This window comes from Magnolia sinica, chromosome 10, assembly GCF_029962835.1.
Source record: "Magnolia sinica isolate HGM2019 chromosome 10, MsV1, whole genome shotgun sequence".
Lineage (NCBI taxonomy): Eukaryota > Viridiplantae > Streptophyta > Magnoliopsida > Magnoliales > Magnoliaceae > Magnolia > Magnolia sinica.
In genome coordinates, this window is record NC_080582.1 from 29863830 (window position 1) to 30008008 (window position 144179).

A 144179-nucleotide genomic window follows, 5' to 3' on the forward strand; every position below is an offset into this window, starting at 1 on the left:
TAAGGAAAGTGAACCCCTCAAAGCAGATTGCTCAATCCCTTATAAGGAGATCATCACAACTGGGCCTACCTGCTAACTCACGATAAACCGACCTGACAAGCCTACTTAGAAAATTCAAGCACAATGATCATTGCAATAAAAGGTTCTTTTCATTAATAAAAAGGGTTGGGGTACATATAAAAATGAATAATACATAGAGAGGGAAGACGAAGGCCGATCTTCAGGGAAGGTCTCCGGCCCTAGGCTCGACACGAACCGGGACCTTAACAGCAGGAGCAAGAGTCTTAGCGACCTCCTCGGCTAAATCGTCTAGGTCGATACTCGGGTACTTTAGCTTGACCACCTCCTTGCATAGAGCGTATCCCATGTCAAAGTACTCTTCAAGCTCCTCAACCTGCTCCTCGAAGGCCCTGAAGGCTTTTACCACCGCCGACTATATCCCAAGGATAGAGGCTTCGACCTCAGTTAGCCGAGTTGAGGCCTCCACTAACCTAGAAGCTGCCTCCGCGAGAGCGATTTCTAACCTCAACTTCTTAGTCTCCAGGGAGGAGAAGCACAGTCCCATGTCCTCTAGCGCAAACTACCTCAGAGCGCTCTAATGGAGGCCTCGTCCAACTAGGCCCTCAGGACCCTCCAGTCTTCCCCCAATACTCATATAGACCCTTGCAGAACTTCTGACTAGGCCACGACCACATCCCTATGTAACATCCCTAATTTTCACTGGCCGAGAATTCCGAGTGTTAATAATGTAAAAATTGGATGCTTCAAAAGTGCACTTTGTTTTTTTTTTTTTTTTTTGATAAATCAAATCCAGTTACATTCAGGAATGTAACTATTCACAAGAATAAAATCGACTATATTTATTATTCAAGTAGAGTAAAAAGCGCACAAATAACTCTTTAATGCCCTCTCAATGGGAGCTTATTACATTATCAAAGTTTGCAGTGAAAAATAAATAAAACAATTCGTAGTGTTATCCTTCTTCTTTATTCGAAAGAATCTTCCATAGAATGATTATCGTCTATATTATCAACCTGTAATTCACATGCAATATCTGTATACTTTCAGAGGGTCAATGCCCTACTCATAGTAGTGGTTATCCTCTAAAGTTTATAATGATGCAAGTGATTTATAAGAATAACAGGAGGGTCCCGATACATCTCATACTCCACAAATATAAGTAGTATCGGTAAGCGCAAACATTGTACATGAAATACGTGCCTAGCAAAGTATGTGTGGTCCATCACACTCAGTGATTCATCACAATGTGCAAAATAATTTAAAAATACCTAACTCATCCCACATCCTATACTGCGGAGATTCGTCAGCGTGTCCACATTAACGTGGATTTATGTGAACATTTTAAGGTGAAACAACAACGTGATTGGAAGATTTACATGACACGATTTGTTTATTGAATGATTATTTGTGACATCCAATCTTGAAAAGTGACGTAACATGCATAATGGTTTACTTACATCGATTGTGCACCACTACCCAACCCACGAGATTACGTTCCGACCAAGAGGGCCACTACCAGAAATGCATTACGTCCACGATATTATACCAATTGCTAGAAGTGGGATTTTCAACATTATACTTGCACGAAAAGGTAATAATGTGATAATTTAACTTATGCAACAATCATTCATAAGGTGATGATTCACAATAATAATAAAACTCAAAGCATATAAGAATAAGATAATCAAATCAAATTATCACAAAATTTAAAGAAAAAACCCTCACCTTTAGTTGTCTGATGACCAATTATCAAGGTTAAATGTCCAGAGACACACGTAATGGTCAAGCTTTACCCTGGGTAACTCGACAAGTTGTTGGACAAGTTCCAGCTTCGCTCTTTCTTCTCTCTCTCTCTCTCTCTCTCTCTCTCTCTCTCTCTCTAGGTGTTAAAAGGCGATGACTCTATAGTTTTTCTTCCTCTGCATCCTGGCCTTTATAGGCCTTTAAACATCGTCTAATGAGAGGTAGAGTCCCTACCTAATGCAAACAGTGCCTTGCGCTGATTTGATTTCGCATGAGAGCTCCACCGCTTGGTATTAGACGTCGATCTAGATCAGGTCCTAATTATTATCCTACTTAATGTGTCGGAGGAGATATGGGATTGGTGGTTGAGCCGTCTTTATGTTTTATGGTTTAAATGGAGAAGATGGTCGGTGTTTCGATGACAGGATTCGTTCCTTCCCTTCATTCTTCGATCCTCTTCTTCTGAATGCTCTGGATTGGCCTATTAGTGCTTGCTGGGCAATAGGATCGAAGGTCCAGGTTGTTTCTCTATGGTGGGTTCGCTGAATCTTCGAGAAGCACTTTTTCTGCATTTCAATGTAGTTCAAGTTCCACAAAACTCGGCTAATCCATATCAACAAATTTTCCTGACTTCCCTAAGGATTCCAAGCTGAAGTCGGAACTCTCTTTGATGGAGAATGAACGGCCCATATCTGGTGGATCCATTGTGGCTGAAATTCCTGGATGGAGGGAACTTTCATGCATGACTTTCCTTCAGATGTTGTAACAATGTCTGTCTCTGTGTGTTTTAAGAATGGGTGGGCCCCACTTGTTTCGCTGTTGTGGTGTGATCCATCCCGGCCACTAGTTTTGTCTCGTCTAGTTAGGGCAAGGGCTCAAGCTTAGGGTGGATTCGTTGATCTGGTGGCCCACACATGGGGCAGGGAGATGGGGTAAAACCCATAGTTGCACCCAGTTTTTGCCACCCTCTGTTACAGCATGCATAAGGATGCTGCTTCAGATGGTGTGTTCAAAATAGGTGGGGTCCACTTATGATGAACTTCCAGGAAATCCGCCCCCTTCACCAACTTCAGCTCGTTGTGTGGGCATATGGCCCCAAGTTTGAAGTAGATCCGATCTCTGGGCGGGCCACACAACCCACTGAAGCAAAACAATTCTACGTATGTTGCCATGCACTTAGCACTTGTTATTTATGGATTTGCCATCTGTTTTTCAACGGACTTTCAATGTTTGTTACATTGGAGTGTACCGGCCAAAATGTCTTGAAATTTAGCAGTTATCCCTTATTTTTCATCCTCTTTCTATTGGTCCAGTTTGGGCCCCGATCTCCCAAGGATGACCAGGATGTGTTCCCAATGGTCCACATTGTTTAGAGGCCTAAGATGTCATTTTTATGCTTTTAAAGGAGAAGGTAACTGGTAGTGCTGGTGTGTTCCTTACGATATTCGTACTAGGCAAATCGTTCTATTGTTTGGATGGTCCGTTTGGAAAATACAACTCTGATGGATAGTCAAATGACATGTTAAAAATAGAAAAACTTAATGATTAGTACTATAACCATGCATGTAGGTGGGTGTACAGCCAATTTCGTAAACGGAAGAACACAAAGTAGGTTTCTGAAGTAATTAGGAGGTAGAACATATGTACCGTTAGATTTGAGTGACTTGTTCGCATATGTAAGTTCCTCGTATTATCGTTTTCATAGTAGGTTAAGCATACTCATAGGTGGTGAGCCAAATGAACGGATCAGAATCTCAATTTGATATATGGATGAGTCGATATAGAGATCAAGTAGTTAGTTTGCTATGATTGGGTAATCCAAACTCAAAGTGGATGATAAGATATCTTTATCTAATGGTGAATAGTTCACTAAACGATTGGCTATAATGGTAGGTGAGAATACTTGGCTATTTGATGGTCTACTCTTGAAAATCAATGGTCGGATGACATGATCTACGAATGAAGATTACTCCCAATGGTCAGATTCATATTGGAGAATAGATGTGAGGTTAGGATAACTAAATTGGTATCGTACACATATACATGCTAAGTTAAATTTCATGGTAACACTCAGGAAATTTCAATACTAGAGTATTGAAAAGTTTAGGGTATTACACCCTATCACTCGCAACGACCTCGAGCTCAGAGGCCTTCGCCCGGAGGTTGGCCTCCAGCTTCTCATAATCTTAGCCAAGATCCCTAAAGGTTAGACGAGTAGTCAAAAGAGCAGGGGCCAGCTAAAAACAAATACGAAATCAAGAAACTATTGAAAAAAGAGAGAAAAAGTCGAGGAGCAATTCAAAAACCCACCTTTAGAAGGGAGATGGACACCTCCCGTAACACATCCATCGGATGAAGGGTCGACAATGCGGTAATGTTGCCCTCATCCATATGGTGAGATGCCCATTTAGCAAGCTTCGCCAAAGGGCCTAGTTCGGAGGTCGACCCACTGCCCTCAGCCTCATGAGCAACAGAAGTTACCCTCTCAGCTTCATGCGTGAGAGTGTAACACCCCGTACCTTTCAGTACTCAGGTGTTACTAGCTAGACGTCACTTAGTAACTCAAATCGAGTTTTCTTAGACATTCACCTTCATCCTAGCCTAAATCGGGCTATTGTAATTAGTCTTCACCCATGGATCAAGCCATCTACACGTTAACACTCTAGATAGACCATCACATTATTAAAGAAATCTATTTTAGAATTTCAACTTCTTTAATAGGAGAATTTAACCTTCTAGTATCAATATTGAACCATGAACTGTCAAATTCATTGCTCATTGGACCCACAACCCTCAACCTAACAATTCATATACCCGATCTCCACCATTATGTCATGTGGCCCCTAAATTTACTATGGACTTCTACTTGAAAACAGATCTTAGAATACTTAACTGTTGAAGTTTAAAAATCAATCATTGAATTCAAGGTCAGATAGTAGACTGAGACTTTACATCACTTGATTAGGCATCTAATCATCAAGATCAACCATCAGACTCATCTAAAAACACTAAAAGGTGTATGCACAATTGGAAATCTATTATGAAACAATCCAACCATTCAATTCAAGATCATTCATTCACTTGAGATGTACGATCATCTAATTATAGAAATAGCGGCTAAATTTCCCCTAAATTGGATTACAAACCTTATAATTGTTGGTGATCAATACAACTAGGCCATGGGTCGACAAGTTAAAACAATTTGGCCATTACACCTTATAATTTTTCATTAAATATTAAGAGTAGTTATTAATGTAGATTACGAACCGTTGATATGTGAGATTAGGCATCTGATCGTCCAATATGGACCAGGAAGCATCACGATCATCCGAACAACCTCCAAAAAAATGTTGAAGTTCAGCCTGGAGTCAATCTGACCGCTTGATCATTATGAACTAACAAAGTAAGTCAAAAACCCACTGTCATGGCCTACCTGAGTTATGGATTTTTCCCATTTTTAGCCAGGAGTCCTAATTGGACACATGAAGTCAAATGGACGGAATGGATTTGCACTAACCATCACTGTGGGCCCCACATCTATCACATGTGTGCACTAAGAGTGGTGCACCCGCATTGCACAAGACCACATATTCAGTCAAAAAGGGTTTGAGCCGATGAAAATCAGAGAAATCAGGGATTTCTCCATTTCTCCCGCCGCTTGGAATTTTAAATGAACTGCACCGTCTGTTGAGGTGAAGCGACCACCATCAAGGGCCATCTCGAAGATCCGAGCCGTCCATCATATTCAGCAACGATCACCGACCACGACCACGTTCTCTTCACAAGTGGCGGTACACACGTACGTACACGATTGTGCGACGCTGACTCCCTCGCCAGATGCGGCGATTCTCGTTAACTGTTCCACATCAGCGACTCCTCGCTGGCAGTTTCGTTCGTCCCAAACACTCGAAGCTCGTCCATGCTGTCGGCCAGAGTCCACATCATGCGTGCCATTTCCGAAAATAACTACCTATCCGGCGAAAGGCGGAGGGAACCTTTCCTTTTAAGGAACGATAAATCCCAGCCGTTCCTCCGCTTTTTAGAAGCCTCCCATGAGAGATCTGGGACGTAGGATTTAGGGCGACTCGATAATCTCGTAGCAAGCCGAGATTTTGGCGAGAACTTCGCTACAAGCGCGAGTCAGCTCCGTTTCAAAAGATGTGTGATTAGCAGTCCCTGTTTCTCCGTAGAATGGGACCCACGAGCCTCATGGGCAGTATCTGAACTGTCTAAATGCGTCAGGTCCTCGAATCAGCCGAACCATTCGAAAACGCCATGATTAGTTGATCATCTTCTCCCAAGCAGTTGTGGAACCCACCTACTGTAATAACGATCCTAACACTAATCCAAACCACCCAATGCATGGCCCACCCTACTAGAAATATCTCTAGAATGACAGTTTCGGCCCATGTAGTCGTGTAACTAAATAAGAGGACCTTAACGGTGGGTTATCTCGGCATTTCTTTTGCTAACGGTGTGCTAATCCCTGGGATTAGCTGTGGAAATCTCTAGAAGAGGAAAGGCTATAAATAGCCTCTTTCCTTTTAAGGCACGGATTCAAAAAGGGAGAACAGAGAAATAAAGAGAGAGGAATAGAGAAAGGGCGTCGTTTGGGTGCCGCACTGGGTGAAGCTAACTCGGTCCGAGTCGCTGCTTATTGGGGTGAGTCCGGATCCACTCCCTTTCAAAAGAAGAAGAGAATCAGAAAGAAAAGAAAAGAAGAGGAGAAAGAGAATGGGAGAAGCAAAGAAGAAGAAGGAAGACGTAAAAGAAGAGGAGAGATCATGTGTTGTAGAGTCGCTGCCGAGCCAGCGACTCGATCTGTGATCGTTGCTGACCCAGACTCATTCCAGAGTTCTGGAGAAGGGAAGAAGAAAGGAAAATGAAGATGAAGAAGAAAGCAATAGAGATGGGTGTCGGATTGCCATTGGGCTTGATTCAGCGGAATCGAGTCAAACGAGCTCGACTCACCGAGTCTGAGCTAGCTGAGTTTCAACTGAAACCAGTTGATTCGGGTAGGAGCAGACTCTCTGTAGTCCAGAGAGAGTGAGAGAAAGAAGATGAAAAAAAGAGAAAGAAGGATGGTGTGGAGGGACGAGTCACGGTCCAAGTGACTCGGTTCAAACCGGGAATGCCGCTGAGTCGACTCGGTTGTTCTACTCGAGTCTGGGCCATTTGCTTCATGTCCAGATCTGGACAATTCAGAGGAAGGAAGAAAGACAGAGAGATAGAGAGAGAAAGAGGAAAGAAGAAGAAGATGATGGAGAGAATAAAAAGAGAGTTATTCTGGCATTTCATTCCAAGTCGACTCCACCGAGTCGGGTTGACTCTGTAGCCCAAATGCCCGCCTCTGAACGTGACTGATTGAGAAGAGAAAGGAAAGAGAGAGACGCCATCACTGAGTTGAGCTATTGAGTTAACTAATGTGAGTCAGCTTGCCTTCCCCAAATTGAATTTTTAATTTACCACTAATTGTCATTATTATAATTATGATGATTAAACGATTAGCCATTAGTAGACTATTCATGCTGATATTAGTTATTATGAATAAAATTCCAATGATTAAATATTAGTATCTTATTTATTATTCCATAATATTATTATTTGCTACCATTGTATTGATTATTATTACAATGTTAGTTAATATTAATTATATTATTATGATAATAATTATTTTGTAGTAACCCATATTATTTACATTATGCTTAATTCTATATCGATTATAGTTCATATCCTTAAAAAAAATCTAAGCCTAGACCAATGCATAGAACGAAACCCTAAACCTAAGAAATTCAAAACTAGGTTATGATCTTAACCACATATAGAGTCTAAACTTGGATCTAACTATACCATTCTACAATTCATGATAGGATCTAATCCTAAACTGTGCGCACGATTTCCAACAAGTGTTGAAAAGTGAAGCTAACTCTAAGGTGAGGATCAACCTTCAAGCTTGTCTATATCTTGATAGTTAGCGTAGTTGTTTATTTTATCTATTGCCTGACATGATACACAGTGAAATTGATGATAAATGCTAGTTTTATTTGAGTAATTCTTCATAATGATTGATCGTTGGATTTACATTCAAACATGAATTTGCAATGGTATCAAATATCTCACTTTATATGTGTATATGCTTTTAATATTGCCGTGGCTTGCTTTACCACTTACGGTTATTCATTGGTGTTTTTGGAAGCCCTTAAACTAGTGGTCATTCTGTCTAATAGATTAAATGAAATTTATTTGTGGTGGACTTATCATCTAACGTATCGTTGCGCCTTTGTGTCTTTTGGGGTCAATCCCTTTCACTGTATCCTAAAATGGATCATTTATGCCTATGTGGCTTGTGGGGAATAATCCCTTCTTATCGCACCATTAAATGTAATATTTGGCCCTTGCGGCTTTTATGGAACAATTGCCTCATGTGGCTTTAAATTGATTGTATCCATATAACTTTGCGATGGTAAGTTCCACTTGTTGGACTACGATTGACTATTAGTTGACTAGGTTACCTTTAAACATCTTATTTGTTAGTCTAATGAGCCAGGGATGGTGGAATGAGACACTATGCCTGAGCTGTCGGCCTATACTGGGTAACAAACCCCCCATAGTGACCTCTGAGCTTTCCTAAATTGATTGTTTGAAATTGGAATAATAATGGTTGGGTTAATCATGCATTTTCATGGCATGCGGTCTTTTCCAGGTGACTAGTTCTCCTTAGGCGTACATTGCGTACTTTTTCAGGTGGCTAGATCTCCTTGGGTGATCTATATATTATGGTCTTTTCCTTGTGGTTAGTTCTCTTTGGGCGTACCTTTGTGTACTTTTTGGGTGACTAGTTCTCCTTGGACGATTTATATATTATGGTCTTTTTCGGGTGGTTAGTTCTCCTTGGGCCTACCTTTGTGTACTTTTCCGGGTGACTAGTCCTCCTTGGGCGATCTATATATTATTATGGTCTTTTCCGAGTGGTTAATTCTCCTTGGGCGTACCTTTGTGTACTTTTTTAGGTGACTAGTCCTCCTTGGGCGATCTATATATCATAGTCTTTTCCGGGTGACTAGTTCTCCTTGGGCGTACCTCTGAGTACTTTTTCGGGTGACTAGTTCTCCTTGGGTGACTTTTTACCAACTGGATGTGCATCTCCAGATCTGTGAGCATGTGCATGCATCTATGCATTTAAACAAGATTATCTTGTGTGATTTATTTAATAAATGCGTATCTAATGAACCTTATCTGATTTTCATGATAATCATTGTGTAATATTTGTTATACACTGCCTTTGATAACTATTCATAATTACCTTGATGATATGATAAATATTGAGGGTTATACCTCACTGGATAGCCATTGACGCTATCAAACCGTACTCAATATGTAGGAGACGCAAATGATGCGCTTAGTGACGTTCATATGGAATAGGAGGAGCTAAATGATCGTGCGACTCCCTATCATTGATTTCATTTTCATTTAACGTTTACTGTCATGTTTTGTAAAACGTTAAGACATTGGTTTGTATAAGTTTTTGGATAACCACTTGAAATCTTGGTTATATATATTTGAACTCTCTCTTAAACTTGATTTGATTTTGTTCCACTAGTTTATTAACTCTGATAAAAAGAAAAAAAATATACATAGAATTTGGGATATTTAAAGGTTAGCGCTTGGGTTTTTTGGAAAACGAGTAGTATACTTGGGTTCTGAGAACTGGGGTGTTACAAAGAGCCACCCTCTTAACCCCATAGGTAGAAGGCCCCCCTTTCACGAACCCGCTTTGGCTCGGGGGGCAACAACAATGGTAGTAGAGGTCACCTCGCCTGTGATAACCCTGAGATGCTTAACAAGGGTAGGGATCCCAAGCGGAGGATTAACCGCGACCCCACCAGGCGCCCTACCCCAACGAGGAGCCCCCTCTTTCACTACTCTCCTGAGCCGCTCCACCTCGATTGAGGAAAGCAACTTCATCTGCTTCAAAGGGCAAGGGTTACCAGACTTGTCTACAAGAATCGAGCAAAAGTATAAAAATAAAAAATAAAAAATAAAAAAAAATAAAAAAGGAGGAAGAAGAACTTGAGAAATGAAAGGGAAATCCGACCAAGTATATCATACTTGACAGCCTGGGAGCGACTTTGGAGTTACCATCCTGGAAGAGAGACTGAGGAGTGATCAGCTTCTTCCAACTCCTCTAGCCGGGCTTTAATAACCTCGCGCAAGCAACACACTGAAGCTGTGATGGGGCGAGCTTAGGTTGTACACGAGGAAAGCTTGCTATAACCAAAAATGGAAGATTAGCACGGACACAAATTATGGCCGACCTAGTTCCATTCAATAATTCTTGACCTGGAGTCATAAATTCAGCGGGGACATCGATTGTCAGGTCTGCTGACTTCCCCGACATGAAGAACCACTTATCTTTCCACCCTTTATTGGAAGAAAGGTTGCCGGTCATGAGAGCCTAGCCTTGATTAGCCCAAGTAGAGAAGTAATACCATCCCATGTTCGCAGAATTAACTTTCACCCTATACAAGTACAAGAACTCATCTACAAATAACTCAAGGTGACCGAGCTGTTGCCAGAGAACACAAATCCCAATCAGTGCCCTTCAGGCATTCGGGATTAGTTGACCTAATGCTAGCCTTAGAGCAGCGATGACCCTCTGAACTATAGGATGTAAGAGTAAATGGAGACCGCATTGTAAAGATACAACATAAATAGCCAGCTCGCCCTTGAAAGGCTGGCCTGACACCTCCCCTACTTCAGGTACCCGAAGTACCATCGACTCGGGGATTTGATAATCCCTCCTTACTTAGGCCAGCTCGACACTCGCCATGATAAACCCGAAGGCATCGACCTCCTGGGACTTAGTCGTTGAGCCTTCTGGTCCTGACCATACTATCGCATCACCGATCCCTTAAAACTCCATCTCTTCGCCTTCCGGCTCCGGGGAGGAAGGAATGGGCCTATTTACCCGGATATCCTCTAGGGAATGGTAGGAGTCATTATGGAAAGCTCCCGACACTGACCACTAGCCATACATGCCCGACATTCCAAATAAACTAAAACAGAAAAGAAATGTAATACAAGCTGAAAAAAGGGAAAATACAAGCCGGAGAAGGGAATATAGCTGAAAAAAGGGAAAATAAAGGGATTTCCGACTTACTGGAAATCGCCTAGTCCAGTGGAGAGCGAAATAACAAAGTAAAATAAGGGGTCGGGCATTAATTCCTTTCCTTGTTTATACTCATGCCTAATCTGACGCATTCATGACCATTAATCAATAGTCCAACACGAGAAGCTACAGCGTCACACGCAAGCCGCCTCCCCCCCGGGAACCACGTGGCAAGCCCCTAATTCATGAACAAGCTCGAGCATCGATCCACGAACAGTTGTCACCCAACCACACGTCTGAGAACCAAACAATGCTGTCACTTGCGCCGCCTCTAAGATACACGATCATCATTGAGGAATTTGATTTGGTCCCCATGCTCACAACCCTCCCATCATTTATCATAACGAAAAAAATGGTCTAACCTCTTGATTTCCCGACCTACTCGATGCTAGGCATAAGTCAGTCCACGATAACTTGCTTCCTGAGCACCTGAAGAACGCTTGTAAGTAAGGGGGGCTGCTGTTATGGGTGAAATTGAACTGACCAGGCTAACTCAGGATGGGAGCACGACGTCTATTAAAAGGCTTGTTAAACCGTGACTCACTCAACCTCAAAGTTGACCTGAATTCAACCAGCCTCAACTATAGCCTCAGCTTAAATAGGTCCCGACCTCGACCTCGGTCTGTCCGATCTCGAGCTCAATCTCAACTTTGCCCCATCTAAGTTCGAGGTCAAGCTTAGCCTTATGCCCCGGCTTAGTTGATCGTCCACTGCCTGAGAGTCTATTAGAAGATCCTCTGGATTTTCTCTAAGAATTTTGAAGGAACAACTGCACATCCTTAAAATTAGAATCCTAGTATGAGACGGTATCGGATGGCGGATTCATTGTCATACCCAATACTACCTCCAAGGGACCTATTATATCTATATATATATATTTATATATATATATATATATATATATATATATATATATATATATATATATATATATATGCCCCATGTCACGCCCCAAACTCGGTAACCGGACTTTAAAAACCTTATGTTCTACTAGACCTAACTTGCCTGCCTGACTTTGGCATCGAATGGTCCCCTGCAGTAGCTAGGGTCCCCATCTTTGTCTCATCTTACAAGTCTCAAGCAATCTAAGGAGGACGACCAAAAATCTGTATCAACAATTCATATGAAGCAGGGAGAGAATTCAACAGTATACATGCCTGATCCTCATCTTTCATCGTCTCTTCTACATCTAACAATTTGCAAATCAACTTATTGAAGTTACTAATATGGGCCTCAATGTCAGCCCCCTCTGCCATTTTCATATTGAACAAGTATATCTTCAAGTATAAGCGATTCTCAAGAGATATTTTTATATAGATATTCTCTAATTTCGCCTATATACTTGCTATAGCTTTCTCTCTCATAACATTATAGAGGACGTTATCTGTTAAGTACAATTGGATATAGGTTCTAGCTTTCTTATCCATCTTATTCCACTCTTCTTCTATCATCGATTCCAGTCGCTTTTCAAGGAGAGCTTCGTCTGATCCTTGCTGAACTGGGATACCGTTCATTTTAACTTTCCATACTTCAAAATGGTTTTTATCGGAATATTTTTCTACATCGAACTTGGGGTTAAATGCCATTTGATACCTTGCTTTCAGATTCGATCTACTTCCTAACATTAGTTCTGATACCACTTGTTGGAAATTGCAGAAACTCTCAGAGACGAATCAAGCAAAGATGCGTAATTACACAACAAAGTCCAAACAAGAACAATATGAATTTTACATGAAAAATTACAGTAATAAACCATGGCACAAAGTGACAAGTAATGCACTATGAAAGCGGAAATTATAAGAGATAGTAGCTTACCGATTTGAGCAAGCCTCGAATCTCTTTCCACAAGCCCTAGCTATGCCCTTGAACCCTTAAGAACTATTTAGAAAGCACTAATATGCCTTTCTCACTCCTAAATCCCGATAACACTTGTTATATATAGTGTTACAACCAGAATATGAAACAACTTACCCACTTATGCAAGTCTGTGCACATCTTCGATGAGACCTTCGATGGCATCGACACCTCATCAAGTAGCAACACTAAAACATTCTAGTAACCAACATAGATTTTTTGAAATTTCTCGATAGGATCAAGCATTTGTCGATGGCATTGACATCTGCTCGATGGCATAGATAGACCTTGTTACTAACATATTTAAGACATCAACAACAATACTCCCTTAGTCCCTCCTTTGTTCTTCTTCTTTCTCACCCCTTCCCTATCTTTCTCTCTTTCTTTTCTCTCCTCTCTACCTTGTAACTGCATAAAGGCGGTTATTTGATTCTACATGTATGGATGCTTGATATGCCAACATTAAAAAATAGTACACGTCGCATGCATTAAGTTAAATTAAGCCAACTAAATTGTGTAACTCACTGTCATTAATTTATTATCTTAAAATAGATTGGTTCATCAATCTTGATGTTTGGTTCGTGGACACTTGTTTGTTGAAATAAGACCATTAATATTTTATTTCTTTACAAATGTCTAATAAATGTCAACAGTCAAATAAGTATGATTTTGGTTCATGAAATATCTAAATTGGACCCTTAATTTGGACAATTTGATTTAAATTTCTTATATTATACTACTACACTTTCTAAGTAATCTCAAAGTGCATATGTATCATCCACCACAATTGCTAGATTATTAAAGTTTTTTCTCATTGTAGTTTATGCTATAACCGCATTAATTGCCCATTGATTTCGTTTGTCCTCACATTCTGAGATGATATGTTGATTTGAGTTGTTCGTATTCTTTTAACTACCATGAGTAAGATATTTTTCATTATAATGCTTTAATGATGATATTCACTTTTGACTTTTAGACTTTATCATTCTTATACTTTTCAATTTATCTAATAATAACATTCATCCCTTACATAAAGTTTTGTGTGACGGCCCAAATAGTAAAATTCCAATCATTAAAAAGAACATAAGGTTGATTTTGTGTTGCCACAAACATAGAAGAAGCTTTCTCAGATGTAAGCCCTATATCCTAGACCGTACCGTTTCATAGACTTCCGCGGTCTTCCCGGTCGAATTCCGGTAGCTTTTGACCCTTAATCGGTATTTGTGCGCGACCCTGATTCTCATGCCGTCAACCCAAGTCGACTCAACCCAAGACCTTTACCTTAGCGACCGCGCCGTCGCCGCGGTTCCGATGCCGCGACTCGCGCGCCGAGGCGATACCCTGGTCGGGAGATGTCGGCCAGCATTCAGTGCAAGGAAAACGCCGCGCGTTGCAAAATTCGAGAGAATCTCTACGACTTGTCACATCAATCAATCTCATCATGTCAAGTACATGTCAAGTGCACATCACCTTTCACCCATTCCCAAGCAAGCCCCAAAGTCAAAAAGTTCTTACAAAGCCTATACTTTTCTTACAACAATATTTGCTACAAAGTCAAAAAAGGGCGCTTACACCCATCACTCACCACATCAACACATCCATCACCCATCACTCTCTCTCTCCCTTTATAAGTCTCTCTCTCTCTCTCTCATTTCTCAAAGTCATTCCTAAGCAACCAAGAGCCTCACGTTCATGCCCTCCCATAGAGAGAAAAATGCATGTGTGAGGCCCACCTTTCCATCCCTAAATCTCTCATCCTAGCTATCCATTTCTCATCTTCTTCCATCAAAGAGAAGCACAAAGAGCTAAGGAAGCCAAGAGAGCAAGAAGATCAAGCGGTGGGTGCTTTGATAGGATAGTTTTAATTTTTTTTAAGATGGGCCAAGTGAGGCCAACCGATCAATGATTTGGATCTCACTTTGGACCCTAAGATGTGGCCGATGGCCCACTTGGATCATCATGATCATTCCATGATGGGGCCATTCTCCATGGACCCCATCATGATGTTTATTTTCCTTGCATACCTAGGGTCATCTAGACCGTCAATTTTAGTGGAGAAGGGATCTCCACCGTTGGATTTTGATTTAATGGACCCATGTGTAATGGGACCCACTTGATGTATGTTTGGTTGCAAGGGAGAGCCCATAGTGCCGGGGTCCCTCCATCATGCGTGTCCCACTCTCTATCTCTCTCTCTCTCCCTCTCTATTTCATTTTTTTTTCTTATGTGATCATAATAGGGTTGTATGGCCCACTTGGATGGACCCCACCCTGAAACATATACTTTATCCAAACCATCTTCAAGTGGAGCCCACCTTATATGTATTGTACCCACACCACCTACCCTTTGGTGGCCCACCTAAACAGGGCCCACCTTGTGCGTGTGAGGCCCAGACCGTCCAGCGTCCCGGGACACTGGACGTGCATGGAAAACACAAATATTAGCTTGGTTCCAAGCCAAGGGGGTGGCCCACTTATTTTGGCCCCACCTTGATGTATGTCTTCAATCCACGCCATCCATTCCTTTCCCAACCTCATTTTAGGCGTTGAACCGAAAAATGGTGTCAATCGGAGGTTCTGGCGGGCCATACCATATTAAATGGTGGTTTTTACCATTGAAACCTTCCCTGATATTTTTATACACCGAAATATGCCCAATATTGGGCTTGTTTTGCTTGTCTTGAGCCATGGAGGGCCATTGGACGGAGTGGATTCTCAAGATGTGGACCCCACCTGTGAAAACCGCAAGAAAACTCGAAAATAAATAAATAAATATATATATATATATATATATATATATATATATATATATATATATATATATATATCTATATATATATAACAAGACAAAGAATAAATAGCGTCGCCGGCGGTGGACAGCAACCCACGGCTCTAGCCGTGGGCCCCACCTTGATGTTTATTTGTCATCCAACCCGTTCACGAGGTGGGCCACTCCTAGTAGTGGGCCCCCTCCAAATTTCAACTCCATCCACGGATCAGGTGGCCCACATTGCAAGAAATAGTGGGATTGAACCTCTGCCATTGAAACCCTCTCTCATGGTCCACAGAAGTTTTGGATCAAGCTGAAATTTGTTTTTACTCTTCATCTAGGTGTGCGTGACCTTATGGACGGGATGGATGACATATAAGCATTATGGTGGGCCCCACATGGGACCCACAGTGATGTATTTGTTTTATTCACACCGTCCACCATAGACGGTGGAACCTACCATGGGGCATGTGTTTTGGACAGGCCGTCCACCCATTCCACAGGGATAGGGGGGTCCCACTGCTGTTGACATCAGCAGGGTCTGTGGGACCCACCATGATGCATGGGTTACACCCAATCCGTCCAACCATCTTAGAAGCCCATTTTATGGCATGGGCTTAGAGAATGAGCCAGATCCATAGTCCAAGTGGACCCCACCTTGGCATGTTATGAGGCCATTAGTTGTATTTTGTGGCCCATGGTTGAGGCCCACCTTGATATATATGTAAGGCCCATGGGTCGAGGCCCATTTGATGTATTAGGGGCCCATGGGTTAAGGCCCATTAAGATGTATTGGGGCCTATGGGTTGAGGCCCATTTGATGTATATATGGTGCCCAATTGGTGTGGCCCATTTGATACACATAAGACCCATGAGATTAGGCCCATTTGATGCATTCTAAGGCCCACAGGTTATGGCCCATTGCAATGTACATAAGGCCCATTGTTGTGGCCCATTGATGTGGCTCACTTGATGAATATAAGGCCCATATGATATGACTCATTTGATGTATTTAAGGCCCAATGGGATGTACCTAAGGTTCATTGTAATGTGTGATCCCAACATGGTTTATGTAATGATGTTTATGACGGTCGTGCCTTGGGAGCAATGTTGGTTTGACGTCCACATTGCAAGTATAATGTTGGTTAAATGTCCACATTACAACTCTCCCTAGGGCCCATTGTTTGACCCATACTTGTTGAGTGTAGGCCGTGTAGGCCATCTACGTTGTAAGGATAGTGCATTACTTTATAACATGTGTAGTATAGCTCTATAACTCATAATCATATGCATCATATGTATGCTTGATATGAGAAGTGACTGATCATAGCATATGCCTTTGGGCAGATTGTTTAGGGGCTCTCGGATAGGGGGTGTTGCCCTACATGAGCGCATGATACGCGCAGGATTACTGTATGACTGGATAGTATGATTCATGCATTGGCATCGTGTGATATGGTTACTGTACGCCTTAGTGGCATCAGGGCCGTAGTCTCCACTGACATATCGTGGTTGACTGGATTGGATACTGAAAATATTGTTCTACATGGGGTGCTATAAATATCCCTGGGTGAAAGTCCCTAAACCCTTATGGTACCAAGAGGTTGCTCCAACGTCTAGACCGAGTGGGTGCATGAGCGCCGAGTGTCGATTACCAGACGGTTGCGCTTTCCACTTTGTCGTGGTCGGTTGGAAGGGGGTGCGGCCTTACCCGCCCGAGAGTAGGGGGCAATGCTAGGCTGAGTTTGACCAGCTCGAGGAATGGGTCCGCTATTGACGAGCCAAGCCCGATATTGGTAGGCGGATAGTGAGGTCTCTTTCACTCACCTTATTGCGCGCGATGGGGCGGCAATCTGGTTGGAGTGTACTAGACCCCGGTGATATTCCAGATTTTGAGCTGTATTGATATGTGGACTTAGATGAGGATTTGTATGCTTGAGTTGCATTTCGTATTGCATGACCTTGGTATGACCGACATCATTCTTTGCACCGCATGGCCTTGGTACGGCTAATGGTATTCTTGGCTTTCATCAGTATGTTCCGCATTACTCTGATACTACATACCTGCATTACCACCTTGAGCACATACTTTCACCACCCTCTAAGCTTTCTATAAGCTTATGCACGACCGTTGTGTGCAGGTGACGTTAGATCGCAGTAGCGCTGAGGCTTGGGCACATGGCTGATTATTTTGGAGTTTTGTTCATCATTATTGTATTTCCCTTTATGCTTATTGTACTTGTAAAGTTTTTTATCATAGTAGAAATGTGATGGAGTTTTTGGTTGTTGTTTGTGGGTTATGCTTTTGGTTATGCTTATTACGAATCAAACTGATGTGGAAAATCCTCCTCGTAGCATCCCAGGATCGGAACCTGACAAATGGGCGCTGGGAGCCGAGAATGGGGTTCTACGGAGGCTGTCGGCGCCGAATTCGGCGATCGAGAATTTTGTGAGCCCGATTTCCGAGTTTGGGGCGTGACATCAGACCATAGTTATTAGAGGCTAGGGGGTTATTTGATATTTGCAATGCTTGATATGTAAGACTATATTAGGTGGGCTGCACATGATCACTAGTTTAGATATGACTGTTGGATTATTCAAATTGAGTAATTCAATGGCCTCCACTACAGTTGTGATCATTGCAAATAGGTTTGGGGTGAGATGCTTCAACAATGGTCCCTCTACATGGTTATTAAGTCAGATATAGAAACCTTTTGTGTGGAGACTCTAGAGGGAAAAAGTGTGATGGGTAAGCTTCTCTGACCATCTTTTCTATATATATATATATATATATATTTTGGTCTCTTCACCCATAAATAAGAGAGAAAACCCTAATTCTCATTGAAGATTCTCCCAAATATGTAAGGTGCGGAAGACCAAGATCCTTTCTTGACAAATCGCAGCATGGGTAATGTCTTTCTAATCTGGCATACCTTTAAGATTTGAATATGAAATCTCCGTTATTGATGCATATTCAATCCATCAATTTTGTAATCTATAGATTAACTAATTCCGCAATATATAGATTAACATGATATACATGCACTTAGAAATTATTCATGAGCATACATAGTTCACATAGTATTGACTAAATTATCTAGTCCAATGAATTAGATTGTTCAAAAAAAATCCTAACCTCTAATTTAGGTACACTTATATGCTTACACAGAACTGTAGGTTATTTCATTTTCATATATAGTTCTATTAGCATAGTATAGATGAGCACCAGTAAATAAAAGGAAAAAAAAAGATGGAGACGTTGAGACATTGACCCTCCCGGTAGGGCTGTCAAAAGGCCGTACTCAAACCATGGAATGTCAAAATTTTGAATGAGCCTTGTCTAATTGGACTCGGATTCAGTAGTGACCCTTCTAATACTCTGTGAACCCCACCATGATGTATATGTTTTATCCACACATTCCATTCCATCTCATTGAGTGGCTTTAGTCCAAAAATGAGGCAGATCCTAAGCCCGTGTGGACCACACCACGTAAAGCAGTGGGTATAATCATGACCACTGTTGAAACTTTTCTAAAGTTCATTGCCAGGTTTGCTTTCCATCTCATTTATTTATAAAGCCACGTAAGCCTGGCTGAAGGGAAAACACAAAACTTCTGTGACAAGTAATAAGCTTTCAACGGTGGGAATTTAATCCCCCACTATTTCTTTTGGTGTGCCCTACTCGTCCTTTTATTCAACTCATTTTTAGGTTCATGGCCTAAAATGATCTGAAAAAACTGGATGGATAATGAGGATAAAACTCATACATCATGGTGGGCCCACATGAGGCTCACAGTGCTTTGACTAGTAGATAGCTGGGTACTGGAGGGGTCAATACCCAATCCGATTCCCCGGCCTTCGGGCCTGTCACTGGGAAGCAGACTGGCTGGTGTACCTCACACCAGCTATATAGCTGCTGTGTTGGCGTTAGTAAGATTTGTGGGTTTTATTATGAGTTATGTATTATATCCAAACCGTCCATCCATTTGAGGAGCTTGTATTAAGGCTTGAGTCAAAAAATAAGTTACATAAAACTATCAAATGGACCACACTGCAAAAAGCAATAGGAGATTAAATGTCTACCATGGAAACCCTTTTTGAAGTTACAGAAGCTTCGGATCAATATGAATTTTTTTTTTTCCTCTTCATACATGTCTTTGTTACCTTATAAACAGATTGGATGGAAAATAAACATTATGGTGGGCCCTGTAAATTGCTTAATGGTAAAAATTATTGGATACGATTCATTTTTTTATTTTTTGCATAATGCTCTAAAATGATATCTAAAAATAAATTAATGGTGTAGATATAATAAATACACCACTGTAGGGCATGTAACTTTGATCTCCTTTCAACCGTTTGTACAACTCCACGATCGAGGAAAGTCGGTGCTCGTCTTCTCACGACACATGCCTACAGCATATGGCTGGTGTGTGGTACAACAGCTAATCCCCTTCCTGTTATTGGCAGGAACAGTCAAAATCGACAGGAGGCCAACGCCAGGCTCAGGTCATTGACAGCCCCTGCCGCCACCATCAACGGTCAACCTAAGCTTGGGTCAGCCTCACATTTTTCAGCCGAGCTCGACCCGACCTTACCCCAAAGTAACCCAGACAAAATACCAAGATGGGTTGTTTTTTATTTTTTATTTACACACGCACACACACCCCCACACACACACTGTGACACACGAACACACACCCACACACGCACGCCGTGGGATTTCACCACTGGTGGATACTCGAACCCCTGACCAGGTGTTCAAACTCCAGGAGTCTACCACCCGGGCAAGAGTAAGGACCCAACAGGATCAGTATTACTCTTGACAGGTCAGCGGATTTACTCAACTTAGCATTCTTGGTTCGGTTGTGGAACCGTGACCTTATGCACGCAGACAGATTTGCTGAAATGGCACAAACGTACAAAATCTTAGCTTTACATCCGGTGGGACAGAGTAACTAGATATTCTTCTGCCTCACAACTCTGGCTGTTTCTGTGGTGCTACAGTATATAACATGAACTGACAGTTAAAAAACATTTTTCCTAGCCGTCCATCTATTTTGCATCTCGTGGCCCACACCACTAGTGAAATGGCTGTATTTTAGGACCGAAGATTGAAATAGCTTAGCCTACCTAATGCATAGTTCTGATTATCCATACATTTGCCAAATTAGCATGTATGCGTGCGTGTCTGTTAGCAGGGCTCGCACACGCGTATGGTGTGGCAAGCCTCCGTGTATTATGGACCCCAATTGCCTGTGCCGCAGCCATCAGAAACTATGTAGGGCCCCTGTTATAAATCACTCCGTCCGTCATTTTCTCAAGATCAAAATATAACAGATATCCAAAGATCAGGTAGATAAAATTCTCGGGTGGGCCACACCGTACGTAACAAAGAGGATTGAATACCCACCATCAGAATTTTTATATCAGGATAATATTTGTGCCTACAGTTTATCTGAACGGTAATAACCCTACGAACGGTTTGGATGGAATATAAAAGTCATGGTAGGCTCCAGGAAGGTTCCAACGGTAGAAGATTCCATTATCACTGTTTCATGTGGTGTGGTCCACCAGAATTTCGTATCTATCTGTCTTCTGGACTCCTGTCCTATTGGGGAATTTAGAAACTGATGGACTGAATGGATTTATAACAGACATCTCCGTGGGCCCCACATACCTTCCGATCACCGGAACTTCCGGTGGCCAGGGGGCACAGGCAATTCTCCTTCGCATTTCTCGTCTGTTTTTCTCCGACTCTCAGCTACTCATTCTCGTCTGGAATCAGGCCGCCTCAAGCCTCTCTCCCTCTCACACACAACTGTACAGGAGAAGGGTGAAAAAACAGGTACTCGTCGGGACCACCGAAGTCTCGGTACTCTCATCTTCTTCCTTTCTCTACAATGTCGCAAGGCTACGCGGTCGAGCTCTACTTCGATCCCGCCCTTGAAAACCAGGTCTTGAAAGCATGGAACGTCCTGGCCCGTCGCCAGATCAGCACGCAGCTCATCGAGATGGAATCCAGACCGCACATCACTCTTCTATCGAGCCCCCTCCTAGATCCTCCCAAACTCCAATCCCTCATCAAGAACTTCGCTTCCAAGCAGGAGCCACTGCCCCTAACGCTCTCCTCAGTCGGCGCCTTCCCGTCCGACGACAACGTCCTCTTCCTCTCTCCGACTCCGTCCGTCGCCCTCCTCCAGCTCCACTCCCAGCTCTGCGACGTGCTTCGGAGGGAGGGCGTGGAGATCGGGGAGGAGTACCGGCCTGACACGTGGGTCCCGCACTGCTCGGTCGCGCAGGAGGTCCCGCGGAACCGGATGGCGGAGGCGTTCTGCATTCTCCGCGACCTGAAGCTGCCCGTCAGCGGGTATGCGATGGATGTGGGTTTGGTGGAGTTCTCGCCTGTTCGTGAGCTTTTCTCGTTTCCGCTAGGGAATGCATCCGAAGCATGAGGTAGATGCCCTGCCCGCCCTTCTTCTTTTTCGCTTTTTTTTTTTTTTCCATATGAATGTGCTGTATCCGTCCATGTGGTAGCTTGAAGGCTTATTAAGTATGCTTGGTTCTATTTATATAATTGTAATTGAATGGTGTTTAGTCTTCTGTTTGGTTGTTTTTCATGTTCGGAATTCGATATACAAGATGCAATTCCGGAAGTAGTTGCCAAACTGGAACTTTCAAATGCGTGTGATAGACATATCCATGTTGGTAAATTAATACTGAAAGGACTATGTGTTGTTTGGATGCCTGTAAAATGGGCTAGTGGGAAATGAAATACAAGTAAATGGATTGCAGGGAGTGTTTGGATGCTGAAAAATGCCTGTAAATGATTTCCAGGCTGTAAAGCATTTGCAGCTAATGAAAACCTGGTGGAAGGGAGTGATTTCATTTAACCTGTAAATGAAATTCAGCCTAACAGCTAGATTTTTTGAAATTGGCTATAAAGGGAGCATTGTAGCTCTCTTCTTCAGCATTTACAGGTTATCCAAAGACAGACAACTATTTACCTGCAAACATATTACAGCTTAAGGCCAAAGAAGACAGGCTGTAGACAGTTTACATCTGTAATTCAATTATCTGCATTTCATTTTCCACTTGCAAATTTTACAGGCATCCAAATGACCTCACTTCTATCATTTTAGATACGGCTTCCACTGGATGTTTTGGAAAAATTGGGTGGGTGGGATGGTTTTCTGGTGGTCTAATTCAGTATCCAGAATCTTCCACTTGTGATTTGAAATGTTTCACATATCTGTATAGGGTGGAAAATGTGGAGAAAATGGGATCCTGCGTAGTGTTGTTCCTGAAACCCTTGCAACCCCAAGTTCACAGCAGAACGGATAACCATCCTATCTGTTTGCTTATGTACACATCCAAATGCAACCTAATATTCGAATGAACATGGCTTTATGCTTTTCGGTCTGAAGATGAACATTTGATGAGGAATATTGATGCCAAACATCATTGTCATCATCATCATCCGAACATTTCTCCCAGCAATTTGGGGTTCAAATCATATATAGGCAGAAGTTTTATGGTTGGCTGCCCACCTGACATCAACCTTCCTCTTTTACCTGGTCCATGGAACTGGCGGCAGAGGGTGACATTGACAACAGGGTGCCACCCAGTGTTAACCCACAGCCCAACTATTAACTTACCACCCCAAGGGCAAGCAAGTAGAGTTCATGGACATAACATTGAGGAAGGGCACACACAAATTGTTTATTCTATAATTAAGAAGAATAAAATAGAATAAGAAACGGAAGTTACAAGAATGCCAATCTATTGCGAAGACAGCAAACATATTCAAGCAAGCTGAGTTCATGGACATAACATCCCAAGGGCAAACACAAATTGTTTATTCTATAATTAAGAAGAATAAATAGAATAAGAAACGGAAAGTTACAAGAATGCCAATCTATTGCGAAGACGAGAAGAATATTCAAGCAAGCTGTTGGCTTCTCTCTGTGTGACAGTTCACTTATTCGATTATGGGAGGACACTTGTGTGGGAAGAGACCATCATGCGCTGTATTTTCTAGGTTGGCTAGGCTTGTTCCAGGGCCGAACATTTCTGTATCCTGATGCTACTCTATTTTGGGTAGCCAACCACTGTGGTCTCCCTAGCCACAAGAATCTCATGGAGCAGGAATTGGAATATGTGATTAGGCTACTCTTGCTTCTTCACAGTCATCGGCCTTAATGTTTAGATAGAGACTCCTAGGTTTGGAAATGGGAAAAATCCGGTAGATTCTGGGTTCGCTCTTTCCATGGAGTGATTTGTTTTATGGAGCCTTGATTGCGAAAAACTCCTACCAAATCCATTTCGTCATATAGGGGTTTTCAAAGGTTATCGCATTTGCTTGGTTGGTGAGCAAGAGAGGGGTCCTAATGTTGGATAATCTCCAAAAAAGACTCATGGTTATCCCAAATGTTTGTGTATTGTGCATGTGGAAGGGGAGATGGTTTACCATGTTTTTAGCATTGTGCTTTAGCTAGAGCGGCCTGGGAGTGCTTTTTTGGTCTACTCTGTTGTTGTTGGGTGATGCTTGACTCGATTGAGGCATTCTTTTATGCTTGGCATGGATGAGGTGATGGTCACATAGGGAGAATACTGTGGAAGCTCTCTCTGTTAGCAGGTTATGGGCTATTTGGAGGGAATGGAATATAGTATTTCGGAACCGAAACAATGAGCCGGAGGAGGTCTTTAGAAGGGTGATGTTGAATGTTTGGAGTGGACCTCCTCTATCCAGGGCCTCTCCTCTTGAGCTTTCGCTACTTTCTTGTTTTGGTTTTTGTCTTCTTGTTTTGGTTTTTGTCTTGTATGCTTGGTGTATTTATCTCATCTATGCTTTTCTAATAAAATTCAGTTATCTTAAAAATAAAAAAGAAAGCAAAAAGAAGGCCATCAGGAAATTAACTAGGATTCTGCAGTCGTAAAACATATAAAAGAGAGGGTTTTCTTTAGCGGTGTATGTCAGTAGCTGTATACCCAAGACTTTCAAATGATAATGGGTTTGTAAACAAGTTTCAGATTCACAATTAGGGATAATTTGTTAAAGTCTATAGGAGTATTTGTGTGAAAAGGACGGATTATGGCTTTCTTCCTACTTCACAGGCCAATAATGAAGTTTTCTTTAGCCATTTCCAGGATTTACATCTGACAGCCAATTGACTGCTAAAGAAATGGCCTCATCGACCCAATAAATGGCAAGATTGCGTGAAGGGCCCTTTTCTCTAAAAATGGAGATACCCTTACAGATGTGCCCATAAATAAGCAGATTGGAACTTTGTTTGGGGCCATTTTCATTCTCGGTGCATAACATTGTTAACATACATGGTTAAAGTTAAGAAGCCCATCTGTTTATTAAATACAATGAGAGAAAGCTAGCATGTGACTACAAGGAATGTTTCTCCAAACTATAAAGAATGTTAGTGTATAGTGTATGTGGTTAGTGATGCATTTGCACATTTTCCTCTTCTCCTGCGGTGTACTATAGAGAATGCACACTTTCCCAAACTCTCCTCCTCTCTCAATCTTCTCTTCTTTTCTTCACATTATAATCATCGAACCATTCTCTACTTGGTATCAGAGCATAGATCCAGGCATTCCGCATCCAACAGATTGAGAGGCGAAACGTCACCTTGCTGACGTCAGCGTTGGGTTTGATAGATCTTGATTTTAAAAGATTTGTCATGATTTTTTGGACCTCCTTTCGTGGTATTTTGGGTGAAATAGAGAAATTCGAAAATCGGGCCCATCTTCCGTTTTTCTTCGATCTACCTCAAATCGGTAAGCTTTTCTTTGATTTCTTTGTTCAAGATGGACCGAAATCTTCCTCCCAAGCTACTCATGGAGGATTTTTTAAAACTAAGATCCATGTTTGAGAGGGTTTTAAGCTCAAATGGACGTGCGGTTGGGCCGTTTTTGACTGAGTTTCCTGTTATTTTGGATGATTGCTATTTGTTTGAGGTTTATCTCTTATTACCTTTAAGGATCGAGTGAGATAGAGTTCTTTGAATCAATCCTTCTTGGCATAGAGTCTCTTTTGGCATAGGTTTATCTCTCTTGGACTCTCCTATGGCTAACAAATGACCCTCGTTTCTTGGCATAGGGTCTCTTGAATCCAACCCCTTGCAGATTACTTCCACTAAGTTGAATGGTGATAACTATCTTCAATGGGCACAATCTGTAAAAGTGTTCTTAGGAGCTCGTGAAAAGTTGTTGTATATTTTGGATGATCCCCCAATCTCTACAGATGTTACCTACAAGTCTTGGACAAAGGAGAATTATCAAGTTATTGTATGGTTGTTGAATAGTATGGATTCCTCAATTAGCCACTCTATAATCTTTTTATCATTGGCTAAAGGCATTTGGGATACGCTTCATGATATGTTCTCAGAATCTCAGAATTTTTCACAGGTATTTCAGCTTATTCAAGAAATTGGTCGGTTCTAACAAAACTCAAGATCATTAAAAGATTACTATTCGAAGCTTCGGGGTATGTGGGATGAGTTGGACCTGTATTAGCCTCTTCCTTCCAAATGTAAAGAGGATCATGAACATGCCCATAAGTAGTGAGATGATATTCGTATCATGCAATTCCTAGCTGGGTTGAATTCCGATTATCTTCATGTTCGAGATCAGGTTGTTATGCAGGATGAAGACAATATATGTTATGTGTCAGCGTGCTACTGTCTTTACTCTTCCTTCTCATTCATTTGTGCCACTAGAGCGTTCGGCACATCTTGCTGGCGATCAATTCTCTCTTGGCCTTCGGGTACCATCCTTAAGTTTAGGGCACATTTCTGGTTTTGGTGGTTGTGGTAGGCGAGGGCGATCATAGTCATGGCGGTCGTACTCTTCGTGGTCGTGGTGGACGTGGATGAGGACGTGATAATTCCCGTCTTTGTTCACATTTCGGTGGAACTAATCACACCATTGATTATTGCTGGCAGCTCCATGGTCGTCCTATGTATGCCGCTGCTTTTGTTGCATCCATAGTTGCTCCTGAGACAATCTTCTACCCCGACAACTGATCGGTCTACTTCAGGGGAGTCTCTTATCATTTCTCGGGCTGCATATGATGCCCTTATGCGGGTTCACGTTCGTGATATTCCTGAGCCATCTCACATAGCTTCGGCCTAGTCAGGTATTGCTCTTCTTGCGTCATCCTCTCCTACCTCCTGGGTCATAGACTCTGGAGCTTCCTCCCATATGACTAGTAAGTCTCAATTCTTTTCCTCTTATTCTTATTCTCTTCACACTCGGTGTGACACAATCGCAGATGAAACTCAAACTCCCATCACTGGGATTGGTTCCATCCCCCTTTCTTCTTCCTTGTTTTTGTCCTTAGTCTTGCATGTGCCTCGTTTTCCATTAAACTTATTGTCTGTTAGCTCTCTTATTAAATCATTAAATTGTTCCATTACCTTCTTCCCTTCTTATTGTTTGTTTCAGGACCTATAGACGAAGAGGTGATTGGTGGGGGCATGAGCGAGGAGGCGTTTATCTTCTCGATGATACACCAGTTGCCGCTTCTAATGCCTTTTCTCTGGATCGAGAGTCCATGACTTGGTGGTACTGCCGCTTACGCCACCCATCAATAGCTAGATTAAGAATTTTGTTTCCCTCCTTATTTGTCACTAAACTGTTATACCATGATATTTGTGAATTGTCTACATCGTGCTACGTTTCTTCCTAGCTCTTCTGGGAGGAAATCTCAACCTTTTGTTCTGGTTCACTTAGACGTCTGGGGACCAGCTCTGGTTACCTCCACTTTTGAATCTAGATATTTTGTTACCTTTATTAATGATTATTCACGAATGACTTGGATTTATCATTTGAAATCTAAAAGTGAAGTATTTGATGCGTTTAAAGTATTTTATCATGAAGTGTGCACTTAATTTCAATGTTCCATTAAAATCCTCCATTCTGATAATTTGTTTTGGGGGGGATACATGTCTACTGCCTTTCTGTCATTCTTGCAGGAACATGGTATTTTGTCTAGGACTCGCACACCTCAGGAAAATGGTATTGCAGAACGGAAAAATCGTTATCTTCTTGAAGTTGCTCGCACCCTTTTGCTTGTATGTACCTACCTAAGCATTTTTGAGGTGATGCTCTTCTAACTGCTACTTTTCTTATTATCGTATACCCTCCCGTATCCTGTCTCACAAATCTTCATTTACTATATTATATCCTCATGATAATCCATTTTCTTTACCACCTAAAGTTTTTGATTGCACATGCTTTATTCAAATTTTGGATGGAAATAATGATAAATTTAGCTTCAGGGTAATTAAATGTGTTTTTTTAGGGTATACTCGGAGTCAGAAAGGGTATAAATGTTTTGACCCATTGACTCGTAAGAAATATGTTTCTGCCGATGTAACCTTCTTTGAGGATTTTTTTTTCTCAACTTTAGGACGATCCCTCTGTGATCCTCTTACAAGTCAGGGGTAGTATGACTCTTATCCTCTTCCTCTTTCCACTAGTGATCATGGAGAAACTCCTCTCCGCTCCGTTCAGCATCCTGTTAGTGATTTGGGTGACCTTAAGCCTCTGTGGGTGTATCATCGTCGAGATAAATCTTCACCTGCTCAGCCATCCACCCTTCCGCTTACTTTGGATGGTAGTTCAGGTGACTCTCCTACTTAAAGTTTAGATCTCCCTATTGCCTTGTGCAAAGGATCACGATCTTGTACTCAACACCCCATTAGTAATTTCGTTTCATATGATCATCTTTCACCGTCTTTTCAGTCGTTTGTAGCTTCCATTTCATCATAGACTATTCCTCGCTCTCTCTCACATGCTCTTCGGTTTCCTGACTGGACGATACCGATGATAGAAGAAATGTTTTTTCTTGAGAAAAATCATACTTGGGACCTTGTGCCACTTCCTTTAGGGCATAAACCTGTTGGATGTCGATGGGTTTATACGATCAAGTTTCTTCCAAATGGCTCCATTGATCGCTATAAAGCCCGTCTTGTTGTTAAGGGTTACACACAGACTCATGGTGTGGATTACTTCGAGGCATTTTCTCCGGTGGCTAAGCTTAATTCGATTCGTGTTATGATCTCCTTGGCCGTTAATTTATCATGGCCTTTGTTTTAACTTGATGTTAAGGATCCATTTCTCCATGGGGATCTTACAGAGGAAGTCTACATGCATCAACCTCCTAGCTTTGTTGCTTCTCATAACCCTGCACTTGTTTGTCGGTTGAAGAAGGCTCTTTACAGACTCAAACAATCCCCATGTGCATGGTTCGAAAAATTCAGTCAGGCTCTCTTGGAGTTTGGCTTTGTTCGTAGTTATGCCGATCATTCTCTCTTTATATGTCGTCGATCGACGGGCATCATTGTTCTCATTGTCTATGTGGATGATATTGTTCTGTTTGGTAGTGATTCTGTTGGAATGAGGGAGGTCAAAGTATTTTTAAAGACCAAGTTTGAGATCAAGCATCTTGGTCGTCTTCGCTACTCCTTGGAATTGAAGCTGGTCGCTCATCATTCGGATTGGTCTTGTCACAACGAAAATATGCTCTCGATCTTCTCATGGAGACTGGCATGTTAGGGTGCAAGCCTGCTACCACTCTCATGGATACTTCGCAGAAGCTTCGACCAGATGATGGTGCTCTCCTTACTGATCTCGGGATGTATCGACGATTTATAGGCCGACTTATTTACCTGACTATCACTCGCCCAAATCTCTCATTTGTGGTGGGCGTTGTTAGCCAATTCATGCAAGCTCCCCGTACTTCCCATCTCACGGCTGTTTATTGCATAATTCGATATCTAAAATCAGCTTTGGGTCTTGTCCTCTGCTTTCAGTTACATGGTCATCTTCGTCTTTCTGGCTATTCCGATGCTGATTGTGCAGGTAGTACTTATGATCGCCGCTCTACATCCGACTTCTGTACCTTCCTAGGTGGCAATCTTATAACATGGAAGAGCAAAAAACAACCGGTTGTTGCTTGGTCCTTGGCTGAAGCAGAATATCGTGCTATAACTCATGCGACGTGTGAGATCGTGTGGCTTCGCAACCTTCTTGAAGAACTTGACTATCCTCCTTTGGATCTTTTTCCTCTTCATTGTGACAACCAAGTGGCCATCCATATTGCTCGTAACTTGGTTTTCCACGAGCGAACCAAGCATATTGAGGTCGATTGTCGCTTTATTTGGGAGAAAGTAGCTTCTAAGGAAATCGTCACCCCTTTTGTTCGATCTGGGGATCAACTTGCTGATATTCTTACAAAGTCCTTGAGTCGAGATGCTTTTCATCGTGTTCGTGACAAGTTGGGCATGATTAACATCTATGCTCCAACTTGAGGGGGAGTATAGAGAATGTTAGTATATAGTGTATGTGGTTAGTGGTCCATTTGCACACTTTCCTCTTCTCCTGCGGTGTACTATATGCTCTATTATAATAAAATATTGTGTGTTTGGGCAAGCAAGCCTAACACAACATCTTTCCCAAACTCTCGTTCTTTTCTCTCAATCTTCTCCTCTTTTCTTCACATTATAATCATCAAACCATTTTTTACTCTAGCCACATGCTAGCCTCCTCTTTAATGAGAGGAAGCCCATTGCATTAAGCTAGTAAAAGATTTCCTTATATCAAGCTACGAGGAAAGCTTCTCCAATAAGATATTCCACAAAACAAGCCAAATGAGTTCTACGAATATTTAATGTTTCTAAGCAACCTACCTATTTTATTTTACCTTTAGAAGTTAAAGTTTCACATACTAATATTGATGGCATCCCTGTTTTCAAGAATATATTTAGGAATTCTAGAAGAACGATAATTACATAAATTATGCATGCTAATTGCAACGTTGAGATGGATGAGTGGCAAGATGAGGAAGGATATAATTAATTCATTTGAGGGAACTTAGGAGTAGCACCAATAGGCAATAAGATGAGGGAAAGTAGACTTAGATGGGGACGAAGAACTGCGCTGGTTAGACGGAGTGAGTTGGTATAGGTTGAAGGCTCTTAAAGGACAAGGGGAAGGCCCAAAAGAACATGGGTGGAGTTAGTAACAAAAGACTTGATGACCTATGGTCTAATTGAAGTTATGGCCCTTCATACAATGGAATGGTAGAACAAGATTCATATAGCTGACCCAAATTAATTGGGATAAGACTTAGATGATGATGATGATGATGATGAACTCTGAATATGTTAAATATGGTAACCATCCTCCAAGTTTTAGTTTTTGAAGGGTAATGTATAAATTTTATTCAAAAGAAGCTAGAAAACATACAAGCCATGCTAAAGAACCAGAATGGATTAGTTAAACCGAGAATAGAGCCTGCAACTGAAACATCTACATTGCAGCAATTAGATGCCCATTCCATAATATCTCTTCTCACTTTCCAAAAGGATTACTCCTTGTTGCGGAAACATCTTGAATTCCTCTCCCCCCATATGATCCAAAGAAATGCTAGCAAAGATAAATGCCACAAAATCCTAGAGGTCTTAGGAAAGTGAACCTTGTGCCACATCCTGAATGGTATTTCAACTGAGGAAGGCATTACCCAGTCTAAGCCCAAAGACTTGAGCAGTTGAGACTATAAATGCCAAACAAAACTACAATGAATGAATAAATGATCAACTGACTCGGCATCTAACACAGACAAAAGACACGTTCGGGAGAATCATAGCCCTCTTCTGAAGGTTGTTGACTGTGAGGATATGCTTTTGGCTACCTAACCATGCAAAGGATGCAACCTTGGGAGGAGTACCGCAATACCAAAAAACATGGAAATACTCATCTCTGCTTGATGATGATGGAGGCTGAATCTTCTGATAGAAGGACTTAACAGAGAACGAGCCCGAGGAAGAGGCACTCCAATATAGACGATCTAGGAAATTCGAAGGAGACACATTATGAAGATGCTCCAATAACCTTGTGAACTCCTCCACCTCTTCATCTTCCAAGTTTTTGCATTTACTTGGTGTGGAATTATTGGAATATGCAACAATGTGAAGGATATGATAGAGGCCAGATCACTTATGCAATATACTTGGGGAAAAGTTACTCTCCACTCAAACTATAGCCTTAGTAATTCAGAGGATTATGACATGGCCAGTGTTTGCCAGCCCCCTCCACGCATCGCATACTTTATTTGACTTGCTTCCAAACATTTTCATTCTCCTCGTGGAATTGGATTCTCGTGGTAGGAGCTCTGGCATAAGCATTATTGTTATAGGCTACTGTCTTCCTGCAAGTGGAGGGAATCTTCCTAGGGATCCAATATGGAAGCCAAACTCATTGATTGTAATAAACCCATGTAATAGACTATTAGATATCACTTGATTGTAATTGACATAATAGTCTGTTACATTGCATCTGCGGGAGTTTTGTTCTCTCATTGTTGGTCCCCAGCCCGGATAAAGGAGGGGGGTTGCGTCAGGTTGGTGGCTGGTGTCAAATTTATGCCATGGCAATCATCATGAATCTGAACAATATGATGATGATCTAGTTTGGATGCGGCAACACCTCATACCTCACAAAATCAGATTTGATCTCAAATGAAGCGGTTAAAGGCTGTTTGCTCTTCTTTTGTTTTATTTTCTGATTAGTAGGGATGGAACTTGTTTACTTTATTATTATTATTTTTTAAATCAAAATTATAAATTTAGATACGAAAACTGCTAGTTGAATCCACTGTTAAAGACACCCATAAAGGCTAATTCCCAGATTAGCTAAAGCCTGGTCAACTGCTGGATTTGTGATAAGTATGGAACACTTTGACTTGGGAATTCCCTCCAAGAATATCAGAAATGAAGTTAAACACCTCCCCTCCTCGCCTAGGCAGTCTATGCATAGGATTAACCACTGAATTTACATTAAGGGAGTTACCTTCAGTCAAAGATACAATTTAGCGGATGAGCTCTGGAAATATCTAAGGCTTTGCCCAATCACTTATGCTGCAGTAACAAATCAGATGTTGCAGCAACAAATAAGATGTTTGTAGCACACTAGTAAGGCTGGTATCATCTTCCGTGGAATTATCTGCATGTTAGCAATTATCAGGGAAAAGAATGTCAAACTGCCTTGTATTTTTCTTTTAGCACAAACAAATAGTCATGGTCAAGAAAATCCCTAGTTGTAATTTTGATGATATAACTAAATCGTATGTATCTCTAAGCTGCAATTCAATGTTGAGAATGGGTTACTGGTGGTTGCCTTTTGAGATGTGGTGTGTGTTTACATTTGAGTTTATAACGGGTCAAAGGGGTCTTTGAATTGCTGGTGACAGAGAGGAATGCCATTCGGCATGTAGGCCATTTATCACCAGATTTGTGCGAACTGTATAAGGATTATTTTTTCCTTCTTTTTTCTTTATTATTTTTCCCTTGTTGAACACCCTCATAAGCTACCAGAGGCTAAGGCACCAACATCCAGATTTTCCAACGACCACTCTAGGTAAAGAGGCTTGCCACCATGGAAATAGGTGATTAAGTTTCAAATGACAATATATTCAATATAAAACCTAGCCATAAGAGGATTTATGGAATGGAAAAAACCCCAAAAGAGGCCATATTGGATATGTGTCCAGTCACACACACAACACACCAACAGTTTGTGCAAACCCATTATTGATTCGAGCAATTCCATCTTTGTTTAAGAAAATACTTTTAAGTTTTGAATCTCTGCACTGTGATGTAGAGTCAGCTTAATCAGGAAATATGCCTCATTAGCAACCTTGTATTTAAATATTCGTTTGAATTTGTGGATAGGGGTTGGGAAGGGGATGTCTCTGTCCATGGATCTTTAAATCCCAGGCATGGACTTCAATGGATGTTATGTGTTTGGATGCATGAATAGGGGGTCCGCGGATGTTGAGATTTTGTGTTTGAATGACACCTCCTAGAAGTCCTTTTCTTGAAGAGTGTACCACAGGAATGTATATTGAAGAGGTGAGCTGTGGCACATGTGTCAACATGACACACATGCACGAGATCTCCACGAAATAATTGGGTCCTAAAATGTGAACATGCTTTCTCACAAACTCCAAGCCATGTACCATTATTTTGCATTTGCTGGAGTGTTGTTGTGACATAAATGTGGAGTAGACTGCAATTTTTGTGAAATCTTTTGTCCATGAACGACTGCATTTTGGCCTACCACATGCTCACAACAATATTCAATTTTTTGTTGGGCTGGGGCCCTGCAAAATCAATATTTTGAATAGGCCCAGCCCAACCAGTTTAAAATCTGGGTCAGAGGCCTGTCCATTGCCAGGCATTTTTTCATGTGGAAACACTTGTCGAACTCTGTATTCAGTGGCAGTAGCATGCAACCCTAGACATGGGCATCTTTGTATCAAGGGCAGCATTCCATGCATCTGAACTATGGCTCTGAATATTGGTATTGCGGCTTGTATTGGTCCGAGCTGAAAACAATTCGATAAGGGTGTGTGCGTGCGTGTATGTGACCGTACTTTAATTGTCTGTTACGGGGCCTAGTTGAACATAAATCAACCATGATTTGGTGAATTAGGGCACATTATATTGAAATACAAAAGAAAGAAAGAAACAAAAAAAAAACGAGATGAGAACCTGAAAAAATAGAGTGAAGGTTTAATGTTTCTCATAATGGGCCCATTACTCGTCAATTTGTCGAATCCCACTAAAATCTTTTGTTTTGATCCCCAAAATAGGCCTAGATCTAGTTTAAAATGACTTTCTAAGCTTCCTATATGGTTTAAATGAAAAAAATAAGAGAAAAAATGACTGAAAAATTGAAAAACAATTCAAAAGGTCCTTTATGGGCGTATAGGCCCATATATGTCTGTTACAGCCGTATCGGACCTGTATGGTGCTGCTACGCCCCATGTTGGCTGATTTGGGTTGATATTGCGCATCTTTATTAGGGATGGCCCACTCTGACTTGGCCCTATATCGCCTATCCTATTAGGCCGATATGGATACAATATGGCCAATCAGCCGATACGATACCCATATTCAAAACTGTGATCCTAACAACCCTTACAAGTATTTTCTTCCCTATAGATGTTAATGCACCTATTGTCTTCAATAGAAGCCTGGTTTAGGAGCCATTTCCTTGCTCCCTGATAGTGCTAAAAATCAGATATGGCTGATCCGCACAATAGCAAGAAATCCTAGGTTCGAGGACCAAAGTGCTGAACTTGTGAAACAGGGCTCTCGGAGATTGTTTGAACGCACAGCTTTTTGAAGGCGACAAACGAGGCATTTCTCCCCCTTATAAGTCAGGAAGAGGAATCATATAGATCTCTTCAAGGTTTATCACTATGAAGAAATGCGTTCTTGATGTTATGCAGGCAAATTCAAATTTCTAGCAAGAGGAATGGGACTCTGATAGAACTGAGCTTAGTGACTGGACTAAATGTTTCCAGATGGCTGATTCCATAAGTCTGAGGGTATCCTTTTGCAATCAGTCTTGCTTTATAATGAGCTCTACTTACATTAGGATGCTTTTTGAAAGCAAACAACCATTTGCACCCCACTGGATTCTTCCCTTCATGTAACTTGGTCATCTCCCAAGTTTTATTTATTTATTTATTTTTGTCTTAATGCTGCTTTCATCTTCTACAATTAGTCTCCACAATGGACTTTTAAGAGCAATGTCTACCCTTGTGGGAATATGATCGGAGGAAAGAGATGCAAGAAAGTATTTGTGAGATGAAGACAACATTTGAAAGGAAACAAATTGAGCAATAGGATGAGCCATGCAACTTGTGGTCACTTTTCTTCGAATAATAGGGAATCTCTTCAAAGATGAAAACATCCATAGTCACATTTCTCTTCCCAGTCATGGGATTCAAGCACTTGTAGCCTTTTGGAGAGTAGGCATATCCAACAAATATGCATTTCTTGGAGGTAGGAGGGAATTTGTTCCTTTCGTTGTCAAAGTTATGACAAAATAGACGCATCAAAATATTTTCAGAGGAATGTTATTATTAGGAGCATGATGTTTGGAATGGTATGTATCAACAAGACTCTTTCCATCCAAAACTCTAGTAGGCAATCAATCGATTAAGTAACATGGGGTAAGAGCTCATTTTGAGCTTTTTTTTTTTTTTTGGAATATTCATCTCTACAAGAAGTGCTCGTGAAACCTCAAGAAGATGATGATTTCTTTCATTCTGCTACCATATTTTGTTGGGGAGTATGAGAACATGTTTTCTACGACTTAATTGCATGTTTTTGTAGATAAGAGTGGAATTTGGTAGACATATATGTTCAATTTTATGGAATAAAGTTGGATCGTGAAACCCATACGTACGCAATAACATCAATTTTAAAACCACATATCGGCATTGAGAATCGAAACTTTTCTTAGGCCATGACTAATCAAAGATGCAATGTGCTTTCTTTCTCCCACCAACTTGAAGATGGATGGCTCTGATTGCCACTCCAATGTCCCACGACATGGACACTCTTGGCTTACCTTCCCACCCATCCTCTCCCAAATGTGCATGCTTAGAGATGAGTAGCTCACACATTGTATGAGCTTGGATGAGGAGGGCCAAGAGTCCCCAATTTACAAGGTTATGTTTCCCTATCCTGTCATAGGAACTAAGTGCCACTGGACTCTCATTCTTTATCACATGCTAGCCCTTATCTTTATCTTACGTAATTAGATTTAGCCTTTTAAAGTTAAAAGAGCCCCAGTTTTGTAGTACTTTTGTACGGAGAGATGCACATGTGTGCCGTCCACCTCAAATAGGAGATACACTAACATTTTCTTTGAGAATTCGATTGATAAACTAGAGTGCGCTATTAATGCCTCTAGAGAGCTACAATGTGTCATCACAATTCCTCCTTTGGGTCAAAATTGTGACACTAATTGTCCACTTATTGGCAAGTATCACCACATAGGTCTATCTTGATAGTACACCTCCAGAGCTAGTGGATTGTGAACCTTTAGCCCACAAGCTGGTCTAAATTGAGGTGCATACCAAAACATCCTCTACCAATCACCTTATTTGAAACACAATGATTGCACATTGGGGCTGATCCGTGCTTTCTATGGTAGGTGGCTGGAAGTGTTTTGACAACATCACTGCTCAACATATAAGGTGTTAGGAACAAATAGATCCACAAAACCGTTGATTTGTCATTGGTCGACTCCCTTTGGTGACTACTGCACCAATGCCAAAACTTAGATCCTGGCATTAAAACCAATTATGTTCTCACTTTTTAGGGTTTATGATCACGTCCACTTCGACTCCTAAGAATTTCTCTTTTCAAAAAAAAACTGTATGGCTAGGAGATTATTCTATTAATCATGTGATTGAATTGGTGGCCCAAGAGTCCCATAGGAGAACATATAGACCCTTGAGGACTCGTCCATTCAATGTTTTAAATGAGATTCACGTCCTATCATCCATACGTTTTGATATATCTGAACCCTACACTTAATAGATTTTGCATATCTCAATTATGGGTCATATATGATGTGTTCGGTGTACAAAAAAAAAAGAAAAAAGAAAAAAAAGGAGTAGATACTTCCATGCGATTTGGAAGGAAGATTGGTGCGAGGTTAATCTTCATCAACGGGGGTGCGAGGTCTCCATCTATCCCTACACCGTCTTCTCTTTTCTTCCTTATCCAGGTATTTCCTTCAGATTCTTAATTCTCCCATCCCAAATCTTCGTCTTCTCCCCAAACCCAACTTTCCCATACCCATCCGCAATCCAAACCCTAACCCTAAATCTAAAATTCCCAATTTTCCTATTTTCCCAAATTACCCAAACCCTAATTTTCACCCTAGGTTGTATTAGGTTCCTATTTTGAAATAGACTATATCCTATGCTAATTGGATGTCCCTACATCCATTAGATCCTAGTTTCTTCTTATTTAATGATCTTGAGTTATGATGTTGGTAGCTTAGGCTAGGATTATGCATGGTTTTCTTTTGATTTTCATGATATTTGTGATGATTATAGCGATGTTTGTGTTTTTTTTGTTAAATATCTTAATTCGGCTATTTGATCTTACATGTTACTTAGTTCATGCATCGGTCCTACATAAAAATTCCAATAGAACTTGGTTCCTATGATGGGAGGGGAACTTAGCTTTATAAATTATGGACTCTTAGCCCTCTCCATCCAAGCTCAAATAACATATGAGGGTACCCATATCTAAGCACACACACATTTGAGAGAGAATTGGTGAGATGGTGAGCCAAGAGTGTCCATGTTGTGGTACGTGTGGGGCGACGATTAGAGTCATCCATCTTGGGACAAGGAAAGCAGTATGCATTGTTGATTAGTCATGGCCCATTGTATGTTTCCGATCTCCTTATCTATTTATAGTTTTCTAATTGATGTTATTGCCTATATATGTGTTTCACGATCTTGATTAAGGAATTCTAACTATTGATTTGATTCCATGAAAGTTAATATGATATGATGCACTAGGCTTTGGAGATTATCCAACTAGGCTTTGGAGATTATCCAACCATCCACCACCTTCAGTTTGATTCATGTAGTGCTACAGTGTTGACCTTATCCTTATAAGGTCCTTGACCAACCAACCTCTTATCTGGGTCCCCTAGCCCTCTCACATTCCAAGAAACAATCTTCACCTTTTAATTTAAAACCCCTGGCCCCATTTGCATTCTTGCCTTGTCTGATGACCCAACGAAATTAGATTTTTTGTCGTACTTCATTGATAGATTTTTTGTCGTACTTTAGTACCCCTGGCCCTATTTCCTTTCCTGTCTTGTCTGATGACCCAACCAAATTAGATTTTTTGTTGTACTTCATTGATAGGGCCGTATTTCTGAGTTCCCTCTTTCCTTTCACCTTGATGCTGTCCTCAAACCTGATTTCTTGTCTTCACTTTGTTCCAAGTATTCAAACCTATCTCTCAACTTCTCATAAGTCCCTTTGCAAGCTTTCTGCTAATTTGCTCCATTTCCCGTTCTAGTCTGGTCATTATCATCTCTCTCTCTCTCTCTCTCTCTCTCTCTCTCTCTCTCTCTCTCTCTCATTTTAAACAGTTATCAAATAGGATATTAGATCAGGGAGTTTCCATTAAATAGGATCAATGATAGATACTATTAAATAGGTTGGATTTCCTATTAAATATGATCTGCAATAGATCCTATTAAAGGTTTTGTGGTTTCCAAAGGAATTTGCATGATTATAAAATCAGGGTACTTTTTTCTTGACAATACACAATGTGGGAAGACTATGAGAAATAAAGAAATTTATATACAATGTGGGAAGACTTAGAAATAAAGGAATTTTAAATATATGTGGAAGGTATTAACATGGATATGGTGCTTTGACTGGACTGTCAGAGAACAAGATGTATGGACCCGTGTGTTGGCAGTCAGGGAAAGCACAGGATTGACCGTCATAGAAACCAGAATGAAACATGGGAAGAAGATTTTTCTGGACTGTCAGAGAAAGGATGGACTGCTGGAGATTACACAACACAAACTATAGGAAGAAGTTTTACAACAAGAAAAGGATGACTGTTAGAGAAAAGTCACGATGAACTGTTGGAGAAAACACAGGTGAATATAGGTAGATCAATATATGTCCTGCCAGATTGGGAATGCAAGTGCAAGATGTCGATAGGTAGTGGTTGAAGGTTTATTTGATTGGATGGTCTTTTGTTTGGTAGGAGCTTTGGATATGTTTGTTGAAGACTTTTTATTATGTAAGATGCTTGTTGGTTTTTTATGGAGTTAGGTTAGTGGGAATCCATTTACTGGACCCATTAGTTGAGGATGGGTTTGTGGAATCATTAACATTATTGTATTTTTCTCTTCATGTTGGATTCTAGATATTATTATAACCTTTCTGTTTCTTGTGTTTTCTTATTTATGGTAAATGATTGGTTGGCCATGAGGTGCTGACATGTTGCGTATTATTCATATTTGTTCGTTTTTGCTGTTCTTGTGTTGAACATTTGGAGAGTGTCAACTGAACATGATCAACAAGGATCGAAGGAAGCTGGTTGGATTTTGATACCTGCGCCCCATTGGATTGTCTACTGGAGAATGTTCTGATTCCTAGTTTTTCAAGGTGATTCTCCTAGTGGTGCAGGCGCTATTAATGCTGAATCTTGCTACTTTCTGACAATCTTGTGAAAATCCCGTTTTTCAAAAAATAATAAATAAATAAAAATAAAATAACTTGTTTAGAAGTACCTTTCAGGGAAGTTACCAGCTACTACAAACAATAGGGTGAAAGACGGATGGACTAGAGAGATTGACGACGAAGAAAGGTTAAAGAATCTAGCAGTGTAAAGAAAGTAAAGAAATATTAGAAATAATAGGCTAATCATTTTAAGAAAATTAGAAGACAAAGTGATAAGAGAAATAATGGTTCAATGTTGAGTCAAATAGCTCAAAATACGAGGTCTGGGGTTCAAGTACTCATAGGTGGTGAAATCCCACCATGGTGTGAGTACGGGGGTGTGTGTGCATGGGTGGGTGTGGGGTGCACGTGTAAAAAAAAAAAAAAAAAAAGCTCGAGGGAGGGTGGGAGGGAGGGAGGGAGGGAGGAAAAAACTGTGGGATCACTTGAGTCCCTCACAACAGCTTGATGGAAATTGGTTGCACAGAGTCCAAATTGGGAAATAAACCCTTTTCAAATGGGACTATATACAGTGTGACATTGAGTCCCTCACAACAGCTTGATGGAAATTGGTTGCATAGAGTCCAAATTGGGAAATAAACCCTTTTCAAATGGGACTATATACAGTGACAACATTTGCTGGAATGAAATGTGCACTTATTGTGCTTAACATTAAGTTTGAACGTCCATCGGATCTGTACATGTTCGATGATCCAAATCGATGAACTGACAAGATACACTGGTGATGGTGGTTGCTGTGGGATTGGAATATCCTAAGCCTTTCACAAATGACCCACAAAACAACACTCATATAAATGGTTTGGATCATCCAAACAAGACCACAGATCTGACTGCTACAATCCCATGTTTTGTATCTCCCATATATTAATGTGGGTTTTGCTAAGCCCGCACACTTGCACAAGGTGTGCAATCTACATGCTACCACATGTGCTAATATGGCTGATGGTTGCAATATCCAACTTGTCCATCAAGTGGGTCCGATTGTGGAGATATTCTAGCCCAAAAATAATACTTGTCAACTCAACAGCAAGCCATGCTGTTATAAACAGATGGATGGATTGGAAAAGTTAGCCAAGTTTTTGTCAGCTGTAAGTTTGTTTTGTAGACTGTGGTCCACCTGACTATCAGACCATATTCATTCTTGGGCCAGAGCATCAACACTGGTACCACTCTAATTGATGGATTGCATCTTGTTTCTACGTAGCTTTCTTTTTCTCTCCTTATTAATTTTCTTCTTCTTCCTTCTCCACAGCTATGGTGGAAAGCATGCTGTTTGGAGCTATTGATTGCAGTTGATAATTTTTGTGACATACATGTACTGCCCGGGCACATGTGTTACTAGTGCTTGGCATTGAAGATATCTTGTTCGAAAAGGATTTATTTCCCTTTCTGGACTCTACTCACAACTGATTCCCATTGGTCTGTTTCCAAGTTTTTGGAGTCAAGGTCAATGAGAATAAGTTCCATGAGGTGGACAAATAGGATAGCATGGACCCTATGATTGGTGTAGGCATGTGCAGGCTTAGCAAACCACTAGTGTATTTTATCTATTCTTCTCTTTTCCTCCAAAAACTTTGAAGCATTTGGTGCTCCTTAACTGTGCTTGCTGTCTGGTTTTATATTTTTTTGCATATTAAAGTCGGCCTGTTTCAAAATTCTTCTAGTTTCAGGGATCAGAATAGCAGTATTTGCTCCAGCACTACATGATCTGATACACTTGTTTTAAGTTTCTCTGCCTTATCCAATGCATTTATGATGATGCTGCATTGAGTTGCAGTCTACCCTTGTGTACTTGGCTTGTCGCACATGAACATATACATTAATGTAGATATGATATTATCTGATATAGTGTGGCGATGAAAATTTGTTGCACTAAAAGTTGATACTAGTTTGGCTGAGGGCTTCCAAACACATCATAAGCAAAAACTGTGCTAGCTAATTACCATGATTCTTAAGGGTCAGTTTGGCATGAAAACTGGTTTCCTTTGGTCACTAAAACATGTGAGCCGGCCAATTGACTATCTAGCAATTGACTTGTCATCTAATGGTGCCCCTCTTGGAAATTTAAGAAATTTCTGCATGTTTGGTTCATTCCTATTTTAAGAAGGGTGGTTCTCTATAGAGGGAACAAATGCTGAGTTGGAAGCTTGCAGAAAGGGTGTAGCTTAAAATTAGGAGAACCAAGATGGAGTATTTGGAAGTCAAATTTAAGAGTGGCTATATAGGCAATGCTTTAGTTAAAACCGATGGTATAAAGATTCCTTGTAGCGATTTGTTTTATTGCCTTGGTTTTATTGTTGAAAAAGATGGGGAGATTGAGGAGGATGTTTTTTTTTTTTTTTTTTTTTTTTTTTTTTTAAATTTTTAATTTTTAAATTTTTAAATATAATTATCTATATAAATGTTTCAATACAATTAGAGTTATGTGGATGAAGTGGTGATGCGCCTATACTGCATCGTGGGATTGCTGCCTATGAAATTTAAGGGAAAATTTTATGAGATAGTTTTTGAAACCATGTTATACACACTAGAGTCTTGGACATTTAGAAAGCTGCATGAGCCATAGATTCAGTTGTGCAGGGATGAGGATGCTGAGATGATGTGTGGGAAGACTTGGAAGGGTAGAGATAATAATAAAGTCATCCATAGTAGCACAAGGGAGTAAGTCCCGGAAAGAGAAAATGATGGATATCAAAATGAGATGGTTTGGTCACGTGTAATGAAGACTGAAGATTGCTTTTGGTAAAGAGAATGAGAAGACCTAAAAGGATTTGAATTGAGGTGAGATGAACAAATATGAAGGCTTATTCACTTATTCTGGATAGGGCCTTAGAATTGATTTGTGAAAACAAGATTTGCAAAGGCGATGCCAAATAATCAGGATAAGGTGATAAGCAATGTTCAAAGTATTGGTATAGCATGCTTGCGATACTAAAATACAATAGAAAACATGTATTATTTAATGTGTTGCAGTTTGAGGGAAACATTGGGGAAAGTTCTTATGAAAATGGTGGAATTTGCTTTGAATACTTTATGAGATGCTAAAGACATTATTGCACAGAACTCTAAACATCTCACACACACACACACACACACACACACACACTGTTGGTCTTAAGTGATGAAATTTCTCCAATTTGAGTTCATATCATTCAAATGTCACACGATACAAGCGACAAAACACAAACACTGACATCAATTTAGCACAAAGAGTGTTTTGTGCCAAGTATTAAGTGCTACAACGGTAGGCTACAAGGTATTGGCAGTCGGATCGTATGTAGCAGACAAATCAAAAATAAAGGGGTAAGAATGTGGTACATCAGATGGTCAATCGTGAGAAACAATAGAAAGCAATGAAGGAAAGGTGAAGACTAAAATAAGACTTGAGTATTAAGAGAGTTATTAGTAGGTAATTAAAAGGCAGTAGGATCTTATGTAGCAGACAACTCCAAAATAAAGGGGTAAGAATGTGGTACATCAGATGGTCAACCGTGAGAAACAATAGAAAGCAATGAAGGAAAGGTGAAGACTAAAATGAGACTTGAGTATTAAGAGAGTTATTAGTAGGTAATTAAAAGAACAAAATCTCGAAGGAAGATGGGATGGCAAGGGAGTTACTGTATTAAGTGATTAAACTCACATCCATCATTGGAAGAGGAAGATGCAGAGAAGATGAGATGTGAAGTAGAGAAGATTAATCAAGAGAAACCAATTCATTAAGTTCTCCGAGTGGAAGATTCAAGAGGAAAATATAGATATCACAGGAAATGTTGTAGGCACTGGGAAATATTAGGAAATATCGCAGTTATCATAATAATATTGGAAAATGTTGATGATAATATTATTGATATCTTGTAAAACATGTTTTCCAAGAAAAATCAGATGATAATATCATTGATATCTTGTAAAAACATGCTTTCCAAGAAAAATCATCACACCCATTGATATGGAAACATCGGCTGATATTGTCGATTCTTAGAGCACCGGCGATAATGATGATGATGAATATGCTGATATGATGATGATTGCAACAATGATGACGATGCCAATAATGATCAAGGGATTAACTGTTCAACACGCATCTGGTGTAGCGAAGATGACATTCCCTAATTAAGGGCTGGTTAGAATGATTCCCCATATGATCATGCATTTTAGAAGAAAACAGTTGACTGCCTGGTGACTAAAGTTTCTTATTGATTCAGTTTTTGTGAGTGGGTTTGGTCCTTCGTTTGGTTGGTGAATAGGGTTTTAACTGTTGATAATCTCTGCAAGAGGGGCTTGATGCTACTGAATGTATGTATTATGTGCCTGAGAGACCGAGTTGATGGACCATCTGTTCTTGCATTGCCCTTTTGTGAAGAAGATTTGGGATAGCTTTCTTGCCACCCTCAATGTCATTTGGGTGATGCCGTATTCGTTCCCTCTTTGGCATTGTAGCACGGTGGCAGATTTGGTAAAGATGGTAAGGTGATTTGGAGATTGGTGGGGTGGCTGCTTTGTGGGCCATTTGGGAAGAGAGAAACATGTGCTGTTTCGAGAAGAGATTGGAATTAGAAGACCAGATTTTTTGCAAGGCGGTGCGATGGGTGGAGTGGGCTTCCGGGTTTAAGGACTCGTACGCTTGCATCATCATAACCCTATTGGGTTGTGATTCTCTCTCTCTCTCTCTCTCTCTCTCTCTCTCTCTCTCTCTCTCTCTTTCTTTTCTTCTTTTGTATTCTTTTCCACCATTTATGCGGCTTTTTAATAAAATCAATTACCTTTCAAAAAAGAAGAAGGAGAAGAAGAGTGGTTTTGATCCAAATTGGTCCAACTTCCAATCCAATAGGGATTTAAATTGGTAGTTGTTTTGTGTTTACATGCTTCAAGAATCAAAATAACGAGGACTTGTGAGTTTGTCACCCCAATGGCCCCTAAAGTTTTTAGTCAAATGGATGCTCTGTAGATGCCACTTTTTTGACGTCAAAGAGAGAGTACCAGGGAAAGGAAAAGTCAGTGTTAGAGTTTATGGAGGAAACTGAATTTGAGTGTTAGAAATCGAGAATTGTCCTTGGGTCAGTACTAAAATTATGGTTGTGTGGGAGTGTGTATTACTGAACTGAATTGCAATGGATGGTTCAATAAAATGAACAAATCGGGTTACTTTTTGCTGTTTTCATGTTGAGGGAGTAGACTCAAAATTGCTAATCATGATTACGAGTATTTGAATGCGAACTATTCCTTTATTAAAATTGAAGCAAAATGTACAAAGTTCATGGGAGAAGCAAAGAAAAGCCAATCTAGCGTTTGCTACCTTGTTCGTGTCTCTAAGAACATGAGAAAAACATATTTTAAGAACTGCAGCAAGACCGCAACAACAAAAAGGGGAAATCTGAAACTTCAAAATATGTCTGCTGGATCTACAGTCTCGATCACCATACATGTGCGCCGCATGAGCAATGAGGATGGAACTGCATAGAACTTTCTTCTTGTGAGATGTCTTCAATTTGTATATGGAACAGGGGTTCGATTGATCAACCACCTTGGTCGATCAATCTAGTGTACATTGAATTATACGAATTGGTCTCTGAACAGTTTTGGATAGTTTCAATCGATCGAATTGTTAGATCGATCGACAAAATACGAAAATACTTGAAAACTCTTTGGACACTTTTGAACATGTTTGAGCGATTGAACATGTGGGGCTTGATCGATCGAAGGTTGCTCGATTGATGTCGATTGATCGATGCTTAGATCAACGACGTGCGCAATTTTGCATAATTGCATGATTTATTTCCTATTTTGATTGTAACACTATATATCAGGATTATGATATTCTAGTTTTTGAGAGAAAAAACTAGGGTTTTGGAGAGATTTGAAGGGATTCTCATCAATGTAAGTGCATTAATTTCTTGTAATTCGTTTTTCATAGCGATTGTTGTCGCTCTGTGTTGTGTTTTTTTCCCACCAAGCATTTCCACGTAAAATTTGTGTTCTTTGTGTGCTTTGTTTCCGTTTGATTTCCTCTTGTTTGATTCGAATTCGGGTTTGCTTTCATGCTATTCCCAATAAATGGTATTGGAGCTAACGTTGGGTTTTGAGTTTGAATATGAAACATGTCGTCGAATAGATCAAATATGAAGTATGAAATGAAGAAGTTCATCGGTAGAAATAACTTTGAATTATAGAAGGTGAAGATGAGAGGCCTTTTAGTTCAACAATGATTACAACACACTTTCCTTGGTACAACGGAGCATCTTGCGTCTATAAGCAATAAGGAGTGGGATGAACTTGATGAGAGAGCTACTATCTCGATCCAATTATGTCTAGCAGATAATGTTTCTTTATAATGTCCTGTATCAAAAGATCGCCGCATGGGTATGGACAAAACTCGATAGTTTGTATATGAAGAAATTCCTAGGCAATCATTTGTATCTTAAGAAACAATTCTATAATCTTGAGATGACAGAATGATTTGATATCAATGAACACATTAGCACATTCAGTGATTTATTTTACAAATTGACGAATGCATAGGTGAAGATTGAAGAGCAAGACCAAGCCCTAATTTTGTTGAATTTTCTTCCATCTCACAGGAATCTCGTAGACACTATGTGCCATGACGGAGAGACCGTAAACGTCGAAACCGTCATCTCAGTCCTTCATGCGAAGCAGTTGAGAAAGAATGACAATGTCATGACAATGGGTCTTTTACCGATGCATTGGTTGCCAAGGGAAGAAATTTTGAATGAGAGAAAGGGAATTCTCGATCAAGATCCAAGTCGAAAGGGAAAAGCAAGATAAAGTGTTGGAATTGTGGGATGATAGGATACATGAAGAAGGATTGTCAGAATCCTAAAGTTCAAAAGGGAGAAAAATTTGATGATACGTCGAAGGAAGCCAACACAGTGGAATTTGTTGAGGAGATTGACGGTGATGACGTTTTGACCTCATCCAAATCTGGTTACATTAGTAACGACTGGATTTTGGATTCGAGAGCATCATACCACATGACTTATCACATGTAATTTTTCACTAGTTACAATGAGTATGATGGTGGACAGGTGTTTATGGGTAATGACATTGGTATAACATGATTAAAATCGGTTCGGTGTGCATCAAGATGTTTGATGGGGTGGAGCGTATACTAATAAAGGTGATATACGTTCCTAACATCAAGAAGAATCTGATTTCGCTTAGGGCACTAGAGACGCTTGAGTGCAAGTTCACCTGTTTGATTGTGTCCTTAAAGTTTCAAAGGGGGCACTCATAGTAATGAAAGCGTATTGGAGCAGGTAACCTTTACAAGTTGATCGGGAATACCGTATCGGGTGGAGTTACAACATATGTAGCGGAGTCCACGTCAGCACGTTTGTGACATGTGTGTCTAGGTCACATGAACGAGTGTGGCATGGAGGTACTTTATAATCATTCATTAATTCTTGTATTTAAAAGCGTTGATTTTAATGTATGTGAGCATTGCATAAATGGTAAACAATCATGGTTAACTTTTAAGACTATAAAGATGTATATAAGGGTGTACTGGAGTATGTGCATTTAGATGTATAGGCTCTGTCTCTTGTTGTTTTGCCTACGGGTCCATCCTTTTTTGTCTCATTCATAAGATGGTTGTTGCGAGAAATTGTGGGTTTATTTTTTGATAAATAAATCCGATGTATTCGCCACATTCAAGGTGTCGAAGGCAATGGTCGAGAAGCAAACGACAAAAATTGAAAATCTTAAGGACAAACAATGGTAGTGAATTCGCTTCAAAGGAATTCAACCAGTTTTGCAAAGATGAGGGGATTGTAAGGCACAATATAATGAGGCATATACCTGAGCAGAATGGTATGACAGAACGGATGAATCAGACTCTCTTGGAGAGATCCTAAAGCATGTTGAGTAATGCTGCTTTGGGCAAATAATTATGGATTGAAGCCATTAAAAGAACTTGTTATCTTGTGAATCGATACCCATCTGTTGCGATAGATGTAAGATTTCAGAAGAAGTGTGGAATGGTCATGATGTAAACTACTTACCGTTGTGCGTATTTGGTTGTGATGCTTACTCTCATGTACCGTTAATTGAGAGAGATAAGCTAGATCAAAAGGCAAAGAAGTGTACTTTTGTAGGCTATGGTAATGGAGTGAAGGGATATAAGCTGTATGATTGGGTCATGCAAATGATCATAATTAGCCGATATGTCAGGTTAGATGAGGATTCCTTCTTCTACAAGGATGAACATAAGGAACTGGAGAAATCAACAATTATTGATGCTGAGATTGAAAAAGTTGATACACAGGTAGAGCCTAAGCCGTCGATAGAGGTACATGAGTAGGTGGAGCAATTACCTCTTAGAAGAAATCCACCAAGAGATCGCAAATTACCGGCTAGAGACAAAGATGAGTTGAATGTTGCATTTGCTCTCATTACGGATAAGGGGGGATCTGTCTACCTTCTATAAAGCATTGAATGACCTGGATGCTGAGAAGTGGATGACAATCATGCACAACGAAATGTATTCTTTGTACAAGAAAGACATGGAAGCTGGTGAAGCTTCTAGTTGGGCATAAAATGATCGGTTTTAAGTGGATTTACAGGAAAAAATAAGATAGATGTAAGACGAAATTGGTTGCTAAGGGATGTACTCAGAAAGAAGGTATTAACTTGAGTTAGATATTCGCATCGGTTATCAAGTAGGTGTCTATTAGGTTTGTGTTGGTGCTGGTTGTCAAATATAACCTTGAATTGGAATAAATTGATGTCAAGACCGCTCTCATACATGGAAAATTAGAAGAACAAATTTACAAGAAGCAAACAGATGAGTTTGAGATATAGGGAGCAGAGAATAAAGTTTGTAGGTTGAGTAGGTTGTTGTACGGCTTGAAACAGACGCCTAGGAAGTGGTACAAGAAGTTTGATACTTTCATGGTGAGTCAACGATTTACTAGGAGTGAATATGATCATTGTGTCTACTTCAAGACACTAAGTGATGAGAAATTCGTTCTACTAGTATTGTATGTTGATGATATGCTTATTGTCAATCAAAACATATCTAAAATCAACATATTGAAGACTCAATTGTGAGGGACATTCCAAATAAAAAATTTGGGGGTTGCAAAGAACATTCTCGGCATTAATATACGTAGAAATAGGGAGAGGAGCATGTTACAATTATCTCAGGGATAGTATCTTGAGAAGGTATTGATGAAGTTTGGGATGGACAAGACTAATCTAGTTAGTATACCCCAACTACTCACTTTAATCTTTCTTCAGAGTAATGTTCTATTATAGATGAAGAAAAGCAGGTTATGTCTCGTGTGCACTATTCGAGCGCCATTGGCAGTTTGATGTATGTCACGACCTCTATGAGACCGGATATTTCACATGCAGTCAGTGTTGTGAGCAGATACATGTCAAGCCTCGGTAATCAATATTGGGAGGCAGTGAAATGACTACTTCAGTATATGCGAGGTACAACGGACTACGTCTTGACATTTTCGAAATTATAGGGAAAGTTAGTAGGCTATATGGATTCAGATTACACAGGAAATGTGGGCAACAGAAAATCGACTTTTAGCTACTTGTGAGTGGAGCGATTAGCTAGATGTCGAAGCTTTAGTATGTGGTTGCTTTTTCCTCAACAGAAGTTGACGATGACAGATGCATTCAAAGAATATGTTTGGTTACCAAGGATAATGAATGAATTTGGGCTTTAGTAGGAGGTCGTGCCGATTAATTGTGATAGCAAAATCGCGATTAACTTGGTAAAGAATTTGGTTTATCATTTTAGAATTAAACATATTGATGCTCGTCATTATTTTAGCCGATAAGTGCTTGAGGAAGGCGGTGCCACTCTCGAGAAGATCCACACAAGTGTGAATCTAGCGGACATGATTGATCGAGTGATATAATTTTGAAATATTTGAAAACTCTATGGACACTTTTGAGCATGTTCGAGCAATCGAACATGCGGGGCTCGATCGATCGATGCTTAGACGACGCACATAGTTTTACAAAATTGCGTGATTTGTTTCCTATTTCGATTGTAACACTATAAATATTGGGTGTAATTGAGATTAGGGTATTTTAAGGCATCATTATGGGTTCTAGAGAAAATGCTAGGGTTTTGGAGAGATTCAAATGAGTTTTCGTCCGTATAATTTGTTTTTCATTGTGGTTATTGTCGCTTGTGCTGTGATTGCATTTGATTTTCTCATGTTTGATTCAAATTTGGGTTGCTTACGCTATCTCCAACCTTTCTCGCATAATTGCATGTACCTTTTGGTTTTGCTTCATTTGCTGTTGACGGACCCTGCCATTTTTAACCTGAAGTTGGTGACAAGGTATAAGAAACAACTTCATGACCCCGTAACACTCATAACGGTTGTAGTGAAAAAGGAATAAATTAGAAAATTAGAATACAAAAAAAGTGGAAAACATTCACCTTATGGGAAAAGAATGGCCTTTTTTACGGATAAAAAAGCGATAGAATGTTAGAATGTCTCTCGACCACGTGCTCACACATGCATTCATGTGCATACGGTCACTTTTCCATTTGGTTTTGAAAACCTTGAGCTCTAAGTTTCAAAGTCTAATCATTAAAAAAAAAAAAAAAAAAAAACAGCTTTATATTAAAGAATGCTAACATGTGCGAAGAGAGTTGACTTAACTTTTTATGATGGGTAAGAGAATCTAGCCTTTAAGTAAGATGCACGAAGTCGGTTCAATCCAAGCTCAAAACATATGGGGCCACTCAAGGTAAGCCAAGGGAGCAACGATCAAAGCCGTTCATCATCCAAGTCCAACCGTCTAGAACAGTGTTGTGCATCGTTGGTCCATCGTGGCTCAAGCTATGTGGTCAATCTCTTTTCTAATTTATAGATGTCTAGTTGATATCATTATGTTTGAGTTTCAGGTCCTAACTATGGAATTATAACTGGGGATTCAATTCTACAAAAATTAACATATAATTCATAGCATAATGCAATCAGAGTTCTGAAAAACGGCTTATGTGTAACGATGTTATTCCACTGTATAGGGAGAGTTAATTGATGAAATAACAATTTTCTTTTGGGGAAAGAACAACAGAAAAAAACAGTAGTGATTGACACTGTTTCAAAAGCTTTTGTAATGGGTGCTATAACATATCAAAAAGCGTGAGTTGGGATGAAAATGAGGAGATGAGGCAAATAAAGGTTGCAACGGCCAGTAGACAGCTGAATTCGACGAACTTGGCTAGGATTTGGGCTGGGCTTGGCCTACTACCTTGCCTACATGGGTTGAGCTTGGGCTACTCATGTTGGCCTGATCAATTTTCCGGTCGGGCTTAGGCTCAAGTCATTTTAGCCTTACCCAATCCCACTATATGTGCATGTTATATCCTACAAATATACCATTCTAATCCAAATGTAGACCTCTGCTTTTTCATTCGTTTGAAATGTCCATTTCTTGGTGCATGCATGGCCGTTTGATCAATGGGTAGGTTAGCAACATTCAAGTGGGGAATAGTGATTATCAATCTTTCTTGTGAGCCGGTTAGCAGATGTAGAGTGGGTCTTTGACACTTTCATGTCCCAAATGGACCAGAAAAGGCCCGATTGGAGGCGGAAGTCATCAAGACTGTTAGAACATTAAAACAGGCATATCTCACAAACTGGAATGAGTTAATGTACCATATATGATTTTGGACTAGGACGACCTACTTTAACCAAACAACCCGGATATGCTGGGTTGCCCACACCGAATTTGCAAGATTCCATCAGATCGACGATCGAATTCCTTGTTTATTTCTGTTTTTACTATTTTTAGTAAGTTTCAGATTGATTATAACTCTTCATCCGTTGGGCTTTAGGATTTGTGTCCAACATGAAAAGTGCTTAGAAAAATTAGGAAAATAACATAGGCCCCTTACTATAAATAATAATTTTACTATTTATAGTAAGTTACAAATTTTAGGGAGTTTGAGTTGGAGTCAAATGCTGAAACTTCTTCCAAGATTTGGTATCACTATTTAAAGGGCTGTAAATTCATTTTCATTATATATCAATCAAATTACGAATTTTATAGAATTTATTTTTATATTTTCCTTGCTTTTTTTTTTTTCCTCGTGGATTTGAGAAGTCTTTGTGAGGAGTCTAGAGAAGCTCTGTGGATTCGGAGTACTTATCCTTGAGGAAGATGGTGATTGACCTCATCACATTCATCCCTGCATCAGTAGCGTGAGGCCGAGGTCCAATTTTTAGGCTCAAGCTGAGATCTGCTCTTCTTAGCCTATGTTGGGCTTAGACCTTTGGTCTTAAGTGTTGGGTGGGATTGGGCGTAGCCCAGCCCTGCCTATTGCCACCCCCAGCGGCAAGTCAAAGTGTGCAAGTAGAATGGGATTTTTGATCAAAGTAACCTCCAACCATCCTGAAATAGCCTTAAAAAACCCCTTCTCAAAATAAGTCTTTGTGGCCTCTAGACAGCTATCTGACTTTTTTTTTTTGGACCATTTTGCCCATCACCCTATACAATCGTTGAGTTCTTCCATGCGTAAAGGCCATCCTTTCTAAAAGTGGCAGTGGGTCCCCTCAACGTTGAAAGAGCCCACTCTATGAAAGATCTGATTCATTGATTGTAATCGGACAGCCGTGAAACCTCAAGAGAGTGGTCTCTACGTGACCAACCAACCTCTCCGTGGCCCACAAGACCCTTAGAAGCTCACGTTCATTCAGAGACCGTTTCTTCCGGTGTGGTCCACTTGTGATGCATTTTCCCCTCAAATTTGGTTTGGCTCCATAAAATTAAAATCCCTTCCATACGTACGGGATGGATCCCCCTCATGCCAAGCTGGTGAGCCCCAAACAATGCACCTCAAATCTCCTTGTGGGGCCAATTAGCAATAAATAAGTCATTTGACCCTTTTTTATAGGTCATTTAATTTTATTTTCTTATGCACGGATGGACCACTTTCAACAACAGTTAACAACGGTTGTAGGTAATTACAGGAAGAGCACCATACTCTCCGTAGATTCATTGGTTGATGTATTTTTTGACATAAGGGAAGGTTGGTCATATTTTCATCTTACTTTTTAATCGTTCTATGAATTCGGTGTTGTACATCTCACAACGCCAACCGCTTCAAGGAAGATATGGCTCGGAAGTGGTCAAACGTGAGTCACACTTGGGCTACAGTACCTGCAACTGGGGAGATGCCACCTGACTGCAAGCCATCCAGTTGTGAGCCATATGGCCCAGGTGCGAGCCCTGTGGCCCATGTGAGAGCCACATGGCCCCATGTGCAGGCCATGTGTGAGCACTGTTCTCTATGTATGAGCCATGTGGCCCAAGTAGGAGCCATATAGCCCCATGTGTGAGCCACATTGCCCAGGTGCGAGGCAGTGTGGGTGTCCTAATGAAAATTTAGGACAAATTTTTTTTTGTAAGAGTTTCCTGTTGTATTCCATATACTAATAGCCTCAATTTTTTCATCACATGTACGAAAATAGTTGATGATCATGTCGTTTTGGCAAATATTATGCTGTTATGATGGGAAGCTAGTATGTATAAATGATAAATGGGACTATAATGGTGATAAGGCTAAAATAGCCGTAGTGAGCAAAAACATAACACACCATGAACTCATAAATAAGATGCACAGGATTACAAATATGATGCGAGAGGAGTGTGAGGTTAGAATGAAGGTTGTGTAACCAACAGTGAGTCCAATGCCAATACCTGCACATACTATTGGAGATGATGAAGATATCTTGGCGTACATGATGAGCCGTATTCAATGCCCTAAGCTTTAAATGCCTGTGTATATAGAGAAGATAATAAAATTTACAACTATGGTTCAAGAACTAGTTCTTGAAGATCTGAATGAGCACCCAAGGACAATGGATGTTGATTTGGAGTTGAGATTTCCAAATGCCCATGGAACGGTAGATGCAACCATCCTTGACTCTTCATCCAATGTAATGAATCATGATCAGTGGCTCGACAGGTGGGATGGGCCAACTTTCCATCTATTTGATATCGAAGATAACTTTGACATCCCAGGCCCTTCAACCAATGTACCGAATCATGAACCACGGCCCAAGAGTTTTGAGGGGCCATCTTTTAGGTTGTTGGATAATGATTCCTGGCCAGACATTCTTGGACCATCAATCGATGTACCAATACATCATCCAAGTCCCGAGAGTTTTGAGGGGCCATCTTTCAGGTTGTTGGATAGTGGTTCCTACCCAGACATTCTCGGACCATGAATCAATGCACCGATACATAATCCTAGGCCCAAGAGTTTTGAGAGGCCATCTTTCAGGTTGTTAATAATGATTCCTGCCCAGACATTTCCAGACCATCAACCAATGCACTGATACATCATCCAAGGCTCGAGAGTTTTGTGGGGCCATTTTTCAGGTCATTGGATAGTCAAGACTTTTTGGGCATACCTGCTCCATCAAGAAATTCACTGATACTACTTCCAAGGGTCGACAATTATTCAGAGCCAACTTTTTGAAGAGTCGATAGTGAATACAATCCAAATATCCCACTCCCATCATTCAACATATGCGAGAATGATGCTATATTCATTAACCTGGAGTTTTTTAAGCTTCCGAACTTTATCAACAATCCTAGTCTTCTCATTGTTGGTTAGATGTACGGGAACAAGAATCATAATAATGATGCACTCAATAAATTTTTCATGCGATTCAACTTTCAATATAAGGTGGTGAAATCAAACAAGAAGAGATACACAATTAAATGCATTATAAAAAGTTGTGGTTGGAGGGTGTATGCATCGAGACTGTGGATATGTTTAGCATTTTCAAAATAAAGACATACAAATCCGAACACACATGTATGTAGGTTGTTGATGCGATAGCTTATCGACACACAACTTCAATGACGATATCAGGTGGTGATGCAACTTGTGATGGATCTAGTTGTTATAAACAAAAAGTGTTTATAGACACATGGAAACATCAACACCAGGCTACCGTGAAGATTAGCAACGAGTTTGCCGCTAGTCGCATGAGGTCGGGTCTACCAGTTAAGCCACGTGACATGGCATTGAATGAATGAAGAATAAGGAGTTGAGATCAGTTATATGAAGGTGATCAAGGGCAAGGCAATTGCAATGAATGATGTGATAGGATCCTATGAGATATCTTACTCTGTGCTTTCGGCTTACCTTCACAAATTGACAAAGGCAAACCCCGAAACTTCAAATCTACAAATAAACAACGAAATAAATTGTTTCGAGAGACGCTTCATTTCACTCGAACAATGTATTATATGTTTTTCGCAGTATTTTCAGAGGGTTGTGTGTGTGGATGTGGCTCATTTGAAAGGAAAATATAGAGGGGTTTTGTTTATAGCTACAACATTAGATGAAAATAATCACATATTCCTAGTTGCTTTTGGGATTGGAGAGTCGGAGAATAACAATGGTTGGAATTACTTCCTCAACAATTTGCAAAAAGCAATTGGATAGGTCAACAAACTCATTATTATTTTTGATAGTCATAAAGGCTTAATAAGTGAAGTGAAGGTCATATTCCTGTCAACTACCCATGGTTATTGTGCACGCCATTTTTCACCAATTAGATGCATTCGTTTAAGGACAACACGTTAAATAAGTATTACTGGTTGGCTGCTAAGACATGCATGAAAGTTAGATTTGATGATCTAATGCACTCGATAGGCCTAGCCAACGCCTTTGCATATAATTGACTTATTAACATTGGATAGGAAAGATGAGCGTCTTCTTAGTTTGATGACAAAATATACAACATCAAAACCATAAACAAATCTGAAAGAGTAAATGCACTTTTCATAGAAGTATGGAAATATCCTATAACCACACTCTTCGAAACAGTGAGAAGCAAGATACAACAGTTTTACTGAATTCGTAGGGAAGATGGCATGCCATTCCCGGGATATCTAACTCTCTGGGTAGAGAATTAGATTGAAAGAATTCTATCCCTCTTTTCAGCGGGCAGTATGCACGACAATTTCAATAAATGAGTTCGAAGTAAATGCGGAGGGTTTGACTGACATAGTAAGCTATCTTCTGCAAAATATATATGTGGTGAGTTTCAAACCTTGGTATTACCTTGCCTTCATGTAATTGCATCCTGCAGTAAGTACGAAATCAATCGATATAAGATCTGTTCTGGGTTTTAAATGGCGGGACTTTACTATAAAACATACCAAGAATCGATCTATGCTCTCATCGCTACTAGCCAATGGGACACTCCGTTAGATATTAAAGTGATATGCGATCGGATATGTCCCCCGATATAGAGAAAAAAAAAAAAAACTAAGTGTAGACAAAAGACTATCAGGATTACTAGCCTAGGAGAAGACAAGTCTACTGTTAAAGTGTGGAAACTGCGGGCGAACGGGTCATAATTGGTTGATATGCGAATTCCTTCCCATTGCTAGAGAAAATTAATTTTGTATATTTAAATAGGATCCTTGAAGCCCACATTGCCCATATTTTTTTGCAATATATAATATGACTTGTAAATTTTTATATTGGAATCTATATGATGGAGTGATGGACATGTATTCAAACAAGAACTTTGTATGCAGATATAAATGTTGGAGTGATGGACATGTCTAAGGATGTTGACGGGAACATGAGTGGAACATGTCATGTAGCTCGAACCCTCCCACCTGAATTCAATGTGGCTCACACCTAAAATACAAGGCTCGTACATAAGTCTCTATGGCTCACACATGTAACACATGGATCTCTGATGAGACACATGGCTCGACAATGTGACCTGTAGATCAAACCCTCCCACCTAAGTTCAACGTGTCTTGCAGATGGAACACAATGCTCACACTTGAGTCTACGTGGCTTGCATCTTAAACACATGGCTCACCGATGTGACATGTGGCTCAAACCCCCCTTAAGTTCAACGCGGCTTGCAAAAGAAATGTGTACTTCGGCAGGCCACAGAGGGTCCTATGTGCAAGCCATGTGCCCAGGTGCAAGTCTCAGTGAACTTCTACTTTAGACAATTTTCCTTCCTTTTTTTTGCCTAACTTGAAATTTTAAAAAATGATACAAATGAGAAATTAAAATGGATGAGGTATACTGATTTCGACAAATGATGTACATCATTTTTTCAAAAGGAATGAATTAAAGATTAAAAAAAAAAACTACACATCATTTTTCATTTTCTTTCTCGATATCTATTGCTTTGGGCCGGTTGTCTTTCTCTTTAATACCATTTTATCATCAGGCATTCTCTTTTCAACTTTGTATGCTTCTCCTCTCTTCTCAGCCTCTACCTCTTCTCTAACTTTCCCCTTGTTCTTCTCAACTCCCGCCTTATCTTCATTTTCTCCTTTGCTTCAGCCTTATTATTATCTTTATCCGTGGGTTTTGATATTCTTTGTTGTTGATGAAGACAGTCAAATGTAATAGTGAAATTTGGGATATTGTCCTGCATTTTATGAAGTTATTACAATTTAACAATAGAGAAAAATAAATAAAAAAACATTTTTCCAATTGATACAAACCTGAGTAAAATTGATTTCTTCATTAGTACGTAGGAAGTCAATATATTTGAGGATGAATATCCCACAATCATAGTAAGTTTTTTGTTTTGGGATTTCCATTGGTATAGAAAATATGGAATAACCATATCAGACCCACGATGAATATGGAATAACCATCTTAAACCCACAATGAATGCTCTAACCTGTTCATTGTGTACCCCATTCTAAGAGTTGTGGAAACTATCGAGCAATTTTACTTGTCCCCTCTTGGGTTTATACTACCATCAAGAACCAAAATTGTCCGCAGGCATTGCATGGGAAGTACACTTACAAAAAACATTTCAGAATCTATCAATAGGCAAATATATATTAAAGTAGCATGAACATTAAGTTTGGTAGAAGTTAAAATAGTAGCTTACATAGTCACATTTGCATAATGATTTTGGTTCGCTAACTCCTTGAACCATAGCCATGTATTGTTTGTTCATTAACTCATCACATATATCTCTTTTATTCTTACGGTCGCCCTGACCGTAAGCATATATTTCATCATGGTCATACTTAAAAAATGTTGTCAAATAACAATCAATTTATTATTAGTCAAGTAGTAATGATAGACTTCTATTGCAAAATACTTTAAATAGACAATGTTATAAACATTACATAAAACCATGTACTAACGAACGTGCAGTCTTGAGTATACTTATTTGGGAACTCATCCTTACGACTTCTTAAGAATTCATATACATGCTTATACTCTGTTCAATAAGTAATTGTCAATAAACATATATAAAATGATACATAATAATTAATTAGGTAATTGACTCCAACTTACCTAATCGTCAATCCATGACATCAAGTCCCATAAATAATTCATCCAAGAAATATCACCGGCATCGTAAGCAGCCCGGACATCCACGTACTCTTTTGGGGTGGGCTCCCTTTCAGGGTCCATGTATCCCGTTTTGTCGGGATGAAGTTCACCTTGCTTACTCCCAGGGTCTGTGTAAGGACTAACAAGATACTTAAATAGATGAATTTCACGCCCGGGCCTCACCTCATCAACTCGAGGAAGTTGGGTGGTGTGGCCTCGATTGCTATAGGGGCGATTTGTGCCTTTGAATGATTATGCAATGCGGCTTGGCCACCTGACTCATCAAGCCATGTGGCCTGGGCCCCTGATTCCTTAAGCTGCACGACTTGGGCCCCCGACTCCTCAGGCTGTAAGGTCTGGGCCCCCCGACTCATCAAGCCTCTCAGAATGGGCCCCCGACTACACTAGTCTGCACCCCCTTCTTGGCCATAGAAGTCGTAGTGCACAAACCTTAATTGTATATGACATAAAGTTGGTTAGTAAAACATCATCAATTGTAAGATATTAAATATGCGAGTTTAGATGGAATGAACTTAGAATTACCTTCAGTTCTTCCAACTAAGCCATGTGATAATTCATCCCTTCTTGAAGCCGTTTATTGTCGTCTCTAAGGACAGATATCTCAACCTCTATCTTCTCATCTCCATTGATACACAAGCTTAAATTAAAAGTTAATTGCATAACTTAATCAAATAATGCTTTCATTTCATCATTCTCTGCTTCTTTTCCCTCCTCTCTCTTCTCTTCTTCCCCCCACCCAATTAACATCTTGCTCTTCTTCTCAGGCCCCAACTCCTCTCCCAACACATACGTGCGAACATATCTAATACCTGCAGTTCTTTCCTCCGCTCCAGTGGGGGGATGAGATCTCCACTTACCTTAAGCTACAACAACGTGTAAATCCTATCAGTTACATTTAGCACGGGTGTTACGTAATGAACAATTCGAAAGTGATATTGTAGTTTACTCGCTTGTTTGGAAAAAAAAAATAATACGGCAGTAAATTTTGTTAGTCTAATTCAAAAACCGAGGAATATGGATATGATCCTTCTGGTTGGCAAAAAGCTTTTGAACCAGATAATGTTGGTATAACCTCATATGCCTAAACCTGTCTAATGAAAGAAACAAGAAGAAATAATATAAGTTATGATATAGTTGAACTAAAAACTAAAAGATATTATAATATCGAAAGATATTTTGAAAAGAAGTTATTTATAAGGTAAATGGGCATCTACTAAGGTTATAATGGTCCAGATAGTCTTTATTACAATATTTGCTTCTTATTTCAAAAATATTGTACCTAGAGTTGTACACGAACAGAGTTAGCTTGGTTAGCTTGCTCGACTCGACTCGAACAAACTAGATTGACTTGAAAAAACTCGATTTGACTCAGTTCGAAACAGAGTTCGAGTCGAGTCAAGCTAATTTTTTGAGCTCGAAAGAATTTCGAGCCGAGTTCAAGCTTGCTCGAGCTCGACTCGGTATTGAGTTCAAACCCGACTCGGTTTGGCTTGGTTTGACTCGATTCGAAAATATGATCGGGTATATATATACCTGGTCACCCAAATGGGTTAAGTTAGAAAACCCCTAAACCCTCTAGTGCCCAACTCCTCTTTCCCTCCTCTATCTTTGTTCTCCAGCCTGATCGAGCAGCCGGCAGCCATTGCCACTCCTCTTCGTCTCCTCCCTCCATTCTTCAGCGTCCGATCGAGTAGTTGACAGCCACTGTCTCCTCCCTCCATTCTCCAGCGTCCAATCGAGTGGCAGGTAGCAACTTAAAGGTAGACTCTCCTCTCCTCTCCCTCTCTTATCACTCACATTGCCTCTAGTTGGGCTGTGGTGATTGGTGAGCAATGTCTGTCCGATTAACAGACCCCACCCGACCACTGGCCCATTGTTTATGGCCCAATTGGACGGTCGGACCCCACCCGACCACTGGCCATGTGGCCTTGGTCCACTCGGATGGTCGGACACCTCTCGACCAGTAGCCTGGTGGCTATGGCCCACTCAGACGATCGGACTGGCCATGGGAAAAGTGGATTTGTTGCCACAAAATGATCTTATCCATCTAAGTTTAATTTTTCTTAATAGTGCTTATTTTCGTTTTCCATGCTCAAGTTAAATACATCATTTTAAAAAATTTGAGAAAAATGAAAGATAAATATCCTCTATATAAAGTGCCCCACTTGTGTCAATGTAACATATGCTCAACATGTGTAGCCATCCATCTTAAAAGTGACATACACATTTCATTTAACATATGTTATCATTTATCTTTTAGTGACACATATTTTAATGTGCCACACAATCCAATGTGCTATGTACAATATGTACCACCCTTATCTTCTAATACCTTTGTATGCTATTTATGATATTGAGCTACATTTACAAATATGCCATTTGCTATTGTGTTACGTGTTGCCATCTATCTTTAAGGGCTTTACATATTCCATATATGTATGTCAACATGCCATATGTAGAGTGTATGATTATCCATCTTCAAGCATTTTACAATCCAACATGCTATTTGTAATTGTTAAGTTGTTTTTGAGTTAATTTGTTTTTAATTTGTTAAATTGTGAGATTATTTTTTTGTTAAATGTAAGTGTTAATTTATTAAGTTGTTTTTTAGTTAAATTATTTTAAATTTATTAAATTGTGAGACTTTTTTTTAAAAAAAATTATTTTAAATAGATTGTAAGGAATAAGGATAGATAATCAGTTACTCATCTGAGGATTTCTATGTTGCTAAACATAGACACAGCGTGTTTTTTAAGACAAAAATTCTCAAATTGTCCCTTTTTGGATAGTTAAGGGTTAAATAGATTGTAATGTCTTCATTTATTCCAATTTGAATGCATATGCTCGTTCTGGTTTCGTCTCTCCTTTTTCTCTCTGGATATATTTCCTACATTTATTTCTGTCACCAAATGTCTGCACTTCGTGTTGATGCTTGACATGACAATCAAATATAGGATTAATATATTTTAGACAGATAAGGGGAGATACTGCCGAAATTTTGGCGTGACATTTAAATTGGAAAATGAAGGCATTACAATATATCCAACATTGAATTGGTGACTGATTTAAACAGTTTGACAAATATGCCCATCTAAGTATAAGTTAGCATTACATCATGCAATTCTATAGAACGGTGTAGTGAAGATTATAACATATCAAGAACTTTGTTTAAAGATAACTAGTGAAGAGGAAATCCCAAATACACCCGGTGTGGGTGCATCGGCCACATCTCCACTTCTCGTAGAGGGAGACGCATTTTCAACTATAGGTAAAGGAAAGAAGAGATCAACAGTGTGGGATGACTTTGAAGAAGTCACGATTAATGGTATATTGAAGATCAAGTGTATTCATCGCAAGTCACTATACAGTAAGAATCTAGGGAGATCAACAACACATTTAAACTGACATAAGTAAAATTGTTCTAAGAGATCAAGACTCTCACCTCTAGGTTAATAATTGTTGTCATTTACCACGTCAGAAGGGTATGACTCACAAGGCGTAGTATCCACTCATAAGTTTAATAAAGAAAAACTGAAAAAGTGGTATGCTAGATTAGTGATCCTCGAAGAAAAACCTTTCAGAATGATAGAAAGTAAGGGTTTAGGTCTTTCTATTAATTCCTTAACCCTCGAGCTGAGAATGTCTCTCATGTCATTGTGCAAAGAGAGTCCATGAAGATATACACAAATGAGAAGATGAAACTGAAAGAAGTTTTGGCTTTAGTATCTAGAATAAGTATGACGTTTGATTTATGGACAACGTCCAATCAAAGAAAAGGATACATTTCATTAACCACATACTATGTAGATAAAGATTAGAGACTCTGCAAGAGAATTTTGAACTTTCGTTATCTTCCTCCTCCTTATATTGGCTTACTTATTTCAGATTACATTTACAGTTGTTTATAAGACTGGGACATTGAGAAAAAAATTTCAGCAATAACTTTAGACAATGCTTCAGCAAATGATAATGTAATTTCATGTTTACGTAACCAGTTCAGGGTAACCAGAAATTTATTTTTTAATGGAAAAATATTTCAGGTCAGATGTTGTGCCCATATTCTAAACTTGATTATGCAAGAAGGGCTGAAAACAATTAATTACACTGTAGAAATATAAGAGAAAGTGTGAAATATATAAGGGGGTCGCCGTCGAGACTTAGTGTATGGAATGACATCATCCAACATTTGAATGTGTCATTTTAAAAAATGTTTAAGTTAGATGTGTGTACACATTGGAACTCGACTTATGAAATATTAGATATGATAATGGAATTACAGATTGCATTTTTTGAATATGCAGTATGTGACAACATATTCTTAGTTGTTGAGCGCAGATGATTGGACCAAAGCAAAACAAATTCACAACTTTCTCAAAGTTTTTTACTAGTGTATGGAGATTTTTTTCTTGAAATAATTCCTTCCTTCTCTTTGGAAGATTAAGGATGTTCTACAAAAAATGCCTGTGTGGGTCCAAATTTTATATTACAGATGACAATTAGTATGCAGATGAAGTTTGAAAAATACCATGACAAATGTCATTTGTTAATGTCCTTAGCAATTGCTCTTAATCCTCATTATAACATGGGCTTAGTCAAGTTTATTTTTATGAAGATTTATTCTGCTGAAGGAGCGATAACAAAGACTTTCAAGGTTCGTCAAGCACTCGAAGATTTGTATAGTTCGTATGCTACTACTTTACCTACAGTAGGTGTTAAAGAAGGTAGAGATACAGATGTTTCTATAACTGATGATGACAATTTATTAAATGAATACATGTCTTACTTACCACAAGAACGAATAGGAGTTCAGACTAAGGAATCAGAACTAAAATTGTACCTGAATGAGCCAATCGTAAAGCGATCCGACTTTGATGTTTTGGAATGGTTGAATATGAGGGTTAGTGAATCAAAATACCCTACATTATCTGTGATGGCATGAGACATATTATCAATATTAATTTCACCAGTGGCATCAGAATCCGCATTTAGCACGGGAAGTAAGGTTGTAAGCAAGTATCGAATCTCACTTTCATAAAAACCAGTTGAAGCATTAATTTGTACAGAAGATTGGTTGCGTCCGATATGGGGAGGAGATGATATTAATGATGAGGAAGATGAAGAGATTGACATTCACGACGAGACTCTACCCGTAACAACAACTACACGAAGGTGTTTATCAATTATTTTCGTTTTTGTTGAAACTTGAATGTTATGTAATATTACTTAACTTGAAACTTGAAAGTGGTGTAACATGAGTCTGTTAGACTGTGATATTTATTTACTCATTATTGTTTATTTACTTTTATTTTTTATATATTAATATTGCTTTTATTTTGTTCTTATATCAAGTTTAAATTATTCATCAACATTCTGATTTTTTTTTATATAAAAAATTGAGTGTAGATATGTTGTCATTTGACCTATCGACCAACACTGGGGACTACGCTTCCCTAGTCTAATCGCCACCAAGGTATGGAAGAACAAAGATTGTGTATGGTTTGTGTGGTGCAAAGTTTATGAATAATACTAATCGGTTTCAATTACACTTGTCATGTCGAGGTGGTGATGCAAAACTGTGCTCTAATGCCCCCAAAGGATGTCCAAATTCTTTTTCGAACCCTTTTAGATTCGAATAGGAAACGTTTCACTCCATTCAAACCTTCTAGATCTGTTACATGGATAACTTCCATGGAAGAGGCAGGTGAGGAAGCCATATTAAAAACTTTGGAGAAAGAACAACTCCAACTCACCTTAAAACGTAGTATGGAAGAGGTTTCTAGACTTCAGTGATATCCTCCAAGACAACATGATGTTGAAGTAGAATTGAGCATGAGTAACAAAAAGAAGAAAAGTAACAAATTCAAGTTCTTTACCTGTCTCAGTGAATTTTATAAGGCGTTGGGTATTACGTACAAATCTTCACATAAAGAAAGTTTGAAAATTTTAGTTTAAACTATAAAAGAGCATGAAGGAAACATCTCTTTACCTTCTAACTCAGAAGAGGTGAACCAATATATATATGAAAAATTAAATAGTAGTTCGGATGACGATACAGAAACTTATAATTGTGTGCCAAGAACAGGAAGGTATTCCTCCTATGGAGGTTATTAGTTGTAATTTGTGAACAATGTAATTATCGAAGCTTTATAATCGTAATTTATGTATTTTATATATTTTATTGTTTTGTTCAACTTTAAACTCGAATTTGAAATCGAATTCAAATTCGAATCAAACTCAATATATAATTCGAACTCGAACTCGGCTCAAAACTCGAACTCAAACTTGAACTCAACTCAAACTGGTTTGAGCTAAGGTATGTTACTGGCTGAGTCGAGACGAGTTGGGCAAAGCTCGACTTGGATCGACTCATGTACACCTCTAATCGTATCCCACCCTCCCTCAGGGGTAATTATTAAAACGATTTAAAATGTTAACTAATTCAATATATTTTTCAAAACACGAATTATTGCCCTGTGATCCAATGATTAGATTTTCGACGGACAACAATAGGGATAGTTTCAATGCGTCCTTGTCATCAGAACTCTGATGGAAATGCATAAAGTAATCATCTTTTCTTACGAAAGAACAATTCTTTAAATATCGCTCCCTAAAAGTAATGTAACTCTTTGAAGACCCCTTACCAGACTTCTTTGATTGAGCAGGTGGTGCCCACCTCAAACCCACAATTATAGCGAAATCCAACTCCCTAAAGCTTATAACAATGCCTTGGATGTTGAAACGAAGGTCACCAAGGTGCCTTTGCATAAGGCAATAGAGCACAGGTGCTTGATCTTTCCATTTTGCATCATCAAAGTCCAAAAGATATCTAAAACAACTATTACTGAGTAGTTTTTCTCTGACTTCACACTTTAAGAAATCTTCCTTCACAAACTTTAAAAACACCTCGAAGCAGCTTGGGGAGACCTTCATGTTAATGTAGTTCAAGCAATGACCAAGTTCTCTAGATTCGTAGAATGAAACTGTAATACATGTAAAGAAATTGTATTAGCAGGTTTTTGTATGAATAATTAAATATTTTAAATATTTAATCATGGACATATGGCTCGTTAATGTACACATGGCTGGCAGTTGGGTGTACACATGGCTCGCAGCTGGGTGTACACATGGCTCGCAACTGGAACCCCTGTGGCTCGTTGATGTACACATGGCTGGGACCCCACTGTGGCTCATTGATGTTCACATGGCTCACACCTGGAACCTTGTATGGCTTGCTGATGTGTCATACCCCAAACCCAGAAATCGGAGTCATAAGAACCTCGATTGCCAAATCTGGTGCCGACAGCCTTCGTAGTACCCCATTCTCGACTCCCAGCGCCCATATGCCAGGTTCCGATTTTGGGATCCTACAAGGAGGATTTTTCAACGTACATTTATCTCATAAGAAGCATAACCACAAGTTTACCCAAATTACAAAAGCAACATCATCATCACATATCCACTAATAAAAACTTTAAATATAATGCAAAAAGGAAAATACATATGTCAAAAAAATCAAGGCTCTAGAAGACCACTGCATGCTCCAAGCTCAATACTGCTGCAACCTATCATCACCTGCACGCATCTATCGTGCATAAGCTTATAAAAAGCTTAGAGGGTGGTGTAAGTGTGTATATAAGGGAAGTGCCAAGTATTCAAAACAATGCCGTAATTATACAATATCGAAAATACTGACATGAATCATATGATATCAGAGTAAGCAGAAATACTGTAAGTCCATAAAAAATCATCAACCTCATCCAGGATATGCGATAAAAAGGCATAGCAAACCAATGTCATATACGGAGGAAATAATGTAAATTGGCTATGTAATGCAGAAACATAATGAACCAGATATCAGATATCGATGATGCAATACAATATGCAATTCGGAAGAGCTACTAAAACCATCAACCTTATCTAGGTCATATAAATACAGAAATATAACAACTCAAAATGCCATATGCCATGGATGTAATGTAATAAGCGGTGCGAATGGAATGACCATGCTGGAGTGTGAAGTCGGGATGATAGTACGTCGTATCGCAGGCTACAGGGTTCATCATAAGGGATTTCTTTCCAAACTAGTCCCGTACCTAATTTGAATAGTCAGACTCAATGTGGTAAACTCCTAATTTCAGGTTAGTCACGCGCCCCAACCGAAATCCTGACCATTGCGAAGGTACACGTAACAAATAGTTGTGCACCACCAACCTGAGTGGATAATGAATGAATGAATGAATGAGTATGCAACTCCTGCTCAATAAGTCCACATATCAGTACGGTTCCTCTCTGGGATCATCACTGGGGTTTAGTACACTCTAAATGGCACTGCCCCTCTCCCAGCAGTACAGTCCAAGTGAGCGTAAGAAACCTCACTATCTGCCTGGTCAATAGTCTGCCAATACCTATCCTACACGTCGATAATGGACCCATTTATGAGCTGATCAGACTAAGCCTAGCTATGCCCCCTACCCTTGGGCAGGTAAGGCTAAACCCCCTCCTAACTAACCACGATACAGTGGGAGATGCTGGAAAGTATGGGTCTCTTTGACTTTTGGGATGAGAAGAATATGCTAACCATGGGTTGCTTTAATTAGTTGGTGGGAGAGGTATGGGTGAGTGATGTGATTGATATGATGTTGGGTAGAGATTCTTTTCTTGGGATTTGCAACACACGGCATTTTTTCTTCGAACTGAACACGGGCCCACATCTCCTGGCCAGGGTATCACCTCGGCACGTGAGACGTGACATCAGAACCACGACGACGGTGTGGTCGTACTGGTACAAGTCTCGGGTCGAGTCGAATTAGATATGCAGGACTCGACTTAGGATCGCGCGCAAATGTTAGTTAAGGGTCGAGGGTTGCCGGAATTCGACCGGGACGACTGTATAAGTATACGGAACGGTACGATCTAGGATACGGGCCTTACATTGGACATGCAAATCAGCATCGTCCAAAATTGGAAGGACGTGTGAATATACATCACAACATCAAAGTAGGCCCTGCCTGTCCATCACATAGATGGATGGCGTGACTATCAAATACATCACGATGTGGACCACATGGCACCGTCTACATATGGATGGTGCAGATACAAAATACATACATCATGTAAGCCCCACACATGTCATGATGGGGCCACAAACTTGCTGGCGTGATGCAGCAGGGGCTGTTGGGACCCACAGAACTTGAGACCCACAGAACTTGAGACGTCAATACAACAGCTATATAGCTGGTGTACACCACGTGGGGCCCACCATAACGTTTATCTTCCATCCAATCTGCTAATAAGGTCACACAGACCTAAATAAAGAGGAAAAACAAATTTCATATTGATCCAAAACTTTTGGAGGTAAAAAAAAAAGGGGTTTCAATGGTAGACTTTTCAATCCCTGCTGATTGTTGGTGGGGACCACCTAAGTGCTGGATGATTTTTCTTTTTTTAAGGTGACCCATTAATAAAGGGGACCCATCAACCTTGTCATCAGAACTCTGATGAAAATGCATAAAGTAATCATCTTTTATTACGAAAGAACAATTCTTTAAATACCGCTCCCTGAAAGTAATGTAACTCTTTGAAGACCCCTTATCAGACTTCTTTGATTGAGCAAGTGGTGCCCACCTCAAACCCACAATTATAGGAAATCCAACTCCCTAAAGCTTATAACAATGCCTTGGATGTTGAAACGAAGGTCACCAAGGTGCCTTTGCATAAGGCAATAGAGCACATGTGCTTGATCTTTCCATTTTGATACACACTAGAAGGCTATTTCATAAGCTATTTTGTTTTTATGCTTTTGGCGTTGCATCTGGGTTGAAACCAGCCCAGTTTGGGCCTTAGTAATGAGTAAGAAGACAAGTCTGAGAATGAAAGTAATATCAGGTAAGAAATTGATTAGGGTTTTGTAGAATAATTAAATATTTTAATATTTATGTGGACATTGGGTTAATGTACACTGGCTTGTGGTTGGGTTACCATGGTGGATGGTGACACATGGCTGATGACCCTGCTCGTGATTTCCATGCGGGACCCCACTGCTCTTGAGTCGATGCCCACACGAACCTGTAGGCTTGAGGCATCCCCAAACCCGAATCGGTCAAAGACGTTGCCAATGTGCCGACCTTTATACCCCATTCTCGATCCCGCGCCATATGCCTTCCGATTTTGGGATCCTACAAGGAGGATTTTTCAACGACATTTATCTCTAAGAAGCATAACCAAAGTTTACCCAAATTACAAAAGACAACATCATATCCACTAATAAAAACTTTAAATATAATGCAAAAAGGGACATCATATGTCAAAAATCAAGGCTCTGAGCCACCCATGCCAAGCTCACTGGCACCTATTCACGCAGTCATCGCATACTTAAAAAAGCTTAGGGGTGGGTAAGTGTGTTTAAGGGAAGGCCAAGTTTAAAACAATGCCGAATTAAAATGAAAAGCCCTGAATCATAGACGTAGAAGGTAAATACTGATCCATAAAAAATCATCAACCTCATCCAGGATTGCATAAAAAGGCATACAAACCAATTCATATACGAGGAAATAATTAAATTGGCTAGAATAAACAAATAACGAACGTATCGATGTGCATCAATATGCAATTCTAAAGTCAAAACCATAACCTTATCTAGGTCATATAAATCGTAATTACAATCAAAATGCCAACCATGGTGTAAGTAATAACGCAATGGAATGCCTCCGAGAAGCAGAAAACATGACAGGGTTCACATAAGGGATTTTTCAAATAGTCCCGACCTAATTTAAATAGTCAGACTCAATGTGGTAAACTCCTGATCTCAGGTTAGTCGCCCGTCCCAACCGAAATCCTGACCATTGCGAAGGTACACGTAACAAATAGTTGCGCACCACCAACCCGAGTGGATAGTGAATGAATGAATGAATGAGTATGCAACTCCTGCTCAATAAGTCCACATATCAGTACGGTTCCTCTCTGGGATCATCACCGGGGTTTAATACACTCCAAATGGCGCTGCCCCTCCCAGCAGCACAGTCCAAGTGAGCGTAAGAAACCTCACTATCCACCTAGCTAATAGTCTACCAATACTTGTCCGGCACGTCGATAGCGGACCCATTTACGAGCTGCTCAGACTCAGCCTAGCTATGCCCCCTACCCTTGGGCGGGTAAGGCCATAACCCCTCCCAACCGACCACGACACAGTGGGAGACGTGGCCTCCTGGTATTCGGCACTCGGGTGCTCATATATCCACTTGGTCTCGACATTGGGGCGTCCTCTAGTACCAAGAGAGTTTAGAGATTTTCACCCAGGGCTATCTATGGCAGCCCGATGCTAATAATAGATTTTTGATGTCCCATCTGACCATCCACGATATGCCTGTAGAGGTTACGACCCTAATGTCGCTAGGGCGTACAGTAATCACAACACACAATGCTAGATACATGAGTTATACAATCCAGTCATGAATCAATCCTACGCATACCGTGTGCTCATGTGAGATAACCTCTGCCTATCAGGGAGTCTCATAACAATCTGTCCAATGACATATGCAATGGTCAACCACATCTCATAACAAAAATGCAAATGATGTGTATGGGCATGTATCATGATGCTATGTTGTCACATACTCATAATCGGTATCAACAACCAGCCTCGATAATGTAGACATTTAACCAACATTGCCCCTAAGAAATGGCCCACATAGAGGGCCCACGGCCTCACACAAAAGCCTAATATCAACACAATGGGCCTTACTCAAGGACCACATATACACAACAGGTGGGCCCTGCTCATGGGCCTTAAATACATGACATGTGGGCCCTACAGATGGTTCTCAAATACATCAAATGGGCCATGCATCATGGGCCTAATACATATCACAATGGGCCTTGCCCATAGGTCATGAATACATCACAATGGGCGTTGCCCATGGGCCTCAAATACATCACAATGGGCCCTATCACATAAACCTCCTATTCATCACATTAGGCCTTAAACACGGGCTGCATATACATCACACAGGCCGAATACACATCACAATGGGCCTCAACTACGGGTTGTATATACTTTATATAGGCCTTGACAATCGGCCTTGGCAATCGAAATCGGCCTCGGTAATCGGAATCGACACTCGGAATCGGCCTCGACAGTCAGAATCGGCCTCGACAAATCAGAATTGGCCTCGATGATCGGAATCGGCCACAACAATCGGAATTGATCGATAATCGGCCTCGATAATCGGAACCAGCAATTAGCCATAACAATTGGAACTGGCAATTAGCTATAACAATCGGAATCGGCAATCGGTCATGATAATCAGCCTCGATCACTAATCCGCAATCGGCCATGACAATCGGAATCGATCGATAATTGGAATCGACAATCGGCCACAATAATTGGAATCGATCAATAATCGGCCTCGATAATCGGAGTTGATCGATAATCGAAATTGGCAATTGGCCATGTCAATCAGAATCGATCAATAATCGGAATCAGCAATTGGCAATGACAATCGGAATCGGCAATCGATGAGAATGGGCTAGCAAGGCCCAAGGGAAGGTCACAATGTGGACATTCAACCATCATTGCCCATCAATGTGGACATTTAACCAACATTGCTCCCAGGGAGTGACCCGCATAGGGTTAAACATATAGTGGGTCTACGGCCTCACACAAGGGCTTAATATATATTGCAATGGGCCTCATACAAGGGTTACATACACAACAGGTGGGCCCTGTACATTGGCCTCAGATACATTGCTCGGCCCACAACCCATGGGCCTAATGCACATCATGATGGGCCTCATTAAATGGGCTACAAAAAAAAACATCACAATGGCCACGCTATATGGGCCGGAAATACATCTCATTGGGCCTTACCAAGTAGGCTGAAAATACATCATAATGGGCCATGTCATATGGGCCGAAAATACATCTCAATGGGCCTTACCAAATGGGCTAGGAATACATCACAATGGGTCACGACCCATGGGCCTCATATACATAACATGTGGTCTCGAATATCCAACAAGTGTGCCTCAAATAGCCAATCGGTGGGCCTCAAATATACATCATAGGTGGGTCTTGCACATGCAGCAAGTGGGCCTACTCATCACAGCTGGGCCTACAGCGGTCCAGCCAAAGAATGGCCTGGATAACATACACAACACGGTGGGTCGCATCATTGGGCCGCACCAATGGGCCTCATATTCAACAAGTGGGCTGCATCAATGGGCCGCACTAATGGGCGCCCCTCTCCCAGCAGTACAGTCCAAGTGAGCGTAAGAAACCTCACTATCTGCCTGGTCAATAGTCTGCCAATACCTATCCTACACGTCGATAATGGACCCATTTATGAGCTGATCAGACTAAGCCTAGCTATGCCCCCTACCCTTGGGCAGGTAAGGCTAAACCCCCTCCTAACTAACCACGATACAGTGGGAGATGCTGGAAAGTATGGGTCTCTTTGACTTTTGGGATGAGAAGAATATGCTAACCATGGGTTGCTTTAATTAGTTGGTGGGAGAGGTATGGGTGAGTGATGTGATTGATATGATGTTGGGTAGAGATTCTTTTCTTGGGATTTGCAACACACGGCATTTTTTCTTCGAACTGAACACGGGCCCACATCTCCTGGCCAGGGTATCACCTCGGCACGTGAGACGTGACATCAGAACCACGACGACGGTGTGGTCGTACTGGTACAAGTCTCGGGTCGAGTCGAATTAGATATGCAGGACTCGACTTAGGATCGCGCGCAAATGTTAGTTAAGGGTCGAGGGTTGCCGGAATTCGACCGGGACGACTGTATAAGTATACGGAACGGTACGATCTAGGATACGGGCCTTACATTGGACATGCAAATCAGCATCGTCCAAACATTGGAAGGACGTGTGAATATACATCACATCATCAAAGTAGGCCCTGCCCGTCCATAACATAGATGGACAACGTGACTATCACATACATCACGGTGTGGGCCACATGGCACTGTCCACATATGGATGGTGCAGATACAAAATACATACATCATGTAGGCCCCACACATGTCATGATGGGGCCACAAACTTGCTGGCGTGATGCAGTAGGGGCTGCTGGGACCCACAGAGCTTGGGATGTCAGTATAACAGCTATATAGTTGGTGTTTACGTATACCAGCCAATCCTCTTACAGTGGGTCCCACGTGGGGCCCACCATAACATTTATCTTCCATCTAGTCTGTTAATAAGGTCACACTGACCTAAAACAAATTTCATATTGATCCAAAACTTCTGGGACCTAAAAAAAAGGGGTTTCAATGGTAGACTTTTCAATCCCCGCTGATTGTTGGTGGGGACCACCTAAGTGCTGGCTGATTTTTTTTTTTGAGGTGACCCATTAATAAAGGGGACCCATCAAATACACGGTGTTGATGTTAAACATGCATCATGGTGGGGCCTAAAGTGGGGCCCACAGACCCTACGTCCAACCAACCTTTGGACACTGACAGTAACAGTGTCTGCTGTTTGATTTTTTTTTTTTAAATTTTTATATTTTTCAAAGGAATTTCATAGGTGGGGCCCACATCAGGGTGATCCAATCCGCCCACGGGGTTCTCGAGCTCGGGACAGGTCCAATGAGCCCAATATTGGGTATATTTTCATGCACAGAAACATTTCAGCGGGCCCTAAAGATTTTAACACTACATAACATTGTTTTCTATGTTATGGCCCACCAGATATTCAGATTAGTTTCATTTTTCAGCTCAATGCCTAAAATGAGCTGGGAAATTGGGTGGACGGTGTGGATCAGATACATACATCAAAAGAGGGTATACGTAAGTGGCTCATCCAAAATTTGGGAATCAAGCTGACATTTCCGTTTTTCATTCAACGTCTAGGCATATAGCCTCTTTGATATGGACGAACGGTGTGGATATATACATCCATGTAGGCCCCACCACCGTCCAAGGTCTGGACGGTGGATGGCATGGATGAAAGACATGCTTCAGTGGGTCCACATGTTTGGGACCCACAACTTTAGATAAAGTTGATATTCCTACCTTCCTTCATGTAGGCTATCCAGACGGACAGGCGTTGGACAGTCCAGCAAAGTGAGCTCGATGGAGGCCTGGCATGGATAAAATACATACATCACAATGGGGTCTATGGATGGCCTGGATGTGCTGTACACATTAGGTGGGCCATCATTCATCATCACTTAAAAAAATGAAATGAGAAGGAGGGAGAGAGAAGGAGATAAACGGTGTGATGGAGGGACCCCGCCACTATGGGCCCCTCTAGGATCTATAACATACATCAAGATGGGTCCTATGTAAATAAAAATTAAAGATCAAAGGAAGAAAGGACAGATTTAATCATAGACAAGCACCCACCTAAGGATCTTCTCTTCCTTCTTCCGCCTATAGCCTCTAGAGCTCCAATGGATGGATTTCAATGGTTGAGATGAAGCTTGGATGGTGGAGATGAGGGGGAGGAAGGTGGGCCACACTAGCTTCTCCATGGAATCTATGGACGTTGGGTGTTTGGGTTGCTTGAGAGAATGAGAGAGAGAGAGAGAGAGAGAGAGAGAGAGAGGTGATGTAAGGGATGGATGATGGGTGAGTGATGGGTGTGTAAGAGATGGGATGGAAAGGTTGACTTTGGGGATGGTGTTGTGTACTTGGGGATGGAATAAGGTACTTGACTTGATGGGTTGTGTACTTTGATTGATTGATGGGATAGATTTGACATTTGGTATAGATTCTTTTACGCGGCATTTTCCTCTAACTGAACGCGAGCCCATATCTCCTGGTCCGGGTATCACCTCGGCACACGAGATGAGGCATCGGAACCGCGGCGACGGTGCGGTCACAAGGGTAAAAGTTTCGAGTCGAGCTGACTTTATATACGGGACATGACTCAGGATCACGCGTAAATGCCAATAACAGATCGTAAGTTACTGGAATTCGACCAGGAGGACTGCTGAAGCTTATGGAATAGTACAGGTTAGGATACGGGTCTTACATGATGTACACATGGCTCACGCTTAGGACCTTCGCTAGCTCATTGATGTCAACATAGCTCGAACCCAGTACACATGGCTCACACATGGACACATGGCTCGCCATGTGTCCTAGGTGTAAGTCATGTGTACATCGACAATCTAGAGAAGGTCCCAGTTGTGTGGCGAGTTGTGTCCCAAGTGAGAGCCATGTGTACATCGACGAGCTAGAGAAGGTGTGTGGGCCTTGTATACATAAGCGAGCCATACAAGGTCAAAGGTGCGAGCCATATGTGCATCTCCACAAACTCCATTACACAACCTCTGTTCCACAAACTGCATTCCACAAACTCTATTATCTCCATTAGGCATTATCTCTATTGTCTAGATAAAACAAGCAAAAAAGACAACTAAACCCGCCTTTCGTTGTCATAGCGTAGTCAGAAAGATGCCGGAGTTTAGCTAAAGTTTTGCTAGAGATTGCAGTTTTTTCGTAGCATTGCAACCAACGGTTGAAGCTTCCAACAATGATGGTCCCCTCCTTACAAGAGACAATAAACCAAAAAACAAAAAATGAAAAACAGAGTTTCGAGCCTAGTTTAACTGGAGTTTATACGGGGATCTGAGGTGCGTTGTTTGGGGCCCATCGGCTTGACATGAGGGGGATCCATCCTGTTTGTATGGAAGGGGTTTTAATTTTGTCGGGCTGGACCAAGTTTGAGAGAAAAATGCATCACAAGTGGACCACACAGAAGGAAACAGTCACTAAATGAACGTGAACTACAATCAACAGATCGAATCTTTCATAGAGTGGGCCCTTCCAACTTTGAAGGGATCCACTGGCATTTTGTAGAAAGGAGGGCCTTTATGCATCGAGAAACTCAATGGCCGTACAGGATGAATGACAATTTTTTTTTTTAAAAAGTTAGAATGTTATTAGGGGGCCACAAAGATTTGTTTTGAGCAAGGGAGTTTTTTAGTCTATTTTAGGATAATTGGGAGCTACTTTGATAAAAAATCCAAGTAGAATATATTCTTTCTAGCAATGCACAAAAACATTCTGGATTGTTGCTAAGTAAAACAATATGAGGGGGAATGCTTGAATCAGAGCAGAAAAGTATGCTTTTCGATTGTTAAATTGACAGTGGGTTTGAGCAAAACTACAAATAGAGGAAATGTATCATATTATCCTATGCAACGTTTCTAAAGGAGATTTAAGGGCCATGATGTAGTTTATATATTGATTAGAAAAAAATCTCAACTACTAAGAATTTATCAAATAGTGCCTCAAAAGAAACAAAGTTTCCTGTGGTGCTTTTTAAGAGAAGAATTACATTAATGCCCTCTAATTTTTCTTTTAAATGAAGAACCAAGAATTGTGGGCCCTATGTTATATGTATCAGACATCCAAGCCATCAAACAATACACCACACCAAGATTATCAGACGAGTAGAAATTATTATAGGGTTGTGGACGCTGTGAAGAGGAGGGCGTGATTCCCTGATGGTACAAGAAATCTACTCTCTTCCTTTCCACTGGTTGCCTCACTCGATGGATTTTGTAGAAGGGGGTAAAAGATGTAATATTTAACCAGAGTCGCACTAACCAATTATTACGATTCTACAGTCGATTAGAGCCCGTAGAAACGCTTAAGATTGAGAACCCGAGAGTCCTTAACCCTAAGGTAACTCATAAGTTTACATTCCGGAGATTCCAAGGGATTGCGGTTACGGAGAGAGGTGTTAGGCATCCACTCTACCTGTACGGATGTACGGTCTTTACTTCACAAGATCTGACTAATTTATGAAGAATACGGGTAGTTCTTGCATGCTATAAATGTAATGCGATGAAGAAAATGTAAGGCAGTGCTATAATAGAGGTGTTTGATCAATCTGAATTTCTGATGGGCAAGGTCCTACTATATTGGCAAGCCGCAGGGCATACGTTCGAAATGATCAAGTGTAGGGTGCGAAGGATGCTTGATGATATATAGATGCTTATGGTAAAACGACAGCCAACCGACTAAGGTTTTTGATGGACCTGCTGTGATTATATCAGCAAGTCTCATAGCATACGCTCGCCAGTCAGATACAGTGAAAACGATGGGATGCAATGTATATGCTAAATGACGACTAACTAGCTAAGGCTTTTGATGGGCAAAATTCAATTATCTCGGCATGCCATAGAGCATACGCTTGCCAGTCAAATGAGTGAAAACGATGAAAATACACTAGGATGCTCATGTATATGAGGAGCAAGGGGGTTGAGAAGGGAATGAATGTTGCATGATGCTAATGTGCTCTGTCATGCCCCGAACTCGGAAACCGGGCTCACAAAATTTCCGATCGCCGAATCCGGCGCCGACAGCCTCCGCAGAACCCCATTGTCGGATCCTGGCACCCATTCACCAGGTTCCGATCCTGAGATACTATAAGGAGGATTTATAATCATCAGTCTGATTCATAATGAGCATAACCAAAAGCATAACCCACGAACAATAACCATAAGAACACCACCACAAAATTCACTATGATCAAAAACTTTTGAGTACAATGCGTCTGAAAGGGGAAAAATACAAGATAATGCAAAAGATAGAAACTCCAAAGCTTGTCTGCACGCTCCTGCTGCTACTATGCTATGGCTGCGTCCTGGCGTCACCTGCACGCATCAATCGTGCATAAGCTTATAGGAAGCTTAGAGGGTGGTGTAAGTGTGTGCGCAATATAAGCGTGCTCAGAACACAAAGTCAGAGTAATGCGGAATCATGGTGATGAGTACATGAATGCAATAAGTCGTACCAAGGCTATGCAGTGCAAGATATGAATGTCATTGGCCATAACACGGCCATGCGATGCGAGATGCAACTCAAGCATGCCAATCCTCAACATGTATCAGTACAGTTCTCATTTTGGATAATCACTGGGGTTTAGTACACTCCAAGAGGCACTGCCACTCTCCAAGCCGCACAGTCCAAATGAGCGTAAGAAACCTCACTATCCGCCTGGCCAATAGTCTGCCAATACCTATCCGGCACGTCGATAGCGGACCCATTCATGAGCTGGTCAAACTCAGCCTAGTATTGCCCCTTACCCTCGGGTGAGTAAGGCCACACCCCTTTCCAACCGACCATGACACAGTGGGAGACACGACTTCCTAGTATTTGGCCCTCGTGCGCTCATATATCCACTCGGTCTCGACATTGCAGTCATCCTCTAGTACCATCGGGTTTAGGGATTTTCACCCAGGGACATCTATGGCGCCCGTATGCTAGAACCAAACATTTTCGGTATCTAACCCAGCCACCCACGATGTGTCTGTGGAGGCTATGGCCCTGATGTTGCTAGGGCATACAATGATCATGATCACACAAATGCAAGTGCATGAATCACCCTACCAAACATGCAACAATCCTGCGCGTACCGAGCGCTCATGTGGGGCGACTCCGCCTATCCGGGAGCCCATAAACGATCTGCCCGAAGGCATATGCTATGATCAATCACTTCTCATATCAGGCATACATATGATGCGTATGATCATGAATCATGAATCTATACTAAGCATGTTATGTGGTGATGGGTTCTGATCAAAACGAATATGGGCCTAGACGGACTATATGCTACAGGTATGGGCCTATTAATGGGCCCTAGGGAGAGAGTGACAATGCGGACATTTAACCAACATCATCCTCACAATGTGGACATCAAACCATCATTGCTCCCAAGGTATAGCCCATTATAAAATCAATATATATATATATATATATATATATATATATATATATATATATATATATATTATGGTGGAATCACATTACAATGGGCCTTATGTACGTCCTATTGGGCCTTGACCCATGGGCCTCCAATACATCACATGGGCCTCGAATGCATCAACATGGGCCTAGTTACATGGGCCTTGCATACATCACAATGGGTCTCATAATATGGGCCCTATACAAATCAAGTGGGTCTCAATGAACGGCCCACAAACACACCAAGATGGGCCTCATTGCATGGTCTTAAAATAATTCCCAAATGATGGGACGAGTTGGATGAAACACATCCATCATGGTGGGGCCCACACTAATGGAGGGTATGGTTTACAATACATACATAAGTGGGTCCCATGTGAGGCCTACCTTAATGTTTATTTTCCATCCAACCCATTGATAAGGTCACTCAGACCTGGGGCCCATAGTAATGTTTATTGCCATCCAACTGTTCATAAGGTCACGTGGACCAGGGTAGGGCCCACTGGACTGGGGCCCACTGGAATGTTTATTTTCCACCCAAACTATTTGTAAGGTCACACGGACCGTGGGTAGGGCCCACCATTTATTTACATCCAATCTGTAACACGGTCAGGGAGCCCACCGTGATGATTTTTATTTTTATTATATATATATATATATATATATATATATATATATATATATATATATTTATATATCACGTGGACAGGGAGCCCATCGTGATGTGGTCCACAAATCCAACCTGCTCATTATGTGTGTCCCACATGGCTTAGGGTACAGACCAAGTTTCAGCCGCATCCAAATTTCAGGTAGGCCGCACCAAGTGTTTTTATATGTTTAGACATGTCTTCACATGATTTTAGATGGTGTGGCCCACCTAAGTTCTGTATAAGGCTGATTTTTTGGGTGAACACTTGGTCCATGGGGACCCATCAAATCCATGGTGTGGATGTTCGAAACGCATCACAGTGGGGCCCACAACTGGCGCCGTGAGGGCCTGCCAGGCCGTCGTCCGTCAGGCACAGGCGACAACAGCAGCGCTGCTGTTGCTGCTTCCCGTTTTTTTTTAAACTGGATTTTCTGTGGTTTTTCACAGGTGGGGCCCACATCGAGGAAATCTGCCCCGCCCATTGCATTCCCCGGCTCGATACAGTCAAACAGAGTCCAATATGTGGCCTGTTTCTGGCGAATAAAAAGATCCAGGTGGTTTTCAACGGTAAACACTACTGTTTCCTATGGTATGGCCCACCACGAAAAGGGATCGGTTTCATTTTTCGGCTCAATGTCTAAAATGATCTGGGGAACGAAATGGACGGCTTGGATTATGTATGTACATCAAGGTGGGGTCTTCATGAACGGCCCACCCCAAAAGTAACCTTTCTTTTTTTTTTTTTCTTTTTTTTTTGTTACACTCACGCCAATATACACACTCCATGTGCTACCCCTGCCTCACGTCCAGCGTCCGGAGACGCTGGACAGCTGGGATAAACACAACGTCATGGTGGGTCCCACATGTAGGTGGCCTAACAGTTTGGACCACTTGATATTTATGTTTCCCCCCTTCCATTCGGGCCCGCTAATGGGCTGGATGGGGTAAATCCAACGCACCCGTCAGGTGAGTCCCACATGAAGATGAATGGCATGGATAAAATTTAAACTTCATGGTGAGACACACACAACAGATGGGCCACACACCCATTCATCATCACTATTTTACAAAGAAAGAGAGTGAAGATACGGTGAGATAGAGGGACCCCGCCACTATGGGCCCTCTTGATTAAATCACATACATCAAAATGGGTTCCACCTATAAGTGAGCCCTAAAATAAAAAATAACGGTAAATCACCCACCTTATCTTCCTTCTTCTTGGTCCCTTAGCCTTCTATGCTCCTTGCCTTCCCTTTTAATGGAGGTTGATGAGAGATTGATGGTGTGGATGAGAGATGAGAGGGTGGGCTACACTTGTTATTTGGGAGAGAGCTTGGATATTAGAGCTCTCATGAGATTTTGAAAAATTGCTAGAGAATGAGAGGGAGAGATAGAAATAATGGATGAAGGGATGGGTGGAGTGGTGGTTGTAAGAAAAGGATGATGAGAGGTATGGCTTAGTTTGAAATTGGTGGGAAAGAGAGATGGTTGTGGTTGAAAATGAGAAAAAGAGGAATAGTGAGGTGGAAAGAGAGTGGACTTTTGAAAAAGTAGGGATGGGTTGATGTACTTGAGGTATGGAGTATACTTGACATTGATTGATGGGACATATCCTAGAAATTTCCTCGAGATTCGCAACGCGTGGCGTTTCTTTGGAATAAACGCAGATCGACATCTTCTAGCCTGGGTATCGGTTTGGTGCGCAAGTCACGGCGTTGGAACGGCGGCAACGACGCGGTCGCTATGATACAAGTTTCGGATCGAGCCGACGTCGGTGTGCGGGACCTGACTTAGGATCACGCGCAAACGTCAGATAAGGTGCGAAGGTTGCCGGAATTTGACCGGAAGGACCGCGGAAGCTAACGGAACGGTACGGACTAAGATACGGGTCTTACATGCTAGTTTGATGAAACTGATAAATGTTGGGATAGTAGGATGAACAATTGTATTGCAAGGCTAGATTGAGTGACTCAGATATGAACTTGGGTAGCTCAAGAGGCTTGGACTTTGGTTAGGCTAGGCTAGACCAGGGTTAGGCTCTCTCTCTCACTCTCTCCTTGGTGGAGGGAATGACTATGGCTCTCTCTTTGAAATGAGAAGGGATGCTTGGTGGAGCTTGGTGTGTCTCAAATGAGAAGGGATGTGGGACTATTTATAGTCTCCCAACTCAGTTTTCTGGTAATTCCTGGTGATCATAGGGGTAAAATACGGTTGAATGGATGGCATTGGAGATTGCCACATGACATCATCTCATGGGTTGGTTGACTTGGTAAAATGGTAATTCTAAGTAAGTAGATAGGCATCAGAGTAAATGCACCCCAGCCACACATCTGAGGTTAAAAAAAGGAGCAACCCACATGCTTGAGGGATGCTGCCTGAAAAAGAGAGAGTGCCATGTGGCCGGCGGAAACTTGGCTACTGCTAGTCCTCACTTGGACTCCTTATTTTGGCAAGGAGCATCCTCCAAGCGTGTGGAGGCTATGATTCGAGGGTTAGTGCTTTAAGGTTTTGACCATTTCTTCAATTGGGCTTAGAATTGGGCTTGGGTTTAGGCTTGGTTTTAGGCTTAACTAGGTGAGTTTACTAGGTTATGGGCTTGGGTAGGCTGATAGGGAGAGTTGACTTAGTGACTTGACTCACCGAGTTGACTTAAGGCTCTAGGGTTTCGGGTTGCTAAGGTTTAGGGTTTGGTTGACCGGGTTGACTGGGTTGGATGGGCTGAGTTTAGAGTTTAGGACTGGGTTTCCTAGGGTTTAGGCTTCTAAGGTTAGGATTTAGGGTTGGGGTCTTAGGGTTTAGGCTTCTAAGGTTAGGGTTTAGGATTGGGGTTCCTAGGGTTTAGGCTTCTATGGTTAGGGTTTAGGATCGGGGTGTGGTTCTCCATCCATCCGTTCAAACTCTATCATCTTATCAGTTTGAGGTGGGGTGTTTACAAGGGTTAATCATAAGGTAGGCCAAACCATAAAAGATAATATACACCACCCCGGAACACCTAAATTTAAGTGTGGATAATTTGATTATTCGATTGGCTTGATTTTTAGCTCCCGTGATCACTATAATGGGTTGCATGTGTTGGACAAGTTGGATGCTATACATATAACATATGGGCACCACAATTCTCGACTTAGCTTAAAAAAGAAAATTGAGGATATTTTCATAACTCCTGCCTTCAAAAAATTCCATTTGTCTAGGTAAATTTCCAATTGTCCTGGCATTATTTGGAAAAATGCAAATCCTTGAAGAGTTTTGTGGTAAAAATTTCAAAATTTTAACATCCATTAGTTTCATTGCATACTTGCAGGCTTGATGAGTGAATTGCCTGATACTTAGCCAACGATATTTAGACAATGCGGCCCACGTAGTTCATGGCTTGGATATTCTTGTTGACACATGTAGAGGCTTGGCCATACCTATTGAATTGAGCCCGTAAGAAAATAATTGTAACGCCCATGAAAATTCGAATTTGAGAGAGATTTTGTATGTCATCTCTCTCTCTTATCTTATTTCTATTCCTAATTCATATATATATATATATATATATATCCCTAACTGTTCCATATCTCTCAATCTCTCAAATGAGCCTTTCTTTTTAAGGAATGTGTCGTAAGAGGAGTCTCACTCTAAGTCATATATTAAGCAAAAGATACCCTGCGACAAAGGAGAAAGGGAGAGAGAGGATTTTGAAGAGCTTAGATCCGGTAAGTTTATTGTCATTCTTTTATTATTTTTTTGTGCATTTAATGTAATTTGACTCGATCGATGCAATGAACGGTGTGGATCATTCACACATTCATTCCATTGATTTGTGGGTATGTATGATGTAACGATGATGAAATTCTAAAATTTCATACGAAGTTTCTTGTCGCAGAGATTGATTGGTATGCATCTGATCGAAACAAATTAAATATGTACGGATTATACGGTTCATATCTCCAAAATATATAAGGGCCCTAACTTCCAGATCAATTTAACCATCGGATGGGCCACACTAGTCAGATCTTGAAGTGTTTAATAAGGAAAACTCAGATTTTTGCGCAAGTGTTGGTATCACTTGGCGTAAAATTTTGAGATAGGCCATTGATGTATGCATGGTAGATCCACACCATTCATCAAATGTGTAGAGGCAAAATATGCCAAGACCTTAAGAATTTGGATGATCCAATCATCCGGTGGACCACCTTGATCAATCATTTGCCATTCAATTTCAGAATCTTAAAATAAAAAAATATAAATTTTAATAAATAAATTTAATGAATATATTTTTTCAATTATTTGGTCATTTAGGTTTTGCCACCTAGGATGTTAACCAAAGGTGGGCCCTAACGTGTAATATAACCAGATGAATAACAATGTTGTGGATATAATTAATTGGATTCTTGAATTCAAATCAATCTGATCATCTTGTGAATTCTTCACTAATAGACCTTGGTGAGTAACCCAACGTGGCTCATGATTCATTGGAATTAAAATAAATTCTTTGTGATGGTTTGATTGATTGATGTACTGATTGTAGTATTTTATAACGATGTTGTATGCTACGATAAATCACATGCTAATTTGTGCCAAATTGCATGAATTATGATAATTGTGCGTTAAATTTAAATATGAACGTTCTGATCAAAATAAGTAAATATGGTAGTTATGAAAATGTCGCATTCATACGTCATCCATCGTTTATTGCATTTGAATAATATACGGTCGATCCTGGTAGAGCATTACCAGATGCAGGCTATACTCAAGCCTACCGAAAGGTGAAAGCCTATCCAACGGGTGAATGCAGGTTATCGATTTCCAAACCCAAGCAGATGTACAATCATACTATCTGATGCATTCATACACCATTTTGTATCTATATCATTGTGCATACTTTATTTCTAATATATTTTAATTTCAATAAGCATGAACCATACTGGGTTTTCTGACCAAGCCTAACTAGCTTATATTTTTATTGATGGAAAAATCATATAGACGAACAATTAGCTTATGAGTTGGCGCAGGAACAAGACGTTGTGACTGAACTAGTGCACGACACACGTGAGGCGTGGTCGTCCCTATCAAAAGAGGAACTAGTCGCCTTTGAATAATTTTTAATTATTTAATTAGAATTTTATTTATTAGAATGAATTGATTTATATATAATGAATAAAAGTATTAGTTGTAAGATTTTAAGTATTTGATTGATTTTATTTAATTAAATTATTTTAAGTCGGTAGCAAGTATTCATTGGTAAGGTATATCGACTGATGAATGATGCCTAATTTATACGGATTGAATGTTTATAGATGTTGAGAATGAATGAATGTTGGTACTTAAATTATTTTATGTGAATGATTATGAATGAACCTAGTTGGAATGTAAAAATGAACATTACTTTTTCCTCTAAATAATTATATAATGGAATGAAGTTAGTACACTTTGTGTATAAGTAACAACTCGAAACTCAGATATGAGGGTACACACTAATCATCTTTCAACACATCGATGGCTAGTAACATAGTAAGCAGGCTCATAGAAACAATATCGCGGGAGCCATCTAATAGCACCCGGTGACTAATTTCATTTTAACCGTTCATTGGTGGGCATGAATCAGAGCATAACAATCATCATATGAGAGTCACTTTCAGACAATGAATGCTTTATCCATGAAGAGACCATTGGTTGATTGGACGATCATGTGTGCCAAGTGTATGGTAGTTGTTGACACGGAATCCAACATCAACATGTCAATGATTGTGGAATAAGGTAGCCGGATGTTTGTTAGGATTTAATTAATGTTTGACTATTCCTTTCAAAGCTGTATTAAGCCGCGCAAGACGCTACGAGTCCATCTGGAACCTCTGCACATGGGAGTACATTGAAAAATTGCATACGCACGAATTTTCAAGTCGGATCAATGAAAGAGTGGTTCCCGAAGTCAATAGGTCACACCGGTTGCCATTTAAAGGCTCTAATGTTTGCATAACCCATATATATATATATATATATATAGAGAGAGAGAGAGAGAGAGAGAGAGAGAGAGAGAGAGAGAGAGAGAGAGAGATCGCATGCACATCAGTTATCGTAGGAAATCGTGAGAACTTTTTAAGAATTCATCTCTCCTGATATGTGCGTAAAATCTGAACCATTCATGTGATGCAGCACCCCATGAACTTGTATAAGCTAATTTTCACCTTGATCCAAAACTTTGTTAGGCCATGACAAAAGGAAACAATTTCCTCCTTCCATTTGTCAGCCTAGGGTTTCATGGAGTGCTACATCACATGAACGGTCCAGGAGAGATAAGTTTTTAAAAAGTTCTTGTAATTTCTTCCTAGAATTGGTGTGCGCAGGTCTCTATATACCTATATATAAAGTTCTTATAAGTTCACGTGAGAATTGATGCCCAAGTCTCTCTGTCTATGTATAGATAATAAAGTCTCCATTGCCCCGGTTCTTGCTAGAACGTTTTCAAATATCCTCTCCTTGAGCCCAAATTTGAATTGTCCATGTAATGCATCAGCTCATTAAGTCCCAGGGTCCAACTTTTACCACGGTCCAAAACTTTGGTAGGCTATAGCAAAAGAGAGGCAAATCAAGGGAGGAAATTATTTCCTTTCGCCATGGCTCACCATATATATGAATGCTCACCTATGCACCTTCTTACTTGAGCACCTATGTGCACCTTTGCACTTGTGTCATGGGCACAAAATCTGAATGATTGACGTGATGCGGCACCTCTTGAAACTTTATGGGCCCAAATTTTAGCCTGATCCAAAACTCTAGTGGGCCATAGCAAAGAGAAATGTAAATCAAGGGAGGAAACTATTTTCTTTTGCTATGGTCCACCAGAGTTTTGTATGGGGCTGAAAATTGGACTAGAAAGATTCCAAGGGGTGCTGCATTACGTGGACCGTTCAGATTCTGTGCCCATGACGCGTGTGCCAAGAAGCTCACGTAAGAAGGGGTGCTGGCGAGCATTCCTCTCTCTCTCCCTCTATTAATGCTCAATGCTCACACACGACTACCTAGACGTCCAACTAGCTGCCTAATTTCAAGGCCACTTGGTGCTAGTAAATGTTGCCTCGATAATAGATATTTCAAAAGAAAAAGGAGTTTTCCATCTGAGTAGGCCTCACTATGGTGTTAATATTTAATTCACCCCAACCATCAAGTGTGGAACCACATTTTAATCCTAGGGTCCAAAAATCAACCCAGGGCATGGTCCGGGTAGACTACAATATTGGACACGGTGTACATAAAAGCACACCCTGGATCCTTACTCTTACTCTGGTGGTATACTCTTAGGAGTTTCAACACCCGGTCAAGGGCTTGAGTATCCACAGGTGGTGAAATCCCACTACGGAGTGAGTGTTTGGGTGTGTGTATGCGTGTGCGCGTGTGTAAAAAGGAATTAAAAAAAAAAAAAAAAAAGCACACCCTTCAAACTGTTTCCCATGGTGTGGCCCACTTGAATCACATATGGACCTACGTTTTGGGCCTTAGGCATAGCTTTTTGTTTGAAATTTAATGGTTAGAGTGGATTTTACATGTACATCATGATGGGCTTAGGAGAAATCAATGGTTGATGTCTCTCTTCCAACAATTTTCCACAGGTACGGCCCACTTGAATAACGGATCAACCTGATTTTTTGCCACTAGCCCAGCTTGGAGTTCCACATCTAATGATGGGAGTGAATCTCACGTGCACCTTACGGTGGACCTCGTGAAAAATAAAGGAGCCCACTATATTGTATGTGTTATATCCACACCGTCTATCCACTTGTCCATATCATTTTAGGACAACCTAAAAACTAGGTAAATTCAGATTTCAAATGGACCACGCCACATAAAGCAATGGGGATTGAACACCTACCATTGGAAATGTTCTGGGCACAATAGAATTTTTGAATCAAGCTGATATTTGTGTTTTCCCTTCATTCCCGTCCGTGTGACCTTATAAACAGGTTGAATAGAAAATAAAGATCATGATGTATCGTAGGAAGGTTTAAACAGTGGGCGACGTCACTGTCTCCGATTCTTTATATGGTGTGGTCCACTTAATCTTTGGAGCTGCCCATTTTTTGGATAATGCCCCAGAACTCATATGGAAAAATAGATGAACAATGTGGATATAATATATAGGTCATGGTGGGCCCCACAGAGCTTTGCTAAGGTTTTATGCTAAGCAATTAATCCACACAATCCGAGTCAGGCTTGGTGTAACCAGGGTAACACTATAGTCGGTCTTTCCCTGACTGTGGGGCCATCTTGATGCATGTGGTTTTTATCTAAGCCGTCCATCAGTTTTTCTGGCTTAGTTTAAGTTATGGTACCAAAAAAGACTGATCTAAATCTCACGTGGACCACAACACGGGAAGAGGTGGTAATTGACCATTAAATACTTCTTGGGGCCACAAAAGTTGGATCAAGCTGATATTTCTGTTTTCCCTTTATCCAAGTGCGTGTGACCTTGTCAACAGGTTGGATGGAAAGTAAATGTTATTTGATATCCCTAGGAAGTTTTTAATGATGGGCATTCAATATCCATTGTTTGATATGGTGTGGTCCACTTGTGATTTTGGATTTGCTTCATTTATAGGACAGTGCAGTAAAATGATGTGTAAAAACTGATGAACAGAGTGGATATGATGCACATACATTAACGTGGGCCTCACAGTTAGAGAAAGTTCCAATACAGTGTTACCCGAACAAAACCCGATCCTCTCCAGTTTACGGAAACTAATATTCGGAATGCTGTGCGACGCTCTTCATTTTTTAAGTAGCCCACCGTGATGTATACGTGAGATCCCCGTAATCATTAGGTTAGATGTGTAATTTTATGTTAGGCTCAGAGCTAAAAAATCGTGCTGATATGTGGTTCAAGTGGGCCGTACTAATGAAAATGATTGGGAGAGATGTCCACCCTTGATTTTTTACACGGCCCATCATGATGATCATATAAAATCCACTCTAACCATTAAGTGCCACACTAAAATATTAGCCCGAGACCTGAAAACCAGGCCCATACGTGATTCAAATAAGCCACACAAAGAGAAACAATTTGGAGGGTAATCTTTTTATGCATACTATTTCCAATTGCATGGTACAATTAAACCATGGATAGGGCTGATTTTCAGGCCATGGGTCTATCATGGGGTGACCCACCTTATGGTTGGGTGGATTTCACATTAATGCCATGGCAGGGCCCACCTATCCCTTTTCTGCCTTTAAATAACTTTCATTGAGGATATTTAGTGACATTAAATTTTCCTTAAATGAGGTAACTAGTTGGATGGCAAGTAAAAAATTATGGTGGGCCCTAGAAAATTTTTAATAGCAAGAGTTCAATATCCACTATTTCCTATGGTGTGCACCATTCAGATTCACAACTTACTTCATTTTTGGATTAATGTTCTAAAATGAGCTGAAAAAATCAATGAACGGTGTGGATATACAAGACATACATCAAGGTGGGCAGCATGGTCAAAGACGAACTCTCTTGCATGAGGAAGGGGCGGCATTTAATCCATGCATACTAGGGCTGAAAGTTGGGCGGATTGGTGCTCAACCCTGGCCCAACCCAAGGTTCCTATACCTCAACCCTAACCCAATTCAACCCAACCTCGGGTTGGAAATTCTCAACCCAAGCCCAACCCAAACAGGCGTGGTCAGGTGGATACATGCTAATATTTTCATTATTACATTAGTTTATTATATTTCAATACACGTCTTATTTTTTGTACCTATGATTTTATTAATTATATATGTAGTTATTTATCATAAATAACTTCATTTTTTTTCTAAACAAACAAGCTAAAATATAGGACTACTTATTTAAAAGTCGTGTTGTGTAGCACACAATCTATTTGGGAGAGAGAAATCTGGCATATCTTGGTTGCTTGAGTCATCGCAAATGACTTGAACCAATGAGACCCGACGACACTGGAATTTCATGTGCCTTCAACACAACAATCCACACTCAATTAATATATATATATCGAGCTTATGGCAACTTTCCATGAGGTCGAGTTGTGTGGGCCCACCGTGATGCGTGTCAAACATCTACCCCATTAGTTAGATGCACCATTCCATGGTGGGCCTAGGGCTTAAAATTCAAGTCAATCCGTGACTTTTGTGGGCCACACCACATACAAAAGTTGAGAGGGGTTTCTCTCCGTTAAAATATTCATAATCATTTGTTGGGCCCACCGAGATGTGGTTCACAAATCCAGCCCATCCATTATGTGTGTCCCACTTGCATGAGGGGTCAGACCAACTTTCAGACGTATCCAAATTTCAAGTGGGCCCCACTAAATGCCTTTATATGTTTTAGGCATGTCTTCCCATGATACACACACACACACACACACATGTATATATATGTATATATATAGGGTACAGGTTGGGTTGGACAACCCGAGGCCTCAACCCAGCTCGAGACCAAACCCTATACATCCTGCCTGAGCCCAACCCAATGTCGGGTCAGTCATTGGTCGGTCGGGTTGAACCCACCCGACTTTCAACCCTAATGCGCACCCTCTTTTCTAATATGACCCTTTTTTCTTGTAAGGGAGCGGAAGGAGCTTACTGGTGCCTAACCTTATTTTTATGGGCCCATTGTCATGGTGTGATGTGCGTCATGTCATGATATGCATGTGTGATCCACTACAACCATGAGATGTGTGATCTCATTCTACATCTCAAGACAAAATATCAACCTAACTTTCGATTCAGGTTGGCCACACAAATAGAACAGTAGAGGGAGAGACGTTTACCTTTGATTTTTACAAGACCTACAATCATGCGTAGGTGAAATCCACTCCAACCATTAGATGTCACACCAAATGTTAGGTATATAACTCAAACATAGGCCCATACTTGATTTAAGTGTGCCTCATCAAAGGAGTTATTTTGAAAGGCAAGTTTTTTTTTTTTTGGTACACTATTCTAATTGTACGGTCCACTTGAACCATGGATGTAGTTGATTTTCGGTTCCTACGTCTAACATGGGGTGATACACATGATGGTTAATGTGGATTTTACATTAACACACCTCAGTGGGGCCCACCCAAGTCAGAGATCATTTTTAAAAAACCTCTTGAAAAGCTAAACGCTCCTCTCTCTCCAAACATTAATTAGCATTAATTCATCCGAACTGGGTGTATATATTATATTTAAGAGGAAAATTTTCTCATTAAATGCTTAACTAATTAGACCAAGATTCATTAATCCTAGCTGGGTGTATATATCGTATTTAAGGGGAAAATTTTCTCATTAAATGCCTAACTAATTAGACCAAAATGTACTGATCAACTAGTCCTGGGTCAGGGTACACACACAGATATATATATATATATATATATATATATATATATATATATATATATATATATATATATATATATATATATATAATTTTTGTTGAACTTTCAAATAAACCATATGATGGAAAAATGGTGGGCCCACCGTTAAAAACTTCTTCGGGCCATAGAAGTTTAGAATTTAGGGCATGAAACTGAAATTAAACTATATCTAATACTGAGGTAGACTACACCATGTTGGAATTGAAGGCACACCAGAAGGCACACCAGAAGGCACAGCATTGAAAACTTCTTTGTAGGAAGGAAGTTTTGGATGTAGGCCAAGAGACGAAAATTAAAGTGTATCCAACCCTCAAGTAGACCACACAATGGCAAATAATGGAAATTGAAGGCCCACCGTTGAGAACTTATCAGGCTACAGAAGTTTTGGATCAGACTGATATATGTATCAAATGAAAGTATATCCAATGCTTAAATAGACCACGCTATGGGAAATAGGAGGAATTGAAGGCCAAGGGTTGAAAGCTTATTGGGGCTACAGAAGTTTTGAATCAAGCTGATATTTGTGTTTGACAAATAAATATCATCACTTTGTGCCTTAGGAAGGTTTCAACGGTGGATATCATTCAACCTACTGTTTTCTGTGATGTGGTCCACAGAAATGTGGTGGAAAAATGGATGGATGGATGGAAAGGATAAAAGACATACATCACGGTGGGTCCCACAGAGTATAACCACCACGCCACACCAGTCTATACCAACTTGCCAAGAATGGCAGGCAGGTCCGTCGCCTCTCGTCAAAATCTCCATAATACCCTCTAAAAACAACTAAATACCATTCCTACCCTTCCCTGATATATAAAAGCTTTCTCATTTCCCCTCTCATTCCATACGAAAACCGGCCTTTCCTCAGTCTCTCTGCAAACCAAAGAAATCGCTCTCAAATGTCTGCAAATCTCTCTCTCTCCTCCACCGTCCGATTTCCCAGATCTAACCGTCCAATCCCCTCCCCACCCCAAATGACAATTCTAGCCTTCGCCCCAACTACATGCCCCAAAAGACCATCCAATCTCTACAACGTCCTACGTGTCAAAGAAACCGCTTCTCCGATCGAGATAAAAAACGCTTACCGGACGCTTGCAAAGCAGTTCCATCCTGATATAGGATCCGACGGACGATATTTCATTGAAATTCGTGAAGCCTACACCACGCTATCGGATCCGGTCTCTAGGGCTGCCTACGACCGGTCCATGGGGCGGGGGATCCGGTTCGACGCTGGGAGCCGGTCTGGACCGGCGTTGCAGACAAGGAGGTGGGAGACAGATCAATGCTGGTAGGGGTTGATACGTGTTCTGATTATATTGGAGTGGATATAACAGCTGACGTGGCGGGAACGGCATTGCGACTCTGTTTGTTTGTTTAATAACCAGTAAGGGTCCGTTTGGATGCCCATAAAATTCTCAAATTGGGTCATTTGTATATCTGCCTTCGTAGGCTCTAAACATATTACAACTTTCAGCTGTAATCCCAAATCTTAAAAAAAAAAAAATACATTTTTTAGATTGCTTGTAAAGTTTTTATAGTTAAAAAGGCATTATATATAATAGAACACCATGGTTCATACATACTCATGATGTGTGGGGCCCACTGCGTAAGTCCAATTTGTCCATCATGTACTTCCTTTAATGCTCTCCTATTATCCCCTTAAAAAAAGCTTGATTGATCATTAGATGGACTACACAAGAGGGAAGGATGAGGCCTCCACCGTTAAAAACTTTCATGATGCATTTAGGCCCATTGTGATAGTTGGAGGACATCCAATCTGTCCAATAAGTTCATGCTTCAATGATCTCCTGGGGTATACAAAAATCAGATTTATTATTATTATTATTATTATTATTATTATTATATTTTTCTAAAATTATGTGCTTCGAATGTTTTGACTAAATTTACTACCAAAGCGGGATGTAGTGTAAATACTTTATACATTATAAATACTTTACAAGTTCGATAAATATATAATTTATTTAAAACTCTTTTAAGAGATGTAAAGTATGCTTTGATATTTGGATTCCCGACCTCAAACAACATGGTAGAATATGATGCACTCCTCGCCGGGCTCAGGTTGGTGAAAGCCATGGGAGCCCAAGTTTTGAAGATCTACAACAATTCGCAGCTTATCGTCAATCAGGTTGCTGACAAGTACCAGGTAAAGGGAGAGAAGATGATCGCCTGCATCTAGAAGGCGAGAGATCTTATCTACCAATTCAGTAAATGCAAAGTCACTTTAGTCCCCCAAGTAGAAAATTTTCGAGTAGATGTGTAACGCCCTGAAAATCGACACCCGAGTACAAAGACCCCAATCCCAAGTTCCCATGTGTTAACCCAATGAGAATGCACATGTGACCTCATTCAGATTCACATTAATTCTACACATGGATAATTAAAGTAGTACAATTCACTTAGTGGATCCAAAGCGATATAGAAATAACGAAAGATTTAGAAAAATAAGGCTAATAATAATAATAAAAAAACAATTCCAATAGTGGCGATCACTTACAATGAGGATTATATAGACGGTTAAAGTGTAAAAATTTTAGTTTACGCCTAATTCTTCAAAACATAATGGTGGTGGCACAAACTAATCTAAGCCTACCCGTCTGAGGTCTCACTAGTACCTGCATTAATGATATGCCTAGTTGGTATTTTAAAATACCGTCCCAGATGAGAGTGAGTAACTAACTCAGTGGTTTTATTAGTTTTAAGTTACATATGTTATTAACTCAATCAGTACAGGTAATGATAAAATAAGAAATCAAACATTTTTTAAATACTCTTGTTAAATGCATAAATGATATTATGTAATGATGCATGCACCTTTCAATCCAACACTCCCTCACAAGTGACTTCAATGCGTATTTTATAAATGCCAACACTCCCTCACAAACAACTTCAACGCCAAATCATAAAATTATATCTAATACAACACGGTGAATGCGTATGTTAGCCGAGTAATTATTAAATTCTATTCATCTAGTATATTGGAGAAACTAGGATACCGATGTTATATCATGAGTCCTTATTCGTATCACGTGGCTCGTTGCGGCACGTAATAGCTCCTCACCAGTGTCCCTTGATCTAAATTTAGGTATCACCAATTTATCTTACAAATCAACCATTCTAAAGGTACGACATGATACTCAAAGGTATGAGGATAAACTCGGTATGAGTTGTCACCCAAACACCCAGTATGATGACTCAGTTTCGAGGTGTGGGCTTGTCCGATAAAATCAAATTTCCCTAAAGGAAATGGCTCGTCACCTAATTCCATTTACGCTCAGGTCATTCGAACAGTACTCTGACACGGAATCATCGGCCCGAAAATTTGATGGGGGCTGTTCGAACAATAATCTATCACTTCCATTACTTCTCACTGGTCACTACTGGGAGGCTTGTTAACCAGCGTATGCCGACAGCTTGAACACAGTGTCCCATAATACCATGCTCGACTCATGAGTCTTAATGGGATCATATCGCGTCAACGGTTATGAATAGACTCATCTATTGAGAACGGGATATCTTAGATTCAATTGGGTTGTGTCATACATTATGAACATACATGACTAGTCGGCTAGTGGATTAATTTGATTGATCTGGGAGAATCCCATCACAACTGACATTAGGTGCAAGCATCCCATGTAATTCAGTTACTATCGATTGTTTGTGTTTAGCCCAAGTCGATTAAACAAACTTAGGGTGGTCGACCTAATTCGGACCACCTCTTGGTTTGGGCGATTTATTGACTGACCAAACATTATAAGTAACCTAAGCATCATTACAAACTTAACAATTTTTTATGCCGTCAATATAGATTCAATGACACAACCACATAGATATTTTATCAAACATGAGAGCGTCCATAGAACGCTCATTTAATCGCCTAAGCATTTTATTAAACATGTAAGCCTCTATGGAATAACACATTCACTAGAGTATTTAATCAAACATGTTAGCATCAAGAAATTAACAAATCCAATCAACCATTCAACCAAATATGTAAGCATCATTAAAATAACACATTTAATTACCTGGACGTTTTATTAAACACATAAGTATCCATAAACCACTAATAACACATATTGCAATTAAACTCAAAATATGGACATGCTAGTTATTTACAAACCATTCACCATAAGACATCATTAATTGAAACCCTTAAGGGTCAATAAATAGAAACCTAGGCATAATGGTTCGCACCTTAAGAGAGGATTCTAATCTTTGAGCTCCTAGGATTGAGAATTTGGGAAAAATCACTAATACCTAATGTGAAGTAAGGAGGTACTGTTAATCACAAGTAAAGTAGGTATAAGTTGTGAAATTGAAGGATTGAAAGTGAGTCTTACCTCCAGTTGCAAGTGGCGATAGATTCGGCGAGGGATTCAGTAAGTTAAAGGGTTTGATCGATGAACTATTAATCCCTAAGCACCAAGGTCATTCCCTCTCTTTCATAATCTCTCTTCCTCTTTTTCTCTTCTTCTCTTTCTGTTTCCCTTTTTCTCTTTCTCTCATAAGGTATGGAATTCGTATGGGAGCAAAGGAGGCCCCCAAATGCCCTATTTATAGCACCATATTTGGTGTAAATAGCCCTCAGGGCTGTGTTTTTATATACTAGCCCTAAGGGATTGTGTTTTTACCCTTTGGGGCCCACTACGGGGCGTAGGGGTTGACACCCACCATAGGATAGTTGGATCTAGTGATGATCTACGCATAGACACAATCGGCTTGCCATTTGGGCGCATTAATTGACGAGTATGATTAAAAGTCAGTTTAATGGTCACCGACTATCGATTGGGGCCATGACTATATGGATATGTGCGGGGACATATCCTTAACTCGTACATCGAGTTTGGTTGAAATTCAACGGTCTGAAAGTCACAACTTCGTGAAAGAGTGAGGGTCTATTTCTCTTAAGTTTCAAATTTTAGCATGGGGGATTCATGCATTTCAAGCACTTGACTTCCGACCCAATTTGAGCAGTTCTGAGCACTTTCTTTGTTCACCACCCGCGATGGGTGTCAAGCCCAATGAGATGAACATTATTTTATACTTTTGAAACTAATGGCCCACTAACGAGTGGTTTAGAACTTGTTTGGATAATCAGGGCATTTCTAGAATGAATTGGGTAGCGAGATTTCTTGTGCACAATGATAAGGGTTTGGATTAGCTAAGTTCATAGTTTAGCCTATTCATAACTAACGAAAATAGTGATTTGAACATAATCACCATAAACCATTGATTCTTAGGCTAAAAGGATAATTTGGTTAGTTTGGTTTGTTAATTAAGATCCGAGCCCTACTTATCTCAGTTTTTGGTATGTTTTTATTTATTACGGTTGTCTTGATTAATCAGTGATATGTTAGCCAGATTTGGGCCATAGATGAACAAATCACATGATTAAACTTGGTGTTTAAGTGATCGAATAGATTTGTTGGCTTCTTATGTTTGATTGATCGGATTTGTGCGGTTCTTTACTAGTACCACCCGCGTATAGGCTCATCTCAAGTGTTAAGAGTCAGCCAGTGATGACTTAGGGTAGTTATATTGAAAATTTTCAAGGATTTTTTAAAAATTCAAAATAGTGAAAATATAGGATGTTATAAGATCCTTTGGCAAAATTAGCTACGGTGGCCGACGATAACATCGCCAAATTGATCTCGATTGAGATCTTGCTCGAGCCCAACATCGATCGACCTGAACCAGAGAAAATACTTCCCATCATCTCAACTCTGAGCTAGATAGACCTAATCATGGACTACCTACGGAAGAATAAGCTACCCGACGACAAACTTGAGGCATATAGAATTCGGAGCAGAGCAGCTCGGTACACTCTGATAGGGGATGTCCACTACAAAAGGGGATTCTCCTTACCGTACTTAAGATGTCTTCGACCCGATGATGCTGAGTATGTCTTAAGAAAAATTCATGAAGGGATCTGGTAAGCACTCCGGCAGTAGAGCACTCGCCCACAAAGTAATTTGACAGGGGTATTTTTGGTTGACCACCTAAGAGGATGCCAAGCAGTATGCAAGGAAGTGTGACAAATGACAGCGATTCACCGCGATACCTTGACAGTCATCTGATTAGTTGACTCCGATGACTGGCCATTGGCCATTCACCTAATGAGGATCGACATCATAGCACCACTACCAATGGGCAAGGGTCAGACCAAATTCGCTGTTGTGGCAGCTGACTACTTCACTAAGTGGGTCGAAGTCAAGCCATTGGCCAAAATTACATAGCAAAAAATTACTGACTTCATCTGGAAGAACATTATCTACAGATATGGGATCCCGCATACTATTGTCTCAAACAACGATAAATAATTCGACAACACAATTCCGAGGTCTATGTGACAAACTCGGAATTCGCAATGCCTTCTTATCACTTCGGCATCCCCAGGCTAATGGATAGGTAGAGGTGGTCAACAAAATTATAAAAAATCACCTTAAGACTAAGCTTAAGAAGTCTAAAGGAGCCTGGGTCGACGAACTACTGCATATCCTTTGGGCATACTGACCTACTGCTCGGACATTAATTGGGGAACTCCCTTCTCCTTGGCTTTTGACGCAAAGGCCGTGGTACCGGTTGAAATAGGGCTCCCAACTACATGCATCAACTTCTTCGATGAAAACCAAAATGTCAAGCAGAAGGCCCATGGGATGGATCTACTCGACGAAGAAAGGAGATGAGCGCAATTGAAGATCGTCGCCCATCAGCAACGTGTCGCTCAATACTATAATTCCCAGGTCAAGGTGCGAAGATTTTGAGTGGGAGACCTAGTCCTTCATGAAACTTTTCAAAACACCAACGAGCTTGGCTCCGGGACATTGGGACCGAGCTAGGAAGGACCTTACAAGATTATGGGCATGACACGGCTGTGAGCTTATCGACTGGAGGACATGGATAGACAACCCTTACCTCACCCATGGAACGCTGAGCATCTGAAGATATACTATTCCTGAGAACTCAAGAAGCCCTCCGACCAGGAGCGCATCGACTAATTGATCTACTTGACTAACGTAACCTCCATTCTCAAAGGGAAAAAGGTGCTTGGGGCATTACTACTGTTTTTCTCGACAAGAGCAACCTCCATTCCCAAAAGGAAAAAAATGTGCTAAAAAATTACTGTTTTTATATCTACTTTGCGAATTCTACAATAAAAGAACTTCCCCAGTTCAGGGGAAGAGAATTACTTTTAATATTTTCAACCATCGGAACTACGCGATCAACTATGGAGACTTCCCTTTATTCAACGGAAGAAATTTCTACTGACTGCCCAATCCACTACTAAGTGGTCAGGATATTAATTCTTATTTACTATGAATTCTACATTGGAAGAACTACCCTAGGTCAGGGGAAGAGAATTTCTTTCAAAATTCAAATATCCGAGCTGTACAATCAACCACAAGGACTTCCCTCAATTTAAGGGAAGAAAGTCCTTCATAGTGCTCGGCTTACTACTACAACTATTATTCTGAAGTTGACCTACTCATTCTATTACACCTGAACTATTATAAATACTTGAGAACATCATGCACAATGGTCATGGCAAAAAAACTTATATCTTTCATTGATGAAGGAGTCATTACAGCAAAAAAACCAAAAACGTTTACAAGTATAAGAGGGGGTGGTGAGGCTGAGTCCACTTGAGCGGGGGATTGTTCATCTTTGACTTTGGAAGGGTTGGGTCTTCAAGGGATTCCTCGCCCAAGCCATCCAAGTCGAGCTCAGGATACCTCTCCCTAACATCCTCAAGGCATTGTTTGTACCCGAAGCTGAAGATCACCTCTTCCTCTTCAGCCCGCTCCTTTGAAGCCTTGTATTCCTCCACCGCTGCCGCCTGAGCTGATGGGATGGAGGCCTCGACTTCAGCTAGCTTGGCCACGACCTCTGCCGATCTAGTTGCCATCTCGGCCAGCTCGACCTCCAACCTTGCGGCCTTGGCTTCCACTTCGGTCCACTCCCTTTCAGAGTGGGAGAACGCAACCTCAGCTCCTCTGACTTAGTCCATGATGTAGCCTCTTTCCATTGGGCTTCATGTAGCTGGATCTTTAGGGCTTCTCGCTCCTCCCCAAACGTCTACAGGGCCCCTTCGAGAGCCTCTGCATGGGCCATGGCCGCGTCCCTAGCAACCGTGACGGCCTTGAGCTCAACGACTTTGGCCTGAAGGTTCGCCTCCACCTTCTCGAAGCCTTCCCCCACCCTTCGGTATGACCAACGGGCAACGAGAAGGATGGTGACGACTTGGAAAAAAAAACAGAGAATGATCAGTTAGAAAATAGAAGAAAGCAACAATTTGAAAATGACAGGCAAAAGGAAGGGGACCTATCTTGTAAAAGACGAACACTAGGTTGCTCAGGAAGGTCATCAGATGGACATCTAGTTGGGCGGCGATGTTCTCCTCTGGTATGTGCCGGGCTGTCCTCTAGGAGAGCAGACCCATGTGCAAGCCCATGGGTAAGGGGGCTGACCCACCATCCTCAGAAGCTTCTGGGTGCTTTGAAGCACCAGCCTCCTTGACTTGCCTGACTAGGACAATCAAGGGCCCTTCGATAGGAGGAGCCTCCTCCCGAGTTATAGAAGGCTCCAGATTAATGACCTTCGAAGTTGCTTGATGAGGAGGAGGGATCTCGCTAGGGGAAGCTTCCCGATCTACCCCACTTGCACCAGCCGAAGCCGACTGCTCAGCTACAGGCCCTTCAACGATGCGCTCTGGCCTATCCTCCACGACACTGGAGGACCCTGCTTGGTGTGTTGAGGGAGGATCAATGACCCTCCTCTTGACCATCTTCTTTAGTTGACCAATGTCGGTCCCAAAAGGGAGTCTAACCCTCTCCGCGGGACGAGGAAGATCAACCATATTTGCGTACTAAAACACTTAAGTTAAACATGAAAGAGTGAGACTAGAACATAGAAGATTGAAAGAAAAAGAAATTCTACTACTTACTACTCACCTCTCGGCTCGACTAAAGACAAGCCAAAGTGGTAGAGAGCCTGATGAGTGATCAACTTCCTTCAATTTCTCTCAGCAGTGTTCTTTAACTTCACGCGATTAACTTGACGAAGCTATAGGTTGGAGAGTTGAGGCTGGCTCCAAGGAAGAGCTACAAGAAATATAACTGTGGTCAGTAAACTAAACTACAAGACAGTAAAGAAAAATACAAGTCTACAGCTCGAATATCTTCGACCTGGGAGCGCAAGTTTGGTGGGGACACAGGAGCGCAACCTAGCCACCTCAGATACTGGGGCTTCCCATTCTCCAGACGCCCAAAACCACTTATCCTTCCAGCCCTTGTTGGAGGATGGGTTGTTAGTGATGATGGCCTGGCCCTTGTTCGCCCACGCAGAAAAGTAATACCAACCTTGGTGATTAGGGCTGGCCTTCACTCTATACAGGTACATGAACTCGTCGACGAACAACCCGTTGTGCCCGAGCTTGTGCCATAGAATGTAAGTCCCCGGCAACGCCCTTCATGCATTGGGGATGATCTGGCTTGGGGCCAACCTCAGGCGGTATGTGACCTCTCATATAATGGGGTGAACGAGAAGTCGAAGGCTGCATTGCAAGGTGACCACATATATGGCCACCTCGCCACTGCGAGGCTGGCCCAAAATTTTGCCAAGCTCGAGAGCTTGTAGTACCACAGATTCTGGGATCTAGTATTCTGCCTTGATCCGAGCCAGGTCAACATTTTGCAGTCTCGACCCAAAAGGGTCGACATTCAGGGGCCGCTCAGCAGTAGGTCGAGCTTTCGCCCTTACCTCGGATGCGGACACTACTACTTCTGCTGGGCCTTCTGGCGACTGGAGGACTGCTAGGAAGGGGCTCCCAACCGGAAGTTTATACTTTCCGGTGCGAACTCACCGTGAAACGGCCCCGAAATGGATACTCTATTAGACCAGTCCAATGACATTCCAACCAATGAAAAGAAAATAAATAAAAAGGAGAATTGAATGGAAGCAGAGAACCAGAGAAGAAGAACAAGAGCTTGCCATAGATAGGATTTTTGACTTACCAAAAATCGCTTGGTCCGATGGTTTGGAAGAGCGGCAAGAGCAGAAATTACAAATAAAGATTTCGGGCTACCCTCCCTGTTTTTTTATAAACTCCTCTTCTAAGGGCATTGATTACCCACAGTCAATGCCACAGCCTGAAGAAGTGTTACAACTCACACCATCCTCCACGTGGCAGCCGCTGGTTTACGAGTCGACCCAACTACCAAGGAGTAGACATGTGTCTGCACATTATTAGTCGAGAATTGAAGAGGTGCTGTTTTAACGCCCATCTCCTCGAGCAACTTGTTGCGATCATTGCTGAATCCCCCTCAATCTTCGCGCTAATCGCCCTTTTCTCTTCTGCCATAATGACAGACGGGCTCAACCTCTCGACTTCCCGACCTCTCCCGTGTAAGGCACCATGCAAGCGTTAGTCCATATCAACTTACTTCCCAAGCTTCCGAAGAGCGTTCAGAAGTTGGGGGGCTACTGTTATGGGTAAAAATGGATTGACCAAGACATCTAAAATCAGTGAGAACACAAGCGCAAATAAATGAGATTGGATAAGAGCTTGACCCGACAACAAAGCACGACCTCCATGAACCGTTTAATCATCAACCAACATCAGTGGGCTTGATTTTGGTCGACGTCTTGTTATTGCGACTAACGAATGACTATAAATATCGACTCGACTTGCCTCGAAAATAGGCTCCGACCACGATCAACAATTCAACTCGGTCTGTAGGACCTTGGCCAATCCTACTTGGAGATCGGCCTTAGCAATCTATCATGAACTCCTCGGAAGCCGACCACCGAGAGATCTCCTTCTCCTCGGAAGCCAACAACCGGGAGATCTCCTTCAAATCTAAAGAAGATCAATCCCTCGTGATCTTCATTGAGGATTACACCTTAGGGCATGTTTGGCTGGATGCATTAGAGTGGAGTTGTAACACCCCGTACTTTTCAGTACTCGGGTGTCACCATGAATATCTAAATTAGTTTACACGTGTGTGGGAACGCACGTAACTTACATTACACGTCACCATCCAACGACTCTCAATATTTCCATCTCAACCATCTAGAACAACTTTCATTCTTATAACAAGCCATCCATCTGATTGAGTTTTAAAATATTCCATCACAACTTCAGGGGAATCTACTCTTAGGGTTTCAATCACCTTGATAGACGGATCTAGCCATCCATTGTCAATATCAGACTCTGGATCATCAAATTCACTGTTCATCAGGCCATAGGGCCAAGGATTTATAATATGCGTTAATTATAACTTAAACATGTGAGCAAACTATCATGTTTCCTGTAAACTAGGTAGGGAGCTCCTAGGTTCACTAATGATCAAGTATGGACATGATCTGACTATTGGATCATTGGGTATTCACCATATGAACACAAAACCATCATATAAGGCCCACCTAGGCTTTAGATCTTCCTGATCTTCAATCAAAGGCCCCGATAAAGCCCTCTAAGGAGAATGGATGGAGTGGATTTCACCTGAACACCATTTTGGATCCCACCCCAATTGAATTTGCATAAAGTGCACGTGCACAAGAGGTGCACTGGACTAAAGAAACCCAGTCAAACTGGGTTTGACCGAAAATTTCCAAAAGAAGGAAGTTTCCTTCTTCCTTTTTCCATTCTCGCACTCATCGTGTTTTGAACAAGCGAGAGACCGTTCATCTGATCGAGATGGGGCCCACCATTAGTACCAGTTTGGATGATCGAAACCGTCCATCGGGTGTGGCCCTCAGTTTTAACCAAAACCTCATTAAAATCACCTGCCATTGTCCACATAGGAGCTCATGATATTGGACGCAAACAGGCAACCATGCAAGTGAAAGTGTGCTTCCTACCCCTCCAAAACCAAGCCACTGTCACAAATGTGGGCGACCTTGAGCTAATCCAAACTGTTCATCACGTTCAGGGCTCGAGCTCGACCAAAACCCAACCCATCTTGCATGTTGGGATGCACATGTGTGAGCACGAGATCTAGTGCAATCAGGTTCAACGCAACATGCTTTCCAGGAATGGCATTCTCTTACTGCTGCCAGATTAGCGATCCGTATGCGGGAGATCTGTACAATCTTAGCCCTTCCTTTTGTTGGATCTTGACCGTCCTAGCTAGGGCTTCACTCCCCTCAATACCAGAGAGAGAGAAAACCATGGACGGTTTTACATTGCCAGTTATATATGGGAGTTGTCGTAAAACAAATCAAATCCAGATCATTTAATCTTCATCCAACGACTCTAGATGAATCTAGGGTATAATGTACAGGAAGAAAAATATAAATACGAATGTGCTCCTCCCCTTTCTTTTGAAAACCCTAGAAACTCACTGTTTTCGTCCGAGCTCGAACTCACCATGCTAACTTCTCTCGACCTCGAAAAACCCACATTTGTAAGCTCATTGGAGCTTAACCAAACCATACACAAGAGCCGGATTGAAGGAAAACACCACCGTCTGGAAGCTGCCATTAAAGTTTTATCTCCTTCCTCGTCAAGAAACAACCGTCGTGCGGGCTATGTGGCCACTGAATGTCCATCAGGTGGGTTCCCAAACACTGTTCGATCATGAATGATCATCTCAGAGTTGGTCTGGGTTCCTATGGTGAAAATCGTATCAGGACAATGTGCGTGTTGGGTTGCCGCACCAAGGTGCCACACTAGATGACTCGATCAGGCTGCAGTTCGAGCTGGGCCTGGTTCGTTGCATGATGGGGTTCAAGCAAAAGTCCAAGGAAAGAGAGTGGAAGAGTGGGTAGTGTACAACATTGTCTTGGCCCAACCGAGCTAGACCAACTCGTTGGCCGTTGTCGAGTCGATTGGACTCGACTCACTGAGTTTGAGCTAGGTCAAGCTTGGGTCCAGTGAACCCTGCTGAACTGAGAGGGACTAGAGAAAGAGAGGTTGGGAGAAGGCGGGACTGCCGTTGAGTCCAGGAACTTGACTCATTGGCTACGAGTTTAAGTCAAGCCAGCTGGATTGAGCTTGGTTTGAGTCTGCTTCAGGCCTTACTGGAGTTCCAGCGAAAGAAGAGAGGAAGAAGGAGGAATGAGGGAGAAGAGGGTCGGTTGCAGTGGGTCCAATAGGGCCATGCGCTGGCTGCCAAGTTGAGTAAACTCGGTCTAGATCCTTGCTGGACCTTTAGTAGATGAAAAGAGGAAGGAGAAGAAGAAAGAAAAGAAAGGAAAGAGAAGAAGAAGAAGAAGAAAATCAGCAGAGAGAGAGAGAGAGAGAGAGAGAGAGAGAGAGAGAGAGAGAGAGCAGGGAGTTGAAAGCAACTGCCAAGCTTAGTGAGTTGAATCAACGACCTGTCGAGCTGACTTGAGTTGTGGATTGAGTTTAGTGTTTGGGTTGATCTAGGCGTTGATGATCTTGTCCGGCCATCGGATTTTGCTGAATCGAGGGGACATCATCTTGTTTAGGTATGAGACTCGATTCATGATCGAGTTATATTGAACCAATTCTTTTTACCGAGTTAAATCAACTCTTACTTGGTTGTAAACCATTTTGTGGCTGTGCTTGTATAGTTTTGAAGGTCGTTACCGTAGGTTCGAGTCTTCGACGCTGAATAAGTCAGATTGAGCGAAGAAATTCAGGTGAATTGATTCCAAGTCATCGTTGAAATATCAGTAGAATCGTATTATCATCATCATTATGAATATTATTATCATGTCTAGATTCATTATTGATAGCTATTATAAATATCATTCGAAAATATTTTCACTTTCATTATGGGATAGTATAATTCTTGTTAATATGATTATTAGTATTAGTCCTTATCATATTATTGTTGGTAAAATTTTTATTATTATTACTTGTATTATTTAATAGATTATTAAGTCATTATAAGAATATTAAATAATGTTAGTATATTTAAATATGAACTTGTGAATCATCATTATTAATATTGGTTGACTAATACTTCTATTATGAATATTATTTGATCCATTGTACAAAAAAATAAATAAATCAGAATTCAAATACTAAAAATCTAAGCCTAGAATTAAACTCCAAGATGAAGCCTTAAACCTAAGTAATCACAACCCTAGGTTACGACCTTAACCATAGATAGTGGGTAGAACTTTGATCTAACCCTACAATTTGCGATACATGGTAGGATCCATGTCTAAGGGTGCACGTACCTCTTAGCAACACTAGTAGGCGATTGAACATGTAAGGGGATGACTTCTTCCCCTCAAGCTTTCCACTTCCTAATTAGTCTAAGGGATAGTTTTTGTTGAAATATAGTTGCTATCTTACAACTTGTGATTACTTACACTAATTATTGAATCTCAAGGGTTAGCTTACATTTGAATTATAGTTGATAGCTTGTTACTTACATGTTAGTTTCCATCTAAACTCCAATTGATAGCTTATATATTTGATTTATGATTTATTGTGATAGTTATGGACTTAATGATTAACATATATTTTGCATGTTGCAACCATATATTTTTATATGTTAATGAATTGTTGTAAGTCGCTTGGAACTCATTTCACTACACCTACTAGTGAAAAATTTTCATTTGTGTATGTGAGCCTACACTTAAGATATAACGAGACAGAATGTGTTAGAGATGGACTCTCGACTTGGAGGTTATTTGAGATGTGGAATACCAATGTGGGTCTATCATCAATAGGTTGTCTTGCCTACATGGCCTTGGGAATGACTTCTTTATCGCTATGATTTAACACTACCCCACATAACTTCTTTACCGTTTCGATTTAATATTTACTTCGTGCAACCTTTTACCGCTTCGATTTAAGTATTTGTCCCATGATTTGATATTTGCCCTGCGTGGCTTCGATGGTTCATTCCCATATAACTATGTGATGGTAATTCCCACGTAATGAATTTGATTGGCCACTAGTCAATGAGCATCCATTAAATATCCTAAAGTAGGAAATCTCATGAGCCGAGGATGGTAGGAATGGGACATTATGCCCGAGCTATCGACGTATGCTGGATGATGAGCCTCCCATAGTGACCTTTGAGTTTACCTAAATTGACTGGTTGTAATTGGAATAATAAAGGTTCGGCTAATGATTCATTCATGGCATACGGGCGATGATGAGTAGCTAATTCTAGATAATGTAGCATGTGCCCTTAGGTTTAGTGGGGTATCGTTTTGCTAGCTCCTAGACTATCGACTATCGACCCACGTACGTGATGTATGATGGCATAGTCATTATGTTGTACGTGATGTACACATGTGATGTGCTACGCTTGTGACCGGTTTTATACATGGGTGACGAGCTCAAGTCCGACTGGATGAGCATCCTTAGGTTAATGTGCATTCACGCATCTATGCATTTAAACAAGATTGCATAATGTATTGTTTTGAATGCCTTGTTGTTTTTAAACTATGCTTAGCTAAGGCGGCGATGTGTAATCTTGAGAGAAATTCACACTGAATTGGCCACTCATCCATTGAATATATAACCGTACAGGTAATACAGGTGGATTAAAAGATATTCATGTTCAGATTAACAAAGAGCATGGTACAATTATTAGAGATGCATGGCTGTATCTGCTAAGAGAAGCTGCGCGATCCTACGGCTTAAGTTTATATGCATTTTATTATTTCTCATGTATAAATTGTGTAATTTTCGTATTTGTTAATATAGAAACATTGGTTTGTATAAGTCATTTGGGTAGCCGCTCGTATATTCTGGATGTAAGTGTAAATTTTTCTTTATGTTTAATTTGTCCATCTTCCACTAAACTGCTAACTTTGAAAGAAGAAAGGAAAAGAAAAAAAAATGCCTGTATTTGACTATCTTTAAAGGTTAACACTTGGATTTTTGGAGAACGAGTCATATACTCGTGTTCCGAAAACTCGAGGTGTTACAGGAGTAGATGGGATGGAATATGATTTAAGGTAATTGATGGACTATTATTGGTTGTCCATTGATTCCATCAGATTGCAATATTCGGGGATGGGGAAGGAAGCATGTTTGGATGGGTCATGGGATTGGGTAATGCTCGGGTGATAAACGATGGTAGTGTTTAGAAAATGCACGATTTATTGGTACTCCCATGTGGACGGCAATAGCTCGCTTTAAAAGGAATTGATCCAGATAAATGATGGAAAGTTAAGCAGTCCAAAAATTGAAACCGAATAATGCTCTCATCTGATCGGAAAAAAACCCAACAAATCGCTAAAAAAAAACAACCAACAACGAAATGTCTAAGAAAACAGAGAAAAATAAAAAATAATAAAGAAAACCCACTTCCAAAATCCATCGGACAGCATCCAACTGAGCACATTTGAGCTAGTTCTCAGGGGAAAAAAAATCATAAGAAGATCCAGAACTTTCACTCCCAAAACTCCTTTCTTTAGAAACCAAGATTGACTGGAATCCTTGGATAGGGGAAAACTGTTCAAACCGTGGGACCCACCTTGGATAGGGGACTCGATTGGAATCCTCCACAGCACATGTTTTACACATTGCTTAAAACACCAAGGGCCATCACGCTGTATACGTGAAATCCGCTACGTCTATCGCATCTATTCTACACCCTATGTAAAACATAAAATTCTGTAGGGCCTGCCATGTCGCATATGTAAAATTCACTCCATCTATCAGGTTTTATCATGGATTTTAGGCTACATAGTCAAATATAAGATGAACCCACCACTCAAACAAGCCACATAAAATGTGAGCTGAGTAGTTTTATATCGTTCCCATTTTTATGGCCTATATTTGCTCTTCTTTCAACTTATCTTATGTATGAACGGTCAAAATAATGCTTCTCACCTGATGGACGGAGTGGATTCGACATATAGACATAGTGGACCACACAGATCTTGGGCTTTTTAACCAATGGCTTATCTCGTGTCCCACACTGTTTCGAGGGATGGGGATGCTTGCAGTAGGGATTTGCCGAATCCCTTGGGCAACCGGTTGAGTTTACGAGGCCAGCTGCAACTGAAGTACCATCATTGTCCCAAACTCACTGCTGGATGAAATACGCCATCATAACCCACTTAATACTGTATAATCCCATCCACCGCGTCGGCCCAAACACACCCTTAGATTCTAAGGACGATTCCTCAAAAGATATGCAACTGCATGATAGATTCATTGCCACATACGTAACTAGCTCCATATGACTATAAATAAGAACCGTGCCTTAGATTGCCCGATGTTGTATTTTAAATTATTTTAAAATAATTTAGTGTTTCAAAATATCCGTTGGGACGGACCATGGCTGTGGCCATAAGTCCACATGTGCCCTACGGAAGTGTCTTTTCATTGAAAGGTTATATCCTTTCAATTTTAGTTTTGAAAAGTTGTGTCTTTTGAAGCCTAAGGGTCGCACCACTTAGGTTTAAATCCAATAGTCACAACCCTTTGTGAAAGGGTGTCTTCACAAAGTCTATAAATAGACTTTCTCTCATCTATTTTAAAAAAGTAAGAAAAAGTTAGTTTTATATTAAAAGTACGGTTTAAATGTTTCCTAGTTCAGGTTAATATACAAAGTGGTTCGAGCCCGTGTACAGTGAGTGCATTGCTGGGACCGGGTCATAGTCGTTGTATCCTGGAGGTCGATTTCTCTGGAAACCTATTGCACTTGAAATGCTGTCCAAGGGGAGCAAATTTGATTTCAAGCTGAGTGACTTATGTCACGCCTCAACTTATATAAACCAATAAGTTTTCTCTTTTTCTCAATTTAAATTTATTTTATTTAAATAGTTTTTCAAACTCCATATCCTAACAATCTTGAAATCGAATTTGTTTGAAAAACTATTTAAGAATTACGGTTGCATCTATTTGGTTGGAATAGCTCAAAATGAAACCACACCATTCCGATTTGTGGGCTATGACTCATATAATCTAGAGTTGTCATATCTTACCTAATGGTCAAAATCTTGTAAATACTTATTATGTAAGTTCTTTAGACCACATGTACAAAAGTGAACGTATGCACCAACTGAGAATGGTTAGAGTTCTTTAGATCTTGATATCTATAAATGAGAATGGTTAGACTATGCACAAAAATTCCAAGGTCGTTACAATCTACCCCCCTTAAAGAAAATTTCGTCCTCGAAATTCATACCTTCATATAATCCTCGAGGATCAGAGGGTAGGTCTTCCTGACCTCAGCTTCAGATTCCCAAGTAGCCTCTTCTACACCATGATGCGTCCATAGCACCTTCACGAGAGGGATAACCTTGCTACGCAGTACCTGCTCCTTCCTATCCAGAATACGCGTCGGTCGCAGTACATAAGTGGCATCCTCACTTAACTGCACTTGCTCCCAACTGATAATATGCGAAGGATCAGGAACGTACTTCTTCAGCATAGAAACGTGAAATACGTTATGCACGCCCGCAAGAGGTGTGGGCAAAGCAAGGCGGTAAGCTACCGCTCCCACTCGATCCAGAACTTGAAATGGACCAATAAATCTCGGCGTCAGCTTCCCCTTCTTACCGAACCGCAAAACTCCCTTCATAGGAGAGACCTTCAGAAAAACATGATCTCCCACTACGAACTCAAGCGGTCGACGCCTCGTATCAGCATAACTCTTCTGCCTGCTCTGCGCTGCTAGAAGTCGACGTCGAATGATGTCAACCTTCTCTGAAGTCACCTGCACCAACTCTGGGCCAAGCAAACTACGCTCACCAATTTCTGCCCAACAATGTGGTGCTCTGCACGGGCGACCATACAACGCCTCGAAGGGAGCCATGCCGATACTCGCCTGGAAACTATTATTATACGCGAACTCTGCATACTGAAGACAATCATCCCAACTGTCTTTGAAATCCAAAACACAAGCTCGCAACATATCCTCCAGGACTTGATTCACGCGCTCCGTCTGCCCATCTGTTTGCGGATGAAACGCGGTGCTGAACTTCAGTTTCACACCCATTGCTTCCTGGATACGAGTCCAGAAGATAGATGTAAAACGCGTGTCTCTATCAGACACAATCTCCAGGGGAACTCCATGCAGACGCACTATCTCCTTGATATACAACCTAGCCAACTCGTCTACAAAGTAAGTGACTCTGATCGGTAAGAAATGCGCCGACTTCGTTAATCGATCGACGATCACCCAAATAGAGTCAAATCCCTTTCTCGTCCTCGGCAACCCAGAAATAAAATCCATAGAGATGAAATCCCACTTCCATTCAGCTATGGGCATGGGCTGCAACAGCCCAGGAGGTCGGCGATGCTCTGCCTTGACCTGCTGGCACGTGAGACAACGAGAAACAAATTCAGCAATCTGGACCTTCATATTGTCCCACCAATAAGACCTCTTCATATCTTGATACATCTTCGTGCTACCTGGATGCATCGCAAGTTTAGAACTATGGGCTAACTCGAGAATCTCTCGTCTCAAGTCAGGGATGTCAGGAACACATAACCAGCCACGAAAACGTAGGCCCCCATCAGAACTAACACTCCGGTCGGAGTTCCCATCTGTACCAACCCCGCCTCATCTTCACCAAAAGCTCATCATCCGCCTGAGCCGCAACGATCCTCTCGTCGATAGCGCTCTACACGAATGTGTGCGATAACCTCATACGGCTCAACCACCGTAAGCTTCGCTCAAAATCGCGCACGAACTCCAACATCTCCCACTCGGCTACATCCGCGGAGCCGCAAACTCCAAAGCCTTCTTGCGACTCAACGCATCGCCACAAGGTTCGCCTTACCAGGGATGGTAAGAAACATCGAACTTGAAGTCCTTCAATGTTTCCATCCATCTGCGCTGCCTCATCTTCAACTCACGCGGAGTGAAGATATACTAAAGGCTCTTGTGGTCGCAAAAGAGCTCGAACTCCTCAACGGATAGGTAATGTCTCCAAAGCTTTAATGCGAAAATGACATCAGCCAATTCCAAGTCGTGCGTAGGGTAATTCTCTTCGTGTTTCCTTAACTGACGCGAAGCATAAGCAATCACCCTGTCCTTCTGCATAAGGACACAACCCAGGCTAACGCGAGAGGCGTCGGTATATATAATATACTTAACCCCTTGCTCGGCAATATAGCACCGGGGCGGACGTCAACTTGTCCTTCGATTCCTGAAAGCTAACTCCGCCCGCTCACTCCAAGCAAACTTCAAATCCTTCCGTGTCATCTGCGACAACGGTCTCAATCTTCGAGAAGTTCTGAATAAAGCGTAGATACAACCCTGCAAGGCCAAGGAAACTCCTCACCTCGAAAATCGAACCAGGCTGCTTTCCAGTCCTGCACTGCACCTACCTTGGCAAGGTCGACGGCTATCCCATCCTTGGACACCACATGTCCCAGAACTTGACTTCCTCTTTCCGGAAATCACACTTCTTGAACTGTGCGAAAAGCCGATGCTCCCTAAGAGTACCCAAAACCGCTCTTAAGTGCTCCTCGTGCTCTGCCCGGCTCGTTGAATAAATCAAAATGTCATCGATGAATACAATGACGAATCGAAACAGAAACGGCCAAACACCCTGTTCATCGATCCATGAACATGGCTGGTTCGTAGGACCGAACGACATCACAAGGAACTCATAATGACCGGCTGGTCCTCGAAGCGGTCTTCTGCGCCCCATCCTTGACGCGCAATCGATGATACCCGATCGCAGATCAACCTTCGAGAAGTACCGTGCCCCCTTCAACCGATCAAACAGATCATCAATCCCGGGCAAAGGGTACTTATTCTTCACGATTACCAGAAGTTCAACTGCGATAATCAATACACAATCGCAAGGAACCATCCTTCTTCTTCACAAACAAAAGCAGTGCTCCCCAAGGAGACACACTGGGCGAATAAAACCCAATTCTAGCAAACCATCTATCTCGCTTCCTCAACTCCTCCATTTCACTCGGAGGCATCCGATAGGTGGGTAAAGAAATGGGCGCCGCACTAGGCATAAGATCGATAGCAAAATCAATCTCACGCCGAGGAGGTAATCCAAGAATCGACTCAAACACATCTTCAAACTCCTGAACTACCGGCGTACTAACCAACGCCGACTCGGCCGAACTCTCCAACAGAGAAGAATAAAAATCAATACGAATAGGGTAACTGACCTGAACTGGGAAAGTAACAATCTCGCCCTCAGGTCCATGGATCGTCACTGATCTCGCTTCACAATCAATCTCAGCTCGCATCCTCGTGAGCCAATCCATACCCATAATAACATCGTAGTGATAAAGCGGTGCGACTAGCAAATCAACACGGATCGATCCACTTCCCAGATCGACCAAACAATCCATACAACGCTTGCCCAAGGCAGAGGACATCCCCGTAGCGGTAGTAAGCGTCACTCCATGCATAGGAACAGATCTCAAACCCAAACGCCTAACTGCCGCATAAGAAATAAGAGAAGTAGTGGACCCTGTATCCACTAGCACAGAAACGGGAATACCTTCAATATGCGCTGTCACCTCAAAGGACCTCGGCACCAAGTCAGACATAGCGCTTCTGCCGAAAGCGCATGAACACGAGCTGCTGCTGAAGATTCGGTGGAGGAACCATGGGCCGATGAGGTGGCCTGAAGCTGCAGTTCGAAGATGGATGAGCTGGCGCTGATCGAAGAGGAGGAGGAGAAATAACCGGAGGCATCGGACGGCTAACCCTCTGCGGTGGGGTAAAACCACCTGCTCGCATACGGAAAAAGCAGAAACGGTCCAAGTGCCCAACCTTCCCACAATAAGAACATCTCAGATCAGCTCTCATCTGTTGAGCGGGCGGCGCTGAACGCCTAGGAGGAGAATCAACACGCGGCCTCTTGCCAAGGAAAGGTGCACCCTGGAAATCCGGTCTCGGCCTAGGAGGCATCGGTGCTCGCATGCGGGATGCTCTATCTCCGTCCTGCTCTGCTCGCAAGGACATGCTCACTAGCTCCGCATATGAAGAAATGCTGGCACAGCAAATCTTCGATCGGATCTTAGGTCGCAGCCCCTCAGAAAAACGCCGCATCCTCATCGGCTGATCACCCAGGATCAAAGGAACATACCGCCCCAACTCAGTAAACCGGTTCTCAAACTCCGTAACCGACATCCCTCCCTGGCGGAGGCGAAGGAACTCACTCTCCTTCTCGTGTCGGTACGTCACCGGGAAATACTTCTCGTGGAAGCGCGCCTCAAACGCCTGCCACGACCACACGAAGTCCTCCTCGACAGTGCGAAGCACACTGTCCCACCACAAACTGGCCTCCTTCTCAAACATGAAGGTGGCAAGCTCAACCTGCTCGACCTCAGAGCAGTAGCGGCTTACGCATCTTAGAGATGCGGTCAATCCAATACTCGGCCTCCTCGGGTCATGAGAACCCGCAAAGTAGGAGGTCGCAAGCGCTGGAATCGCTCGAATGTGCCGCTGGCACTGGCACCGGCACTCCCAGATGGAGGCATGGGTGAAACAGGTGGAGTCGCCCCTACTGATTGAGCAAAGATGCCAACCATGGAGGAGAGGAACTCCTGCCGCGCTGCTGCTGCCATGTCATCGCTTCTCTAAAAGCTGCTGCCTGCATTAACAACATCATTTGCTCAAACCTATCAACAGGTGAAGGAGAAGAAGGTGCATGGCTCGGCTCGAGGAACCGAGGGTGTGACTGGAGGAGCCATAGGTGTCGACTCCAACACCGGCACGAGATGGACCCGCCTGTGGATCTGATGCGGCTATCGCTCAAGGGAGGAACCCGAGCAAGCGACTCAATCAGAGAAAGACGGGCCGAAGTCTTCGAACCCTTAGGAGGCATCCCTACATTAAATCAAAGGATGCAACCTGTCAGATTCTAAGTCACATAATCCATCCACACAACAACAACACAGCACAACTCCAAAAACCAACAACATGCATTCCATTAACCAAAATCGTCGCAATACAAGTAGTGCAGGCAATACATGAATCACGACTAGGAAAGCATGAAAACAACAACATCTAACACTTCAAACAACCACAACTACTACAACCACTAACAAGCTACAACACTACAACAACACCACCTACAAGCCAACAACGGCTACCCACAGAAAGAAAAACACAAACAAAGCAAAGACGGCCACGACGATGCTACTCGTCGGAGTCAGGAGATGGAGGCGGAGCACCCTTATCCTGCAAGCAACACAGGATAGACTTCAAAGTCCGGGACATCTTCTTGAACTTATGCTTAACCAAGCCTCGAAGATCAACCATCTCCTGGCGTAAAGCAGCTTGCCCTTCTTCAAGCCGTGTAAGACGGGCATCTCTGGCAACCTGCTCTGCGCCCTGCTCTGGCACCACAGGAGGAGAGCGATCACTCGAATCCTGTGCCTCAATCTCTTCCTCGTCTTGCTCTGCTTCTTCCTCAGACTCCGCACCACCTTCAGCATAACTCTCATCATCACCACTCTCAGACCCGGCCTCACCCTCAGAGGCAAGCCGACCAGAACCAACCTCCATCAGCTTAAGGGTCCTCAAGTTGATATGGCGAACAGGAACCCGCTTCTCAGCTCCAAGCCTATAGCCAAACTCATGTGCAATCTTGCAAATGAGGCGGCCAAAGGGAAGAGACTCGGTCCGTCTACTCGAACGAGCGATGAGAATAATCTGACGCAGGACGTACGTCGGCACACACAACTTCGCATCCTGCCCCACCTGATATAGAAAATCTACCATCAGGCGCGTACACTCGCTGCGGTTGCTCCACCTGGGATACACATTGAACGTAAAGATGTGGTGAAGCAAACGAAAGTCGTCCGTCATGAAAGAAGCCAGAAGACTCCTATTCGGCTGCCATTCGACCAGACGACCACACAAGGATCGGGTGCGACGATCCCTCTCGCGCACACTGTCCACATTCTTCTCGCTGGCATGCACTTCCCCAAGTGGCACCTTCAAGAGTCGGGATATCAAAGCAACATTGACAATTCCAACTCGACCGCTACCACAGGGAATCTTGAACTGCAGAGGATCCAGCGAAGGCTCCAGAATGTTGGCATAGAAGGCCCGAACAGTGCTAGCATTCGCGCGATACTCGCCTTCGAACAAGGGACCCCAACCGGCCCCTTCTAGGCGCTCCAACAAAAAGAACTCTCCAAAGAGCCGCGGATCAACATGAGCCTCAAAAAGGACTCTACGCCCCTCATAGACTCCATGCGACAATTCCGCCAATAAGGTCCTACTGACAGGAGCTCGAGGATCGAGGTCCCGCTTCGTTTGGAACTCGCGCGTGGCGGACGTGCTAGCGGCGGCACCTCTCGGCCTCCGTGCACGGGTTGGGCGGCTCGGCCCGGCTTCATCCACGGGCGCTCTCTTCTTCCCCATCAAGGAAAGAAGAGAAGAAAAGGAAAAGATGGCCGTCACAATCTCAAAGAGGGCCATGAGAAATGAGAGAAAGAGAGAAATAGGAAGATGGTGAAGCTTCCACACAACTATGAGCCAAAAAGGGAATGAAAGGGCTCAAATGAGAGGGAAAGATGGAGAAATCAGCAATGGAATGGAAGATTTGAGAATGGGGTGATGGGTTTGCACGAAAATGGAAGGAAGATGAAGATTTGGGAGAGATTTGAGAGAGTTTGGAGAGGTTTTGGAAGAAAAGGAAAGCTTGGAGGTGGGTGTTGTGAAGGAAATAGATGAAAGGAGAGGTTTTAAAATGAAAACCGTGGAGGGGTGGGCCACATTGAGCCTAGGGACGATCGGCCCGCGTCGGCCCGGCCCGCCGACCGGCGATCCCTCGTCGAACCGGTGATGGCATCGCCGGTCTCTGGACATATCGGCGATGCCTCGCCGATTTGGCGAGGTCCTCCTGGTCCTCCTTGGTCCAAATGATGTGGTCCCCCCCCTGGGTCCCACAGAAAATGCCACGATTGGCCCCTTGTGTAGTTTGAAGCCTATCGGGTCATTCTGACAGAAATCTGGTTCAACCGGCGATTTCTGGAAGGTTTAAAAATGAATAATGGGAAGATGGACCATCTACACTCATTAATAGAGGGTCTAGGAAAGGTTTCGGGTCGCTGTGTGTGATCAGGTAAGAGTACAGACTCGATCTCGGCAACGGTTTTCAAGAAACTTTCGCCGATAGAAACTATGGAGCACAAACACAAAGCGATGATAGACCCGCACCCAATTACACTATAGTGGCGACAACGTGCGGTGTGTGACCATAACCCAGGTCCGGTTTAATCCAGATCATGCTCTGATACCAACTTGTAACGCCCTGAAATTTGGGGGTCGAGCATAACTCAGCTCCCGAGTTCCAAAACATCACTTATGCAACATAATTAATGAATGATGTATGTTGACTGTATTAGCACATAAACATGGGATAGATTAAGCCAAAACGCAGATATGATTCAGGGATAAGTGAATAAAGCAAGCGGAAGACTTATAGTAAAATATGTGTACAAGTGTAAGCCCCTGAATTACATATACAACCAGATCGTGTAAAAGTGTTATTTATCAAAATTATAAGTACAAGTTACATCATTTTAGTTCCCAAAATAGTAATCCCATAGATCCCGCGCAACAGACGGAGGCTCGCTAGAACCCGTCTGAAAACTGCATATAGGAGAAGGCAGCCTCGTCGTCATCCAGCTCCCGCTCTGCCTCAGACGTCGCATCCACATCTGCAACATCAGGGCCTAAGACAGAGTCTGGTGGGTGTGTAACACCGCCCCAGAACGTGGGAGTGAGTGATCAACTCAGTGGAACAATAAGGCACTGGTTAACATGTTATCAGTTCAATCAAACAGTAATGATAAAGCAGGACAATTAAATAAATCCTAAGTACTCTTATTAATGCAAGTATGAATGCGGTATGATGCGTGCCCTCACACGTACACCCTCAGCGTCTTCATCTTACGTTACGCATGACATCACTTCAAAGTGCGCCACATCTACAAAGCACATGCAATTGCGGTGCATGGATATGATTACCAAGTTGTTATTAGTCCATTTCACACAACAGGATTGGGAAACTAAGATACCTTCCTCATGTCACCATCCAAACAATGATCCATACTAGGGTCGTCAATCCTAGACATCTCATACGATTTTATATTTAAGGTCGTAGCAAAGGGCTCGTCACCAATCAATGCACGCCTTTCATGCCCTTACTACCACAGATCGGCTCGTCACCTCCTTGCGGTATCCAGGTATGCTCGAGGTCACTACAAAGGGCTCGTCACCAATCAATGTAGGCCGACAGCACGAATATAGTGTCCCATACCACCATAATCGGCTCACGAGATTAAGTTGCTCACTGGTCACTACGGGGAGGCTCGTCACCCCAGCGTAGGCCGACAGCTCGACCACGTGTCCCATACCACCATGTCCGGCTCATGAGTCTTAGCGGATCAGGTACCATGGTTATTAGGATTTCACTGGTAAGTTCGGTACCCTAGATTCAAGCAGTAGCGTCCATACATGGTTAACATACACTGGACAATCGGGTTGTTTGACGAACTCGACTAGCACGAGCGCACGTTGAATTGAACGACATGGAGTGCGCAAACACTCCGCGTGGTCGAACCACTGCCGACAACTCTAATACGACTCGGGTTCGTCTAATGCGTCTCACGTGGCGAAAGCAATCTCAACCACGACCATAGGGTCAATTACTGATTTCCTGGACTAAGGCATAGTCCCAAACATCCTACACTACGACAGATATTCATATGGAATGTAAAACAGTAATGGATCAACAACTCAAATCATGTTACATACACATCTGAAGAATAATCAACTTAATATAAATGTAAGCATAGGAATGCTTGAATTTAAATAACTTGGAAATGTAAATGCATAAAGGAAATCATGCGCATCCATGGGAGTATTGAGAATCACTTCTCAACGCCCACACTTAGTGTAATCAGTTACACTTAGGTCATTCATGCATTTCTACAAACACTTAGCATACATGGAATAACATACATGACGTATGTTGGAATACATGCACTTAGACAATTTCCTTTACCAAGGAGTTGTCATACATGCATCTAGCATACATACATGACCAATAATCATGGCAAGCACAAGTGCGTATTTTATACGTATACGGTACTTTATAAATACACTTAGAATACACAAATCTCAATATAGCACATGCATATCAGGAAAGCAATGCAAACATAACATTTGACATGTGAAATCTCATCCATAACAAGAATAAATCACTAACGGGATTGAAAGCCTTGAAAACCATAACCTATACACTTAAAGTCCGCACCTTAAGCGAAGAAAGAACCGCCGAACTGATTTAGCGAGTTGTCTTCGTCAACGGCGCTAGAATACCCTAAAATAAGGATAGAAATGAGATACAACAACACCAAGTCTAATCTAAGCTCTAACACAGTTAGGGTTAGGTTAACTTACCCCAAAAAGAACTCAGAACCGTCAGAGGAACGATTCAAAGTAAAGGTTCAAAGGTGAAGAAGAACAAGGAAGAATCAAGATGATTCACCAACCAATCTCTCTCACTAACTCTCTCTTTTCCACTCTCTTTCCAAGCTAGGGTTAGAGAAAATTCGTATGGAAATGAGAGCTAGGGTTTAAGGTCTATATATAGGCCTTAAAATGATGGAAATAACCCCAGGGTCAAGGTATACTTAGGTTATAACCAAAGTACGCCTTTCTCGATCCAACGAAGCACTTCTGGTGGGCCTATAACCACGAAAGGTCGGAGTTAAGCTCACTGACCATGGATCTAGGTCAGGCTGAGTTTTCGTATTGATCGGCTTCAGATCAACCGTGGCGGACCACACTCAATTCAACGGTCCCCGAAATCGATCAAGTCCACAAGCACTAGGATATGCCTGGCCAACCATCCTATTCGAGGGTGAAATTGGGTCGAAATCCAACGGATTGAGATAGCTTAAAATCGCGCAAGCGACACGACTCAGATTTCATAAAAAGCTTAATAAATTCCAACCGTTCTCACACTCTTCACTCCGAACTCAACCAAATCGACCCAGAACATCAGATCGACTTGATTTTTGAGGTGAAGATCAAGCCCAACTCGGTGACCGCAACAGCCTAAGATCATCGCCATCGGACTTTCGACGCGCGGTCTAGGTCCGATCCAGATCTTTCAAAAATTCCCCAGAACAACTGGATTTAGCGATGGATCCCAGATTTCAGAGTAACGTAGCGCTCACTAATCTACACGTTTAGAGCCATGCAGATACAATTTAAAGTGATTGATGCGAATTTCACAAGCAATCAAGTAAAGCGCTAATTACCCCAAAAATAACTACTTAAGGAAAGATTAGCACAAAAATTCCAAGGTCGTTATACATATATCTTGTGGTCTTTGATCCATCCTATGTGAATTTATGATTGATATGTTTGAATCTTGTATCCATGTGTCGCATGTACAAAATATAATCTTCCTATTATAACATGAAACATTAGACAATGTATGACAGTTGATACATAGACACTCAGAAATTGTACATATGTGGAAAATATTTCATTTATAAAGATTTTAAATTGTGAAGGTTATGTACTTAGATGCACTACAATGTTCCAAAGTTATAGATCCATACAGATATTATATTGGCTCATATGGGATGATTGGGCTAGTGTATTTTTAAAATATTACCTTTTGCGGGTCCAATAGATGAAAGATCTAGATCTTGTATGTGTGTTACTTTTAAGAATATTAAGTACTTAATAACTTACATTATATGAATGCTTGTATCTCCGGAGTTTCACTTACCATGAAGCAAAAGGTGACTTGAGTTTTTCAAGTGGACTAATAGTGAATGTGTCTTAATTCAATGTTAATTCTGACTTTTATATTTTATTATGTAGAAAGTGATATTATATAATATTGAGTCCAATAACAAAAGGACCATTGACACATATCACTTAACTGTTTGACACATTGACAAGTGCACATGCCTAACTTATGAGACAAGTTACATTCACTTTTGGCATCGTTCACAATACTTTCTAGATAATATTACCTATTTAGAAAGGCAGAGAAAATGTTATTTCTGTCCGATCATGTGCCAACTTAGAACACCTATTAGATCCAATCAATTATAAGATAGTTCTTACGAAAAATTTCTCTTAACTCTTGGTTAATGGGTTTATCAGGTGGGCCATAGATATATCTATTGAGGCTAAATATAAAATTATGGGGGTGCACTTAGATGCATTTAAATAAACCACTTAACCCATGGAATATAAGTTTAGTCAATAAGTATTTGATAAATGGGTTGACATATATAAAATTGAAGATTTGCACTGAGGAAATTATATGTTGAATGTTATGGATCAATATACACATGTTTTATGTTGACATGTATATCTTTGAGACAAGGTGTCTAGAATTAAACATATTGCATATTTAATGATCAAATTGGTAGCCATCAAATGAATGGTAGAAAGAATATTGGTAGCGGTCTGAATTCATAAAATGATTGTTAGATCAATGATATTTTTAGGCTATATTTTATTCTCATTAGAGGCTAGATTTGGACATTTGAGATTGGTATTCATATGAGACTATAAGTTTTGTAATGAATTGTGTTATTTTACCATCAACAAATGTATCTAATGGGCAAAATTATGCACTTATGGAGCCCATTGTTCAATCCGTCGATCAAGATACTTGATAATGAACTTGGACATTTATCTTCTATATTCAGTTGCCAAATATCCTTTCATGTATTAGGGAACATGTGATAACATGATAATATTGCAATATGATTACATGAAGGTTATACTCTATTTCAGTTGTCATATATCTATGTATGACAGATTACTCCAGCATCTTTGTACTACAGATACAATAAGTTCGATTGACTTTACAATCAGTTGGTTAACTGTTGGGCTAGTGAAGTTGGTTGATTGGTAAGAGTACATTCAAGGCAAAAAAAAGTTGGTTATATTCAAAGCCGGTGATACGACAACTATCATAATAAAAGTGATGCTCAGTATCTGTTTCTTGATGAAGTCATAATTGTTGACTCTGTGAGGTTAGAAATGAGTTCAGTATGCTTTGACTTGAGATATAAATAATCAAAGAGGCTACAACTGACTGCCAAAGACTTGATTGAGGAGCAAAAGGAGGAATTAACTTAGGTAGAGGCTCATTTATGAGTAGCTCGTTGGTGAGGCAATAGTTTGTCAATACGATGATCCCTAGCTGATCTGAAAGGATGATTAGCCACAATGAGATCAAGACATGGCCAAACTCGTATGAGAAGAAAGCCTGACGGAACAAAGACGAGTGAAGGTAAAAGGCCAACGGGTCATAAATCCTCTGACCAAGTGATTATCTAAAAGATTAGTCAATAATACATCGAAGGGAATGGGGTTGAGCCTAATATATGAGGTACTAGTGTTAGCAACCCAACCTATACGAGTAGAGATCCTATTAGATAGATTCAATGGGTCAATAACAAGACACGAGGTAGACGATTGCACTGATGTAAATGAGCCCCTTCTATGGTGTACAGTGCGAGTAGCAATGAAGAAGGATGAGTTTTTGAACTCTTAATGAATCCATAGCCATATATTTGGTGGTGTACCCAATTGCTGCGTACACTTGATGGACTTCACCTATATGGGTGTGGAGGTGAAGGCCGCTTCCTATGAGAATTTAGGAGAATTTTCTAGAGCACTCATGAAATCCAGGTAACGGTGTATAACCGAAACGCACCGAACCACAAAATCACTTGTAGTGAAAAAGTTGTGTGAGTGGTATGTACTTGCGATCTACATTAAAAGGAATAAGGTTCAAGACTATGGTATCACCTGATTCCTATAGACCTGTCATATTTACTCTAATGTCGGTTCAAGTCTATGGTGACACCGGCACCATTGCATAACTCTTCTATCTTAACTCGAAATGTCAAAAATTTTAAAACATGTGGGGGATTGTTGTATTTTAAATTATTTTAAAATACTTTAGTGTTTCAAAATATTCGTTGGGACGGACCATGGCTGTGCCCATAAGTCCGCATGTGCCCTACGGATGTGTCTTTTCACTGAAAGGTTATATCCTTTCAATTTTTATTTTGAAAAGTTGTGTCTTTTGAAGCCTAAGGGTCGGACCACTTAGGTTTAAATCCAATAGTCACAACCCTTTGTGAAAGGGTGTCTTCACAAAGTTTATAAATAGACTTTCTCTCATCTATTTTTAAAAGGTAAGAAAAAGTTAGTTTTATATTAAAAGTACGGTTTAAATGTTTTCTAGTTCGGGTTAAGCTACAAAGTGGTTTGAGCCCGTGTACAGTGAGTGCACCATTGGGACCGGGTCATAGTCGTTGTATCCTAGAGGTCGATTGCTCTGGAAACCTGTTGCACTTGGGACGCTGTCCAAGAGGAGAAAATTCGATTTCAAGCCGAATGACTCATGTCACGCTTCGACTTCTATAAATCGTTAAGTTTTCTCTTTTTTTTTTTAAATTTAAATTTATTTTATTTAAATAATTTTTCAAACTCCATATCCCAACACTCGATTTAACTTTGGCATTAGAGGGTCCCTTGCTGTAGCCAGGGTTTCCATTATTGTTTATTTTTGTCGAGGCACAGTCATCTAGCAAGGACTCCCAGTTCACAACATCAATAGTTTTCATTAGGTGTTTTGGAAAAAATAAAATAAGAATAAAAATCATAATAATTAGATGGCCTGATAACTTCCATTGAAAAAAAAAAGATGAACAAAAGACCGTTGTAAGAAGATAGATTTAATCATGAATGTCTGAGGACTATCTTTTGAATGGTTGGGTGTAATGGACAGTTTAGATAGGCAACATAGATAATAATTACTCCATGGGCAATCATGTGCATATGGAGTCCTGACTCTTGCGTCTAACTCTTGCATTCGACGTAGATTCGCGAGAGTTTCAACACGACGGGTTTTGAGTACCGGCTGTGGTGAAAAAACACTGAGGTGTGAGTGCGTGAGTACGTGGGGAGTGATTGCATGAGTAAGAAAAATAATAATCATATGCATGTGGAGCTCACATTTACATAGCCTACAGCGTGTGTATATCGGACGCGGATTAGTTACTGGCAGATTGAGTAGCCAGATTAGCTACTGAAGTGACGTCACCAAGTTCTGTGGGCCCCACTGTGATGTATGTTTTGTATCCATGCCGTACATTCATTTGGAGAGATCATTTTAGGATAAGATCTAAAGAATGAGTAAAATCCAAAGCTCCGGTGGAACCCACCATAGAAAGCAGTGGGGAGAGTGACGTCCACCATTATCAGCGGCTAATCCGCGTACGAAAAGATCTCGAGCCCGACGTGGACCATGTTCCATATGTTCCATCTAGCACGTAACTTCCAACCTATTAGTCCAAGACTGCAAGTGATAAGACACAAATACACCTTCAGTACGTAACTTCCAAGTGCAAGTGACAAGACAGCTATCTCCATGTTCTATGCTCTATCAAGTACGTAACTTCTAACCTATTAGTGCAGGTGACAAGACACAGTTACACTTCACTCGATGGACGTAGTGACTGAAAGTTGGACAAGATGGTCCTCTCATAGTAGAGCCAAGCCCTTGAACAGGCTGGATGTCACAAACACATGAAGGGGCTGTTTTCTTTTTTAATTTCCGGGTAAATACTTGTAAATAAATAATCATGACTTACTCCACCTAATTGAAATTAGCTAGCTATTACTTTTTGAAAACCGGTCCACAGAAACCCTGTTATTACTTTAAATATGTGGCCCTATCATGATATATGTGACTTATATACACCATTTATCCTTGTTAACAGTACATTTAGAGCCAAAAAACTGAGAAAAATCAAAACTTCAAGTAAACCACACCTTAGGAAACAATGATCATAAAGACATCAACGGTTGAAAGTTTTTTTTTTCCATAGGGACCACATTGATGTTTATTTGTCATCCAACCTTTTCGTAAGGCCACAAAGTCATGGATAAAGGGGAAACAAAAATATCAGCTTGATCCAAAACTTTTGGGGTCCTCAAGAAGCTTTCAATGATAGGAGTTCAATTCACATTGTTTCCTATGATGTAGTCCACTTGAGATTTGGATCCACCTCCTTTTTCGACTGATGCCCTAAAATGAGCTGGCTAAAGGATTGGACAGCATGGATAAGACACACACATCATGGTGCGCCCCACGATTCAATGTTTTTCTCCGTAACATGCGGACTGCCACAAATGAAAGGTATATGTCAACATCACCTCGAAAATCCAACAGGAAATACATAGGTAAATAATTATTACCCATTTAATTGGAAAATCCACCTTGTTGATAACTTCCAACTTATCAAGTGCACGTGACATCAACCCTTCCCTGAAGTTGGCTCCACCACAAGGATCATTTATTGCAAAAATCAGCCCTCCTTACTATTGGTTTTAAACAGGGGAATACATGCCATGTATGCATGTGTGTATGCTAGGCGTGCCAAGCCAATAGTAGCTCAACTCGAACCAACCACAGTATGCTCCCAAGTATTGAAATAAACGGCTTAGGATTGGGTTTGTGAAGATCGGCCTAACTACTTAGCTATCAATTGCACAAATAAGGTGATTTGTGTACTAGAGGGTTCATCCTTTTAAAGAGTTCCAATTTTATTTTTGATATAAGGAGTTTATGTTCAATTAAGCACATGATTTGCTTTATATCATTCAACAATGGAAGAATATAATTAAAAAGAAAAAAACTAAGCTAAAGCTAATTAATTAAATAAACAAGTTTTAACTACACTGGGTTGGAGAAAGAGATTAAAAAAATGAAAAGGATAACTAACAAAAATCTTTTTATAGTAAGACAGTCATTAGAAACGAATGTTTGTTCGTGGCCAGAATGCCATCGACCATGAAAGTTGGTACCTGTATAGTTGGTTTTGTAACCGGATGATTATTAGCAATGACAATCCATTTGTCGCGTTCTAGGCTTCATTATGCGTGATAATCGTGGTTCATGGGGAGTGCTGGACAATTATTCATCACACGCTTGGCTTCATGGCTGGACAATCAATGTGGCAACTATCTATTTGTCATGTATGATTGGGTTCCGTGACAAGATGGCTGAAGGAAGGTGGATCTTTGATGATTTTCTCGTTGTATGGCAGGGTTTCATGTCGAGACGGTCGTTGGTAAACAACAATCCATTCATTATCTCACACGATTGAGCTTCGTGGTCAAGTTGGTCGTTGTTTAGATAATCGATTGTTTGTCATTTACCTTCGTTACTTCATGGTGGTAAGGTCGGTGGGGTGACAATTTGTTCGTCGCTTTGGGTCTTTATTTCGTGGTGAGATAGTTGTGGGAACGACTATCCATTTGTTGCTTGGATACTAATTCTATAAGGAAAACTGTTGTGGGATGACCACTTATTCGTTGCTCGACTGGGCTCCATGATGAGGCAACTATAGTTAAATGACGACTTGTTCGTTTCTTGGTCGAACTTCATGTGAAGATTGTTGAGAAGTGGAGCCACATTTGGGGTCGCGCACGACCGGTCGTGGGCCCTGCTCGAACGGTTGTGGCCCCCTGCTCGACCAGTCATGGATTGACACGACTCGAACTCCAGCGAGCATTAGTTTTTGGGTCCAAGGTGCTTGACCGGTCGTGGGCCATACACGACCAGTCATGGGGTCTGCTCGACCGATCGTGCAGTCTGCTCGACTGGTCGTGGTTACGCAGATTCGTTTCCAAATCTGATGCGGATTGTGGATTCCTGTGTCACCTTTCGCAAGGGTGCGAAAGGGAAGTTGCCAAAACTAGTGTTCATGGCAAACGAATGATGGGTAGTGTTGTCGCTCGAATCTGGTTAAACTCACGACTACACTTGTAGGCTATTGAATACCTGTACCAGTAGAAAACAATGGACAATGGGGGTGTTGGTTGTGGCTGGGGACCCTTTGATGCCTAAGTCAGGTAGATGAACCTAGAGTAAATGTGGGTGGAGCTGGGATTTTTTGTGCGTACCTCTTACCCAAGACGGAGGGTATATTTATTGGTTCTCTAGGCAGTCTGCTTATCGCAGTGGATATGTTAGATACTTAAGAGGGCCACCTATTAGAGTAGGGATCTGCTTATGAGAATATCTCCAATTCCGCCTTGATTGGTGTGATTTTTGTCTAGGATCTTGTCGGAACGATCCCATCCAGGTATGATGTGAGTTTCTCTTCGAACATTTCTATTATGAGGTCGAGGTTGGTTTTTAATGTCGAGGTCAGGTAGATAGCTTGGTCGAGATGGTCAGGTCGGTTTATGAATCTAATTACTGAGTCCCGAGCTTGACCAGTTTAGCTCGGCAGGTGAGTCCTTCATCAAAGCTCATCTTAACTTACCTGGTGGTGGACACGTTGGCGGCTTAGGGAGGATGTTGTCTGTTCTTCGGCATGTGTCTCATAGGGCTGGTCAATTCAGTTTTCCCCCATAATAGGTACCCCCTACTTCCGAGTTCAATGTCCATGAGCTCAGGAAGTAAGAGTTTGATGTATACGCACGAGAATTTGAAATTTAATTGTGAGTAGCTAGCTTGGTTCGTCGGTCTTCCTCAAATTTTCCACCTAGTGATGAGGGCGGGAATTGAAAAGGATGACGCTTGTTATGGGAATCAAAAAAGATATTATCGTAGTTTCATCATACGATGAGTCGTGCACTGAGTGGCATGCGTTGTTTTGTCTTCCAAATGACTCGTAAGCGGACACCTGTCTTTGCTCCATTAATGCTTCTCCCAGGCGAACCCTCTATCGCCATAGTAGAGGTCGTTGATCAAGGCGTCTCTTCATGCCCTCATGAGAGCTGCTAACATTAAAGACGTTACCCCTTGGATGCTTATAAATAAAGGTTTTCCCCTCATTGTGCACCCACCAAGTCTTGTGAAGTCCAAGCTGTGCCAACCTGTTACACCCCAAACTCCGAAAACAGGCTCACAAAATTCTCGATCGCCGAATCCGATGCCGATAGCCTTCGTAGTACCCCATTCTCGATTCCCAGCGCGCATACGCCAAATTTTGATCCTAGGATCCTACAAGGAGGATTTTTCAAAGTACATTTATCTCATAAGAAGCATAACCATAAGTTTACCTAATTCACAAAGGCAACATCATCATCACATATTCACTAATATAAATATTGAATACAGTACTGAAAGGGAAATACATATTGAAATTGTGGTAAAGACTGCTTTCGTGGAAGTAGGAATATGCCAATATGTCCTAGAGGGGGCGTGAATAGGACTTTTAAAGTTTTTAAGGTTTATTTAAAATCCTATTGCACTAATCCTAATAACAAGCTCATATTAGGATAACTCAAAAGTAACTCTACTAGCTTCCAAGCCCGGTAGAGGATCTAATCACAAACTATTTAATAAGTGAATAATAGGCAAACTAGTTTATGATGGATATGACTGTCTATGTGTGTGATGTGTGATCTCAAATATGAAAATATTAAAGCAAATCACACAAACCAAAGAATAACAATCTCAAACACAATCATTTTTATAGTGGTTCGACTACTTGTCTACTCCACTCCCCGTAACTGCACTCAACCCTTGAGTATACCGGATTTCACTAAGGAGGTTTCACAGCAGTTCACCTCAAACGTAAGGTTTAAATCAGGTTCACCTTCAACCTTTACAACCTACACTGAGGCTGACTGTTTATGCTCTCATGAGCAAGGGTCAATACAATGCACACACCTTTAGACACACTAGCCAAGAATCCTCCATAAGACCATAACTGAGGTTTCACACGGTTTACCTCTAACCTAAGGTTTTAGACAAGTTCACCTTCAACCGAATGTTTATGCTCTCCATAAAGCAAGGGTCCAAACAACGCACCCACCACGTACACTCTCACCGGAGGCCTCTTATGAGGGCTTGCAAGGGTGAGAAACACCTTAGACCCAATCCTACAGAGGAATGATCGAAAGGTCCTCTGGACTCTAGTTACTTACAGATAAGTGGATGAGTCGTATTCAGCTCGTTGATGAAGATCTCCTCCTTTGTTGATGAAGAGTCTTCTGCTTCCTTGATTTGCAACTCAAATGATGTACCAATATATGGCGACGAGTTAGGTCAAAGTTATGATGGAATCCTAATCTCTAAATGTTTTCCTATTAGGAAGATAGAGCGATTCCAATCATCTATGCATTCAAGGCATCCTAACTTAATGATTTGCCATTAAGGTAGTAGCTGGAGGATCCTTGAATGTGGAAGTTCATTCCCTAATCCACTCTATTGAATATCAATGATGAGGGTGGATTTGAGGATGAACTCCCTTGAGAGAAAGGGCTTTGGGTATATGATCTAAGGTAAAACACTCAAAAGCACTCTCTTCTTTCTCTGCCAGCAATAATAGATAAGCTCTCTTTATATAGGCAAAAGGTTCCAACGGATATAAAACGGTTACATTTATGACAGAGTTCGATATCATCGAGCAAGGTCGATATCATCGAGCGTATACTCTCGATTGCATCGTCTGACCGCTCGATGACACAAGCTCAAATGTCATACGCTTTTGAAACCTTTTGCCAGCTGGTCGAGGGAATCGAAACACGTATCGATGTCATCGAATTTCAAACTCCGATATTATTGATGAGAGGTTCGATTCATCGACACTTGAAAATGAGAGAGGCTTGTCATAAAATATTTCAGGTTTACAAGAATGATCGAGGGACCTTCGAGATCATTTGAATGTCGATGATATCAATAGAGTGTCGAGGCATCGATAAATCCAAAGGATTTTCGTTTAAGCTTGCTGAACAGTTTCTATCCCTGTTTGATGCCATCAAAATCGTACCGATATAATCGATATTTGAATATCGATTCTATCGAGTGCCCCTCGATCGTAGATAAACAATCCTGAAATAATTGCTGGAGAATTTAGGCACCCATGACCGATAACATCGAGAGGCTTCCGATATCATCGAGATTTGAACTTCAATGGTATCAAGAATGACTACGATATATCGATGCACATATGATTTTCTTAAGTAAAAACAAGGGCGCCGAAAATCTGTCTGTTGATATTATCGAGTCACCTTCGATGGACTCGAGATTCAAATATCGATGATATCGATATGTATATCGATACATCGATAAATCAGTCCAGATGAGTATGTGGTTACTGGACTTATTTTGTCCTCATTTCAATGATATCGTTTAAGCATCGAGGACATCGACAACACAAGTCGATTCTATCGGGAAGTGTATCTATAAAATCGACAAAACAAGAAAACTTAAAGAATTTTCTGATTTTGAAAAAGTTTTCTTAACTTTAAAACCCTATAATGTTCTAGTTTGTTTTAAGGGTTTATATACCTGGTGTTTTGGGACATGGGATGTGAGGCTTAGATTTACCTGAGGCGAGCTTGCACACATCCCGGTTGAGGCAGATGCTTGAATTGATCTTCCTATGAGGTTCTGCAGTATGTCCGACTCAACACTCACGCTAATTGACACACTAGGGCACTTTCAATCTCCCCCTTTGTCAATTACGTGAAAAAATACCAAAACACCCTAGACCAGTATCTAGACAACCACATCATAAATTGTGTGTACATGCATTTTACACAATTTTATAATTTCTAGTGAAACAATGTATACAACCCAGTATCTACTCCCCCTAACTGTAAACTCCCCCTATCTTGGTGCAGCTGCTCCCCCTAACACCTGCAACACCATTCAAGTAGATATACAATTTCCGTTTGGGGTGTTTGAACTATTCTTCCCCTTTTTGTCAGTCATTGGCAAAGGTGTAGCAGTTGATATTGACTGAAGTTTGAAGTATTTGGGTGAAAAGTAAGCAGAGATGTGTAATGATTAAATCAGTTTAAGCAGTCATCATTTTCAGAAACTATGGATACATATCAGACCAAGTAGAGCAGTGATATAAGCAGATAAAATAATCATTAAAATCACATGCATTCCATGTCAGAGCCTAGATGAACCAGGGGATCTAAACTCATAGTTATGGCAGTTAAAGTAGAATTATATTCAGCTAGCCAAAAACATAAATATCCAAAAGCATATAGATATACTACCCCTAGACAGCAATAAACTTCACGGGCCCCCAACATCGAAGTATATTCTTTATTTCGAGGATATCAACAAGAACTAGTCACACTTGGTGGATTAGTAATACATAACATATATATATATATATATATAAGCGAAGAGCATTCAAAAAGAATTTTATGCCCTTCACATTTCAGGGAGACTCCAGGTGTGTGATGCATTGGTTATACGTTAGACCATCAAAAACCTTTACTATGCTGGTAAGGCATTGAGAATTTGTTGAGTAGTATGTTGCTGAGTTACCAGCATGGTTTTGATCTCCAATAGACAGGCTTCACAGTTATCTAGCCGCTTCATGATGTAGGATTGTCTCTCAAGCAGATCCTGGATATTATCTTGTTCGGGAATAGCCTAAATGTCTTCAACAAAGATGGGGCTGTGCACAGGATAGCCTTTGTCTGAGCTTGAATTAATTTTTCCCTTACGAGGCACTTTGGCAATGATATTGTAGATGTCTTCATGATTAAACCAGGCACATAGGTGTGGGAGATCATTAGTAGAAGACAGCCCAAATTGTCAAGATAGCTTGCATATAAGAAATGGGAATGGAAGTACAGTGATGGATTCATTTGAGGACACTTGAATTAATTGTTGTAGAATAAGGGTGGGTAGGCAGATTTGAATACTGAGATGAACATCATCCAAGAAATTTAGCATGTATGGAGAAAGCATGTTGCCAGAGACTTCACAGGGATAGACATTTGTGCTGAAAATGCTGTGAAGAATTTTGTATGCAGGATTAAGATATTTAACATGAAGGATATTCTTTGCATTTCTCGGTATAGTAGCACCATCACACAGTGCTCGAGTAACTTCACCCCATACACCAAGACCATTCATATTTCGTTCTGATATAGGTATTCTAGTGACCTCTACCCTAATCAATCGGCTTATCGGTCTAGGAGTGATGTGCTCGGTCTGATTTGGGACAGCTACTGAAACATTTGGAGGATTATTTTCAACATTGTAGATTAGACTCAAAAACTGATGCACCAGATTATGTTGAAATCTTCCACCAAAATTCATGATATTCCCCTATCCAAACAATTCTAAGAGGTTGATGATTCCAAAAGGTGTAATGCTTTTCCTCTGAACTGACCTTTCTGCCACAAGGTTCAAGTTGAAAACTGGAGATGAGCTAGTTGCTTTATGCTTTCCTTTCTTGCTCTTCATTGAGGGTTGTTGTGGAAGAACTAGATTTTTGGACAATTTTGTTTGAAGGGAAGCCTGTTCTGAGAATTATGATCCTATTCCAAGATTAACCAATGAGTCTCTTTTTCCGTTCTTTTGTCTTTAATTTTTCAGTAACCGTTGATATCATCGAGCATCATTTTGATGACATCGGGGGTTCCTTGTTGATATTTTCAATGAAGATCAGAAGGAAGTTCAACCATCTTGACAATTCAGCTTCTCGAGAGATTGTCAATGGTATCGATTCTAGATCGATGTAATCGAATTGTTTACTTGAATTATCGGTGGGTGTCTTAAAAGTGAATGTTTTCAGTTTTCAGCATTTAGACAATTTTCCATGTATATTATAAGTATATCTATGTATCAACAGTATACACAGTAAAATTTTGTACATTCAATGCATACATCAAAATTATAAACATTTGAATGTTTATATACAAAAGATTGAGGTGAGGAACCTCAGATATATCATTTAGAGCTCAACAAAAATTGCATCATTTCAGTAAATATCTAGATCTAGATGTATGACCTAGACTTGTTTTTCTATGCTCAATACTTTTAGGCATCAGTCCTTTCCTTGCCTCTGATGATGTAGCAGTGGTTGTTTGTGCGATGACCCTTCATTATAGATTTTCCTGATTGGTTTAGGATTTCGCATTATTGTTTGTTGAATTTGATCACATGCCCATTATCACAGATTTGAGATATGCTTAGGAGATTATGTGCCAAACCTTTTATGCAGAAAGCATTCTCATTTTTGAGCAAATTAATCCCTTTTATGATTCCTTGTCCAATTACTTTAGCAGTGGTTCGATCTCTGTAGGTGACTATCCCATTATAAAGATTCTTATAGTTTGTAAGAAGGGACTTGTCACCTGTGACATGTCTTGAGCAACCACTGTCTAGGTACCACTTAGTGTTATTGCTTGTTAAGTGATTTTAGTGAGTCGCAAGACAATTTTTCTTTTCTTTAATAACCCACATTGTAACAAGATTCTTACTTATATTTGATTCAACTATTTAATTAGTTTCTGTGTTGCTATTGGAGGCATCATATTTTTCAAGTGTTTGTGTTCCATACCTAGTTTTTGCTCTAACTTTCTCATACCCTAAGCCATTTATTTTATTTTCAGATTTTTCCATACCTAAAAGTTTTTCTAGCTTCTCACCACTCTTAGAAAACTTACAGTTTATTTTGGCAAATTTTCTAGACTCTTCTAGATCAAACAGGAGTGTATGATTTTCATTTTGAAGGAGCATATTTTTGTCTTTTAATTGCTCAACCTGTTTGTTTAGTTTTTCAGACTCGGATTTAAAGAAGGAGTTAATTCTCTCAAGTCTATCATTATCTGAGTGATATTGCTGTAAATCATTTATTAGATGTGTATTAATTTCTAAAGTTTTATCCAAATCTTTTTACAGCAATTCCTTTTTGTTCTCAGATATTCCAAGTCTTTTAACCACTTTGATGCTATGGATATAAAGTTGATTGTAAGCATCTTGTAGCTTGTTTTGTTCTTCTTCTTCTTCCTTTTCAGTTTCTTCATTATTTGACGGGAATGATTCAGTGGCTTGCTGTTCTATCTCGTTCTCAGATTCACCAGGGATGATTGGAGTAGTGGCGACTATAAGAATTTTCAAAGATTTCTGGTCTCCATCACTTTCTGAGTCACTAGATTCTGAGTTTGACTCTTCTGTATTATCCCATGTGGCAGCCATCGCCTTGCCCTTAGTTTTTCTTTTAGGCATTCCGTAGATGGGTGTCCATACTTCTGACAGGCATAGTATTGTGGTTCTTTGATCTTTCTACCAAATTTGCTTGCAGAGGGTTTATTGTCCACCTTTCTACCTTTGGAGGGACGGCCACGATTCTTCTGAAAGAATTTCCTAAATTGTTGTGCCAGCAAAGCCACTTCCTCATCTTCATCATCTTTTTCACTTCCACTGTCCTCATTTGTTGTTTTCTTTGAAGTTTTTAGGACATTAGTTTTGGATTTTTGGGTTTATTTGAAGCGTAGTTCAAAAGTTTGTAGGGAACCTACCAGTTCTTCTACTTTCATTTAATCAATATTCCTACATTCTTCAATGGTTGTTACTTTGGGATTAAACCGTTTCGACAGTGATCTCAATATTTTCCTACAGATTTTAGGAACTGAAACTTTTTCTCCCAAACCACCCATGGAGTTGCAAATAATATTCAGCTTAGTGAAAAACTCCATAAAGGTCTCATGCTCTTTCATTCTGAGACTTTCGAACTGTGAAGTCAGGAGTTGAAGTTTAGATCTCTTCACAGTGCTTGTGCCTTTATGGGTTGTTTCCAATAGATCCCATGCTTTTTTGGATGTCCCACATATACTTATTTGATTAAATATATCTTAGGACACGGCACAATAGATGGTGTTCATAACTTTAGCTTCAGCAGCCTGTTTTTCTTTATCGAACGTCGTCTACTTTTCTTTCGATTTGGGTTTTGTGATGGTTGTGCCACTGTCAAGTACAACTTGTTCAGATGGTGACACATATCCACTTTTAACTATGTCCCAAACATCATGATCCAAAGATCTTAGAAAGTAGTGCATCCTAGCCTTCCAATATGCAAAATTTAATCCATCAAATAATGGAGATCTAGTGACCGATGAGCCCTCACCTTTGGCCATATTCCCAACTTTAGTCAAGATCACTCTCTAGGCGGTGAAGCGCATACAGAGAGACCCGCTCTGATACCAATTGAAATTGCGGTAAAGACCACTTTGGTTGAAGTAGGAATATGCCAATATGTCCTAGAGAGGGGGGGGGGGGGGGGTGAATAGGACTTTTAAAGTTTTTAAGGTTAATTTAAAATCCTATTGCACTAATCCTAACAACAAGCTCATATTAGGATTACTCAAAAGTAACTCTAGTAGCTTCCAAGCCTCGTAGAGGATCCAATTACAAACTATTTAATAAGTGAACAATAGGCAAATTAGTTTATGATGGATATGACTGTATATGTGTGTGAGGTGTGATCTCAGATATTTAGATATGAAAATATTAAAGCAAATCACACAAATCAAAGAATAGCAATCTCAAACACAGACATTTTTATAGTGGTTCAACTACTTGTCTACTCCACTCCCGGTAACCGCACTCAACCCTTGAGTGTACCGAATTTCACTAAGGAGGTTTCACAGCAGTTCACCTCAAACCTAAGGTTTTAAATTAGGTTCACCTTCAACCTTTACAACCTACATTGAGGCTGACTGTTTATGCTCTCACGAGCAAGGGTCAACACAATGCACCTACTTTTAGGCACACTGGCCAAGGATCTTCCATAAGACCCTAACTAAGGTTTCACATGGTTCACCTTCAACCGGATGTTTATGCTCTCCACAAAATAAGGGTCCACACAATGCACCTACCATGTACACTCCCGCCGGAGGCCTCCTACGAGGGCTTGCAAGGGTGAGAAACACCTTAGACCCAATCCTACAGAGGAATGAACAAAGGGTCCTCTGGACTCTAGTTACTTACAAATAAGTGGATGAGTCCCATTTAACTCGTTGATGAAGATCTCCTCCTTTATTAATGAAGAGTCTTCTGCTTCCTTGATCCGCAACTCAAATGATGTACCAATATATGGCGATGGGTTGGGTCAAGGTTATGATGGAATCCTACTCTTTAAATGTTTTCCTATTAGGAAGATAGAGCGATTCCAATCATCTATGCATTCAAGGCATCCCAGCTTAATGATTTTCTATTAAGGTAGTAGCTGGAGGATCCTTAAATGCGGAAGTTCATTCCCCAATCCACTCTATTGAATATCAATGATGAGGGTGGATTAGAGGATGAACTCCCTTGAGAGAAAGGGCTTTGGGTATATGATCTAAGGTAAAACACTCAAAAGCACTCTCTTCTTTCTCTGCCAGCAACAATAGACAAGCTCTCTTTATATAGGCAAAAGGTTCCAACGGATATAAAACGGTCACATTTATGAGAGAGTTCGATATCATCGAGCGAGGTCGATATCGTTAAGCGTATACTCTCGATTGCATCGTCTGGCCGCTTGATGACACAAACTCAAATGTCATACGCTTTTAAAACCTTTTGCCAGCTGGTCGAGGGAATTGAAAAACGTATCGATGTCATTGGATTTCGAACTCCGATATCATCGATGAGAGGTTCGATTCATTGATACTTGAAAATGAGAGAGGCTTATCATTAAAGATTTCAGGTTTACAAGAATGATCGAGGGACCTTCGAGATCATCGAAATTTGAATGTCAATGATATCGATAGAGTGTCGAGGCATCAATAAATCCAAAGGATTTTTGTTTAAGCTTGCTGGACAGTTTCTATCCCTGTTCGATGCCATCGAAACTGTACCGATATCATCAATATTTAAATATCGATTCTATTGAGTGCCCCTCAATTGCAGATAACCAATCCTGAAATAATTACTGGAGAACTTAGGCGCCCATGACTGATAACATTGAGAGCCTTTCGATATCATTGAGATTTGAACTTCGATGGTATCGAGAACGACTACAATATATTGATGCACATGTGATTTTCTTAAGTAAAAACAGGAGCGCTAGAAATCCGTCTGTCGATATTATCGAGTCACCTTCGATGGACTCGAGATTCAAATATCGATGATATCGATATGTATATCGATACATCGATAAATCGGTCTATATGAGTATGTGGTTGCTGGACTTATTTTGTCCTCATTTCGATGATATCGTTTACGCATCGAAGACATTGACAACACAAGTCGATTCTATCGAGAAGTGTATCGATAAAATTGATAATGCAAGAAAACTTAGAGGATTTTCTGATTTTGAAAATTTTTTCTCAACTTTAAAACCCTATGATGTTCTAGTTTATTTTAAGGGTTTATATACCTGGTGTTTTGGGACATGGGATGTGAGGCTTAGATTTACCTGAGGCGAGCTTACACACATCCCGGTTGAGACAGACGCTTGAATTGATCTTACTATGAGGCTCTGCAGTCTGTCCGACTCAACACTCACGCTAAATACCAGGGCACTTTCACATATGTCAAAAATTAAAGCTCTAAAAGTCCATTGTATGCTTCAAGCTCAATGCTGCTGCAACCTAACGCCACCTACACGCATCTATCGTGCATAAGCTTGTAGAAAGCTTAGAGGGTGGTGAAAGTGTGTGCACAAGGTAAGTGTCAAGGTAGCAATATCAGAGCAATCAAAGTAAGCAGAATATTGATAAGCCCATAAATAATACAATATTAGAATAACGTGAGAACATGCTGATAAGCCCATAAATACCATCAACCTTATGCAGGCTATGCGATGCAAAAATATAATAAACCAATATCATATACTGAGGAAGCAATGTAGATGTAACGACCTTGGAATTTTGTGCTAATCTTTCCTTAAGTAGTTGTTTTTGGGGTAATTAGCGCTCTACTTGATTGCTTGTGAAATTCGCATCAATCACTTTAAATTGTATCTGCATGGCTCAAAACTTCGATTAGTGAGCGCTACGTTACTCGGAATATGGGATCCATCGCTAAATCCGGTGGGGGATTTTTGGAAGATCTGGATCGGACCTGCACCCGCATCGAAAGTCCGATGGCGATGATCTTAGGCAGGTCACCGAGTTGGGCTTGGTCTTCACCTCAAAAATCAAGTCGATCGGATTTCTCGGTCGATTTGATTGAGTTCGGAGTGAAGAGTGTGAGAACGGTTGGAATTTAATAAGCTTTTTATGAAATTGAGTCGTGTCGCCGCGATGATTTTAAGCTATCGACCGTTGGATTCGACCCAATTTCACCCTTCGATCAGGGATAGTTGGCCCCGGCATATCCTAGTGCTTGTGGACTGATCGAGTTTCGTGACCGTTGAATTGAGTGTGGTCCGCCACGGCCGATCAAGAGCCGGTCGTACGAAAACTCGGCTGACCTAGATCCATGGTCGTGAGCTTAAGTCCGACCTTTCGTGGTTATAGGCCCACCAAGTGCTTCGTTGGATCGAGAAAGGCGTACTTTGGTTATTACCTAAGTATACCTTGACCCTGGGGTTATTTCCATCATTTTAAGGCCTATATATAGTCCTTAAACCCTAGCTCTCATTTCCATACGAATTTTCTCTAACCCTAGCTTGGGAGAGAGTGGAAAAGAGAGAGTTAGTGAGAGAGATTGGTTGGTGAATCATCTTGATTCTTCCTTGTTCTTCTTCACCTTTGAATCTTCACTTTGAATCGTTCCTCTGACGATTCTGAGTTCCTTTGGGGTAAGTTAACCTAACCCTAACCCGTGTTAGAGCTTAGATTAGACTTGGTGTTGTTGTATCTCATTTCTATCCTTATTTTAGGGTATTCTTGCGCCGTTGACGAAGGCAAATCAGATCGGTGGTTCTTTCTTTGCTTAAGGTGCGGACTTTAAGTGTATAGGTTATGGTTTTCAAGGCTTTCAATCCCAGTTAGTGATTTATTCTTGTTATGGATGAGATTTCACATGTCCAAATGTTATGTTTGCATTGCTTTCCTGATATGCATGTGTTATATTGAGATTTGTGTATTCTATGTGTATTTATAAAGTACCGTATACGTATAAAATATGCACTTATGTTTGCCATGATTATTGGTCATGTATGTATGCTAGATGCATGTATGACAACTCCTTGGTAAAGGAAATTGTCTAAGTGCATGTATTTCAACATACGTCATGTAACTTGTACCACGTAAGCTAAGTGTTTGTAGAAATGCATGGATGATCTAAGTGTAATGATTACACTAAATGTGGGCGTTGAGAAGTGATTCTCAATACTCCTATGGATGCGCATGATTTCTTTCATGCAGTTACATTCCAAGTTATTTAAATTCAAGCATCTCCTATGCTTACATTTATGTTAAGTTGATATTATTCGATGTGTATGTAACATGATTTGAGTTATTTTTCCATTACTTTTTTACATTCTATATGAATTTTTTTTGTAGTGTAATGATGTGTGTGGGACTATGCCTTAGTCCAAGAAATCGGTAATTGACCTTAAGGTCGTGGTTGAGATTGCTTTCGCCACGTGAGACGATTAGACGAACCCAAGTCGTATTAGAGTTGCCGCAGTGGTTTGGCCACGAGGAGTGTTTGCGCACTCTATGTCGCTCAATTCAACGTGCGCCGTGCTAGTCGAGTTCGCAAGTAACCCGATTGTCCGATGTATGTTAACCATGTATGGACGCTACGCTTGAATCTAGGGTACCGAACTTACCATGAAATCCTAATAACCATGGTACCGATCCGCTAAGACTCATGAGCCGACATGGTGGTATGGGACACCGTGGTCGAGCCGTCGCCTACGCTGGGTGACGAGCCTCCCGTAGTGACCAAAGTGAGCAACTAAACTCGAGAGCCGATTATGGTCGTAAGGGACACAATAGTCGAGCTCACGGCCTACATTGATTGGTGACGAGCCCTTTGTAGTGACCTCGAGCATACCTGGATACCGCAAGGAGGTGACGAGCCGATCTGTTGTAGTAAGGGCATGAAAGGCGTGCATTGATTGGTGACGAGCCCTTTGCTACGACCTCAACTATATGATCGTATGAGATGTCTAGGATTGACGACCCTAGTATGGATCACTGTTTGGATGATGATATGAGGAAGGTATCTTAGCTTCCCAATCCTGCTGTATGAATTGGACTAATAACAACTTGGTAATCATATCCATGCACCGCATTTGCATGTGCTTTGTAGATGTGGCGCACTTTGAGGCGATGTCATGCGTAACGTAAGATGAAGACGCTGAGGGTGTACGCGTGAGGGCACGCATCATATTGCATTCATACTTGCATTAACAAGAGTACTTAGGATTTATTTAATTGTCTGCTTTATCATTACTTGTTGATTGAACGATAACATGTTAACCTGCCTTATTGTTCCACCGAGTTGATCACTCACTCCCACGTTTCGGGCGGTGTTTCACACCCACCGACTGCCTTAGGCCCCGATGTTGCGAGATGTGGATGTGACGTCGAGGCAGAGCGGAGATGGATGACGACGAGGCCGCCTTCTCCTATATGCAGTTGAGACGGGTTCTAGCGAGCCTCGATCGATGCGCGGGATCTATGGGATTACTATTTTTGGGAACTTGAAATGATGTAACTTGTACTTATAAATTTTGATAAATAACACTTTTACAAGCCGGTTGTATATGTAATTCAGGGACTTACACTTGTACACATATTTTACTATAAGTCTTCCGCTTGCTTTATTCACTTACCCTTGAATCATATCTGCGTTTTGGCTTAATCTATCCCATGTTTATGTACTAATACAGTCAACATACATCTCTCATTAATTATGTTGCATAAGTGATGTTTTGGAACTCGGGAGCCGAGTTATGCTCGACCCCCGAATTTCAGGGCGTTACAAGTTGGTATCAGAGCATGATCTGGATTAAACCGGACCTGGGTTATGGTCACACACCGCACGTTGTCACCACTATAGTGTAATTGGGTGCGGGTCTATCATCGCTTTGTGTTTGTGCTCCGTAGTTTCTATCGGCGAAAGTTTCTTAAAAACCTTTGCCGTGATCACCCTTACCTGATCACACACAGCGACCCGAAACCTGTTCTAGACCCTCTATTAATGAGTGTAGATGGACTACCCACCCATTATACAGTTGTAAACCTTCCAGACATCGCTGTTTTCTGTCAGAATGACCCGATAAGCTTCAAATTACACAAGGGGCCAATCGGGGCATTTTCTGTGGCCATGGGGGGAACCACATCATTTGGACCAAGGAGGACCAGGAGGACCTCGCCAAATGGCGAGGCATCGCCGATATGTCCAGAGACCGCGATGCCATCACAGGTTTGGCGAGGGCTCGCCGGCCAGCGGGCGACGCGGGCCGATCGTCCATGAGGCTTGTGTGGCCCACCCTCCACGGTTTTCATTTTAAAACCCTTCCTTTCATCTATTTCCTTCACAAAACCCTCTTCCAAGCTCTCCTTTTCTTCAACAACCTCTCCAAACTCTCTCAAATCTCTCCCAAATCTTCATCTTCCTTCCATTTTCGTGCAAACCCATCACCCCATTCTCAAATCTTCCATTCCATTGCTGATTTCTCCATATTTCCCTCTCATTTGAGCCCTTTCATTCCCTTTTTGGCTCATAGTTGTGTGGAAGCTTCACCATCTTCCTATTTCTCTCTTTCTCTCATTTCTCATGGCCCTCTTTGAGATTGTGACGGCCATCTTTTCCATTTCTTCCCTTCTTTCCTTGATGGGGAAGAAGAGAGCGCCCGTGGATGAAGCCGGCCGAGCCGCCCAACCCGTGCACGGAGGCCGAGAGGTGCCACCGCGAGCACATCTGCCACGCGTGAATTCTAGACGAAGCGGGACCTTGATCCTCGAGCTCTCGTTAGTAGGACTTTGTTGGCGGATTTGTCGCATGGAGTCGGCCGTAGAGTCCTCTTTGAGGCTCATGTTGATCCGGGCTCTTTGGTGAGTTCTTTTGTTGGAGCGCCCGGAAGGGACTGTGAAGTCAGGAGTTGAAGTTTAGATCTCTTCACAGTGCTTGTGCCTTTATGGGTTGTTTCCAATAGATCCCATGCTTTTTTGGATGTCCCACATATACTTATTTGATTAAATATATCTTAGGACACGGCACAATAGATGGTGTTCATAACTTTAGCTTCAGCAGCCTGTTTTTCTTTATCGAACGTCGTCTACTTTTCTTTCGATTTGGGTTTTGTGATGGTTGTGCCACTGTCAAGTACAACTTGTTCAGATGGTGACACATATCCACTTTTAACTATGTCCCAAACATCATGATCCAAAGATCTTAGAAAGTAGTGCATCCTAGCCTTCCAATATGCAAAATTTAATCCATCAAATAATGGAGATCTAGTGACCGATGAGCCCTCACCTTTGGCCATATTCCCAACTTTAGTCAAGATCACTCTCTAGGCGGTGAAGCGCATACAGAGAGACCCGCTCTGATACCAATTGAAATTGCGGTAAAGACCACTTTGGTTGAAGTAGGAATATGCCAATATGTCCTAGAGAGGGGGGGGGGGGGGGGTGAATAGGACTTTTAAAGTTTTTAAGGTTAATTTAAAATCCTATTGCACTAATCCTAACAACAAGCTCATATTAGGATTACTCAAAAGTAACTCTAGTAGCTTCCAAGCCTCGTAGAGGATCCAATCACAAACTATTTAAGAAGTAAACAATATTCAAACTAGTTTATGATGGATATGAATGTGTAAGTGTGTGAGGTGTAATCACAAATATTCAGATATAAAAATATTAAAGCAAATCACACAAATAAAAGAATAGCAATCTCAAATACAATCATTTTTATAGTGATTTGACTACTTGTCTACTCCACTCCTGGTAACCGCACTCAACCCTTGAGTGTACCGAATTTCACTAAGGAGGTTTCACAGTGGCTCACCTCAAACCTAAGGTTTTAAATTAGGTTCACCTTCAACCTTTACAACCTACATTGAGGCTGACTGTTTATGCTCTCACGAGCAAGGGTCAACATAACACACTCACTTTTAGGCACACTGACCAAGGATCTTCCATAAGACCCTAACTAAGGTTTTAGATAGGTTCACCTCTAATCAGACGTTTATGCTCTCCACAGAGCAAGGGTCCACACAACGCACCCACCACATACACTCCCGCTGGAGGCCTCCTATGAGGGCTTGCAAGGGTGAGAAACACCTTAGACCCAATCCTACAGAGGAATGATCAAAGGGTCCTCTGGACTATAGTTACTTACAGATAAGTGGATGAGTCTCATTTAGCTTGTTGATGAAGATCTCCTCCTTTGTTGATGAAGAGTCTTCTGCTTCCTTGATCCGCAACTCAAATGATGTACCAATATATGGTGACGGGTTAGGTCAAGATTATGATGGAATCCTACTCTCTAAATGTTTTCCTATTAGGAAGATAGAGTGATTCTAATCATCTATGCATTCAAGGCATCCTAGTTTAATGATTTTCTATTAAGGTAGTAGGTGGAGGATCCTTGAATGCGGAATTCATTCCCAATCCACTCTATTGAATATCAATGATGAGGGTGGATTAGAGGATGAACTCCCTTGAGAGAAAGGGCTTTGGGTATATGATCTAAGGTAAAACACTTAAAAGCACTCTCTTCCTTCTCTGCCAGCAACAATAGACAAGCTCTCTTTATATAGGCAAAAAGGTTCCAACGGATATTAAACTTTCACATTTATGACAGAGTTCGATATCATCGAGCGAGGTCGATATCGTTAAGCGTATACTCTCGATTGCATCGGCCGCTCGATGACACAAACTCAAATGTCATACGCTTTTAAAACCTTTTGCCAACCGGTCGAGGGAATCGAAACACGTATCAATGTCATTGGATTTCGAACTCCGATATCATCGATGAGAGGTTCGATTCATTGATACTTGAAAATGAGAGAGGCTTATCATTAAAGATTTCAGGTTTACAAGAATGATCGAGGGACCTTCGAGATCATCGAAATTTGAATGTCAATGATATCGATAGAGTGTCGAGGCATCAATAAATCCAAAGGATTTTTGTTTAAGCTTATTGGATAGTTTCTATCCCTGTTCGATGCCATCGAAACTGTACCGATATCATCAATATTTAAATATCGATTCTATTGAGTGCCCCTCAATTGCAGATAACCAATCCTGAAATAATTACTGGAGAACTTAGGCGCCCATGACTGATAACATTGAGAGCCTTTCGATATCATTGAGATTTGAACTTCGATGGTATCGAGAACGACTACAATATATTGATGCACATGTGATTTTCTTAAGTAAAAACAGGAGCGCTAGAAATCCGTCTGTCGATATTATCGAGTCACCTTCGATGGACTCGAGATTCAAATATCGATGATATCGATATGTATATCGATACATCGATAAATCGGTCTATATGAGTATGTGGTTGCTGGACTTATTTTGTCCTCATTTCGATGATATCGTTTACGCATCGAAGACATTGACAACACAAGTCGATTCTATCGAGAAGTGTATCGATAAAATTGATAATGCAAGAAAACTTAGAGGATTTTCTGATTTTGAAAATTTTTTCTCAACTTTAAAACCCTATGATGTTCTAGTTTATTTTAAGGGTTTATATACCTGGTGTTTTGGGACATGGGATGTGAGGCTTAGATTTACCTGAGGCGAGCTTACACACATCCCGGTTGAGACAGACGCTTGAATTGATCTTACTATGAGGCTCTGCAGTCTGTCCGACTCAACACTCACGCTAAATACCAGGGCACTTTCACATATGTCAAAAATTAAAGCTCTAAAAGTCCATTGTATGCTTCAAGCTCAATGCTGCTGCAACCTAACGCCACCTACACGCATCTATCGTGCATAAGCTTGTAGAAAGCTTAGAGGGTGGTGAAAGTGTGTGCACAAGGTAAGTGTCAAGGTAGCAATATCAGAGCAATCAAAGTAAGCAGAATATTGATAAGCCCATAAATAATACAATATTAGAATAACGTGAGAACATGCTGATAAGCCCATAAATACCATCAACCTTATGCAGGCTATGCGATGCAAAAATATAATAAACCAATATCATATACTGAGGAAGCAATGTAGATGTAACGACCTTGGAATTTTGTGCTAATCTTTCCTTAAGTAGTTGTTTTTGGGGTAATTAGCTCTACTTGATTGCTTGTGAAATTCGCATCAATCACTTTAAATTGTATCTCCACGGGTAGATTAGTGAGCGCTACGTTACTCGAAATTTGGGATCCATCGCTAAATCCCGTTGTTCTGGGGATTTTTAGCTCCGTATCGGACCTTGACCGCATGTCGAAAGTCCGATGGCGATGATCTTAGGCCATTGCGGTCACCGAGTTGGGCTTGGTCTTCACCTCAAAATCAAGTCGATCCGATGTTCCGGGTCGATTTGATTGAGTTCGGAGTGAAGAGTGTGAGAACGGTTGGAATTTAATAAGCTTTTATGAAATTGAGTCGTGGTGTCGCTTGGCGACGATTTTAAGCTATCGACCATTGGATTCTTGACCCAATTTCACCCTCCGATCAGGATGGTTGGCCCATGCATATCCTAGTGCTTGTGGACTGATCGAGTTTCCGTGACCGTTGAATTGAGTGTGGTCCGCCACGGCCGATCCACTGATCCGATCGGACGAAAACTCAGCCGACCTAGATCCATGGTCGTGAGCTTAAGTCCGACCTTTCGTGGTTATAGGCCCACCGAAGTGCTTCGTTGGATCGAGAAAGGCGTACTTTGGTTATAACCTAAGTATACCTTGACCCCGGGGTTATTTCCATCATTTTAAGGCCTATATATAGTCCTTAAACCCTAGCTCTCATTTCCATACGAATTTTCTCTAACCCTAGCTTGGAGAGAGAGTGGAAAAGAGAGAGTTAGTGAGAGAGATTGGTTGGTGAATCATCTTGATTCTTCCTTGTTCTTCTTCACCTTTGAACCTTCACTTTGAATCGTTCTTCTGACGGTTCTGAGTTCTTTGGGGTAAGTTAACCTAACCCTAACCCGTGTTAGAGCTTAGATTAGACTTGGTGTTGTTGTATCTCATTTCTATCCTTATTTTAGGGTATTCTTGCGCCGTTGACGAAGACAACCGTCTAAATCAGCTCTGCGGTTCTTTCTTCGCTTAAGGTGCGGACTTTAAGTGTATAGGTTATGGTTTTCAAGGCTTTCAATCCCGGTTAGTGATTTATTCTTGTTATGGATGAGATTTCACATGTCAAATGTTATGTTTACATTGCTTTCCCGATATGCATGTGCTATATTGAGATTTGTGTATTCTAAGTGTATTTATAAAGTACCGTATACGTATAAAATATGCACTTATGTTTGCCATGATTATTGGTCATGTATGTATGCTAGATGCATGTATGACAACTCCTTGGTAAAGGAAATTGTCTAAGTGCATGTATTTCAACATGCGTCATGTATGTTGTTCCATGTATGCTAAGTGTTTGTAGAAATGCATGGATGATCTAAGTGTAACTGATTACACTAAATGTGGGCGTTGAGAAGTGATTCTCAATACTCCTATGGATGCGCATGATTTCTTCTGCATTTACATTCCAAGTTATTTAAATTCAAGCATCTCCTATGCTTACATTTATGTTAAGTTGATATTATTCGATGTGTATGTAACATGATTTGAGTTATTGTTCCATTATGTTTTACATTCCATATGAATATCTGAGTAGTGTAGGATGTTTGGGACTATGCCTTAGTCCAGGAAATCGGTAATTGACC

At 41.1% G+C, this 144179-nt stretch overlaps 2 protein-coding genes across 11 annotated transcripts; both read left to right on the forward strand.

Annotated features, from left to right (window-relative positions):
• The first annotated feature begins 21306 nt into the window (after nt 1-21306).
• On the forward strand, nt 21307-83425 carry LOC131258258 (uncharacterized). 10 transcript variants are annotated; one of them, XR_009178024.1, is made up of 3 exons: nt 21307-22012; nt 39487-39596; nt 40924-41434. XR_009178024.1 is itself a non-coding variant. In XM_058259452.1 (2 exons), exon 1 carries the CDS (start codon nt 21460-21462, stop codon nt 22009-22011), a length of 552 nt encoding a protein of 183 aa, XP_058115435.1. In that variant the 5' UTR covers nt 21307-21459; the 3' UTR covers nt 22012; nt 83409-83425. The 10 variants fall into 10 exon arrangements, 9 of the variants coding, with proteins under 9 accessions (XP_058115435.1, XP_058115431.1, XP_058115433.1 ...); XM_058259452.1 differs by lacking the exons at nt 39487-39596; nt 40924-41434 and adding an exon at nt 83409-83425; XM_058259448.1 differs by lacking the exons at nt 39487-39596; nt 40924-41434 and adding an exon at nt 63111-63128.
• Nucleotides 83426-90730: 7305 nt separating this feature from the next.
• LOC131217472 (chaperone protein dnaJ 11, chloroplastic-like) lies at nt 90731-91048 on the forward strand. The gene has a single exon (XM_058212414.1). It carries the CDS (start codon nt 90731-90733, stop codon nt 91046-91048), a length of 318 nt encoding a protein of 105 aa, XP_058068397.1.
• The last annotated feature ends 53131 nt before the right edge of the window (nt 91049-144179 follow it).

What these genes read in the sequence shown, in the direction of transcription:
- LOC131258258 (XM_058259452.1), top strand. Translation starts at nt 21,460, where the DNA reads ATGTCGCAAGGCTACGCGGTCGAGCTCTACTTCGATCCCGCCCTTGAA.
- LOC131217472 (XM_058212414.1), top strand. Translation starts at nt 90,731, where the DNA reads ATGACAATTCTAGCCTTCGCCCCAACTACATGCCCCAAAAGACCATCC.